The 119,608-nt window shown below is 38.9% G+C and overlaps 2 protein-coding genes and 1 pseudogene across 2 annotated transcripts; all 3 read left to right on the top strand.

The window, feature by feature from the left end:
* The first annotated feature begins 9,688 nt into the window (after positions 1–9,688).
* LOC101553883 (propionyl-CoA carboxylase alpha chain, mitochondrial-like) lies at positions 9,689–22,242 on the top strand (annotated as a pseudogene).
* A 32,477-nt stretch (positions 22,243–54,719) lies between these two features.
* PSMA1 (proteasome 20S subunit alpha 1) lies at positions 54,720–68,095 on the top strand. Its single transcript, XM_004613580.2, has 10 exons — positions 54,720–55,007; positions 56,384–56,428; positions 56,683–56,784; positions 57,488–57,591; positions 59,308–59,396; positions 60,454–60,524; positions 60,643–60,772; positions 63,135–63,214; positions 65,598–65,708; positions 67,751–68,095. The coding sequence occupies exons 1-10, from the start codon at positions 55,005–55,007 to the stop codon at positions 67,805–67,807; spliced, it is 792 nt and encodes a 263-aa protein (XP_004613637.1). The 5' UTR covers positions 54,720–55,004; the 3' UTR covers positions 67,808–68,095.
* Positions 68,096–72,095: 4,000 nt separating this feature from the next.
* Positions 72,096–115,694, top strand: COPB1 (COPI coat complex subunit beta 1). The gene is made up of 22 exons (XM_004613581.3): positions 72,096–72,219; positions 72,920–73,089; positions 76,699–76,928; positions 77,639–77,808; positions 80,169–80,283; positions 82,424–82,516; positions 85,408–85,545; positions 90,100–90,219; positions 92,044–92,151; positions 92,234–92,380; positions 94,423–94,568; positions 96,079–96,175; positions 98,553–98,713; positions 99,573–99,693; positions 103,799–104,026; positions 104,173–104,352; positions 108,838–108,982; positions 110,008–110,127; positions 112,625–112,770; positions 113,345–113,434; positions 114,672–114,827; positions 115,313–115,694. The coding sequence occupies exons 2-22, from the start codon at positions 72,999–73,001 to the stop codon at positions 115,370–115,372; spliced, it is 2,862 nt and encodes a 953-aa protein (XP_004613638.1). The 5' UTR covers positions 72,096–72,219; positions 72,920–72,998; the 3' UTR covers positions 115,373–115,694.
* Positions 115,695–119,608: the final 3,914 nt, after the last annotated feature.

The following is a 119,608-nucleotide window of genomic DNA, read 5'->3' as shown; positions in this document are numbered from 1 at the left end:
GAAGGTGTAATGGTGGTGGGATTGGTGTTGGAGTATTGAATGTAATCAATTATTGTAAACAACTTTGTAAAAATAGAATAAAATTTTAAAAAAAGAAGAATTCCCCTCAAGTCCATATCCCAATCACTGAAACCTATGAATATGCCATGATTTATCGTTAAGTGTTATAACTAAAACTAAGGTTGCTAATCAGTTGACTATAAATAAGGGGATCATTCTGCATAATCATAAGAGGATTATGCAGGTGGATCTGATGTAATCGACAGCATCCTTAAATGTGGAAGAGCAAAGCAGAAGAGTCAGAAATAATGAAGTCAGAAGTATAGGTTGGGGTGATTTGATATGAGGAACCAACAGAACTTTGCTGATTTTGAAGATGTGACTCAGGAGCCACGAAATACAGCTGGCTGCTAGAAACCAGAAAAGGTAAGGAAATCGATAGTCTATTCCTAAACTTCTAAAAAAAAAAGCCTTCCTAACACCTTGTTTTCAGCCCAATTAGACCTGTTTCAGTCTTCTGACTTCAAGCACTGAAATAACTTAGTGTTGTTTAAGTCCCTAATTTATGATTATTCGTTATAGCACTGTTGGAAAAGCAATATGATGAGTGATGGGCAAACACTGTGTTATATGGAACAGTAGTGGTAGTGAGATAGGCATTTAGTAGGAACCAAACATTACAGAAGTCAGAGAGGTAAAACCAAAGTCAAGGCTTACTGTAGCATAACAATCATGTCTCTGGCTTATTGGCTCATTTGCTGGGTAAGTCAGAAGCAAAATTAAGTGATTCTTCTTCATTAGACCTGCAGAAGGGCAGTAGTTCATGTTTTTGTGCAAACTTTCCTAAAGTAAGACTTGCAGGCTTGTCCTAGCCAGTAACCCTATGATTGTCATGGATAGTCTCCAGCATCCACTCTCTAGTTCCTGCTGAGGAGTCCTGCAGGCTTCCTAACACTATCAAGATTCTTCCCAGACATGGGCTTACATATGTAAAGCTATGTTTACATTGCTTTCTTCCGCAGAGTTGCAAAAAGAAAATGCCTTACAACATGCAAGTAAACACAAGATGATCATATTATTAGAGAGAGCAACAATAAATACCATTTGACATTTTTTGGTGTAGGAGGTGTGAGGGTGGGTTACTGAACCACACCCTGCAATGCTCAGGCGTTAATCCTGACTCTGTGGGAATTACTTCTGACAGTTCTCAAGAGACCATATGGGATGTCAGAGACTGATCCTGGGTCAGTTGTGTTCAAATCAAGCATTCTATCCACTGTACTATCCAGTCCCACCATATGACACATACTTCACAAAAACTATAGACCCCATTTGTTTTAACTACCAAGCTCCTATAAAGTATGTATTATTATCAACATCTGCAGCCTACAGATAAAAGAAATAAAATACAGAGCAATTGAGTATGCTGCTCTAAATTTTACAGCCAGCAAGTAATAGCTTCTACTCAGATCATCTTACTCCAAAATTCATATCCTTAGCTCCCTTAGTCTCTGCCTTACTTGCTACACTAATTCTCCAGACCTAACTGCAGATTTGGAATCTCCAGATTCCTGTATTTTTTCCCAATTCCAGGGAAGAGAGTTTTATTGAAATTACTTTTTTTTTTCATTTAGGTAGGGCATTTGCCTTGCACGTGGCCGACCTGGGTTCGATTCCTCCATCCCTCTCTGGGAGACTGACAAGCTACCAAGAGTACCTTGCCCACATGGCAGAGCCTGACAAGCTACCCATGGCGTATTCGATATGCCAAAAACAGTAACAACAAGTCTCAAAATGGAGATGTTACTGGTGCATCTCGAGTAAATCGATGAGCAAAGGAATGACAGTGACAGTGACAGTGAATATAGGAGTACTGCTATTTGTTCAGTCATTGATTAAGCTGATTGAATTGGGCATAAACTCCACATTACCTTTTTTAAAATTGTATCACAGTGATATAGTTACAAAGCTTTCATGTTTGATATTCAGCCATACAATGATGGAACACCCATCCCTCCACCAGTGCACCACCAATGTTCCCAGTATCCCCCCACCCCTTATTCCCCACACACATCCCAGTCTTCACCCTGCCTCTATAGCAGACAATTTCCCCAATACTCTCTCTCTCTAATATTGGGCATTATGTTTTGGTTGAAATTTCCCACCACCATTCAAGCCTACCTGCCAAGGGCAGACGCTAGATAATTTATTTTCCGTTGCTCATTCTGAATATCATGAGATCTTGCACGGCCGAAATTGTAAATGTAACTTTCTATATTGTAAATTGTTGGGTTCCAGAGACATCTCTGTATGGCACTAATTCATTTTGGGATTCAATTGGGAGTCTCTGGGCCAGGGCTGTTTGTGCGCTAAGATGGCACCTGGAGGCAAATTGTGAGCATGACAGCCTGTCTGCTGAGCAGGCGGGGACCCAGGGAGGGGCAACCCTGATCCTCTGCTGCCATGCAGCCTGGAGATTTAGTCTTGGAGGTGGGGGGAGGGACTTGCTTGTAGACGCTCTTGGTCGCCAGGATTCCAACTGGAGTATGCTCCATCTGGGGTGCCCGGGTGAAATTGGCTCAGTATGAGGCCCGGAGAGATCTGTAGCGCTGTGATGTCTGCCGGGACTTGCTGCTGTGTCTCTGGGTCAGGGCTGTTGGTGCTGAAATTATTTTTAATAATAAAATGACAAGGTTAGAAATCTAACAACATTCTTTCAATCCTGACTACCTTAATAAATATCCTGTATCTTTGTGGTCAAAATTTCTATCCCCAATTCCCTGTTTCCTCTCAAAACTCATTTTCCCTGCCTAATGGAGAAAAGAAGACATGGAAAACAGGTCAGGAGGATGAAGAAGAACTGGGTGAAGCTGAATGAGGGGTAAGAGTCATGCTTTTTGGGTCACACCCGGCAATGCACAGGGGTTACTCCTGGCTCTGCACTCAAGAATTACCCCTGGCGGTGCTCAGGGGACCATATGGGATGCTGGGAATCGAACCTGGGTTGGCCGAGTGCAAGGAAAACCCCCTACCCTCTGTGCTATTGCCCCAACAGTCATACTTTTTTATTGAATCACCATGAGATACACATTTACAAAGCTGTTCAGGATTGGATTTTAGTCAATGTAAATCTGAAGAGTAAAGATGGGGCCCTTTCATGCAGAGTCAAGATGCAACCTGTAAGCCTCCTCTTCCTTACAGTTCTTCCATTCCATTCCTGCTTAAGACTTAGTTCCATTTTACCAGAGGTTAAAATGCAAGTGATGGCAAGAGAGAACACGAAGAGAAATGAAGCAGAGAAATTTAATAGAAAGTTGTTCAAGGAACTGGAGAGAGCATAGTGCATAACGTGGTTACCTTGCACGTGGCTGACCAGGGTTCAATTCCCAACATCTCATATGGTCCCCGAGCACAGGCAGGAGTGATCCCTGAGCACAGAGTCAGAAGTATCCCCTGAGCATCACTGGTGTGCTTCCCCCCAACCCTAACCACCTGACCTCACAAAAAGGATGTTGCTAGTTATATCTGTAATTGCTCCCTCTAAAAACAAACAGAAAAATCTATACCCCTGAAATGCTTTCCCCCTCCAGCTTTGTGTCCGTGATGATTCTATTTTATCACTGATCTGTATCAAGACTTTCTCCCTGCAGAGCAGAGGTATCTGTCTAATTTCTCAGGCATTCATTCAACAAACTTCACTGAGCACCATCACTATTGCACACAGTGCTCTTGGTGTAGGAGATTCAGAAAAGAACAGAAAGAATATTCTCCGCAAATTAATCTTATAGGAGCAGTCTTGTGTTAAAGAAATCCAGATCCAGAAAACTTTTCAGAATGACAATTGGTTCTTGGTACAAAGATAATCTGTCAAGCTACTGTAAGGCATTGAAACAGACACATATGTTTACTTAGATTCTGAAGTTCCTTAAGTCTTTCAACTGATATCCTCCAAGTATATTCTTGACTTCTAAGGACACAAGTGAGCATGTAAGGAAGATTTTGCTTGTGTAAGTTTACATCTTAACTGTCAATTTTGATTAACCAGAGTCCTGTGTTGAGAAGGATTGTGAAACTCCATCTGAACTTAAGCATGAAAAGGAATGTCTCTATTAGTGAGGTCTGACGTACATTTAAGGGTTGAGGATGGCAAATATGCTGTATATTTCTATCCCTTCCCTAATGTAGATTTATGCTTTTTACAGTTGTTTCCAAACTGTTCATTTCCCAAAGTATGCAACAAGTTCTAGGCAAGGCAGCATAAAACAGTGAAAGGTACACTGGAAGATGAGTTAGAGGAACTTTTTGTTCATTTGTTCAGTGGACTGGAAAGAACACAAAGCATACAGAATCAGAACATGGCTTTGAAAGTGGATACTCTATATATTCACATACAAAATAATTTGAGTAGGTTTTTCAGGACTTTCTCACAGTTCTCACAGTTCAGTTCTCAGGGATTACTACTGGCAGTGCTTGAAGTACCATATATGTGCCAGGGTTTGAACATGGTTGGTTGTGTGCAAGGCAAATTCCATAACCTTGTGTTCTATCCTTGGCTCTTTTTTTGATGGGGTGAGGAGAAAGCGATTCTTGTTTTATGGTAGTTTCATCTCTAAAATCTATGTGAACAGTGAATTAGCAAAAGCTGACCAATTACTTCTAAGGAAAATATATCCTGTCAGTCTTTGGGCACATTTTGTTCAATTAATCAACACATAATTTCATTTTCTGTGTGATTCGGTTTAGAGACACCATATTTAAGGTATATTAACTGATTCATTAACATGGATATATAGCCAAAACCACCCAGACTTGAACACTTACATAACACATGCATTTTTCTCTGTAAGGTATGCCACAGACATCTAGCTTTAGGAATATTAAGCAGCTTTTAAACACTGATTATGGGGTCATACTAAACAATGAGATTATTTATGGTGATTTAAATGTTCTATATATGTGTGCTGATTTTTAATCATGCACATCTGAAACTTATCATTGAATGTGCTACTTTAATTTAAAAAGAGATAAACAAGTGAAGTCACCAACAAACAACAAGAAATGCCAAAATCATGGCACAAAAAAGACTGCAAAAGAGAAACTTGTATATCATCTAAGGACTAAAACAAGAAGATAGACTGTGTGGCCTTTTCACTGGGATGTATATTTTGAATAGCTCACTTTTCTCACCACATTGCATCAATCTGTGAATGACCTTGAAAATGCTGAAGGTATTGATTGGGGCTTACAAAGACATTTTAGTGAGTAGGCAAATTTGCAAATATAGAATATGATTAATGAGCTGGACTGTATTTGTCTTCTATGAGACCACCCTCATGTTACAGATTAAATGAGAGAAGACATGCAAAAACGCTTCACGTGATTCAAGTTAGTTCTCTATGCCAAATATTTGTATTTTGGTCTGCTATGCTCTATCTTGAGCCATAAGTAAATACAAAGAAACTTCCAGACAAATTTTTCTCCTTACTCCAAGGAGTGTCAATTTAAGAATGTTCATTAGTTCAAGTAGGGAAAAAGGTATTTTGAACCCTTACAAAAGTCAATCTCTGGGGGGGTGGGGGTCACTAAAATGCAGACATCAGCAAGGCCTGCTACCTTGTGATGGTACTGAAACAGGAAGGCCAGAAGTAGACCCGACATTCACGTGGCTGCATCATCTACATGCATGCTTCTCTCTGAGTGTCTACCCTGCTTTCTGCTTCTCTCAGCAGACAGGTTTCCTCTCCTTTGTCTGGCTTCCTTGTCCCCTCCTAATTTTGGCTCATCTAAGATTCTGGGTGCCACAGCACTGTTTGCAATCTGACTCTACACAGCTGATGCATGCCCAGAGCCTTGGCCCGTCTACCGGCATTCTCCCTCATCTTTACAGAGGGTCCAACAAGACCTGGACACCATCAGCACCTGCCCAAACACAGCACTGGTGCCTGAAAATCTCCACACTCCACAATCACTGCCATGCTCCCAGCCAGACTCCACTGCTCAGGAAGACCCTCCCCCAGAAATTAATTTGTTCAAAAACTTGGGTGTGCAGGTTTTGTGATGGAAATCTCCAGGCTTTCACAGAATCAGAGGATAGGTTACCTTCCTCCATCTCCCTGTACTTCTGGAAGCCTTGGCAGTCACATACACGTCCCAAAAGGCCACCCAGTTACAAATGTAACTCTGGCTGTATTACCTCAAAATCTACAACGCTGATAAACTGTACCACTGCAGATTGGATGGGATGTAATGTAGAAGGCAACCAATCTCGATTAGCAAAATATCAACACAGAAGTCTTTGCCTGTAACAACATCTTAATAATCTCTTATACAGGAGCTTAATAGCTCCATGGTGAGATACACAATCTCACCATGTCTCACCATGAGGAAACATGTTTTGATTGTTTTAAAGCAAATTATAACAAGCAATATAAAATAAATTATTGAGGGTCTGCTATGGGGTCAGACTTTAGGCGATGGGAAAATTGAAGGTAATGGTGGTGAGATGGTGCAGTGGTGGTGGAACTGATGTTGGTATATTGAATGTCTGTAACAAATGATCATGAACTACTTTGTAAACAACAGTGTTTTTATAAGGTGTAAGGGGTAAATAAAATTTTAAGAAATAATAACAATTAAAAAAAGGCCTAGACTCCAAGGTTGGCCTAGGACCCAAGCAGGGCCATTGACTCTCTCTCTCTCTCTCTCTCTCTCTCTCTCTCTCTCTCTCTCTCTCTCTCTCTCTCTCTCTCTCTCTCTCTTTCTCTCTCTCTCCTGAGAATCTGCTGTTTTACTATTATCTCCTGCTTTATTCTGTGCATCGCTTTGCCACCTGCTGACTTTTTTGTTTATTCAGAGCTCTTGTTTGGTTATAGTTTCTGCTTACTCATCAACTCTGAATATTGTTTTCTCTGCGTCTTAGTTCTTGCTCACACTGATGAATTTTTGCCCAACCCCCCACCCCACCCAGTTCTAATTGTGAAAAAAAAAACATTGTCAAATCTTATTGTCATTTATTTGTGCAACAGTTTCACATCAGGACATCCTATAGGCTAAAACCCAGTGACTATTTGAGGCACCAACCATTGTCTGATAAGCTGAGAGCGAAGTGATCAGGGTAGGAGGAGTCTAGGTGACATTGAATTCGGTCATCTATGTTTAAAACTTATATCAAGCAAGCTATACAAATAAGATATATACAAAGAAAACATATACAAGCTATATTTCCTTTTATAACACCTCAGTTTCAATGTCTAGAGAAGGTTTTTGAGCGTCACACTCAAAAGATATCTAAAATGTAACTATTTCTCACCCCCACCCCCACTGAACCACTCTACCCCAACTTTCATGTCCTGTTATCACTGGAGCCTGCCAAAAGGTCACCTGCTTCCACACATAATCTATTGCCCAAAATAGCAGCCAGAGTGCTTAATACCTAAAAGATCTCATTCCTTTGCTTCACATACTGCAGTGGCTTCCCATATCACTCAGAGAAAGAGCCCAATTTCTTAGCCCCATTATGCTTTGAGCTCATCTCAACCACTTTCCAATTGCTCACACCATTTCAGCCACTCTGGCTTTCTTTTTCCTCAACTATTGCAAATTAGCAACTAAACATATGGCCTTTGACCTAACTGCCTCACATTTTCTAGATACTGCCTTAACCAATTCCTTTATATCTTTACTCAAATTTCTACTTCTCCACAAGGTCTGCCTGATTCATGTAATCAGTGCTACAAATATAGCATTAAATGATTCAAAATACTAGTTCCCCAAATAGTCTTTTCCATTTATCCCGAAGCACTTTGTTTCTGCACTTAGCACTTTCAAACATACTATAGAAATTATGCTCATTATTTTGTTTCCCCTTGCTAGAATGCAAGCTGTACAAAGATAAAGATCTTTGTTTTAGTTCCTTGACGTATATCAAGGATTCAGACCCTTGCTAATGCTTTCCATAAACATTGGCTGAATTGAATTGAATTCTTCTTTTGGGAGTAATAACATAGCAGACACAACATGGATTTCTTTTTTTACACAATTTAAAATATCTCTTTCAGTAAAATATATAGCACTAACTACACTTATTTTTAAAAAATAATGCTTCAGAGAAATAGTTTAAGTTCCATTAAAGAGGTTAGAAAAAGGGACTAGATCAAGAGTACATTAGGTAGGGCACTTGTTTTGCATAAGGCCACCTTGGATTCAATCTCATGTAACCCCTGAGTATAGTCAGGAGAGCCAGGAGTAAGTCCTGAGCACTGCTGGTGTCCCTCCCACCACCATCACCAAAAAAAAAAAAAACTTAAAGAGCTTAGCAAAAGCAAACAAACTCAAAGCAAAAGGATATAAAGGGCTGGAGAGGTAGTACAGTGGGTAGAGTGCCTGGTCTTGCACATGGCCTACCTAGGGATTATCTAGGTTTAATCCCACCATCCCATATGGTCCTCCAACGCCTCCAGGCGTGATCTCTGAGCACAGCCTGGATTATTACCCTAAGCACTGCTGGGTATAGCCCCCCAAAAAAAACCCAAAAAGTGAAAGAGAAAAAAGAAAGTAATCAATGAAATTAAATTGAAAATAATGCTAATAACTATAAATATGAATTTGATAAATATGATCATTGTATCACTGTCATCCCATAGCTCATCAATTTGCTCAAGTGGGCACAAGTAACATTGTGAGACTTGTTGTTACTGGTTTTGGCATGTCGAATACACCACGGGTAGCTTGCCAGGCTCTGCCGTGCAGACAAGGTACTCTCGGTAGCTTGCCAGGCTCTCCAAGAGGCACAGAGGAACCAAACCCGGGTCAGCCACGTGCAAGGCAAACACCTTACCCGCTTGAAAAACAGTAACATGGGCCAGAAAGATAGTACAGTAAGGTGCTTGCCTTGCATGCTGCTGATCTGAATTCAATCTGCAGCACCATATGGGACTCTTACAAGAATGATCCCTGAGCACAGGCTCAGGAATAAGTCCTTAGAACCATGGAAGAGGAGGAGGAGGAGGAAAAGGAGGAGGAAAAGGAGGAGGAGGAAGAGGAAAAGGAGGAGGAGGAGGAAGAGGAAGAGGGAGGAGGAGGAAGAGGAAGAGGGAGGAGGAGGAGAAGGAAGAGGGAGGAGGAGGAGAAAGAAGAAGAAGAAGAAGAAGAAGAAGAAGAAGAAGAAGAAGAAGAAGAAGAAGAAGAAGAAGAAGAAGAAGAAGAAGAAGAAGAAGAAGAAGAAGAAAGGCATCAGTTTCTCTGACTCAAAACTATACTAAAAAAGCTAATAATTAACAGTATAGTCTTAGACTAAAAACAGATGTACAGATAATGGAATAAAATTGAGAGTCCATAAATAAAATCTTCACATATAGACACTCAATTTATAACAAAGGAGCCAAGAGTACAAAATGAAGAAAGGAAATTCTATTCAATAAGTGATATTGAAAAGTTGGATAGCTAGGTAGATGCAAGAATGACTCACACACTATACAAAAAAATATGACTCAACATGAACTGTAATTTAAACATTAAACCTGAAACCATAGAATAATGATTACACTCATTTGTGGGATATAAAAACAATTATCATTCTAATACCCAAAGACAGTAGAAACAAAGGTCAGGAGGATTTGTTCATGATTGGAAGACTGCCTCAAGTGCTGGGGGAGAAGGCAGTTGGGATAGAGAAGGGACCAATCTAGCGATGGTAGTTGGAAATGATCACCTTGAACTAAAACTGCATGCTGAAAGTAGGTAAAGGAACAAACACGAAAACTTCTCAGTACCTAAACTGCAAACTATAATGTTTAAACGGAGAGAGAGGGGGAAAAAAGTGCCTGCCATAGAAGTAGATTCAGGGTGGAGGGGAGAAGATGGGAGGGAAACTGGGGACATTGGTGGGAAATATACACTGGTTGAAGAATGGGTGTTGGAACATTATATGACTGAAAACCAATCGTGAACAGTTTTGTAACTGTGTACCCCATGGTGATTAAAGAGTAGATTTAAAAGAAAAAAAAGAAAGATGGAAACTAAAAAAATAATAATAGGACTTAGGCAAAACCGAATACAATATTGACTTCTGTGATGTCTTCTGTGATTCAACTCAAACAATATGGGAAACAAAAACAGAAAGAAAAAGTGGGTAAGTTAACAAATGAGCGGTCAATGGCTAGCCAGTTGGGAGGGAGGCAATGGCAGGCCTCGGAGTGGGACAGAAGCATTGCTCGAGACTGGGGAGGCAGAGTTGCTGCAGACCTTGAAACATGTTCCACACTAATCAATACAGCACTTATCTCCTATAGTGTCAGTTCAGTGAAACATGATGCTCTTGATGAATTTTATATCAATTTTATCTAACAGAGATAAAATAAGTTAAAGTATCTTAAAATTTAAAATTTTTAATTAAAAATAAGTTAAATAAATAAAGTGTATGCTTTGCATATGGTTCAGTCTAAGCACTTTATTGTCTCCTGAGCACTGCATGGTCCCAAGCACTACTGGGACTAGTCCCAAGCACAGAGCCAGGAGTATCCCCTGAGCACTGACAGGTGTGATGTCACACACACACACACACACACACACACAAAATCTGCAAGGAGGACACTAAGATGGTTGCCATCCTGAGACCAAAAATATAGTACAAGGATTAAGTTGCTTGCCTTGTATGTGGCTGATCATGGCTGATCCCACGGTACCATTGAAGAGTGATTACTGAGTGCATAGCCAGGTATAAGCCCTGAGCACTTCCAGCTATGGTCTAAAAAAGTGCCTTTCATACACAGTGATGTTGATGCTAGTCTTTTTCATGTGACAATAGTAGATGGGGCTCTCGGTGTCAACTCACCTCCCACTAACAGAAGCTCTCTCAACATGGATGCGATCATGGAAGTCATTTAAAAAAACTGTTATGTACACTTAGGCTATGTAGTCCTTTCAGAAAACAAGACATTTGCTCTTTCATTGGTAGCAAAATATGTCACTTTCATTGGACTTGATATACATTCCTTTCAAATAATAGGTGACAAGACTGAATGAAAACTACTAGCTAAGAAAGCAGAAGTTAATACAATTCCTGGTTTTGATGGAGCAGTCATGATGCAGATGAAGCGCTCAGAATTTCAAGGGGAAGTGGCTACTTTGTCATGAAGGCCTCAGCTAAAGGCATGTTAGTTGTTTGGAATGATAAAGAGACCAGGGATGGCTTTAGGTTTTCATCTCAAGTAGAAACTTTCGGGCAGGAAAGTTAGTATAGGGATTAAGGCACTTACCATGATGCAGCTGACCAGAGTTTGATCCCTGATACTACATATGGTCCCCTGAGTGCTGCCAGGAGTGAATCCTGAGCACAGAGTCAGGAGTAACACCTGAGCATCACATGATGTGGCCCCAAAACAAAAACAAAAATATGCTTCTTGCTTTGGTGATAGTAGACTACTTAAAGAAAATTTTATTGATCACTTTGTCATATACAAGTTCAGGTTTTAGATGACAAAAGTGACTTTGTGTCCCAAGGAAAAAGAGTTTTTAATTCAGTGAGAAATATCAGAAAGTGGAGGAAGCACCAAGCATTTTTCTGGATTATGAGACTCAAAGAGCAACAGAGAACAAGCTGTGACTCTTGCCAAAGCAGTGAAGTATTCTTCTGTTGGAACCATAGAATTCCTTGTGGACTCAAAGAAGAATTTGAATTTCTTGGAAATTAATATGAAACTCCAGGTTGAGCATCTTATTACAGAATGCATTACTGGCCTGGATCTTGTTCAATAAATGATCCATGTCCCCAGGGTTACTGTTAGGCACAAACAAGCTGATATTCCATCAACAGCTAGGCAGTCCAATGTCAGATTTATGCTGAGGACCCCTACAAGTCTTTTGATTTACCATTTATTGAGAGATTGTCTTAGTAACAAGAACTGATACATCTATTTGATGACCAGATTGACAGTGGCATTTGACCAGGAAATGAGATTAGCATTTGTAATGATCCAATTATTTCAAAACCAATCACATATGGTTGTGATAGAAGCACTGAAGAGAATGGAAGATGTCTGGATGAATTACATCACATCTTCTAAAAGGAAACATCAATGCTAAGATTCTCTATGATGTATATCCTGAAGGCTCTAAATAATACAAGTTAAGCTCATTATTGGCAATGGCATCATCATTGTTTTTGGTGCCCCATTTAAGAGCACAAGATTTTTAAGAATATGAAAATTCCAAAGCACCTCTTACAAAACTTAAGTAGCTAACTGGGAACTCTTAACAAAATTGCATAATAGGGTTATATTGCTATAAATTCTAAGAATGATCCAGAATTTTGTTGAAGTTGATGGATTGAAGCTAAATGTAACCAGCATGTGGAACCTGACTTCAATTATGTTGTCTGTAAATGATAATGGCATATAGATGATGATATTGTGTCTTTCTTGAGAATCAGATGGAAAATCTGATTCTAAATGTTCTTTAGTACATTGTACAAGACCCCCATCTTAACAAAACTGACTGAATAGTTGAACAAATTTATGCTGAGAAAAGCTCTAAAGATGATGGGGGGAGGGGTGATGGGCATGGTGTTGAAATTATGTACATGAGAAACCACAATAATAATATTGTAAATCACAAAGACTCCGTCAATTTTTTTTAAAAAATTAACAAAAGTACGAACCAACGGTTTGTCCTTGCCCATTCCTGGCAAGGTAGCAATCACTATCTCTGTATAGTCCAGGAACATGCTAGCAAGAGATCAAGAAACATGTGTCACCGAAACTATGAAAATGCAGAACAGCCGAGAAATTGGCTGGGTGAAGTGTGTGCAGTGTAAAGCTGGAGACACAGCTGGGGAGATGCCTGTTTTTGTTTTTGCCTTTGTTTTGGGGCCACACCTAGCAGTGTTTAGGGGCTACTCCCAGCATGGTGTTTGTTATGGGGGAAGGGGCTTCATACTGCTAGGAAGGGAGGGAAATGTGCTGACAGAATCAAACCAAGTACGTACGCTGCTTGCAAAGTGTGCTCTCTAGCCCTCTGAGCTATCTCTCCTGTCCTGGAATGAAGTTTTTATGGATTTTTGGTCATTACCCAATTTACTCAGCCATTTGTTTTATGATTCTCTCGGATTCAATTTATTCAGTTTTTTCAGGAACATCCCTGTGCAGCAGATTTTACAGTCATACTTATTCCACTTACAGTGAAAATACCAACACTCTGCCAAAAACCACCAATAGGAATTTTTATTGATGTAAATACCTGTACATAAGACTGGCATTTTGACTGGTAGTTTGACTGTAAGATCCCTAGAGTTCAAGTGAAATCAATAAAGATGAACTCTGTCTAAAAACATTTTATATGAATAAAATTGCATCAAAATAAAAATATGCACACCAAAAGAAATGCTTACTAAAACAAAAAACAGATCTTGCTGAATTAGAGCATATGTTAGTACATTGTATACCTGAATGGGGGCTAATATCCAAGCTACATAAAGAACTCATAGAATGCAATAATGAAAGAGCAACCTCACAAAGATGGGGAGAAGAAACGAATATACACTTCCCCTCCAAAAAGACATTTTTGATAGCCAGTAGACACAAACTATTTCATCACCTGCAATCAGAAAAACATAACTCAAAAGTACAATGTGTGATATCACCTCTTACCTGGAAATAAAAGGGCTTTTCAAAAAAAAAGACTTGTAGGATGTAGTGGGGGAGGGAAGAACACTGCTGGTGGAAATCTAAACTAGTCCAGCCTCTACGGAAAACAGAATGAGACTATTTCAAAACATTACAAATACATCTACTATCTATTCCAGCAATTTTATCCCTAGGTATCTATCTAAGGACTACACATTAATCTGAAAAGATATAGAAAAGCTTCATTAATTGAAACACCTGTTGGGCTGGAGCGTTAGCACAGCGGGTGGGGTGTTTGCCTTGCACACGGCCAACCTGGGTTAGATTCGAAGCATCCCATATGGTCCCCTGAGCACCACCAGGAGTGATTCCTGGTGCAAAGCCAGGAGTGACCCCTGTTCATCAACAGGTGTGATCCAAGAAGCAAAAAAAATTGAAACACCTGTTTATAATAGCTACTAGGTAGAGAATATGATAGGATGTTATATATTTAAAAATGGAGCACTAGGGACTGGAGCAATAGTACAGCGGGTAGGGCATTTGCCTTGGGTTCGATTCCCAGAATCCCATATAGTCCCCCGAGCACAGCCAGCAGTGATTCCTGAGTGCAGAGCCAGGAGTCAGCCCTGAGCATCTCCGGGTGTGACCCAAAAAGCCAAAAAAAAAAAAAAATGGAGCACTATTAGGCTAGCTAGAAAAGATGAAATATTCCCTTTGTGACAACATGGGTGGAACCAGCAGGATCATGCTAAGCTATATAAATCAAGAGAAATACAAATATTGTGTGATCACATTCAGAGGAGGAATATAAAGAAACAAAGCAAGGGAAAAAACAAAGCCAAATGAAGACAAACCCAGGAGTCTGCCTACAGAATTGAGGTTACCAAAGCATGAAGGGGAAAAGTGTTGCAAGGGCTTAAGGAGATCCAATGGGTTTAAGGGTGTCCTGAGCACTGCCTGGTGTTTGGTGCCCATCTGCCCCCACCCCCACATACACACAATAAATTTATAATCATAAAATTTCATCCAAAAATCTGAGAAAATGACTAATGCAAGGTGACCATAATGTGAATAACATCAGATGAGTAAATATTTCAAACAGAACTGAAATAAAAATAAAATAAAGTAAAAATCCCTTTTAACTTTAAAATATGGGATACATTTAATTACAGTGTTTGTGGCCAGGAGAAAACAGAAACACTGGGAAATTTACTCATAGGTCGACAAATTATATCTTAGTTTCAATAATGTTTAAATGTGAAAAATTAATCTTTGAAACTAGTAAATGTGTGAATTTTCAAAATACAAATATAAAACCTAGGATATTGTACTGAAGAAAATACAGCAAAATATCAGTGACGATCTTTAAGTTGAGATTACAGGCTTTATGGATTTTTCTAGGTCTGGGTTTTTTTCCCCAGTTTATCTACATCTTCTTATATCTTTTTCTATTAAGAACACACTCAAGCAGAGTTTTCAAGGCATTTTATATTTTTTAGACATTATTTAAACCAACCCTTAATCTATTGCTTGAAAAGCTGCAGATAGTTGTTCCAGTCTTTCATATCATAGAAATCAATATCTCCCAAAGCTGGCCAGACAGATCTAATTATTAGAAATGAGAGCTGTTGAAAGCAAAGGTCTGTACTGTCTGTGCCTTCAGAGGGTTTAAGGACATGGCTTTGGTCCCAGCACAGGTCAATTAACTTGGCTTATACATAGTGAAAAACAGAAAGGTACAGTACCCGAATGGCTCATAGGGGCCAGACACTGCTCAAACATCATCCACAAGAGAGACAAACATGTGAAAGCAAACAGGCAGTGCAAATTCATCTCTGCTAAGCATCCCTTTCTCAGACTAGACAATCCCTCATTTCTGAAAATGGTGAACAGAAAGCATAAACAGATTTAAAAATAGTGACAGTCTATTGTTATCATGAATAATGGAAGCAATCTCGTTCACAATCAAGGCCCGAAATTCCCATTAAAAATATATTAATGGGGGCTGGAGCGATAGCACAGCGGGTAGGGCATTTGCCTTGCACGTGGCCAACCCGGGTTTGAATCCCAGCATCCCATATGGTCCCCTGAGCACTGCCAGGAGTAATTCCTGAGTGTAGAACCAGAAGTAACCCCTTTGCATTGCCGGGTGTGACCCAAAAAGAAAATATGTATATAAATATATATATATATGAATGCCACCAAGAACTCTAAAGAAAATTTCAAAATATTCAAAATCAATCTAAGTCAGTAAAATTCATTTTTAAAATGGAAGAAATGGGGCCAGAGAGATAGTTGCAAGTGGCAGACCCAGATTCAATCCCCAGCCAGCACCCAGTCTCCTAAAGCACTGAACTCAGTCAGGAGTAAGCCTGAACACTGCTTGGTGTGGCCCCCAAAAAAACACCCAGTAAATGGAAGCAACTGAAGCAACTACAATAGTAAAGTTCAATCTGTAAGTACACTTATGCTATATAATTTTTGAAAGCCCTGTAGGGAGATAGTTCCAAGTTCATGCTTTGCTTGCCACAGACAAAGCAGGGAGTAACCTCCAATCATTGCTGGCATGAAGCTAAAACAACAAAAACAAAACTGAAATTCCAAAATATTTCTGCACATAGCAAATAAAATGATTTTCACATAAGAAAAACCCTCCATAACCCTAATGACACAGTTTAACAAAGTTACACTAGATGGAGAGCTGTGCCTTTGGGAACTGGAAGAACTAAACATGATATGGTAACACTTTTCATGGTCAAATTTAATGCAATGTTAATTAATGGGGCATTAAGAAACTTGTAGGCTAGAACTTGACAAAATAATGGTAAAATGCACATGAAAAGAAGCATATCAAATACTACTGCTCTCGGGCAAAAATTGATAATGTTGCTGAATTTCTCTTTCCTGGATTTAAAAACACAGGATGTCATTCATAGACTAGAAAAAAAAAAAGATCATATCCAGGTTGTCAACTGCTAATTTAAGGGGCTGCTCTAAGTCATTGTTGTTGAAAGGTATTGGCAGAAATGTGGATTAAAGACCACCTAGAGGCTCTTGGTGTCTTGAGAGAGCCCTTATGTTCGCAAAGCATGGAGTGCTTCCTTTCAAGGTAGCTCTAGTAAAAAGGCCTACCTTAAGCTGTACCTTACCCACAGATGGTACAATCTCACCTCATCCACAGATGGATACCAAGAATCTCAATGCACTGAAACTATGAGCCATAGAAAATTTACCCTTTTCTTAAGAATGGTGCCATTCTAAAGTCTGAACATTAGCTGGGTGGTGTTACCTTACCCTACCATTCCTGGAAAGAATCAGGAGCAATCAACAGAAGCACTGCTGAATGTTCATCTCACCTACCCGCCTACCCCATCTTAGAGAGCTATTATCTGCTTCTAGAAATGGAAATCTCTGATTTACCTAACTTGCATGTTTTTTTTAAATATTTTTTTAGTTTTCCAACAACGGTGTAATTAATTTTCTGAATCAAATCCTTTGTGTTTAACATGTCAAGAGTAGTTTCTACTTTCCTGGTAGGACACTGGTTGCTGCAATGCTAAGTTTTTGTGAGCCAGAGATGACAAATCACAAGCTGTTTCTCTTGTAGGCAAATCTCCACCTCAGGTTCAAAATACTATATTCAGAGCATGGTCATATTCCATAGATAATCTGATACACCAAACTTCCTATTACTGATAGAACAGGAGAGCCCAGAAGCTTTTGAAGCTGAGCTTGAAGGGTGACGAAAATGGACAACTGAGGAAGGAATAAAGGGGACTTGAGCAGAGTTACCCAAACACACAAAGAGTAAAGTCTGATATCAAAATCGAGAAAGAAATCCATGACCTGTAATCATTGTGAAACTAGCTGGGTTGAGAGCCAAAGGCAGGTGCATTTAGTCTGAGGGAGTCAGTTCCAGGACTGGGACAGAAGCAGCGGTATTTCCGGAATGTCAGGGGAACCACGCAGAGGTATGTTTACACAGAGAACTGGAAAGTATCCAATATAATCCCATAAAGGGACTTAGGAACATTTATATGAGTTTGTCCCCAATATTTCAAATTCCCTAATCTGGCCCTTCTTACTTTCTCAACGATTGTCCTTTATTTCAAGATTAGTGTTCTATTTTTCTTCATCTTATTTAAAGGTTCACCTTTGTTTCATTTTGGTTTGGTTTTAGGCACTCTCAAGGTCATGCTTGGGGTCACTCCTGGCTCATCACTCAGGATTTCTAACAGTGCTCAAGGGACCATGATGTGCTAAGGATCAAACCTCAACCAGCCACATTCAAAGAATGCATTTGGATCTTTTCGTTATCTCACAGGCCTTAAGTTTCTCTTATACATTTTATTTTATGGTCTTTTAATCACACCTGGAGGCAACTCCTGGCTCTGTGCTCAAGGGTCAATTCCTAGGAATGCTCGGGAGACGATATACAATGCCAGAATTGGCATGTAAGGCATGTGCCTTAATCCCTGTGCTTCTCTCCACCCCAGTTTATCCTTTTTAAAGCAATAAAATGATATGCATTGATGGTAATGCAATATATTTGAATATATCAATAATAAGAACTGCTAAAAATTTGCATCCATACTTTTTTATATTTGTGTATTCATATGCATGTATCCATGGCACACACTTATATTTTATTTGATAAAATTAGCAATGAAAAGTAAAGCGTTATGCTGCCACATTCACAGCTGCACGACATCTCATATTCTATACCACTGATGTACCAACAGTAGCACACCACACTTGATAGGGTGAAAAGTAGAAGGCAACCACTCCCGATAGAAAAAAAGATTAACACACAAGGCTTAACTTGTAACAACATATTAGTCATCTCTTATACAAGGCCTTAATAGCTCCAGGGTGAGGTACAACGATCTTCATACACTTGCCTCTAAGAAAACTTTTTGGGATCATTTTTAGCAGATTAGTCATAGCAAGCAACACAAAATAAATTATTTAGGATCTATCCTTGGGGCAGGCTTGTGTAGTGGTGGTAAAATCCAAAAAATGGTGGTGGGAAGATGTAATGGTGGTGGGATTGGTGTTGAAATATTGAATGTAATAAATTATTGTGAACACCTTTATAAAAATAAAACTTAAAAAAAATTTCAGTCACTATCACTTTCATCCCATTGCTCATCGATTTGCTTGAGTGGGCACCAGTAACGTCTCCATTGTGAGACTTGTTGTTACTGTTTTTGGCATATCAAATTTATCATGGGTAGCTTGCCAGGCTCTGCCATGAGGGCAAGATACTCTCGATAGCTTGCCGGGCTCTCCGAGAGGGACGGAGGAATCGAACCCGAGTCAGCAGCATGCAAGGTGAATGCCCAACCGCTGTGTTATTGCTCCAGTGATCTTTTAAAATTTTTAAATTTTTAAAAATAAAAAAATATTTTGGGCTGGAGCGATAGCACAGCTGTAGGGCGTTTACCTTGCACGTAGCCGACCCGGATTTGATTCCTCCGCCACTCTCGGAGAGCCTGGCAAGCTACCGAGAGTATCCTGCCCACAGGGCAGAGCCTGGCAAGCTACCCGTGGCATATTCAATATGCCAGAAACAGCAACAAGTCTCACAATGGAGACGTTACTGGTGCCCGCTCGAGCAAATCGATGAGCAACGGGATGACAGTGACAGTGATAAAAAAAAAAAGAAAGAAAGAAAGCTCTAAGCAACATAGGAGAAACTATAGATCACTTACTTATTTTTTTATTTATGGGGGGAGCACTCCCAACAATACTTAGCCTAGCTATTTAGATTGGGCTGTCAATGTTCAGGTCTAGCTATGTGCTGCTGCTTAGGCCCAGTGAGGGCTTCCCCAAGCAGTGCTCAGGGAAACTTGACGTGCCTAGAATTGAACTCAGGGTCTCTGTATGTAAAGCCTGTATCAGTTCTTTGAACTATCTCCCCAGCACAAAATTAGAGATCATTAAGTAGATTTAAATAAAACAGGACAGATAGTACAGAGTTTAAGGTACCTATTTTGCATTCTCCCACCATTCAATCTCTGGCACCTCCTATGGTCCCTTAAGAATTGCCAAGAGTGGTCTCTGAGCACAGAGCCAGGAGTAAGCCCTGAGCACCACTGGGTATGGTATAGAACCCCAACCACTATCCCCATAAAAATCTATATGATTGAACTTCATACAACACCACAGTAGGTTCAAAGGCATTAAATAATTAAAGTCTATTTTATTTAAATATAAAAATGATAACAATTCAATATTATCATAATTATGGATAAACAGGCACTTAGGAATTACAGTACTACAAATTTGGAAAATCTTTCTATAAAGCAACATAGCAACATAACCATGAACCCTGCCTGGAAAGAAGAAAGGAAAAATTTCAAACTATTTTTATATCCTTACTACTTATTATTGTGGAAAGGTGTGCATAAATCAAATGTTCCAGAGAGATGAAATAATCATTATGAAAACATTTGTACATTAATATGATAGAATTGGATAGCTAATATGGTGAATAAATTAAAACATGTGCATTGATGGAAAAAATAGAAATTTAAGTAATATTAAAAATAATTCCCATGACTATGTAAATACATCTGCGTAACAATAAATATTTAAAAGAAAGCAAGTAGAATCAGTTTATGATAAGAGCATTCTTTGTATTTTTTGTTGCTTTATTCAGAAAATTTCTGCTTGTATCAATTCTGTTTGGTTAAAGACACATAAATATTAAAACATACTTTTCAATGACTTTTCCCTGAAAATCAACTATGAATTTTCTAGCATCCTCCAACTTATTTCCATTCTACAATGTCTAGGAATGATGGCAATTTACAATATAAACTCCTAAAATTTAACAGATCCTCATGAGTTATGGTGGAAACTGTGATGTGCCTACCTAGATCCCATTCGTCTAAGTCCCCTATTCTCCCACTAATCAAAAGCTGGTTGACATTTTCAAGGTATAAAAAAAAACACAGTATGAGACTATTACCCAAGGACAATAGAAATGAGGGTCAGGTGGACTGGCCTATGGTTGGAATCTTGCCACAAATGAGCCAGGAGAGGGCAGTTAGGACAGAGAAGGGTCCACTATGACAATGATGGTTAGAATTGCTCTCTCTGGACAAGAACTGAGTGCTGAAAGGAGGTAAAGGAATATACATGATAATCTTTCAGTATTATTTTAAATAATAATACCCATAAGGAAAGAGGGAGACAGAGACAGAGAGAGAGAAGAGAGAGGGGGCAGAGAAAGAGACTGAAAGAGACAGAGAGAGAGAGAGAGAGAGAGAGAGAGAGAGAGAGAGAGAGAGAGAAAATGTCTGCCTGCCATAGAGGCAAGCTGGCAGTGATGAGGGGGGTGGCAGGAGGGAAACAGGGGACACCTGTTGGGAAATGTTGAAGAGACAGGTGTTGGAACATTGTATGGCAGAAACTTACTCATGAACAACATTGTAACTGTGTATCTCAATAAAGAAAAAAGAGGGTTGTTGATAGACCTAAGATGAGTGTCTGTAAGAAATGCTCTCCCTAAAATGAAGAAAGCAGCCTTGCCTATAGTTAAGGACCCCACCTTGTGGCAACCTAATTCTAATGACTTATCAATGATGGGTGGTGAGGGTGAAAAATAAAGATCACATTTCTTTACTCAAAGGACACCTCTGGTTCATCATCCTATTCCAGAGTTTGCAATGGGAGCCTTTGTTGCAACTGTGTCATTATTTCCTCCTCCTTCTATGCAATGTCACCAAACTAATCCTCTAATATGGCACCATGGTTTCAGGAAATCAACCATTGATAGCAAGTTGATTATACCAAGAAGGATAATGATTCATTTTGACTGTAACCTATATATTTAGGGCATGGGTTTGCCTTTCTTGTCCCTAGGGTCTTAACCAGCACTGTAATATAAATGCACAAAGAATATTTGATCCATCAACATATAATTCTAAATCATATTCTTTATCTTTTTTCAACCCATGATCCACTTCTATAACATTAACACAATAATAGCACATGAAATATACTTTTTCTATTTCATATCACTACACAGAAACTGCCCACTAGACTGAGTGATGAAACTGCCTTTTGAAGGTACGACTGAGTACTGCTTTGGAAATCATACCCTGTAAAGATGGGGTGTCATTTTCCAGTATAAAACATTTGTCATAGGCAAACATTATAATACGAGTCTGTGTTCTCAACAGATATAATACAGGATTTAGAAACTCAAGGGAAGGAAGTAGGAGTGGTTCTGGGCTTTGCTCGCCGTCACTCACAGTGACCCACTTGTGGTATTTATGTTTCTTGTCCCAGCAACTCTGTGGGTTTAAGGACCTGGTAATTGACTGGATAGTTTTGCCCAGTTCTGATGGTAAACGGAGCAATCAAAACCCGAGAAGGTTATGGTAACCAGAAGCCTAAGAGATAAGACACATAGACAACAGGGCTGAGAGTCAGGGAAGTTTACACGGGTTGTAGTGTAGAGAAACAATGAGTATCAGTTGCAATCTGTAGATTAGAAACAGAACCACAGTTATAGTTTATCCTACAACCTTCCTCTTATGTGTTTCCCCAGGAAATGAGAGGAGCCAAGGATCCTAAAGTAGCTGTAAGTGGATCCAGTACAATAGGTTGATTACAATGGATGCATTGGTTTGCCACCCAAATCCTGACTTCTGTATTACTGAGGCAATCGTTTCCTCAGCCGCTCTGAATCATTCCCATGGTTGTCTTCATTTGAAACTCAGAGAAGCCCATATATAATAATTAGTCTCTGCCCATGTGTCAAGAACTAACCTTTGCTACAAAGCAGGACAATTTCCAGGCTCCCTGTGGTATTGGTTAAGTGACCTATGGTGCGACCACATTATAGCTCAAGTTTTCTTTTTACTTAATCCTACTTCCTTTGCTCTTTCTCCAGGATTGAATCTCTGGGTACTCTCCAAGTAACTTCCTGCATGCAGATATCCATCCCAAACTTGATTTCTGAGACATGCTATATGCAAGGTATATTTTATTTTATTTTGTGATTTTATTATAGTATAGTCTTGGCAACATGGTTACCTAGCAATAGTGTTAACATTTATAATTTTGATGTATAAATTACTGCACTTTCACCATCACGAGAGTGCCCAAGATCCTCTACCACTGTCCTTATGTTCCTTCTAGTCTGTTTCCCTCTACTACTGGGTAACCTTAACAGAAAGTACTATCTTCAACACAAGGTTTTGTGTGACTGTAATAAAGAATTAAGTCACTAGGTAAACTCTATCTGAAGAGTTCATTTACCTCATCCTCAACATTGACACGACTTCTCCTCCCTTCGGAGACTGTTTACCTAGGACTTCACTGCACATGCTGAATACCACAAGTAGTCAGGAAATTTTTCAGTTTTGTTCTTTCCTAAGAGTCATTTCCTTTCTTCAATTTTCTGATTGTACAAGCCCTGGACCTTCCTATCTCATCTTTCCAGAAAGCCAACAGTCCAAATAGCTGACGTTTGTCTCTCTCCACCTATGGTCAATAAGTTCCAGCTGCTGAAAGATTTATAGACCTCTCCACAGTGTTACCAGAAGAGAGCAATTCAAATTCCTCTGGCTAGCAGTCACCATCTTATTTCTGTTTCTTCTGTGTAGTGTACTTCTGTGTGTGTTTGTGTGTGTGTATGTGTGTGTGTAAACTTACACCTTCTGTTGAGAATCATTTGAGGATTTGCTCATCTGTTGTTTTTTTTTATTCAATAATAGGCATTTTTTTACTTTGATATCTATTTTTTATTTGCTCATAAATTAGGGCTCAGGCTCACTCACACTGGGACAAATCCAAGAAAGTTTAAAGAAAAAAGATAAATAAAGTTTAAAGAAGGGAAAATATAATTTATATATATATGTGTGTGTACATATATATTTCTATCAGAGGACTTGGGTAGAAATTAATGATTGCTATATGGAAGATAAAGTATAAAAGGTAACTATTGGAGGTGGAGTGATAGTACAGCAGATAAGGCGTTTGCCTTGCACGCTACCGACCCGGGTTCGATTCTCAGCATCCCATATGGTTCCCCGAGCACTGCCAGGAGTAATTCCTGAGTGCAGAGCCAGGAGTAACCCCTGTGCATTGCCAGGTGTGACCCAAAAAACAAAAACCAAACCAAAAATAAATAAATAAAAATAAAAAATACTACTATTAACATCCAGGGAAACAAAATGATTGTATAAGAAACATGTAACTAGGGGCTGGAGTGATAGCACAGCGGGTAGGGCGTTTGCCTTGCACGCGGCCGACCCGGGTTCAAATCCCAGCATCCCATATGGTCCCCTGAGCACCGTCAGGGGTGATTCCTGAGTGCATGAGCCAGGAGTGACCCCTGTGCATTGCTGGGTGTGACCCAAAAAGCAATAAAAAAAAAAAAAAGAAAACTACTTTAGAAAAGATCTAATTTAAAAAAAAAACATGTAACTAGTAAGTAGTCATTTGTGAACAGTATTTCTAGAGAAAAATAACATAAATATTGAAATGAGTTTAGTCAAAATTATGACAATAATTTGTTTGTTTGTTTTTGGACCAAACTTGAAAATTCTCAAGGATTACCCCTGGTTCTGTGCTCAGGGATCACTCCTGGTTGGGACCTGGGGAACCATATTCAGTGCTGAGACTAACCTGATTGGCCGCATGCAAGCTGAAACTGTAGAAAGAAAAAAAAATCTGTGAACAAAACCAGAATGAACACCATGAGAAATAATTAAAAGAGGTAAACGTAGTTGGCTCTGTTGAACAGAGATCAGAGTTGTGGAGAAAGTGAACAGAGGGATTTCTTTATGTTTCTATTGCTAAAAGCCTTGTATTTGACTTTTCATACCATGTGCTGGTATATTTTGATTAAAGAAAATTTTTAACAAAGAGTCTTAGAGAGGAAAACAAGGGAGAAGAAATGAATAGGAAAAAATAAGATGAAGTCAGAAGTAATATTAGATTCAGTGTACATCATAGCTAAAGATAGGCTGAAAATTTTGTTCTGAGCTTTTTTAGCACCAGAATGAAGTGGGAAATGTAATCATTTATATCATTTCACAATGTTCGAGAGATAAAAACAAACCACTTACTCAGGAGAAATACATCTATTCCTGGTTCTGAGAACTGAGAGACATTTTTCCCATCTGTCCTAAAAAGGATGCTGTGTGACGAAGTGAACCACATCCTCATCAAAGGACCTGCAGTAAATGCAGTGAATCTCACGGAGCTGCATCTCATCATGGCTCACAATGCAAGCCAATGGCAAAATGCCAATGCAGACTGCAGGAAAAGCAATTCTATGAGGCTATTAAAAATTCTGCTCCCTCCACAGAGACAATAAAGAATGGTGGCTAGTCTGTGGACCTGGGCACCAAATCTGTCTCTCAAGAAAATTATTAATTAGTCTAAACTAATGTTTTCTCTTCTATAAAATGGATCTACACATCATCATCTCATAGGGTTTGGTGAGGAATAAAGTTTGCCTGGCATCTATAAAGACACCAAAAAGCTATTATTCAGACAAGTGTTTTTTTAAATGAATTTTGTATGTAACACTATAGGAATCAAACAACAGTCTAGTGAAGAAATAAACACAGAGATCAATAAACTATATTAGAGAAATTAACCCACCCAACAAATAATTCTCAACAAAGGATGGACAAAAATCAGTGGAGAAAAGTCTTTTCTACAAATGTCAAAAGAACAATTGGTATCTTCAGGCAAAGAAATTAACTTCAACATAAAAGTTACCCCTTTAAAAACCAACTTGGGAGAGGAGGAGCAGAGAGATAGCACAGCAGATAGGGCACTTGCCTGCATGCAGCTGGTCTGGATTCAGACCCTGATTCCCACTGGGAATGATCTCTGAGCTGAGCTCAGAGCCAGGACAAAGGCCTGAGCACTACCAGGCGTAGCCCTCCCCCAAAGAAAAGAGAACTAACTTAAAATGCATGGTAAACTTAAATGTAAAACATAACACTATAAAACTTGATTAAGCAAAGGAGAAAATCTTTGGAATATAGGGTTGAGTGAAAAATTCCTAGATGAAACATTCAAGGCAGGGGGCAGAGAGATAGTATAGCGAGTTAAGCACTTACTTTGCCATTGACCCAGGTTCAAACCCCAGCATCCTATATGGTCTCCTGAGTACCACTGTTAAAGATTATTTAGTCACCGGAAATAATGCAAATTAAAATCACAATGAGATACTATCTCACGTATACCTATCATAATGACTAAAATTTAAAAAGTGATAACAGCAAATGCAGACAGAACAAACTGTCTATCATATATTATTGGTGGCAATGAAAAAAACGTACTGTTACTATGAAAAATGGTTTGATAATTCCTTTAAACAAAAACTAAACATAGGTTTGCTGCATGTCACAGTAATCATACTCCTAGAAGTATAGACAGATAATTATACTCTGAGAAAGGGACACTTGTGTCCATGCAAAAATATGCGCAAGAATGAAAGTTAATTGCAGCTTTATTTATAATATAATAAAATTGCAAACAACCCAAATATTCTTCAATGGGTAAATGCTTAAACAATGATTTGCCTATATCATAAACTACTGTTTAGCAATCAAAAGAAACAAACTATTGATACATGCCAACAACTTGGAAGAATCTCAAAAGAATCATGAGAAGTGAGATAAAAAGAGCAAATTTCAGAAGGTTGCATCCAGAATGGTTCCATCTATATGACAATCTCAAAATGATAAAACAGAGAGACAAAAGATTTAGGCCTGGGGATGCAGCATAGTTGTGACCATAAAAGAGCATCAGTAATAAAACAGTTCTAAATCTTTATTGTTATGTGGTTACAGATATATAACTACATAAACATACCTGCATGTAATGCTGGCAAAATCTAAATAAAATCAGTGCATTGTACCAGTATCAATTTCCTGGCTCTGATATTGAACGATAGTTATCTAAGATGTGACTGTGAGGGGAATTCGTTGAGCACTAAAACCTCTCTGTAAGTATGTTCACAGTATCTTATAAATTGATAATCATTTCTAAATAATTTTTAATGAATGTTAAAAAATGCAAACATTAGGTAAATCCTATGAAATCTGAACATGGAAGATTAAAGTCATCTTTATTTTGTAGATTCTTTGTTTTATAGGTCACATAAAATGATTGTTTTATAAACTTAATGTGCTGGCAAAAAATATGAAAATTCATCTAAGAATAACACTTCTTTCAAAAATGCGTGAATCTGAATTCAAAATCTATCTTAAGAAAGACAGAGGTTGTGGAGGGTTGCTCATATAGATGCTTGTTGTTTTAAGGGTCCAAGTAGCAGATTTTCAGGCGTCCTTACACAAAGACATTCACTTCCATAGACCACTGCCCTGCCCCCGTTTTTCAATTCAAGAACATGATTCTCTTGCACACTGTGCTTGAAGTGACATTAACTGAGCTCACCAGGCCGACATTCTAGTCACAAAAGTCTCAGTCACACTCAGGTATACAAGAAAAGTCAAGTATTTTTCTATTTTTCAAAAAATCAACTCCCTTTGAACATCCAGCTCAGAGTCCTCACATCCTGTAGGCTGGAAAAAATTCAGCCTACTCTTGTAAAGGCATCATTGGTTTGACCTCTGCCTCCATCCCACTGTTGCAGTCTGAAGGGTGTCTGCTCCCAGGAATGAAAGATTTGGCTATTGTGATGGTTGAGACTTGGTTTCTAGGTTCTGGCATCGTTGGAGACTCGATGCAGTTTTTCCCCTTCCAAGGTCTCGCACCTTCTCAGGATCCTGTATTTCCCTCTCTACAGTCTCAAGAATCCCTTTGAACATCTTAACTCTCTCAGGCCCTTTCTCTCCTAGCCTCTAGGACATCCAACAATTTCTAATCAGTTTAGTTTTCTTTCCCAGAAAACTGGAAAAGCCACTCAAAGAGAAGCCATTTTAACTTTTTGACCTAAGTTCCATCTTTAAGAAATTGCAAGGCCACTGGGATAGAGAAGGGACAACTAAGTAAATGATGGTTGGGAGGGCTCACTCAGAATAATAGATGCGTGCTGAAAGTAGACTATGGACCAAACATGATGGCCGCTTAGTACCTGTGTTGCAAACCATAAAACCCAAAATGAGAGAATAAGAGGGAATGTGCCTGCCACAGAGGTGGGATGGGATGGGGGGAGGAAGTGGGGATGCTGGGAGGGATACTGGGAACATTGGTGGTGGAGAATGGGCACTGTTGAAGGGATGACTATTTGAACATGAAGCGTATGACTGAAGCAAAATCATGAAAGTTTGTAAATCTATAACTGTACCCCACAGTGATTCACTAATAAAAAATTTTTTTAAAAAACCCTAAAGTCTACTGGGGTGGAGAGGAAGAAAAAATGTTTTCAAAAAACATAATTATATTCTACTAGTTAAAGAATCAAAACAGGAGACAGGAGATAAGAATGGAAATAAACATTTTTAAATAAAATAAAAAAAAAAATTGCAAGGCCTCCCTACCTTCTGAAACATGGGGAAAATAGAGGACCAAAATAATTAATACCTTAACAAATATGTGCCAAAAGTTCACTACATCAAACAAAAAATACTTTATTAATTTTTTTTCATTGAGCAATAAACAGTAGAACAACAAATCATAACCACAGGGACAGGTTATTTCTCCTAAAGCAGACATTTGAGGCCCTAATTTGTCCATTGCCTTGTGACCCTAGAATCAGAACTGGAGTATTAGAATAATTCAATATTTAAAAGCATCAGATTCAGGGCTGGAGCAATAGCACAGCGGGTAAGGTGTTTGCCTTGCACGAGGCCAACCCGGGTTCGAACCCCAGCATCCCACAGCCGTGCTCAGGGGACCATATGGGATGCTGGGAATCAAACCCGGGTTGGCCACGTGCAAGGGAAACACCCTACCCTCTGTGCTATTGCTCCATCCCCTAAAAGTATCAGACTTTTAAAAGATACTTTAAGTACTTTAAGTATCAAAACTTAAAGTATCAATCCAAAACAGGAATATTCATGTCATGTGAATGGATTTAGAAATATTGAAAGTTCATTGACAATAACCTCCTGAATCTATTTTAATTTTTAAAATGTCCCTGCTGTGAAGTTTCAATATTCAGAAGTATTTGGCTGGGACTTTCTTTCCCTTGGATGAATATCATCAACATTTGTTCTAGAGACTGTCCTTTTTCTTTTCTTTTGAAGGGGAGACGTGCAGACAGCTCAGAGCTTACTTCTGGCTCTGTGCTCAGGAATCATTCCTGGTAGTTGCCCAGAATAAAACCAGGTCAGCCACATGTAAGGCAAGCACCTTAACCCCTCTACTGTATCTCCATTTCAATAATGTCATTTTTCTGTGCTTTCTACCACTGACCACTTCTTTCATCAAATAACAGGTCAGTCCTGCTGACTAGGATTCATGTCTCCTTAGGGTTATTTTGAAGAGATGCATTTCAATCACTTGCTTAATAGTCTTCAATTTTAAACTCTCAAAAAGCCACATAATTTTGTTCCTGGGTTAGCCTTCCTGTACTCATCACATCTTGATAATAGTATATGTGAAATAAATTCTATTAGAAGATCTTCAATGTGGGATTTGAAATGCCAGAAACATCTAAACGAAGAAATTCTCCTTAATAATTAAAAAACAATTATACATTTAACAAATTACATCATTGTAACTATTAAGAATACTTAATTATTAAATATAGCATGCATGATGAAGGATGAAATATGCTAAATGGAAGTGATCCAATAATAATGGAACTGAAGTCAGATTTTAAGTGTTGATTGCAGACTATCAAGTATTGAGTGAGCTCACTGTAACACATCTTGGTTATTGATGTTTCAACTGGTAACAGCTAATTTTTTGGATTATTTTGTGTGTACTGTGTTGAGATATCTAAACTTCAAACATCAATCGCCTAGCATAGAACAGACAAATTCATAACTTTTCCTCTGAATCTTTGCATAGAAATAATGGGCATTCTATGCAAAGGGCTGGAGCGATAGCGCAGCAGGTATGGCGTTTGCCTTGCATTTCGGTCAACCTGGATTCGATTCCTCCACCCCTCTCGGAGAGCCTGGCAAGCTACCCGTGGCGTATTCTCGATATGCCAAAAACAGTAACAACAAGTCTCACGATGGAGACATTACTAGTGCCCGCTCAAGCAAATCGATGAACAACGGGGTGACAGTGATACAGTGACAGTGAATGGGCATTCTAATGAAAGCTCTAAACTTTCATTTTAATGAAAGTACTCTGATTCTGCCAAGTGTTTAAAAGTTAAAATTTTTGCTTTTTTAATTGTTTATTTATTTTTTAAAGTTTTGAAGATTTTTAAAAAAATTATTAGTGAATCACCATTAGGTACAGTTACAAACTTTGAGCTTTCATGTTTGCATTTCAGTCATACAGTGATTGTTTACCCATCCCTCCACCCTTGCCTATTCTCCTCCACCAATGATCCCAGTATCCCTCCCACCACCCCATCCCCCACCACCCCACCCTGCCTCTGCGGCAGGGCATTCCCTTTAGTTCTCTTTCCTTTTGGGTGTTGTAGTTAAAAGCAAACTTTTAAGAGAGATATTCCAGAGTTTAAGAAGCATCTTGCATACAGCCAAACCCTTGCATATAGCCAAACCTAGTTCAACCCACAACACTGCTGTGAGTGACTCCAAATACAGAGTCAGGAGCAAGTTATAAGCATGGCTGGATGTGGCCTAACTCCTGATTCCCTGCAAATAAAAAAATCTTTGTAGCAATTACTCACATATATATTTATAGATCAAGAATGGGGGGGCATGACATCGAATGGTACTCAACCATTACTAACCATTACTAACCGACTCTGTACTCAGGAATTACTCCTGGCAGTGCTCAGGGAGCCATATCAGATGATGGGAATCGAACGAAGCAAGGCAGATGCCTCATCCACTGTACTCTCTCACCAGCCCCTGGGTCAAGACCCTTATTCTTGGAGAACTTCACCACACTTTTGGAGAGAAGAGTTTGTGCTTCTCTTATTCAGATAATTTATATACTCCTTGATTTAGATAAATAAATCCAAACTTTAAAGTAAAAATAGATGTATGCTCTCTTGTACTTTATTGAATAATGTTAAAATGTAATAAATAATAATGATAATAAATTTTAAAGTTATTTTTCCCATAAAAATTTAGAAGTTACATCAGCAGGAATAAAACTCAGACTGAATTTGGTTTCTCAAGTTCTGTTTACTTACCTAACATTCTCTAATATCTTTTGCTTACCTTATTTCTCTTTTCAATATTTTTATTCTTCTGAAGTTTTCTTAAGTGACATAAAGAGACTACTCATCATTACTAATAAGATCTCTCCAATTTGAATCAATTAATTATGCTCAACACATCCAGAAAAAAAAAACAACCCAGTTGATAGTTTTATCTCTCAAGATAAATGGTTGGTCTATATGTTAGATATGCTGAAGTATAATTTGCAGTATAATTTTTGGATTTCAAATGCAATGTTTTAGAAAATAAAAGTCATAGGTTTGGGGGTAAAGTATTGTATAATTTTTCTATCAAGTTGTGCTGCTTTAATTTGATTTGATTCCTTGACTAATTATGAAACACATGAATGTTTATGAATACATAAATGTGTTTACTTTGAGCTTTGTTTTCTGCCAACTCATGCTTATGACCCTTTTTATTTATGTAAACTTGAAATAACAATAATAAGTTAGTTATGTTTAGCTCTGTCCTTTGAGGTGAAGAGATGTAGCCATAGCCACAGAGAGCAGCCATACGGTCTCCATTGCCAACATGATTACTGCACTCAGAATCTGTGCCAAGAATCATTTCAACCAAGGTAAATTTTTGTGAAATAAAGAATGCCAGCTATTAGAGGATGAGGCTGAGAAGAGTTAAAAGGCTCTATTTTGCTGAGACAAAAGGGAAAAGATCCAATTAGTATAATGCAATTGGAGCATCAGGACAGAAGTTACAGCCTTGAGCACCATCTGTGACACACATTTGACCAGGACAACAGAAGGATGCAGCAAGAGCTGCTTACTGACATTGGGTTAGATGAGCTGTCGAGGATCTCTCTTCAGTTTGGTTTTCATTGTGGAAAATTATAAAATTAAATTTCTGCTTATAATCGAGCTCACTTTAGGAGGTTAGGGGGAAGTCTTTCAGCCTACTTATCAAGATACTTACAACTTTCATTTCATTGCAGATGGAACAATAATAAATATAGGTAAAAGGAAGTTAGTTAATTCACATCCGAAGAATTTTATTAAGTTAACCAATAAAAGTTGTGCAGATCTCTAGGTAACAAGATTTAAGGTCATAAACAGACCTTGTAAAATATCTTTTCCATTACTGATTCTATCATGAATCTAAAAGAAAAGCACAAAGTAATAGAAAACTTTCAGGTTTAATTTTTTTAATTTTTATGCCATCTATACCAGCTGGACCTGGGTTAGGGGCTTGCAATTATTGGGATCAAAGCCAGATGTAAGGCATGTAGTCTATCACTTAAATCATATCTCTGGCCCCAGGGTTGATGTTTTTGTTTTATTTTATTACTTTTTTTTTTTTTTGCTTTGTAGGCTACACATGAAGATGCTCAGAATTTACTGCTGGCTCTGTGGTCAAGGTTTAATCCTGGTGGGGCTCAGGGATAATTATGTGGTGCCAGGTATCAAACCCAGGTTGGCAGCATATAAGGCAAGCACTTTGCTTGCTGTACTATCTCTCTGGCCCCAGGGTTGGTGTTTTTAAAGCAGTATTTTACTCTTAGTAATACAGTAGAGCTATTAGGTCCCTATTTCCCTATTACTAATAGACTGTTGTCCATAAAGAAGTATTGTTCATATTGTCTGTTAACTATTGTTAATAAAGAAGTGTTGTTCATAGAGAAGTATTAAGGCATATTTTTTCAAACTAAAAATTTTTCAAAATTAAAAGTTAATTTGGTATTTTATAATAATTATATTCTAAAGAACATTTAGGGCCAGAAAGATAGTGCAGTGGGTAGGGCACTTAGTTTGCACATAACTGACTGTGGTTTGGTTCCCAGCACCCCATATAGTCCCCCAAACTATCCAGGACTGATCACTGAACAGAGCCAGGAGTAAAGCCTGAGCATAAAATGGGTGTAACAGAAAATAGGTAAAAATTAATCTACTACACTGTTATGAGATTTTTAATATATATATTTGTGGCTTGTAATGTATGTTTATGGTTTTGATTACCCATGTTATATATGCTTGCCCACATAATCTGTATCTGTATCTATATATTTTATATGCTTAGTACTAAGTCAGTCCTTCAGATAAAGTCCTGATTTATTGCTCTTGCCAATTTCTACGTTGTAAATATTTTTACCCATGACCAATTCAAGCTACTGATAGGATGTCACTAGATATGGAGTTGGAAAGATATGATATACACATATTGCTCTCATGAGCCAGTTCAAACAAGCTGCATGCAGCACATCATATGCATGAACTTAAATTCATATGCATGAATTTAAATCCATATGCATGAATTTTTAAAATGAAGAACTGTGCGCACACACACACACACACACACACTCATGAAGCATTATCCAGTATTCAGAATGATGGAAGCCAGTGCTTACCATTAGCATTCACCTGTTAGATAATTTGCAGAAAATCACTTAGCTTTTCAGTGCATCAGTTCCTCTTTTGCAGAAAGATCATAATCATAATACCACTTAGCAGTAATGTCCTAAAGATTAAATAAACTATCATGTGCAAAGTGCTATTAGTAACATTTAAATGCTGTATAAACCAGCTATTGTTGTTATTGATATTAACGCTATCTATATATTAAAGCCTGTACATAAACATCTATTTATGATACTACATATGTAATATACATAAATATAAATATATTTATTTTAGAATAAATATGCCTAATATATTAAAGCTGTACTTACATACATAGATAACTTATGCAATATATGCCTTAATCTTGACAGTTAGTTTTCAAATCTACATGGAAGATAAGAACAGAGAAAAATCCAGACCTTGGTACACAAACCAATAAATTCTCCTTATTGTTTAAAAAAATAAAATATAAAACAAATCATGTTCTAAAATTAGATCATGATATTGATAGTTGAACAATTTGGGAAATAAACCCCCACATTGGTGCTGGAGAATGAACCTGAGCTCCAGCACCCTGAGCTATTTCCCTGGCCAATGAAGCTATTTTAAAAGCCAAACCAGGGCCTGGAGTGATAGTACAGTGGGGAGGGCGTTGACCTTGCAGGCAGTCGACCTGAATTCGACCCCTGTCATTTTATAAGGTCCCCCAAGCACTACCTGGACTACTTCCTTAAGCAGAGCCAGGAATAACCTCTGAACATCACTGGGTATGATCCCCTTCCAAATAGTAATAAAAGCCAAACCATGGCTTACAGTTATAAAAAAGTTATTCTTTTGTTGTTGTTGGGGGTGGGTCACACCAGGTGATACTCAGGAGTTACTCCTGGCTCTGCAGTCAGCAATCACTCCTGGCAGTGCTTGGGGAACCATGAGGGATGCCAAGGATCAAACCCAGGTCAGTCACGTGTAGTAAGGCCAGCATCTTGCTTGCTGTCCTATATTCTGGCTCCAGGATTTACTTTCATGTTTTCTTTTAAGAATGGTATTGTTTTACCTTTTATATTCAGATCTTCAGTCCATTTTTTAATTAATTTTTTGTATAGGATATAAGGTAGGCTACCAACTTTATGTACTTTATTTTATGCTTTTAAAAACTTTATTTTCCATTGTTTTCACCATACTGCCAGGTGGCCCACAGAATAGCAAAAGTGAGAAACTTTTGCCCTAAAAATTAAACTACAGCCTTAGTTCTTTGGGCCTCAGTTTCATTGCCTGTAAAATTCATGGGTAAGATTAAACAGAAAGTCCCTTCCAATTCTGCGGTACCCTTGGCTGTGCAGATATTATGGGTGGAGAGCAATGCTAACCATCTCCCTGAAAATTTCTCCAGTCTGCCACACCAGCTGCTTCTAAGATTTTTTTGTTTGTTTTTTAAAGGAAACTATTGTCTGGCTATCATCAGAGGGCTCAGCCAGAACCTGTGAACTGTTTTAGGGGGTAGAGGTGACACAATCGGGGAAGGAAATGCTTCCTATTGAAGGTCAATTGCTTTCAACAAGTTGCCAACATTAACTGGAAAAGGATTTTTTCTGCCCAGATTTCAGTGAAATAGGAACTTTTTTTTTCTTTTTATGCCACACCTAGTTTGCCCCTGGCTCTGCACTCACGAGCTCAGGAATCACTCCTTGGAGGGTTTCTGCCAGACTATATAAGGTGCCGGGAATTAAACCCAGTCTGCCTTGTGCAAGTACAGCCCTACCCACTCTACTATCACTTAGGGCCCAGGATTCCAACTTTTGAATGTTTCTCAGGGGTTATTCCTGGCTCTGCACTCAGGAATCACTTCAAAGGTAAGTAAGCTAAGAAAGTCTAAAAGGTTACAGTCACCCAAATGACAGAGGAGGTTGGTTGTACAAAGCTAGCAGGAGATGTCAAATATGCTGAACCACCATCACTCATGGATGGAGTCCATGGATAAAGTCATGGATGGAGACCAAAAATTGAGAAGTTAATTCAAACTTTTACAATTGAGAGATGTATATACTATTTGACAATTATCACTCTATATTTCACACCTTTTCCTTAAATTTTAAACATGCTATGTTTTAAATATATTTTGAATGTGTGAAGTCCTGGGCTTGATCACTGGCCCTGTCAAAAATAAAGTAAAACACTTTAAGTATATTTTGGCTGGGTCTCTTTTTAAATTAATCAGATGATTATGAGCCAACTTGCTTCTTAAAGACATTAGCACCAAAGTTTATAGCTATTTGACGATTTATAGATACTGTAATTTTTTCTAGAATCAATTTCTACATAGTGGGACTAACTACCCATAATGGAATTACCCATAATAATAACTATGATAAGAAAAGAAAATATTTGCAAAAACCTGCTAAATATAGCATTAAAACAAAGTACCATATGTGTCCGGAGCTAGAGTATGCCTCTGACCTTGTTTGACCCCTGGTACCCAGCACCAAATGTCCTCCAAGCATCATCAGGTGTCATCCTGGAGATCCCAGAGCACCTCTAAGTATGGCCCTGGTGGCCTCTGAGTCCCTTCTTGTTGATTCTGGAGGTCCTAACGCCATAGAGCCTGAGTTGCAATCATATCATCTGGCCCTTCCATTCTGGTTGGCCAAGTATCTGGGAGTGGCCCCCAGGTCCCTTGAGCACTGCTTGGTGATCAACCAAACAATAAGTAACAAAAAAGATCATGTGGAAGCAGAAAAATAATGCAAATGGCTGGTGCACATGGCTTGCATGTGCAAAGCTCCAAATTTTCCCCATCAAAACACAGCCCCAGAGTACTGGATATAGCCCTGGTGCTCCCTGAGCACTTTGAATATTCCAAGTATCACCAAGAGTGGCTTTTGGGGCCTCTTGAGCATTGCTGGAGAGACTGCCCTTCCCCAGACAAATTAAGTTTAAAAAATGTTTCAAAAAAAAGGTCATGGAATATTTAGATTTTGACTCTGTAGAATAGTGGTTACCAGATGGAGCAAGAGAGGTGGAACAGGTAAAATGGGTGGATTGGTTGACGATAGATAGTGACTATACATTTGGTGGTGAATATATATACCCACTATATATATTTATATATGTATATATTTATCTAGACTGGAGCAATAGCACAGCGGGTAGGGCATTTGCCTTGCACGCATCTGACCTGGGTTCAATTCCTCCCTCTTGGAGAGCCTGGCAAGCTACTGAGAGTATCCTGCCCGCACAGCAGAGCCTGGCAAGCTACCCATGACGTATTCAATATGCCAAAAACTATAACAAGTCTCACAATGGAGACATTACTGGTGCCCACTTGAGCAAATCAATAAACAATAGGATGCAGTATATTTATCTGCCAAGATAAATTGTATGAGAGAGATCTATACAGCATTGTAATCCAATATTATCTCAGTTTTGAAAAATGATCATGATATAGTCACAGAAGGGCTAACTTATTCTGGTGAGTCTTGTAAACTGTCTTTCCTGATATAAAGAGCATATAAAAATTCTCCATGTTTTGCAAATTTTGCATGCCAGGTGTTGACTTTCTTTTAATTTTTTTATTTTGGGTGTTCTGTGGGCAGCGTAATGGGGAGGGGAGGGTTGGGCCACACCTTGCTGTATTCAGGGCTTATTCCTGGCGGCTCTGTGCTCAAGGATCACTCTTGGTAGTATTTTGTTGCATGGAAGGCAAGCACCACAGTCACTGCACTATCGTTCTGGGTCTTGACTTTGTTTTAAATTAAAAGTACCACTACCTTATCAGGGACAAGAGAGTGCTCCTTACTGATTCCAAAGGTCACACTTTCCACTTTATCTCTCCTAAGCTTTTTCCCCCTTCCAAAAAGAACTGACAATGTGGAGAAGAGTATGCATGATCAGAGAAGAAGCAGGGTCAAAGCTAAAAGCCCCTACCAGTCAGTCAAAGATTCACACTAGAATCTTTGTGATTCTTGGTTGTCTGTGAAAGAAGAAGGAAACAATTTCTCTTGAGCCAGATGAACTGGATGGCAGCCAGCCCTATTCTTCATTTTAGGCCTAAGTGGAGTGTCCCGTGGCCCTGCAAAAAGACAAAAACTCTCTGTAGAAATTAGATCTAGTTTTACCATTTTAGGTGAATGAACTGAGCAAGGTTTCAGCAGGGGGTCAAGGGACAGAAGACAAAGAGGACTTAACCCTGGTATTTGCTGCTGTGTCAGGCACAGGCTTATTTGGAAAGACTGAAACTAAAAAAAAAAGAAAAAGAAAAAGAAAAAAAAAAGTCTAATTATCATGGAAATAGGATTGTGAAATCTGGTCAAAGGATTTTAAGCAAGGATTTTGAGCAAGGATACACACGCACACATACATACACGGATGGATATGTATGTATGTATATACATATAAATAAACATGCACACATAATACAACACACACAGACATATATGTGTGTGTATACATACACATATTTCCTTGGCAATGGGAAACAGTGGAAAAAATACAACATTTAGCTAGAGGGATAAAACTGTTGCTTTTCATATGCTAGTAACATTTATCATGTAACATTTATCATGCCAGCAATTTAGTTTTTATCCTACAAGAGGATTGCACCCCCAAGGATATGCTCTTCCTCACAAAATGAAAGAGGAAGTAAAATTTTTTTCACGGAAATAAAAGGCACATTTTTTAAAAAGCTCCAAAACTAACCAACATTAGGTGATCTATTCTAAAACAATATTCAGTAATTGGGCTTTTCGTCATAGTTTCTTTTTTTTTCTTTATTTAAACACTGTGGTTTACAACGTTGTTTATAATACAGTTACTATGGGCATTCAATGTTCCAACACCAATCCCATGACCAGAGTGACCTTCCCTCCACCATATTTCCTCAGTTTCCAAGAGAAAAAGCTGAAATCTAATTCCACATGTAAAAATCTAATTCCATTTTTGCTTTCATAAAATTTTTCTTATATTTGCTCTCAGATAGTAGTAGTATTGCATTATTCCATGGAAGTACAACTGCAAACCACTAGGTATCAGTTATTAGTAAGATAATAAGTTATGAATAATGTCTAATAGTTGGGGGCTGGAGTGAAAGCACAGCGGGTAGGGCGTTTGCCTTGCACGCGGCCGACCCGGGTTCAATTCCCAGCATTCCATATGGTCCCCTGAGCACCTCCAGGAGTAATTCCTGAGTGCAGAGTCAGCAGTAATCTCTGAGCATGGCTGGGTGTGACCCAAAAAGTAGCACTGTAGCACCGTTGTCCTGGTTGTTCATCGATTTGCTGGAGCGGGCACCAGTAATGTCTCCATTGTGAGACTTGTTGTTAGTTTTTGGCATATCGAATATGCCAAGGGTAGCTTGCCAGGCTCTGCCGTGAGGGCAGGATATTCTCGTTAGCTTGCTGGACTCTCCCAGAGGGATGGAGGAATCGAACCCGGGTGAACCTCGTACAAGGCAAACGCCCTACCCGCTGTGCTATCGCTCCAGTCCAACCTAGAAAGTAAAGACATAAATAAATAAAACAAAAAATGGACATTTATATCAAGAAATAATGTCCCTGTCTTGTTCTTTCTGTATTTAGATAATAATCTCAGCCTATAAACGCCCATTGAACGATAAGTTCATTTCTCGCCGAGAGCATAATCTTTCTTAAGTGACTGTCTGGTTCAATATATTTTTACAGAAGGAAAAAGTCTAGGACCAGCTCCAAATGAGAGGAAAGTTACTTAATGTGACCTGAGATCTCCTGCAATAACTCTATGGAGAACTTCAGTTTTCACCATCTTAGCTGGAAGGAGACAAAGTCATTCATAGAAGACAGGCTTGTGCATTCGTGGGCCAGGCAGACTCGGAGAAGCAAGCGGTGAAGCTGAACCGAGGAGCGTGAAGATGGAGGAGGTGGGCGGGCAGAGAAGGTCAAAGGAAGGGTTTCAGTTATGAAGCCACAAATGGGAAGCCATGACATAGTATCCCTTTCATACGAGTTGGTAAGAGAGGTTTTATTCCTGAGTAGCCACCAAGCACTCCAGGCTAAACACTGCAAATCAATAGATATATCAGACCTATTTTTAAATTCTCTTTATATATACTTTCTTTCCATCTCGGCACTAGATTTTTTTTTTTTAGCCCTTTAATTCATCCTTCTTTGGGTTTGTTTTTAAACTCCCTTCTTTAAAAAGAAAAGGCTTTGGGTTCCTTTTCCTTCTTCTACACTTCCTTCTTCTTTCCTTTCTCCCTCTGTCCCTCCCTCCCTTCCTCTCTCTCCTCCCTTCCTTCCTTCCTTCCTTCCTTCCTTCCTTCCTTCCTTCCTTCCTTCCTTCCTTCCTTCCTTCCTTCCTTCCTTCCTTCCTTCCTCTTTTCTTTCTCTCTTTTTTATTTCTTTCTCTCTTTCCTTTCCTTCCTCCCTCTTTCCTTCTTTCTTTCTTTCTTTCTTTCTTTCTTTCTTTCTTTCTTTCTTTCTTTCTTTCTTTCTTTCTTTCTTTCTTTCTTTCTTTCTTTCTTCCTTTCTTTCCTTCCTTCTTTCTCTCTTTCCCTCTTTCTTTCTTTCTTTCTTTCTTTCTTTCTTTCTTTCTTTCTTTCTTTCTTTCTTTCTTTCTTTCTTTCTTTCTTTCTTTCTTTCTTTCTTTCTTTCTTTCCTTCCTTCCTTCTTTCTCTCTTTCCCTCTTTCTTTCTGTCTTCACTTCTTTCTTCCTGAACTTTTCTTCTTTCTGCTAGTATTTTTTTCCTTTGTTCAGGTACCGACAAGTATCCCACCCACACGGCAGAGCCTGGCAAGCTACCTGTGGCGTATTCAATGTGCCAAAAACAGTACCAATAAGTCTCCCAGTGGAGACGTTACTGCTGCCCACTCCAGCAAATTGATGAACAACGGGACGACAGTGCTACAGTGCTACAGTTCAGGTAGTCTGATCTGGAAACCAGGACTTTATGTTGGCCTGAATTTCTCAGATCTCTATTCAACTCTGTGGAAAGTGGATAGCTTCACGACAAATATAATAATAATTATTACAAATAACTGTGAGCAAAGAACTAAGAAATAAGATTCAAACACAAGAAGGAAGTGACAAAGAGTTTATAGGTTTTTGTTTGAAAATATCCGTTCAGGCCATCTCAGAAGCACCCTTGCAAATCACTTAACATTTCTCTGAATAGAAAAGCAAAACCATACGGCAATTTTTGTCAAGTGTAAAGTTTGTTTTGTATAGTACCTCCTGATGAAGTTCCCACGTACAAGCAACCCTTTGAAAACCCAAAAGGAAAACAATGGCTGCTAATAACAAGATTTTCAAGACTGCATTTAAAACAGACTATATTTTGTTTTTCTGGCACAACATGGAGACGTTCTCTCCCTTGAATCCATGTGCAGTTCTTTTATATCTTCCATTATGCATTCTGTGGGTGCTGAACGTAAGCCTTGTCAGCCAGCTATTTAAAAAAAAACATTTTTTGAAATTCCCCCACACCCTACACAGCAGAACTACTGTGTGTATACAAATGCTCTGGAAAGGCACAAGCCAGTTATTGGGTGTAGGCACAGGACAAACCGCATGGTCTGCCTTGGCAGCCCTGTCCTCACCTGCAAGCTGCCCACACACACTCCTGTCCAAATGGTGCTCCTCTGAGGCCAACTGGCTGGCTAAGCTACTTTGGGAGGAAGCCTATGGGAGGGGTGGAGAGAGGTGATGTGGATAAACATTTTATAAATGAAACTTGCTGGTCAAAATTTGATTTATCCAAAATTCCACCAAATTCCCATCGGAAGCCCTCTCTCTCCTTAAAAACACTGGACACTGAAGAGTTAAAGGGGTATGGGAGCTGGTGTAACCTGGGGCTGTCATCCAAGGCCAGCACAAAAAGGCAGCAGGAAGGGTTGGGTTCTGGCTAGGCTACAGACAGGCCATCTGGATGCAGGGAAGGCCCAGAATGCCAGAAGCTGCTTTTCTTTTTGGTGTTAGGCTTCATTAAATCCAGTCTGGGGAGAGTCTTTGGTTTAAGACCCAAACTGAGAGTCCTCTTTGAACAGGGATTTGATATTTTGAATTTTATAATAAACAAATTCCTATTACACATATTCTTTCCGTAAAGAAAGTCACAAAAAGCAATGCATGCAAAAGCACCTATTTAGAAAAGGATGTAGAACAGAATCACTCAACTTATCAATGCCTAGAAACTATGAATCGGCTTCAGATAGTTTTGCTGGGAATACATGAATCTGAATAGGTTGGGGAAATGTTTTTATATGTATCATGGTTGGTGTTAAGAATTGTTTTTATTTTCTTTTCAATAGTTTATTTGAAAACAGAAATTTCATCTCCTGAAGTTGTTTTTAAGTCTTTCAAGTGTTTTTCTTTCTCTGTTTTTTCATACTGAATAACATTATATTTATCCTAATGTTAGCATGAGCCGATTGTAATTTCTTTCAACAATTTTTTTTTTGCTAGTAAAATTGGAGAAAGGAAAGAAACACAACCAGCTACAGGGAAATTGTGGAACTTGCTATTCTGTGTCACCCATGAACATAGATTCTGGAAACCACTCTCTATAAGATATGATCTATTCTGCCGTAGCTCTAGTAGACTGTGTAGATTTGTACGTGTTACTCTTAACAATTAAAGGAAAAGGTAAATGTAAATTCACTAAGCAAAACAAAGTAGGAAAAAGAATAATATCTTTAAGAGAATTCTTACCTTAAGGAAGAGAAAACGCACGTATCTTTCCGGAGAGGGAAAGTTGGGGGTGGGGTGGTTTCTTTCCCCCTTTTACAATGCATTAATTGCCACCTAGCAGCAGAAAAGGGAATTGCGCACTTAACTGAACTTCAATTCTAGAAAGGGCTCATTATTTTTCAGGCCCATAGCTAAGGAATTGCTTGCCTTGTTGGTAGACTAGGAATGGATTTCTTTTCCTCTTGTATCATAAGAAAAAAATTAAATTAAAAGAAGAAAAGATAAACAACGAGCATCACTAGTATATTATTGTATGTATGAGAATATATTCTATATTATATATTACATACTATATAATGATTATGTATTATATAATTATACATTAATAAGGCAGCCAGAAACATTTTATTTTATTGTGTGTGTGTGTGTGTGTGTGTGTGTGTGTGTGGGTGTGTGTGTGTGTGTGTGTGTTAGCAACTCCTGGCAAACTCCCTGGTGCTAGAAGTCAAACCCAGGGCTCCTGCATACACAGTATACTGTATGCACTTCAGGTATTTGTGTTATCTACTCAGCACCATTTTGGTTTGCTCATTGTTTTTTTTTTTGTTTGGGGGCCACACTGGGTAATGCTTATGGCTTACTCCTGGCCCTGTGCTCATAGATTACTCTTGGCAGTGCTTGGCGGACTTTATGTGATACTGGGTACCAAATCTGGGTCAGCTGTGTGTAAGACAGCAATCTATTCTTTGTACTATATTTTCAATGCCCTGACTAGTTTTAAAGGTAATAATAATAACAATATTTGTTTACCAGGTGCCAGACACAGTGGTAGTACTTAAAGTGAGAAATTGACTTAGTTGTCACAATTATCATTAGAATATGGTAGGCAATATTAATTTCATTTTACTTATTTAAGCAACAACAAAAATGAAGTTTCAGAGAGATGAGTAAGTCATGAAAAGGTAACCTGTAGGCAGCCATACTGGATCAGAGAAATAGTATCACTGTCATCCTGTTGCTCATCGATTTGCTCTAGTGGGCACCAGTAATGTCTCCATTGTGAGACTTGTTGTTACTGTTTTTGGCATATTGAATAGTACAGAGGTTAATGCTTCTTCCTTGCCTGTGGCAGACCCTGGTTTGACCCTTGACACCACGTTTGGTCCCCCAAGCACAACCCGGGATGATAATGATAATTAAGAGAAAAAAAAGTAACACAAATGCAAATTCAAATCTGTCATACTAGAATACCTTAGCATTCTATCCCTGGAACTCCTCTATCTACTTTCATTTGTCTCATTGTTCTAAATAACTTCTCTACAATATGACACTCAACTGAACCTTTCTTCTGTGGATTTTTTTATTGTTGTGTTGTTTTGGGGGATACACCCAGCAGTTCTCAGGACTTACTTCTGGCTCTGCACTCATGAATCACAGGATCAGGAGACCATATATAGTGCTGGGGATCAGACCTGGATTGACCAAGTGCAAGGCAAGTGTCCTACCTATTGGACTTTTTGCTCTAGCCCCTCCATTCGTCTATTTGATCAGACTAAAAACACTACAGTCATTTTGAAACCTCTATTTGTCGTACATGCTATACATTAGCAAAATACTATTGGTTCTGTCTTCAAACATATCCAGAATTCAACTAGCTTCCTATGACATTACCATTAAAACTCTAGTCCAGGCTATCATCATTTCTCACTTGCATTACTAGAATAGCCTTAAATTTGTTACTGTACTGAACCCTCTAGGACTGGAGCGATAGCATAGTGGGTAGGGCGTTTGCCTTGCAGGGTTTGATTCCTCCGTCCCTCTAGGAGAGCCCGGGATACCCTCTACCGAGAGTATCCTGCTCGCTTGGCAGAGCCTGGCAAGCTACCCGTGGCATATTCTATATGCCAAAAGAAGTAATAACAAGTCTCACAATGGAGACGTTACTGGTGTCCACTCTAGCAAACCAATGAACAACGGGACAACAGTGCTACTGAACCCTCTATAAACCTTCACAACACAAGAGCCAGGATAATTTTTGGAAAATGTTACTCATGAGATTTGTATCCTTGAACTCTTGATAGCTTTCCATCTCAACATTCTGAGTTTGGCTTAAAGGTTCTATGTTATCTGCTACTCACTTGACCTCATCCCATAATACTCTAACACAAGAAGTCAATCTAAGGACCAGAAAGATAGTACAGGGGTTAAAGCACCTGTCTTGTATGCAGCTGACCCAGTTCATTCCCTGGCACCATATATAGTCCCTCAAACACTGCCAGGAGTGATCCCTGAGCACAGAGATGAGAATAATCCCTGACAAAGCATAGTAGGTGTGAGACCTCCACCACCCCCGTAAAAAGAAATAAAGAAGTTTTAATAATTTTGTTTAGAGTTAGCTTCAGCATTCTAATAATAGTGTTCAGCATATAATCAGGGGGAATCAGCAAATATTAAGTTAGAAAAATCTAATTCCAAAACCTGTCCTTTTAATCATTTCCTTCTGGCATATATTTGGTAGCTCTGAGAGTTAAAAGTGTTTGACTAGATTCTTCAAAGGAACTCATATCAAAGCCCTATTTATTTTTCAACAGGAGAACCATTTGGCCTCTTGGGATTTATATGGCTTTTGGTTCAGTTGAGTATGATTTGAGGAATTAGCTCAACCCTGATTCTTAACCTGCAGTTTCAAAATGGTATTTTGTAGAAAAAGTAAATTAGAAAATTAGCACTAGTTCTCTAATTTAGAGGTCATTACTAGTTGTTTCAGCACTGTAGCACTGTCATCCCGTTGTTCACCCATTTGCTCGAGCGGGCACCAGTAATGTCTCCATTGTGAGATTTGTTGTTACTCTTTTTGGCATATAAAATACGCCACAGGTAGCTTGCCAGGCTCTGCTGTGTGGGCGGAATACTCTCAGTAGCTTGCCAGGCTCTCCGAGAAGGATGGAGGAATCGAACCAGGGTAGGCCGAGTGCAAGGCAAACGCCCTACTGCTGTGCTATCACTCCACCCAATTTCCATTGTCATCAGTTTTGTTTTGGCTTTGTGAATACTTTTGGTATAAATTGGTTTAAATACCAAATATTTACAAAGCCAAAACAAAACTGATGACAATGCAAAAATAAGTCTTGCGAACAACATAATGACAACTTGTGTTTTAACTTTGGGCTCAACTCAAAGCCACTTAGTAGTTAACCACAATCACATGCAAGATAAGGAATAGGACATTAACATATTCTTGGAGGTATAGAATACAAGAATTTAGGTTTCAGGCTTCTTTATTTCACTGGGCAAGGTAAAGTCAAGATCCAACTGATTTCACTAAAGAACAAGGATAGGGCATGGCAGAAATTGCCAAAGAGAAGTCACAAAGAAAATAATTCTAGGAATTTCTGGCTGCTCTCCCCTCCCCAGCTCTCGGTGCTAGAGATCAGACCCAGGACCTCACACATAAGGCAAAGTCAGGCATTCTATCCTGAGTCACATCCTAGTCCCACACTCCTTATACGTCTATCACCCTCTGGAGTTATATTTTACGCGTCTCACTGATGTACTGAGAATTAGTCAAAGAGTTGCAAAATAACTCAATAATTTTGTAAATGCAAAAAAAAGTAATGCATCAACAGGATCGTGTAACTACTGCTTTCACCCTATCTCTACAGATTAAAAGCACAGTTTAAAAATTCAATGGCCCCTAAATAGTTTCATGCTTGTTCCAAAAACCTCATTACTACCACTGAGACACTAAAAAAAAAGTCACCCTTAAAACCATCTCCATTGCACAAATTTTCAGGGACCACATATAGGACGAATGAATTTTCCATTTTCCTTTACAGTATTCTTCCCCCTAGACATACTGGGGGGTGGGGGTGGGGTTTTTACAGTATGAATACACTTAAAATAAGCAGTCGCATTTTATCACATTTTGCCACAAAAATTTTAAAATGTACTCAAGTTCCTTTTTTAGAATTAATTAAAATAAAACTGAACTAGAGCCAACTTGAATTTTTCCCATAGACATGTACTATTCATTGTTACTCAACAATCTAGATGACATTCTGTAATGATTGCTTCATTTCTGGAAAAATATTTCTGAACAATTTAAGTATGCCAATGGCTTTTATACAGGCCTCAATTACATATACTCAGAGAGGGAAATTATATTATATGATTTAGATACAACACTAAATAGTTATTCTGCTAAATTATGTATAGTAGTTGCAATAGCTCTTTACTAAGCTTTATTACCAAAAACTAATCCTAGTTTCTGAAAATTGGTAAAGAAAAAAATAAAAAGTGGATACAGATAAGCTAGATTAAGAGTGAGCTATTTAAAGGCGATCAAGTGTTGGTTAAATAAATCATGATACAATCTGTGATGGAATATCTTACTGTTATACAGACAGTAAGAGGATATGGCATGCAAGACCACAGAGACACCTCCAGGGGCCTTTGCATGAAGGGTTCAATCACTGGTGCCACAAGGTCCCTGAACACCATCAGAGTAACCTCCAACCACCACTACGTGTGGCCCAAAAGCATGTGAGATGAAGTAAAGTTTGTGGTAAAATATTTAAATTAAAAAGACAGCAAGATAAAAATCAACATACAGGTTCAAAAAGACAATACAGGAGTTAACCCACTTGCCTTGCTTGAGTCCGACCCAAATTTATTCCCTTGTACCACATACTGTGCCCCAACCACTGCCATGAGAGTGTTCCCTAAATGCAGAGCCAGGAGTAAATCCTGAGTAATGCCAGGTGTGGCCACCAAACCAAAATAAATAAGTAAATGAACAAACATAAATAATTTAATACAAATTTTTGTGGTATTTAATTTTGTTGAGATATTAATTCTGTGTATTTCACCCCCTTGCTCACAATCTAACAAGTTGTCTAGACTTTCGATTTTTGTTAGATGAAAATCAAAGGATGTTTAGGGACAGCATAAGCTTATCCTGTCTTACCCATGAGAAAAGGGTTGGGGGGTTGAGCAGGGGGTTGGGAGGGGGGCAAAGAACACCCTTGATAATGAGATAAAGAGAGCCTTAAGATTTAGAAGTCTGAAACTTCTAGGTTGGGTAAACAACCAACACTCCCGTCTTGCTCTGTGATTGAGTCCAGGACGGTGTGGTAAAACCTCAAAGGCGAAGCTACACCTGGGTGCAGGAGCTGCCAGATTCACTACTTGTTTCCAGACTACTGAGTTCTAAGGTTGGCAAAGGAAAATCAGAGTCATCAGACCTGAAGGGGAGCTGGCACAAAAAGGAATCTCAGCAACAAACCCACATAGACAACCAAATAATCTGAGGAAATTCAAGTATTTATACAATAATTAAAGTCCTTGAGACTTTGTATATATATTATTGGAGACGGAATGCCGGGTGCATTGCCTGGGTGGCCTGGGCAATCCCCAGCACTGCAGGGCCTGAGCAGCACCATATCTTGGGTGTTGGCATTGGACTAATGACTCTGGTTGGCCAAGAATTGCTGGGAAAGACAAGCCCACTGTCCTGCCAAGCCTCCTAAGAACCGCTTGGAAACCCTCCTCCCTCTCCTCCAACTGCCACAAAAAAATTATTGTTGGGGCCAGGGATATGGCTCAACATGCTGGGTGGAACCCAGCCCAGGCCCTGCCTTAGACCCCCAGCACCACAGGGTGTGACCCTGGCGACCACAAGCACCAGCCAAGCTCTGAACCATCAGGCCTGTGCTATTGGCTATTTATCACCAGTAATGGCTCCACCCAACACGACTGAGGGTTGCTCCTACTTAAAAAAAAAAAAAGTTTTTTGTACCTCTTACACTCTGTAAAAATGGAAAATAGAGTTATGTGAGTGTAGGTCTCAGACGGTACCCTCAAAAGGGACCGTGGAAGAGTTTCTAATCAGAATGTGATGTGGACAAAAAAAAAAATAGCAAGGAATAGTGCACTACGACTGTTGACCTATGGTTTACAAGAGATGGAAGGTAGGTAATAATTCTCACCTATTTCTCCTACTGCCTTATAATCATCTGCAAGTGCCCTCTACCGGTTGAAGGAGATGTATAGGAGCAACAGAGAATAGCTAGCTTGGTGACTTAAAGTACAAGCTGCTCTATGATTCTGCTATAAAATTTTCCAAATCTAAAGATTTCTATTAGAAAAGTACCAGAAACACAGAGTTGGGACTTCACTCTCTGGTACCATATATTTGGAATGATTATTACTACTGTGGACTGAATATTGAATACTGTGAATTGGAGCGATAGCACAGCGGGTAGTGTTTGCCTTGCTCGCGGCTGACCCAGGTTCGATTCCTCCGTCCCTCTCGGAGAGCCCTGCATGCTACTGAGAGTATTCCGCCCACATGGCAGAGCCTGGCAAGCTACCTGTGGCATATTCGATATGCCAAAAACAGTAACAAGTCTCACAATGGAGACGTTATTGGTGCCCGCTCGAGCAAATCTATGAACAACGAGATGACAGTGCATGACAGTGCTATTACTACTACTGCTCAAGTCTTTTATTCATACAAGAGTTATTCTTACTGTATTGAACACCAAGTTTCTGTGGTGCCTTGGATTTATATGCAAATGGAATTATAGTCCCTCTTCTCTTGGGACTTGAGATTTAATTATGAGAGACAATGTATAAATAAATAAGTAGAGATGCTAAGTTCAAGTAGCAAGATGTCTGTCTGGTTGGGGCTGAGGCTCTAAGTTAGTAAGGTGATGGAGATGTGGCTCAGCAGTAGAGCACTTACTGCCCTTGTCGAAGTATGAGGCTATGAGTTCAATTCCTGATATGGCAAAAAAAATTTTTTAAAAAAAGAAAGAAAGAGTATCAACTACTCCCCCATTAAAATAGAAGTAAAAACAGTAAAATGGAAGACCAACAAAAGTAGTTCTGTTTGTTTTGTTTTGTTTCAAACTGAGGAGTGCTTTTTCAAATCTTAACTATTTACTTCTCAGAAAAAAAAAAGTTAGTTTGGAAGATTTTGAGAGGATACGCTGTTTTCCTCATCTCACACCTAGGGAGATAGCCTATCCAGAGCTGTTTGATATATAACCCATACAGTAGGAGTCAATGGTGAGGGTTGTCTAAAGTGGATTGTGAGGTTCATAGCTTAGGAATTCATTTATTCAATACAATTATTAAGTATAGACAGTATTCTAAGCACAGAATAATGCAGTGGTGAAAAATGCTTTAATGGAGCTAACATTCTAGTCAAATCTATACAGCAAAACCTTTTTGCAGGATAAATAAATAAATAAATATATGTATATATACTTGGGTTTGGGCTGGAGCCTTAGCACAACGGTGGGCGTTCGCCTTTCATGCGGCCAACCCGAGTTCAATTCCTCCGCCCCTCTCGGAGAGCCCGGCAAGCTACCGAGTGTATCAAGCTTGTGAGGCAGAGCCTGGCAAGCTACCCGTACGTATTGGATATGCCAAAAACAGTAACAATAAGTCTCTCAATGAGAGACGTTACTGGTGCCTGCTCGAACAAATCGATGAGCAACGGGATGACAGTGATACTTGGGTTTACACCTCACAGTGCTGTGGGGCTACTCTTGGCTATATACTGGAAGATGTTCCTGGCAGTGCTAAGGGAAGCAGGTGGTCCTGGTGATCAAACCCAGGCCTCCTGCATGCAAAGTATGTGCCTAGCCCATTGAGCTATCTGTCTGGCTCCCCTGGCTAATTATAAAGATACATTTTTAGTATGGGTCAAAGTCTACATCCAGAGGTATATAGATTTAAAAAAATGGCCACAGTGTAGATGTTTCTTTGGACCAGATAAAGGCTATTGAAGAGGGTCCAGATGAAACATACAAGATCCTCCACAGAAAGAAGCTGGTATATAGATTACAGACTTGAGCAACTGAAGACCAGATGACATGTATTTACTCAACTGCAAATGAGAGATTGCCTGTATTTGCTCTTTGAGATAAAGTGATGGAGGTGTTTCCAAAGAATGCATACATGTAACAGGTGTCAATTGTAAACAACTGCTAAGCTCAGCAAGCATCAACCTTTAATCACAAAACTGCACTAACCAAGTAAAGAACTTTTCTTTCCTTTTTGTTTGTTTCAACTTGGGAGAAGGAAGACAATTCAGATGGTGGGAATGGAAGGAAACAAAAATTTTAGGAAAGAAATTTTAGACAAGCACATAGAAAAAGTTAACAATTCTCCTTCTGCCTTGACAGACTCAAGCTGGTGAACCAAAAACACTTCTAAAGTTTTTTATTATTATATTGGTATTAAATATTGATATGATGCTGCTGAGTAAACTAGTCAACTCTTTTACTGGAAAGACCAGAATAATGTGATTTGTGCCGTATTTAATTTGAGAAAGGGAAGAATTATTCCACTGGTTATCGCTGTTTGTAGAAGGAGAAGGTGGAGTGAAATAGTCATTTACAAATTATACCATGTAGACAGATAAAGATAGATAGATATACATATATATTTGGCTTTGGGCTCACACCTGGCGATGCTCAGGGCCACAGGGGATCAAACCAGGGTTAACATACAAGGCAAGTGTCTTAACCACTATGCTATTTCTCTAACTCACATTTCATTTATTAATTGAGTTACAGCAATTATAGCTCTTAAAAAGGCATACCATTAAATTTACATATCCCTGGAGTAAATTTTTCAAGTTGGTTTTTATTTTGGATTTATTTTTATTTTATTTTTATTTTTTGCTTTTGGGGTCACACCCGGTGTTACAGAGGGGTTACTCCTGGCTCATGCTCTCAGGAATTACTCCTAGCGGTTCTCGGGGAACCATATGGGATGCTGGGATTTGAATCCAGGTTGGCTTCATGCAAGGCAAACACCCTGCCCGCTGTGCTATTGCTTCAGCCCCTCGGATTTATTAATTTTTTAATTGACGCCACATCCTGTGGTGGGTATTGAACCTGTGATCTCATACATACTAGGTGCAAGTGATAGCACTGGAGCTATCTTCCTGATCCTATTTAGAATTTCTTGCAATTTGATTCTTTAAAAAGCCTGATGATAACCTTTATTGTTTAAATTTTGGGGAGAGGGTTTACACTTGGTGGTCAAGTCCTGGGCCCCCACTGGTAATTCTCGGCCAACCAGGCAGAGGTTTAGTGCAAGAGCCTGAGGCTACAGTGCTGCTCAACCCCTGAGGTGCTAGGTATACTTGGACCACCTATTGGCACACATGAATGGTGTGTATTTGAAGGCCTGTAGACAAACCTGCAGTACTCAGAGGCTTCCAGGGCTGTACTCAGTGATGTCCTGGGGGCCATGTAGTGCCAGGACAAGCTAGGTAGATATGTACCCTAGCCACTAAACTACCTCCCAAACGCCCAGTAACCTTTAAAAGTTGGCTACATTTACATTTACATTTTACTTCCTACATAAAATTTTTACTGATCAAATTTTCATACCCTGGTTAAAGACAAAGATGAATCAAATCCTCAAAATATCCACAGAGGAGCTAGACTTTTTTTTTTCTTTTTGGGTCACAACGGCGTTGCACAGGGCTTACTCCTGGCTCATGTACTCAGGAAGTACTCCTGGCAGTGCTCAGGCGACCATATGGGACGCTGGGAATCGAACTCGGGTCGGCTGTGTGCAAGGCAAACGCTCTACCCGCTGTGCTATTGCTCCAGCGCCCCCCCCCAGCTAAACTTTTTTTTTTTGGCAGGTGGGGGGGCAGGGAAGAAGATGGAGTGGTACTGTACAGACTAGGCAGTGTTCAGGCAGTGTTCAGCTACTCCTGGTCCTGTGCTCAGTAGTCACTTCTAACCAGGAGTGCTGGGATTGAACCAAGGTCGCATAATGTAGGTCACATGTAGGACATACTCTCTCCAGCTCTTGGAGCTAAAATTCTTATGAATATGTTGATAACTATTTAGAATCTTTAGTTTTGACACAGTCACCAACCACATACTCCTTCTAGTCTTATAAACTGGGTTTTGATAAGACCCATTCTGAAAAGTCCTGGCAATCACTGCTAATGAAGGGTGTTTCACAAAGCCCTAGTTATGTCTTTTAGGCAATATCTATCAAAAAGACAAATTTTGGAGCAAGAGACTATTAATTCATTCAAATAATGTTTAGTTAGTGCCTGTTATCATGCAGTTTTTGTTCAGGGATAACTAGGAATATTCAAGTAATTAAAATGTAAAAAAATTCCATTCTTGGGTCAGAGCAATAGCAGAGTGGGTAAAGGACTTCAACCCCAAGCACCACATATGGTCCCCCAGACCTTGTCAGGAGTGATGCCTGAGAACAGAGCCAGAAGTAATATGTATATACTAACATACACAGACACACAGATACAAACACACACACAAACACACAAACACACATACTCCACGGGTTTACCCCCCAAAACAAACCAAAAATTCTATTCTTTATGTAACATAGGGTGTTTATGTAACTCTCTATTACTCCTTTAATAATACCCCCTACCCCCCACCTTTTGAGTGACTTAGTTTCTCTGTACTTATCTTTGTATTCAACAGATTCCTGCTATAAAAATAACATCATAATAAGAGATTAATTTCCCTAATGACTGGAACGCAAAGAGAAAATAATAAACATATCACAAATTGAGAAAATTGAAACTGAGTGAAGAGGCAATTCACAAACAAAACTAAAGCAAAACTTTCTTTTCTTTTTTCTGCTTGTTTGACAGATAAGGTAAAGAATACGCACCTTATTCAGAGACGGTAAAGGTAAAAACAAAGCAAATTCTAAGGACATTGTAGGATATAAATTGACATAACTTCTTTTTAAAGTATGCCATACTTATCATTGTAAGTTGGGTTCCTTTTGACCCAGTAATTTTATTACTATATATTCATCATAAGGAAATAATCAGAAAAGTATTCAAAATGTATATCTATGAGAAAAAAACATTATAGTATTTTTATAATACCAAAGAGCAATTAGGAATAATTTAATCACTTACTCAGAGTTAAGAAAATGGTTGTATTTTCATAGTGTAATACTATGCAACTATTGAAATCATAGAGATTTAATTTTTATATGAAAATATAGCACTAACACATTAAGTATATTATAAAACAGTTTAGTATGACTTTTATTACAATTATGTGTATTTGTGAGACATGTGGAAACACAAAACTATGTAGAAGGAAATTACCAAAACATTTTAACTATTAATTTTAAGTGAACATTTAATCATCCAATATTCATTGGTTAGTCAATATTTAGTCTTAGTATATGGTAAGTATTGTTCTAGGCACTAGAGAAACAAGATAACAATCTGTATATTTAAATCAGCTCATTTAATTCACTAACTTAAGTTTGGTGTTATTATTTTTTTTTAATAATGACCACCATGAATGTAGGGAGGAATTCCCTCTCATTTACCACTGTGAAGAGTATACACTGGTAAAACATTCCTGGAGGGAAACTTAGTATTTTTATCAAAGGCTTTATAAACGCCCATTTCATTGATTCTGCAATTCCATTATTAGGAATTTATTTTTTAAAAAAGCGACAGATGTACACACACACACACACACACACACATTTCATACAGCTCAAAAATAAGTTGCTGGGGGCCAAGGAAGAGAACATAAATATCAAACAGCAAGCTTAGATAAAAGTAGCCTATGTCCGCTGGATCGATAGTACAGCTGTAGGGCCGTTGCCTTGTATGCTGCCCACCCGGGTTTGATTTCCAGCATCCCATATGGTTCCGCAGCACCGCCAAAAGTAATTCCTGAACGCAGAGCCAGGAGTAACCCCTGTGCATCACTGGGTATGACCCAAAAAGAAAAAAAAATCTTCAAAAATCGCATATGTCCATAATGTAGAATACTAAAGAGTGGGGCCGGATTAAATAGTAGAGCCTGCTGAAGGTCCTGCTTGCATGCTGCTGACTCGGGATAGATCTCCTGCATCCCTTATGGTCCCCTCAGCAGCACCAAGAGTAATTTCTGAGAGCAGAGTCAGGAATAATCCCTGAGCACCGCCAGGTAAGGCCCCAAAATAAACAAAAAGAATACTAAGGCGTAAGGCTTAACTTGAAAAATAACATGGGAAAAAAATGTTCAAAATATATAACCGCAGATGATTTTAAAACGTGTGATGGCAATTTTCTCTGAATCTGAGCAAATCACTAAAGAGATACGAGTCTTACTCATCTACAAAGCTTAAATCCTGAAATGCCCTTCCACGTGTCATCTTCTTCACAAAGAAAAGAAATCATTGGTAGTCGACAGACGTCAATTTGGCAGCTGTTTGCTAAACTATTTTATTGAGGATATACCAAGATATTCTCTCAAAAGAGAGACTATAGAAGAAAATGCCCACTTTCTTTCGATAGGGATCAGTGACCTCTTCTCTGTGGCAATCAGTCCGGTTCTGAAGGCACAGAAAAGCATCAGTGCCCTCCGGGAGCTGTCTGATGGGTGCCACTAATAATAAAAACCGTGACGAATCACACGTGGACTTGAAACACAGGTTCTCGGAGGGGTTGGGGCTGGGGTGGGGGAAAAGCATCCCACTAGAAACAAAGGCATGCGCTCCGAGACGCAGGCGACAGGGATAGGCTCGTTGTCCATGGTAACGCGCATGCCCAGCGCGCGCGGGAGAGCGGGGAGCGCCGGGACTCGCTGACCGCACCCGAAAAAGACATAAAAAGTGAAATACTCCCCCCAAAGAGTATGGTTGACACCCAGAAACGGACAGGTTTTTTTTGGTGGTCGTTCTCACGGACACAGAGCAACCCCAAATCTCTGGACGCTGACAGAGACGGACAGGCTCACTAGATGGCTCGGAGTTGTCCTCTCTAGCGATTTCCAGCGCGTAAAAAAGTCCGGTGAGGAATTTGCACCGCATCCCAGGAGCGGCGCCTCGACCGGGAGCCCCCGGCGGCTCTGCGGCTGCGGCCCCGCCCCGCCCAGGGTTTCCCGCCAAAGTCAGTTCCTCCGTCCGAGGCCCCACCCACCCGCGGCGCGCCGAGCGCTCGAGTCACCTGGGCTCGACTGCTCAGGCCTGCGCCGCCGCCGTCAAACGCCCTCAGGCTGCCCTGCAGATCGCCGATCGGCAGTTCCGTCCGCTCGCCGTGGATCGCCCGCTCTGCTGAAGGCCGTGGCCTGACCCGCGCCGGAACCATGGTGCGTTGGGTCCGGAATCCCAGGCAGGGTTTGGGGCCGGGGTCCGCGCGGGCTGGGGGATGGCCAGCCCTCCTGTCCTGCCGTCCTCAGAGGCAGCCCGAGGCCCCGGCCGTGGAAAGCTGAGGCGGCGGGAGGGTTCCGGCCGTGATTCAGCATCTGTGGCCTGGCGGGGAAAGGAAGGGGGCGGCCGGTGGCTCCGTGCGGCCTTTCCCCGGGGCTCCCTTTCCCGCTCAGCGCGGACTCGGGCACTGGGCTCTCGGGGGGCTGACCGCGGCCATCCCTCGAGTGCAGTGAAGTCCTGGTGCTGCTCGAAAGTGACCCTTTGTCGAGAGAGAAAGAGAAAGTGTGTGTGTGTGTGTGTGTGTGTGTGTGCGAGAGAGAGAGAGAGAGAGAGATAGAGAGAGAGAATGAGAGAGAGAATGAGAATGAGAATGTGTGAGTGAATGAGTGAAAGAGAAAGAGCGTGTGAGAGAGCGAGCGCGTGAAGAGAATAGGGGTCCGGGCTGGCGTTCTCCCCGTGTTGCCGATTTGCGAACTTTAGCCCCGGGTTTAGGTTTCTGGGCCGCGTCCATTTTCCTGGCGGCCTGTCCCATCGACCGCTTCCCTCGAGGGCCTTTACAGTCATTTTGTCACGTCACGTTGTTGTATTGCACCTGAGGAAATAGTGACCGAGAGGAAGGCTCCCCGCACGCCTGGCCCTGCAGCAACCCGCAACCCGCCCCCACCCCCGGCACACACACACGCACACACACACCCCCCACACACACACTCTTTCTCGCAGACACTGGGTGGTATAGACATATTCCAGCACCGGCGTCGCGACTAATAATTCGGTGGCGGTAACTAATCTCAGTCCACCTCTCTCTCCCGGAGGGGAGGATTCTTGTCTTGATTCATCCCACAGGACCCTGCCTACAAAGCCCTGTTTTATGGGAGGGAAACTTCAAAGAGTTGTCCCCAGCTAGGAAGTCTAAAAGGGGGCGTGGTTTTCGAAGATTGGGTGAGAAAAGTAATTTCTCAGAGATGTTTAAGTTAGTGAAAGGACAGGGGTAGCTCTTGATCATTTGCTAGGAACCTGTAGAAGGAACGAGTCCCACTGAGACAGCAAAGTTAACTTGGGTACGTTTTAGTAGCTGACCCAAAGGCAGGCCTAGTGGACAATGGTAGAGTTAGGAGTTAAGACCCTTCAAAATCGACTTGCCCCAGTCCTCTCCAAGCTCTTGGTAATAGTGATGATTTTGTGCTTTACCTTGTTGCCTTCATGCTGAATGGAAATACATACATGGGAGACCTTTCGTACCTGATAAGAAGACTAGCAGGATTTGGGACGTGTAACTTTCTTACATGACTGTCCTTTTTTGTTCTTTTACTTTCAGTTTCGCAATCAGTATGACAATGATGTCACTGTTTGGAGCCCTCAGGTAAAATGTTTTATAGTATTACCTTGAAGTGACTTTTGATTGACTCCATATAATTAGAGATTGTAGGCTGTGGGGATAAAGGGATTATAAGCATTTTAAGCATTCCTGAAGAAACTTTATTTTTCACATATGTATCCTGATGGGGGGGAATCATTTGAGATTAAATTGTGTTCATTTGAGATTTGGGAAGTCTCATTTATAAAAATTTAAATTTATAAGATGACTAAGATGTGTTATTTTCTTTTTCTCTTTAGGGCAGGATTCATCAGATTGAATACGCAATGGAAGCCGTCAAACAAGGTTCAGCCACAGTTGGTCTGAAATCAAAAACCCATGCAGTGCTGGTTGCATTGAAGGTAAAACAATAAATATGTCTTCCTTTTTTTTATGTAGTTACTTATTTTATTTTCTCTTTCCTTTGTTCCTCTTGCAGTGAGAGTCAACTCATGTAGTCGTAGTGCTTGTTTACAGGGAGTCACTGCAGTGCCCACTTTGTTGTTCCTAAACATTGAACTCCTGGCCATAGAATAGGCTTCTGGCTGTATGCTGGAGATAGCACACATCATTGTTGTGGTCCCAGGAGTCTTGGGCAACAGAGCTACTAAGACTGTGCTTTGCATATGGAGGTGGTACAGAAGATCAAACTCTGCCTGTGTTACAGCAAGGCAGGTACTTTTTGCCACTGAGCTGATCCCCTGTGCCCTTTGCATATGTGTATATACTTGTACTAGGGATCCAACCCAAGACATCATACATGCGAAACTTAATAGTCTACCACTGAGCTACATCCATAGCTCTGTCTTCCATCTTTAGAAAACAATTATCAAATGCATACCATCCTCTGGGTGGGCCTTGAATGAATCAGAGGCAGTAATACTCTCTATTGCAAATTGTGGATGGGGGTACTCTGCTTTCAAAAAAGTATATTTCCATGGGATGCTGGGTGCTTTTTCTTTTCCTGAAAAGGGGATAATGGGCCAGATAAGTTTGGGAATCTAATTTGCATAATAAAATTATGAACTTATTTTTATATTTATATCTTTCAATGTTTCTATTTAGAGAGCACAGTCAGAGCTTGCAGCTCATCAGAAAAAAATTCTCCATGTTGACAACCATATTGGTATCTCTATTGCGGGCCTTACTGCAGATGCTAGACTGTTATGGTAAGTGTGATCATAGAAAACAAAAGAAACATCATTACTCATTTATAATAAATTACATTTATAGGTCTAGGTCTAGAGAACATAATTTAAGAAATTATTTGCCAGAGTGTCTATAAGTTAAGATTATTAATACCTTAGCCACTTTGAATTTAGGGGGGTTTGTTGTTGTTTGGTTGTGGGTTTTTTGTTTTTTTTTGGCAGAAGGGTTTCTGTCCCATGCCCTGACGTCCTAAAAACTTAATTCTGGCTCTACTCAGGAATCTCACTCTGGGCTCAAGGGACCATGAAGAGTTTCAGGAATAGAACCCAGGTTGATCATATGCAAGGCAAACGTCCTACGTGCTGTACTATTCCTCCAACCCCCTATGTTAGTTTCAATACTTTTGTGTAGTCACTGAATTATTTGATATTTGTTAGTCCAATTTATGTTGTTTAACACTATATGCTTGGGTGCTCCGGCGATAGAAGCAGGTTCGGCATTTGCCTTGTATGTGACCAATCCAGGTTAGATCCCTGATGTCCTGTATGGTTCCCTGAGCCTAGCCAGGAGTGATCTCTGAGTACAGAGCCAGCAGTAAGCCCTGAACACCAGTGGGTATGTCCCCAAAACATACACATACACACATAAATAAATTGAGACACTGATGTGTAGAATCATTTTGCAATGAGATAAAAATCTCATTGCAAAGACTTATTAAAGTGTTATCAATGAAATTTCACTTTTTTTGGTACTGTCTTTGAAATTTCTTTTGTATTTTGCATTTGTGACTCATACCAGACTAGCCATATTTCGTGCACGCGCGCATGCAAGTATATTTGTTCCATACCTGGCACTGCTTCTAGCTTACTCCTGGCTCTGAGCTTAGGGATCATTCCTGGTAGGTTTTGAGGACCGTATGAATGTCAGGGATCAAACTTGGTTCTGCCGAATGCAAGGCAAGTGCCCTACCTACAGTGCTGTTTCTCCAGCCTCTCACATTTCTAATGCTCACAAGTTAGTACCTGTTATATTGAGCAATGAGCTTTTAGACGAACTTAGGAAATGGACTTAAGTGAACGTGCTTGAACAAATAGCTTGATATCTGTAGTCAACATTTGGTTATCAGATATGACATGCACATAAAACAGAGAAACAAGGAAATAAAGCACTAAGCCCTTGTTTATCTTGGCTTTTAGAATGAGGCAGGAATTCTCTTTTTTCTTCCCAAGTGGACTTATTGAATCTTGTCAGTTTTAACAGTAATAATAATCTATTGTTCATTATCTTTTCAAAGACTGCTTATATGTAGAAGTACATAGGCAGAAATATGGATGTCTAGTATGGATTCTATTTCTTGCAGTTGTCTAATTGCAAATTTTTTAGACTAAAGAAAAAGGTTGAGTAGGTATTCCTTTTTGATGGTTCAAGATCTAGAGTTAAGACTAACTTGCTCATAGTGGGAAGAATAAAAGATGCTTTTCCCCCCTTGCTCTTTAACAATCGCTATTATAAGAAGTCAGGAAGGCAAAGTTTTCTCATTGCTAAGGAATGGTCTGGTCTTTAACAAACCCCATATACCCCAAGATTTATTACAGAAATGTACCTTTGTAGTCCTGTCTGTCTGGTTCCCGTATGTGAAAGTAATCTGTGCAATGTCTGGAAAGAATTAAAAAGAAGTCAGACTATGTTATTTGAAATACTCCTCTGATTTAACGTTTTTCTTGTTTCTTTTTTAGTAATTTTATGCGCCAGGAATGTTTGGATTCCAGATTCGTTTTTGACAGACCTCTTCCTGTGTCTCGTCTTGTGTCTCTAATTGGAAGCAGTATCCTTTTTTTTCAGCATTTATGGATGTAAATCTTAAAGGGTTCATCCTTAGTTATTAAGGATATAATTAAATATTAACCATAGGTAACACAGTGAAAAAAATTGTTATTTGGTCCATACCCAGCAGTGTTCAGGGCTTACTCTTGGCTCTGTGCTCAGGAATCACTCCTGGCTGGGCAACAGGGGCCCATATAGGGTGCTAGTGATCAAACCCAGGTCGGCCAGTGCAAGGCAAGCATCCTACTTGCTGTACTTTTGCTCCAGCTTTAAAATAGTAAAACTTTTTAGTAAGAATTTAAAATTTAGCATACTTGTGGGAAATTTTACCTTGAATTTACCTTGAAAGTAAGTGAATGTCTCTTTCGTCAGCCCTTATAGACAATTGTTATTTTCCACACATAGATTAATTTCAGGAAAACTCTCCATACTTCAATTTAAGAGATTTATTTGTTTTTTTTGTTTCTTGTTTTGTTTTGGGGTCACACCTAGCAATGCACAGGGGTTACTCCTGGCTCATGCACTCAGGAATTACTCCTGGCGGTGCTCAGGGGACCATATGGGATGCTGGGACTCGAACCCAGGTCGGCCGCATGCAAGGCAAACTCCCTACCTGCTGTGCTATTGCTCCAGCCCCCTTGTTTCTTTTTTTTGGTGGAGGAGTCACACCCAGCGATGCTCTGGTTACTCCTGGCTCTGCACTCAGGAATTACTCCTGGTGTTGCTGGGGGGGCTATATGGGATGCCGGGGATCGAACCTTGGTTAGCTGTGTGCGAGGTACATGCCATACTTGCTCTACTATCACTTCTGCCTCAATTTTCAAGATTTAAAGTTTCCCATTAATGATTCTATATGTCAAGAAAATCCTCGACCCCTTATATCCAAAATTAATAAAGGGTCTGTACATGGAAACTTGTCATTTTGCTATTACTTCTCCACCCCCTCGCCCCTTCCCAAGTAGGTAAGATGAGCCAAAGATCTTTGTTAACTAATATTTAACTTGAAAGTCAAGGTAATAACTATTTGGTGTTGTAACAGATTCTTTAACTAGTTTAAGAGACCCAGATACCAACACAGCGATATGGCCGGAGACCATATGGTGTTGGGCTGCTTATTGCTGGTTATGATGTAAGTTCACAGAATTTTATTATGTTTTAATGATTTTCCAAAATTGATTGGAAATTTTCTCATTTTTAGCTTACCCAAAATCAAGAATTATGTAGCTTATTTTCTTTTCTATTCGTAGGATATGGGTCCTCACATTTTCCAGACCTGTCCATCTGCTAACTATTTTGATTGCAGAGCTATGTCCATTGGAGCCCGTTCTCAGTCAGCTCGTACTTACTTGGAGAGACACATGTCTGAGTTTATGGACTGTAAGTAATTTTTTAAAAATTTATAATAAACACATACCTTAAGTGAAGAAAACTGTGTCACCTTACAGAAAGTATCTCTATATCATTGTCATCCCGTTTTTCATCCCGTTGTTTACGGAGTGGCCTATAAACAGCGTCCCAGCCCTGAGATTTTAGCGGCTTCTCCTTACTTGTCTTTCCCAACGATTGGAGGCTTCTTTCAGGGTCAGGGGAATGAGACCTGTTATTGTTACTGTTTTTGGTATATAAAGTACGCCACAGGGAGCTTGCCAGGCTCTGCCATGTGGGCAGGATACTCTCGGTAGCTTGCCAGGCTAACCAAGAGGCATATATATTTATTTCCCTCTATGATGATGTGTCTGTCATCATCATGAAGCAGCCGCGCAGTTCAGAAATATGTTCACTCATTTTCACTCATATGTTCACTTAATACAGAAAGTGTTTTTCACAAAATTATTTCCATGATGTATTTATTATTTCTTTCAAGCATAGTACTTTTTAACCCCTTCTGGCTGGCACAGTAGTAGTTTGGACATCTGGAAAAAAAAAGTATTCCCAGCCTTTTAGTTTAGTCAGACTAATTCAGTGTTTCTAGAGTTGAGAACCACTGTACTGACCACTTACCAGTTGTAAGGTTTGTAATATTGTTCTTGCTGAATTTCTTATTTTTAGTTACACAGTCATTTCTGCAATAAGTACTCCATAAATAATTTTAAAGGTAGTTTATCTGTGGGAAGGAAGGTAAAAGATAACAAGATTTACTGTTAGAGCAGGCCAGATTTTCAAGCACTTTCCTTATGCAAAAGCCTTGAGTGTTATACTTCTGGTCATTAGTTAAAGTAGCAATTGGTTTTTGTTCTTGTTCGTATTATTTTGATTTGTATTGGTTGACTTTTAGATGTTAAATCTCTGAAATAAATCTCTCCGTTATTCCGTTATGGTAATAATAAAATAATATAAATGTCTTTGAAAACATCTGGATTCAATTTACTGATTATTTGTTGAGGGTTTTTTTTTTTTTTGGTCTATCTTTTCACTAAAACATTTTCCTGGCGCTGGTAGATATTGTAATGAATAGGGTATTTGCCTAGAAGGTTGATTCTAAGCACTACTTAGCCCTCTGAGCATCACTGGGTTCAAGCCAGGAAGCTCCTAAACACAGCTAAGCATGGCTCTGGTTGGTCCAGTTATCCTTGGCACTGCAGGACCAAAGCAGCATTGCATACTGGGCCTTTAGACTGAACCACCAACCTGGTTGGCTGACCTTCTAGACCTTCCTGATGACTGAGAGGCCTCACCCCTGTCCTCTATTTTCCTCCTTTTGTTGTTTAGATGATCAGGGGTTGCACATTTTAGTACACTTTGGCTGTTGTGCTCACTAGGAGTTGTATACTTATTTTCTAGTGCTGGCTGAGGGTCACACTTTAGTTTTAGTGTTTATACACATTTGGTTGTAGTACATAGGAGCTTTACTTTGGTGTCAGGAATCCCAGGTGATAGTGCTGCTGGCATGGTGCTCAGTATGTGGGTTTGTGTCAGAGAGGAAACTTGAGCCTCTTCCCTACAAGGCAGACACTGCCACTGAGCAGTTTCCAGGCCCCCAGTTTATCAATATTAAGGAATTTTTGGCGGGATAAGGAGGGCCAGTCAGTGCTTAGGGTTTACTCCTGGCTCTGCACTCGGGGATTATTCCTGGTGGTACTCCGGTGGCCATATTGGGTTCAGGATGACTGTGTTCAAGGCAAGTGTCCTACCCACTGCACTGTCACTACTGCCCTCTTAAGGACTTTGTTTTATACTTTTATTTGTATACTTTGCCTACTTTGAAACTACTTTTATCAAGAGCAAATATAGCAACTAACATTTCACAGAGTATATTCTGCATAACGTTGAGCTATAGCATTTCTGAATTAAGAGTTAGGCTTAACATAAGAATGGTCAAATTTAGTAACAAGATGTGTATCCGTTCATGAAGTATAGTTGTCTATTGCTAATAATTATTGTTGGAAAATTAAATGTTAAATATTAAACTTTGGACTGTTTCTATTATAATATACTTGGTACTTGGTAGGTGACCAGAACCATGTCAGATTAAATTGCTAAAGGAATCTCTATTTCTTTCTTTCTCTTTTTCTTTTTTTTTGCTTTTTGTGTCACACCTGGCTATGAACAGGAATTACTCCTGGCTTGGCTCTGCACTCAGGAATTACTCATGGTGGTGCAAGGGGGACCATATGGGATGCTGGGAATCGAACCTGGGTTGGCCGCATGCAAGGCAAATGCCTTACCACTGTACTATCGCTCCAGCCCCAGAATCTCTATTTCTTAATTAAGAAAAAAAGTATTATTTTGTTTTATGTAGGCAATTTGAATGAACTGGTTAAACATGGTCTGCGTGCTTTGAGAGAGACTCTTCCTGCAGAACAGGACCTAACTACAAAAGTAAGTATGTTTTGCAGTTATAGACAGCAGCATTACAATTTGATAAAAATGTTGCATAAATGTAAGTGATAAGGAATGTATACTTACAGTTTTTTTAATTTTTGGGTATTTTTAATGCTACCAGGCATCATACCCAGGGCTTCCTACATTCACATCACAGATTCTGCCTCTGAGCTCCTTTTCAACAATAAGTGGTATGATTTTGAAATGTCATTTTAAAAAAACATACTTGGTATAAAACACTAAAACTGGTAAATCCAATGTAGAATTTTCATTTCTTCAACAGATAGGAAACCTTTGTATCTTTGTATTATTCCTTTTGGGGGAGGATGGGCGGAGGAGGGTAGTGTTGGGCCATAACCAGTGTTGCTCAGGGGTTACTGCTGGCTCTGCACTCCAGAATTACTTGTGGTGGGCTTGGGGAACCACGTGGGATGCTGGGGATTGAACCCTAGTTGGCTGCATAAAAGGCCTGTGCCCTACCCACACGTACTATTGTTCATCCCAGGAAATCTTTGTATTGTTATTTCAGTTAACAAATGGGTGATTGAGCATTTCATACATGTAGGCATATAATAGACAAACATCTTGACTTTTTTGAAACATATACCCAAGTGTCAGGAGCTAGTATACCTATAAATGAAGTATATTGTATATTATAAAATGATAAAGATTATAGATAAATGGTTAAGAGGAGAATGACTAATTGACTATGTCCAAAATGGCCTCATTGAGAGAAAATTCAATGAAAAGATCTAGAAGAAGTGAGTGAGCCATATAGATGTCTAGAACAAGAATATTCTAGAGGAAAAAGAAGAAAAAATTCCAGAGAGGGGCTCAAGAGATAATACAACGGATAAGGTGTTTGCTTGCACACAGCTTACCCAAGCTGACCCAGGTTTGATCCCTGAGCATAGCCAGGTATGTCCATCCCACACCCCCAAAAAATATAATTCCATAGAATATATGTAACAGATCTTGAGTATAGATAGTAATAGGCAAAGAAACCAGTGGGTTTAGACTCCCGTGATCAAGAGGAAAAAAGAATGGAGTCAGAGTAATGGAGGCTACACTTTGTCTTCTAGTAACCCTTGTTTGTGCTTCTGATTTTACTCTAGGCTGTTAAAGAGTTTAAGTGAGGATGGGGTGTGTGGGGCATAACAAAAGAGTTTAAGTGAGGAATACTATGATTGACTTAGGTAATTTTTCTTTTAGGTTTTAAAAATTACTGTTATTTTCATTTTGAAAATAAATTGTACTGGGAACATTTCCAATTTGGAAAAGTTTGCTTAGATGTTTTATTTCCTCATTTCATATTTGTACTGAATCATGACATACATATATGTATATGCCTAATCTTACTGAACTGATTAGCAGTGATGAAAAATTTTAAGATTGGCTTTTAGTTACTTCATGTAGAGCATAATTTTAATCCTCTACTGTATTCAGCACTTTATAATTCCAAATTTCCTGGTTAAACTTCCACGTCTTAGGGCTAGACGTATAGAACTACAAATAGAGCTTTTTCTTTGCATGTGCCCAACCTGGATTTGATCCCTTGTACCCCATATGGTCCCCCAAGCACCTCCAGGAGTAAACTCTGAGCCACTACCATGTGTGACTCAAAAAACAAAAGAAAATGAAACTACCATGTCTTAACTTACACAGGTAACAAATATTATTGTTTCTTAGTATCAGTGTGACTTAGTTCCTCACACTGACCCATAGCCCATTTTCATTCTGACTGAGCCAAACTGCAGATTTTTTGGTGATACAGTATTTGAAGTTGTTGATAATTACCAAAAGTGAATATTTAACCTGCAAAAGGGACTGCTAGTTTTTTCTTCCTTTTTCCCCAATTTAAGTCTTAGGTAAGGGTTCTATGAAATTTTTGTCCTGCTTTTCATCCAGCATTTTAAGAATTATTTCAACCTTCATACTTGAATGAAGTATGTCACGGCTGCACACCATCTGATAGCCTTAATTCTCCCTCTTGGAGAACCTGGTAAGCTACTGAGAGTTTATTGCCCGCACGGGAGAGCCTGGCAAGCTCCCGGTAGCGTATTCATATCCCAAATACAGTAACAGATATATATATATATATATATATATATATATATATATATATATATATATATCTCGGAGAGCCTGGCAGGCTACCTGTGGCGTATTCAATATGCCAAATACAGTAACAATAACAGGTCTCATTACCCTGACCCTGAAAGAGCGTCCAGTCGTTGGGAAAGACGAGTAAGCTGCTAAAAAGCTCAGGGCTGAGAGGAATAGAGAATACTGGTGCCTGCTGGGGTAAATCTACGAACAATGGGGTGAGAATGATACAGTAATACATACTTGATACTGTAATTTTTTTTGTCTCCCTCAGAATGTCTCTATTGGAATTGTTGGTAAAGACTTGGAGTTTACGATTTATGATGATGATGATGTATCTCCATTCCTGGAAGGTCTCGAAGAAAGACCTCAGAGAAAGGCACAGGTATATAAATAATAACGAAAAGGCTTAAATTCTGTCATAAATTGTTATTCCTACCACAGGTATATAAGGTTGCCGTTATTATCTTCAGTTATTGAGATAGGCTTGTAACTCAGATTTCAACAGGAAAACTAGGGATTGAGTAAGTAAAATATTAAGAGGACAGTGATCTCTGTAAACACAAAACTAGTTGATGATTTGGTTGTCATTTCTTATTAAAATTCTATGGATTGGGGTTCATCACAGCAATATGATTCTTTTGTTGATCATCCTTGAGAATGCTAATTGATGAAAGGTGGGGCTTAAACATTCACAGTAGCTTTATTCAGCATTCTGAGACTTTCAAGGTATTAGAAGGACAGCAACAAGATAGGAACCTCTGCTGGGATGGCTGGGCTTTTTCCTCAATCTTAGGGCCTCTTCACAGGTTCTCTAGCAGGGTAGTAGCTTGGAGCTTACAAAAGTTGAAAAGTCAAAGCTTCCAGGCATTCTTTTGGATTTTTTAAAATTTGTTTCCTTGGAGGTAGTGGGCCCTGAGGTGCTACTTTGGGCTCTCTAATCCAAGGTCACTCCTGGCAGTAATCAGGGAATCAAAGCTTGTGCTCAGCAGTCTCTGTCCCTGCTCAGAATTTTTGCAGTATCACTTCTACATATTCTGTTGGTTAAAGTTTATAGAAAGACCAAGATCCTACAAGAGTGAAGACAGAAAAAGTTTATCATAGCCCAGCTTTGTACACTAAGTGTGAATCTTATATTAAATAATGGTCTTTTTTTTATTGCATCTTTAAAATACAAATTTATTACTTACAGATACTTAATATAAAGAATTTCAACACCATTAGTTTCTCATTTTGGGTGAGGGGGAGGGGAACTTTGGGTTATATCTGGCTGTGTTTATGGCTGACTTATGACTCTGCACTTAGGAATCACTACTGGTTGGCTGGGGGGAGGGGGGCCCGCAAATGGTGCCAGGGATGAAATCTGTGTTGGCCACATGCAAGGAAAGTGCCTTGCCACATACTATTTTTCTGGCTATGTCATTAATTTTGAACTTGAAAAGGATATTAGGTGACATTGTTGGTATTAGAGAAGCAAGATTTGTATTTAAATCAGTAAGAACTAGGACAAATGGTTTCCAGCTACTGTCATACTGGGCCCTCCTCTATGTTAACTACCCTTCACCCCACACACACTTGATCACTGGACAAGAACTGAGTGTCAAAAGTAGATAAAGGGGGCTGGAGCAATAGTACAATGGGTAGGGCATTTGCCTTGCACTCGGCTGACCCGGGTTCGATCCCCAGCATCCCATATGGTCCCCTGAGCACCTCCAGGAGTAATTCCTGAGTGCATAGCCGGGAGTGACCCATAAAGCAAAAAAAAAAAAAAGGTAATAAAGGGACATACATGATACTCTTCAGCATGTGTATTGCAAACCATATTGCCTACAGTGAGAGAGAGAGAGGAGAGAGAGTGCGTGCCATAGAGGCAGGCTTGAGTGGGGGACTATACAGAGAAGGAGGGAAACTGGGGGAACACTGGTGCTAGGAAATTACACTGGTGGAGGGATGGGTGTTGGAACATAGTATAACTGCAACCCAATCATGAACAGTTTTGTAATGCTCTGTCTCACGGTGATTCAATTAAGAAAAAAAAATGGAACTAGGATAGATGAAAGAATGCAATAGAGTATTCTACAACTAGTTTGATTATATTTTTACTGCTTATTAGTAATAAATGAGAAAAGAATTTCTAAAAAGTGATATAACTAGCACTAATAATAAAAAAGATGACTTTTATTTGTGAGCAAGATAGTGTGGGACCGTACTGGAATTGTTCATGATGCTTTGGTTTACAAAACTGTAGAATTCCATCTTTTTTCAAAAACCATGTTTAAATTTTTTTTTAACAAGTAACTGGATAAATATAAAAATATTTCCTAATTTCTTTTTTAAAAAAGCTTTTTCTAATTGTAACAGTTTTAATTTAGAAATATATATTGGTCAGATGCTCTTTTTACATAATTTTTGTTTTTTTCTTTTAAGCCTGCTCAACCTGCTGACGAACCTGCAGAAAAGGCTGATGAGCCAATGGAACATTAAGTAACTAGTTAATACATATATTAACGAGTACGTGCAAATGCAAAAATACGTGATGAAGAAAATACTCCATACTTTGAACCAAAAGATTCAGAGTAATTAGGATTGAGTCCAGCCAGATAAGAAGCTTTTTCAAGCGATCTTACTGAAACCATATAATGAGGTGCATTTTTCTTTAAAAGGGCCTATATAATTTCTAGAAAGTATAGGTATCTACTAATGTTTTTATATGAAGAACATAGTGTCTTTGTGTCTTTAAGGACTACTGTGAAATAAAGTTGTTTCACCTGATGGCTATTGGATTTTTATTTGGTTCTTTATTTGTTACAATACAAATACCTTCAACTGTAAATAGTAGCTTGAGATTCCAGTTGGTCTTTGCTTTATTTTTAGTGTTGAGGAAAAAGTAAAATCTCTTTGCTGTCACAACCCTATATCATTCTTATTTCTCTGAACCATGAATCCATGGAGATTTGTTTTCGAATGCAAGCTTATCTCAGTACTGAGAATGTCAATTAAAACCTCTTCCCCACAGTAGTAAAGGCAATATTAACATTAAAACTTTCCAGCCAGCAGATGGCAGTAGCGGTAACTTTGGTCTCTGAAAAGCATCAAAAACACTGGTAGGTTTTAATTACAAACTATCATTTTCTTTTATCCTGCCAACGCAACTCCCACTTTAACCTTTAGGAAACTTTGCATTTTTCTTATGAATAGTGTACATATATGGCAGAACAATTTTTATTGGGCACTATGCAAAATGAATTCAAATTTAGAAAAAGTAATTTTTTAAATGAAACAAACCACTTAAAGTTTGCTGTTAAGGGGCTGGAGCGATAGCACAGTAGGTAGGGCGTTTGCCTTGCATGCAGCCAACCCGGGTTCGATTCCCGAATCCCGTATGGTCCCTTGCACACCGCCAGGACTAGTTCCTGAGTGCAGAGCCAGGAGTAACCTCTGTGCATTGCCAGGTGTGACACACACCAAAAAAATGCTGTTAATAATCCTAAGAGATGCGTATATTTTCTTAGATTTATATTTTCCTAAAGAAGAACAATTAGTTTTCAGGTAAGGAATTTGGATTTTGATCTTTTACTCCTAGTAATTAGCTATTTTTGGTTTGGAGCAAGTAAATAACATTTTAAGGAAGTCCAATGGAGAGTTATGAAATCTAAATTAATTCATGGGAAAACATCTTGTACACTAATTTTTTTCCATGTTGTTTAAAACTCTTAAGACCTGTAGTAACACGTTACTTATTAAAGGGAAACTGATAAGATAAAATGACAGTTTTTTGAATATCCTAAATTTGGAACTGTGTGAAATAATAGGCTGCTCGGGAAGTAGTCTGAGCTTGAGACAAGGCCAAGCTTTGAGTTAGAGCTTAGAGTTACAAAAAGTACCTGTTAGCTTTTTTATACACACAATAAACCAGTAAATAAGTTCTGTGGGACTCCTACTGCCTTCAGATTCAGTGGCTATATAGAGATGGAAAGGAAATCCACGTCTTAGAATCTCCTAGCACAATAAAATGTAACACTATAGATTTCATTGTGGTACCTTTTTTGACTGTTTTGTTTAATGTGTCATCGTTACTCCATTTGGCCTGTGTTGAGTAATTATAAATAAAATTCCTACTAGTGTCCTCACATCTATCAAAATACAAAAGTATACAAAAGGTAGTTTATCTGGAATTTATTGTTGCTCTATTTTTATCCTCTGTGTTATATGTGCTACTTTGAAGAACTGAAATGATTAACGATCAGTAAAGTAGATGGCAAGATTCAGGTAATATGAGCTTTTTCAGCATTTGACCTTTTGTATTTTATGGCAAGTGCCTTTTCACTCTAAATCTTGATTTCCAAAATACTTAAAATGTTGTAATATATGTCAAGAGCTTTGCTCTTAAATAACATATAATTCAAACAGTTTTCAAAATAACTAATAGTACAACAGGTTGGGCACTTGCCTTGCACATGATGGACCCAGGTTTGGTCCCCAGCACCTCATGGTGCCCCAAATCCACCAGAAGTGATCCCTGAGCACAGGTGGATGTGGCCTAAAAAACAAATTTACATGCTAGTGTAAAAATAAGTCAAGTGTATCTTATAAGTCAGGAAGTATTAAACTCTATAAGGTCCTGATACCTATTCAATGAACTTTTTAAGAATATACCTTGCCAGTGATAAAAGGAAGACTAAAGGATTTATAAAACTTTTTAAAAGCTTTGATAGTTTGCTCATTTTAAACCTCAAATTTTGTTTTGTAACATGATATAATTGCCTCCAAAGCAACTGTAATAGGTATTAGTTCTATACTCATGGTAGGCCAAAACCACTTTCTTTTTTTTTTTCTTTTAAGAAAGATTTATTTATTCAATTTTTGCTTTTTGGGTCACACCCGGCATTACACAGGGGTACTCCTGGCTCTGCACCCAGGAATCACTCCTGGCGGTGCTGGTGGACCATATGAAATGCTGGGAATTGAACCCGGGTCGGCCGCATGCAAGGCAAACGCCCTTTCTGCTGTGCTATCACTCCAGCCCCCCAAAACCACTTTCTTATTAAGTCTAGTTTTTATGCTTTTTGGGACATTTTTTCTGCTAAAGATTGTCACTTCTTAAAGTCAAATGGGTTGAGAACTAAGTAATGGCATTTATGAAATATGTTTAAAAGAACCTTAGAGATGGGAGAGATAGGACAAAGTTTCTTGCCTTGTACTCAGCCAACCTTGGGTAGATCTCTGGCATCCCATATGGTCCCAGGAGTGATTCCTGAGTGTAAAGCCAGGAGTAACTCCTGAGCATCACCAGATGTGGCCCCCAAATCAAAACAAACTCCAGAGGGGAAGAGATAGCTAAAAGATGAGCACATGACTTGCATGCTGTAGGCCCTAAGTTGGATCACTGGCCCTGAAAGCTCAGTACAGCATACTTGATATAGTTCTGTAGTCCTTGAGCGCTGCCAGAGTGGCCTTGTAGCATTCAACATGCCTGGGCCTGAGCAACAGCACACCAAACTGTCAGGCATGCACTGTGGCCAAGTATTGCAGACAATGATCCCTGGGCCCTCAAGCACCTCTGAGAAGGGAAAAAGGAAAAAACTGCAAAAAACTAGCACCAATCTTGGATTGATCTCAAGGAAAGAATGCTGCAGGGGGGTGGGGCAGAGTGGGAATCAATCTCAAAAAGTTTTATAGGCAGGGAAAATATAGCAGATAGGGCACTTCTCATGATTCCCAACACCACATAGCCCCTGAGCACAGCCAAGTGTGACCCAAAAATTTAAAAAAAGTTTTATGTAGCTCATTGACATTACATTCTTGGAATATGGCCTTTGTGATATATTTTAGTTGCCCCGAAGTTTAGGGTTTGCTTAATGGTTTCAAAAAGAAGGAATTTCAAATAGCTAAATTTTAGACAAGTGAAGATCTATTTGAGCTCTATTTTTCTGAGGGTAACCGCAATAAAGACCGTCCGGATTTACAGAGTATTCACAGTATTTTGCCTAAACCATTAAAAAAAAATAAAAATCCTGCCCCCCAAATTGGGGTTGGGTGAGGGTGACGGAGGTGGGGGGGTGGTAAGAGGGGGAAAGCATGAAATGGACAAAACCGAAGGTCTTCGAAGATATTAAAAGTCTTTAAAGTGACTGCGAATCTTTCTTTTTGTATAAAAAAGTTTTCAAACTTCTGTGTGCTCAGGACGAATCATAAAAAAGGACGTTACTAAATAAATAGCAGAAACCATACCAGGCATTAAGCCATACTAGGCATTAAAGCTGCTCCAGCCTAAGGGCAGATACAGACATTTAAACTCTGTTAAGAAATGAACATGGATTGTCTCACTACTAGCGTCCCTCATTGGAAGAACTGACGCTACGTCTCGAAATAGTAATGAGTTACTTCCCTAGTTTAGAAGTGGCTGAGCTTCCAGGTCCCGGTCTAGTGCTCTTTTCCAGTGGACCACGCAGTCCTGTAAAATGTGTTTCCCCCCTCTCCACGCACTCCTGCGCCCTAGGCTGCTTTAGTTCCTGACAGCAGCAGCAGCACTTTCTAAGTGGCGTTTACGTATCCACAGCGATAGATTCAAGCGCTCTTTTTGCCAGGTCACGTTTCATCCAGACGCTCCCACTCCTGCCGCTCCTACTGCTGCTGCCTCAATTAACCAGAGACAAAAGAAGAGGGGAAAAAAAAAAAAAAAAAAACCGCGCCGGGCGTCCCGGCAGTGCGCAAACGCAGAACGGACGAAGCATGTCCGCTCCGGCTTGCCGTAGTAGGTGCGAGGTGGCTGCGGTCCCGTTTCCCCACCCCTTCCACGTCAGCCAAGGACTCTGCGGAGCCGTGGCCGCTCCTGCCGGTCGGAGCCCGGAGTGGACGGTCGCGCTGTGCCCCCCGTTGCTGCCCCTCGGAGCCAGGTAGCGGGCCTCGAGCCCTCCGGCCCGGCGGCGTGGGGGCGGCGGGCTGCGTCGGAGGAAACCGGCTATGGAGCGGGGAGAGGCGGAAGGGGCGCGACTAGGCCGCTGGCTTTGGGGCCTGGCCCAGTGGAACCGGACGGCTGGGAGGCGCCCTGCGTGCCGGCCAGGGGTCGCCCCCTCCCCGGGACCCTGGGGTCCTCCTTGGAGGCCAAGGCCTGCATTGCTCAGAGGGGAAGCGGGGTGTGGGCACGGAGCACTGTCTAGGAGCGAGCCCCGCCTAATGAAAGCGGGGAAGCTTGCATCTGGATCCGTGCACCTGGGGCGGCGCGGGGGCGGGGGTCTTAAGTCGAGCAGTTCCCAATGTGTGTCTTTGGATTTTTTTTTTAAATGGTTCTGTAGTGTGGTGGGGCGGGGCTGGCCATTCACGGCTTCGTGGCCCTCCGCGGGGGCGGGGCAGCCGGGATGCACCTTGCTGAGGTTGGCAAGTGTGTGTGTGCGTTATCTCGGTGGGTCCAGTTGGTGGCACCCGGGATAGACGGACACTCCCCTCCCTCTGCCACCTGAGAACCTTAGGAGCCAAGGCCGGGTGAACTTTAGACCAACGCTCCTGGTCGTGCGTTTCGTTTGTCTCGTTGGTCTGTGCTTGCTATTTTTGTCGTGGATTTGTAATCCCATTCTGAGATTTGTTGGCTTTCTCTAGATTCTCGGGCATCTTCTGCACCCTTGGGTCCTGTACTGAGGGTTGGAGGGGGGGCCCCCCCGCAGAATAACCAGACACCATGACGGCTGCTGAGAATGTGTGCTATACGTTAATCAACGTGCCGATGGATTCGGAACCACCATCTGAAATTAGCTTAAAAAATGATCTAGGTAAGTGCTGATGATACTCTGAAAACTGCATGAGGACATTGAAAAAAATCAAGTGCTCACTTCCAAGTTTATAGTTTGGAATGTGTAGGTTTTGCCCGCAGTTCTGTAGTGATAAAAACAGTTTTCTAGTGGTTAAAAACTTCAATAATTTTTTTTATTTTATTGAAAATGAAAACTACCATTAGACTGGCAATGTTGGATTTGGAAATGAAATATCTCGGTTTAGCTTAATAAAGTTAAAAAAAAAAAAAGGAAATAGTGGGGCTAGAACAAGAGTACAGCACAACGGGTAGGGCATTTGCCTTGCATGCAGCCAGCACTGGTTGGATCCCTAGAACCCCAGATGGTCTCCCCCTTACGCTCTTCCAGCCTCAACCTGATCAGAAGTGATTCCTGATCACAGAGCCAGGAGTAAGATCTGAGGACCACTGGGTGGGTGTGGCCCCCCTTAAAAAAGAAATAGTGTAGTATTAATCTTCAAAACAACATAATGGTTAGTATGGGGTAATATATTATGTTTAATTCTAGCTTACTCTAAGGGTAATACGTTGAGGGACCAGAGCGATAGTACAGTGGAGAGGGCGTTTGCCTTATATGCCGCCAATCCCCAACATCCCATAAGGTCCCCGGAACACCACCAGAATTCCTGAGCACAGAGCCAGGAGTAACCCCTGAGCATCTCCACATGTGACCCAAAAAGAAAAATAATAAACACTGGAATGGATATATATTTTCCAGAGAAGTTCCCCCCCTTTTTTTTTGCATTCATAAATGTAAGGCTATTAGTATAATACATAAAACATACCTATGCTGTTCTGGAACTTCATTTTGCATATTTTTTGTTGAGACAACATTGATTTATAAGAGGTTAAATGTCTTATGTTGTAGGGGCGTATTATTATTAAAGCATACCCTTCAATCAAAGTACTGATACCTCTCTACCCCATAAGCTTTTCATTTGTAAAACATTTTTGAACCAAAAAATATATTTTTGAATTTTAAAAATGATTGTTTCCATTTTATGAGTGATTCATAAGAACTTTTTTAAAGCAGTGCACCTTCTAAATTAATGCTTATTGTAAATTACTAAAATCAAGTTTACCTTAAACTGATAAGTTGTTTAAAACAGAGTAAAATGAAAATTACAATGCTTCAGATCTTGAAGATCTTGAGCTATCTCTTTTTTCTTTTGGGGAGGTTTTTGGGGTTTGGATTTTTTTTTAACCACATCTGGTTACGCTCACGGCTTACTTCTGGCTTTGGGGGACCATATGGAGTGCCAGGGAATCGAACCTGGCACTGTCACTCCAACCCCAATCTTGGTATATCTTTAAGAAAGATAGTTTGCAGTTTGAAACGAGACAGTATTTTACTTTCCTGTTCTCAATACTTAGCCAGCAGTAATGGAATACTTTCTTATTTTAGGTTATTTAATATTAGCTTTTTGTTGTGGCCTATTTTTAGAAAGGGAAAAAATTTCATGGCATTTAAAAACAGTTATTGTCTGTATAGAAAGCCACATATATTCTTTTCATTTTTCATATTACTTGAGCTAGTAGGATAGACTGCATTAATAGTGAATAAACTTCCATTGTTAATTTAGAAGATTGGGAGACATTCCCTCCTCCAAATATTTGAAATGATAGTTTCGAGGAACATAAAATACTAAACATCCCTAATCGCAGTAATGTTTTTAAATTATAGTCCCTCCTTCTACCAATTATAAATAAATATGGGGTCCTAATTTTTATGGATTTTTTTTCTCTTTAAGCTGGATTAAGTTGAGAAAAAACCTACTTGTTTCTAATTTGAATAAAAAAATTTCTTTTGTTTGAAATATTAAATTGCTTTACCTACAGTTACCATATATCTACTTATGAGCCTCAGTGACTAGCTGGACAGTCCCTATAATAGGAAATAAATTTTGTTTTGGTAAATTGAATTGATATTTGTCGTTCCCATGTTTTTGATAGTACTCATAGAGAGAAAATAAGTTCTGGAAATGTTGAAGATGTAAAAAGAGGTGTCCTTCACCTCAGTTTGACTTCTAGGTATAAATAATAATTGAGGTGGGGGACATGAAGTATAAGTAGTGTTGATTTTTCATGTTTGTTATTTTACACTTTTACCTTTTCTTAAGCTTTTAGTTACAAGTGGAATTTTATTTCGTCAAAATTTAGATTTATATATTAATTTGTGACAAGTAGTCAAAATTGAAACTAAATAAGCCATTGCATTATAGAGATAAAGTTTTATGCCCTTTCGATTTTTTTGTTCTTAATAATATGAAATATGTTAGAAAAAAAATCTTTCTTTCAATTCAGACAGGAAGCTTTGGGGCAAAGAGGCAACTTCCCTACCCCCCCCCCACACACACATATCAGCTTAGTTGATCTCAATGAATAAACTATTTAGACATTATGTAGTCTAGTTTTTGCCTTTTTCTTTTTCTTTCTTTTTTTTTTTTTTTCCTATTTTTGGACCACACCTGGTGGTCCTCAGGGCTTACTGTTGGCTTTGCTCTCAGGGATCACTCCTGTCTTGGAACCCATGTCTGCCACGTGCAAGACAAGTACCCTACCTTCTGTACTGTCTCTCCAACCCCTCTGTATATTGATTGTTTGGTGACCACACTCAACAATGCTCCTAGTTCTGTGCTCAAAGATCACTCCTGGTGGGATATGGAGCACCATTTGTGATGCTGAGGATCAAACCTAGGTTGCCTCATTCAAGGCAAGCTGTTTGCCTGCTCAGGCCCATATTTGTCATCCTTGATTCTTATTAATGACTTGTAAATTATTATGTTTTAACTTTCTTCCATCAAAGGAGTATGCCAGAGTCCAGGTTTGACCTTCAGCTTCATCTTGTCCCTCAAGCTTTGTTGGGAGGGACTCCCCACTCATATTCCTCTCACACCCAACAACCACTAGGTATACTCCTACCCCACACAGGGAAAAAAAGGAAAGATAAATCCTAAAGTTTTATAATCTCTTGATATATAATGTGATTTTGAAATTATGGCTATTATATCTCAAATTTTTTTGAATTCAAAGATCTCCTCATGTTGAAAAAATGTCATTCACTCCCATCTCCCCTCAGTTATAGTGGTTAAGAAAATCCACATTGACTAAAAACTGCTTTTAATTGAGAATTACTCAAACTGTTTACACTTTAAAAAAAAAGTGTTTTGGAGCCAGAGAGATAGTACAGTGGGTCGGGCATTTGCCTTGCATGCAGCCAACCAAAGTTCAATCCCCAGCACCCTCCTTGGTCCCCTAGGTACTGCCAGGTGTGGCCAAAAATAAAACAAAACAAAGATGTGTTTTTAAGATACACATTATTTGGTATAAGTATAGATTCATGGTCTGTGATTTCTGCATTAATTCATGGTTTAATTTAGTGTCTTCAGATTATATGTAAAAAAATCCTTAGTTTTCAAGATAAATGAAAAGACATTTAGTTATTTGTGATAGAGGCCTTTTTCTGTCACTTGAGTCCATACCATATCAGTGGGTAGGAAAAAATTTGTTAACTGCTTTGAAAATAATCTGGGGAGTTTTCTTTTGAGATGATTGTGCTTATGCTTTCTTCCTTTAATTTTTGAATCAGAAAAAGGAGATGTGAAGTCAAAGACTGAAGCTTTGAAAAAAGTAATTATCATGATTCTGAATGGTGAAAAACTCCCTGGACTTCTGATGACTATCATTCGATTTGTGCTACCTCTTCAGGATCATACCATTAAAAAATTACTTTTGGTATTTTGGGAAATAGTTCCTAAAACAACTCCTGATGGAAGACTTTTACATGAAATGATCCTTGTATGTGATGCATATAGAAAGGTAAGACAGCTGTAATTATTTCTTAATACTGTTTTGATTTTAAATTATTTTTAAAAATTGGTCAAATGGGCTTTGTTTTGTTTTGAGTGACACCTGAAAGTACTCAGAAATTACTTTAAATAAGAGATCGGTCAAATGGGCTTTGCTTTTATTTTTAATTTATTTTTATTTTGAGCCACATCTGAAAATGTTCAGGGGTTACTCTTGACTCTGTGCTTAGGGAATCATACAGTACTGGGGACCCAGCCTGCACCTCCTACATGTAAAGCATATGCTCAACCTTTTGAGCTATTTCTTATATCTTGTTTAAAATTTTTTATGAACCATAGACCTGATTGAAGTCATAGATATTCGGAACTGAAGTTATAAACAATTACTGTAAATGTGATTTTGAAATTATGGCTATTATATCTCAAATTTTTTTGAATTCAAAGATCAAAATTTTGGATCTTTGGATTAATTTTTCAGGTATTTGCTGTGAATTTGTATGTGTTAATAAAATACAGTGACCTATAGGATATAAGATGTTGATGTGGTGAGGTACCAAAAATTGCTTTAGTCAGTAGGAATCAGATGGAAATTTTCTGATAATATAAAACTTTCCGCAAACCTGCATTCTGATATTTTTTCATTAGAAAACTGCATTTAAAAAATTATTTATTTTTGTAAAGTGCTAGAACTCAACATTTCATATTTAAATTTTATATCAGGATCTTCAACATCCTAATGAATTCATTCGAGGATCAACCCTTCGTTTTCTTTGCAAATTGAAAGAAGCAGAACTGCTGGAACCTTTAATGCCAGCTATACGTGCTTGTTTGGAACATCGACATAGCTATGTCAGAAGAAATGCTGTTTTGGCCATTTATACTATATATAGGTAAATAAAGATGTTCCTTTGACTTGATTTTTAGGTTTTTCTGACTAGTAATTCCAAAGTGGTTGCTGGTAGATGGATGCAGTTTACTAATACTTTTGTTTGTTTGGGGCCTCTCCAGCAGTGTTGGGGACTTCCAGGCCATACCCAGCATATTGGGAGGCTAAAATGCTAACAACAGTCAGAGATTACAATGGGGGCCTGTACTTGGCGGGCATGCACTTCAACCCTTTGAACTATCTTCCCAGCCGCTTGCGGATACTTTTGATTGACAGCCACAACATATTTTCCTTACTAATATTAAATTGTTGATATTAAAAGGCAAAGGAACCATAAAAGCCAAAGGATTGCCTCCCTTGATGCACAGGGAACCGGGTAGTACTAGGGATTGGAGGGCAACTTTGCTCACCCGTATACCACTAACATAGTGCCAGGGATTGAACCAAGATTAGGCAGCTGCAATGCATGCATCTTAACCCTTGTAGCACTGTGGCACTGATATTCTGTTCATTGATTTGCTCGAGCGGGCACCAGTAATGTCTCCATTGTGAGAATTGTTACTGTTTTTGGCATATCGAATATACCCCGGGTAGCTTGCCAGGCTCTGCCCTGTGGGCGGGATACTCTCAGTAGCTTGCCGGGCTCTTAACCCTTGTACTTATTCCTATATCAGAACATTTATTTTAAATTTTTTATGGATTGTTTGGCCATGTGCATCCATACTCAGGTCCTATTCCTGGCTCTATGCTTAGGAATGCTCTCTGGCAGTGCTCTGGGGACCCATTATATGGTGCTAGGGATTCAAACTGGAGTTGGCTGCATGGAAGGCAAGTACCTTATCTCCTATACTAGCTCTCTGACCACCTAAATGTTTAAGTTATACAATACCATGGGATTTTGAACCACAGTTTAGGAATGCAAGGTCCATATGATGTTAAGAAATTGCTAGAATGTTTTAAGTGGTTAGAAGCCTCCTAAGTGGTGTTCTGGAGGCCTGAAGCCCCCTCCTGACTCATCCACGGTGAGGCTCAGTGTGAGGCCAGGTACGGTGTTCTAGGCTACCCAGGCCACTCCAGTAGTGCTCGGGAGCTGCTAGAGCTTGTTAAGTCTGTGTCTGATGGTACTTGGGGCTTCCCTTGAGATGTTCTAGGGAGCACTTGCCACGGATTGAACCAAGGTTGTCCTCATACAAAGCAAGTGCTTTAACCTCTGTACTGTTTCTCCAGCCTCTAGACTTTTTAAGATGTGATAATAGTATGACTAGTTTTTAAAACAAATAGTGCTTAGTTTTATAAGATCATTGCTGTAATCCCTAAGCTATAGGGCCTCATATAGAGTCCTTAATTTTAGAATGATATAAGTTACAGAAGAAAGTTTTCCTCAAAATCATATAGGAAGAAAAGTGTGCAGGGTCACTAAAAAAACAAAAATGACTATGAATTAATCATCGTTGATGCTAGGTGATAGATTTTAGTAAGCTATTGTTTGGTTCTGTGTATTACAAATGCTTAAAAATTTCCATCATAGGGCTAGAGAGATAGATGGTACAGGGGGTAAAGGCACATAGCAGACCCTGGTTTGATCCATCACACGTGATCCTCCAAGCACCTCCATGAGTGATCCCTTAGCACAGAGCTAGGAGTAAGTCTGAGTACTGCTGCGTATGACCCACCCCCAATTTTTTTTCTTTCAAAAATGAGGGCCCAGGGAGGAAGCTCACAGGACTGCTGGAGTTATACTCTGCATTCAGATGCACCAGCTTCAGTCCCTGGTACTTCATAGTTCCCTGAGCAGTGTTGGGAGTGATTCCTGAGTATGCCCCCTCCCCCCCAAAAAAAAGGAAATTAGTAAAAATAGAATCTAAGGGCCAGAGATGTAGCCAACCTGGGTTTGATCCCGGCATCCCTTATGGTACCCTGAGCACCACCAGGAGTGAATCCTGAGCATAGAGTAGGAGTAATCCGATGTGACCCCCAAAAAACAAACAAAAATAGTATCTAATAAACTCACAGCACTTTTATCCTATAATTCTTCAAAAGGATTTCTTCATTACCTTGAAGTTGTCATCATGACCATTGATAGTCATAAATATATGACAGAATCAGTAAAATATTTAATTGATAGCATGTTGAATGAATTGACTTTTTCTGTGTTGAATTAGGAAATGTATAATTTTATGACTTTAGTAAAGTACAGGTTTGTTATTCCTACTCATAATTCCAACTAATTTGAACTTTGAAAAAGCAAAATAATTGAAAAGGATTATAAAAGTTGATGAAGGTTAATTTTACTCTTATTCTTAGAGTTACTAAGAGCCAAATAGGTTTTTATTAAATATGCATATTACCCTGTTTCATTTACAGAAATTTTGAACATCTTATACCTGATGCTCCTGAACTGATACATGATTTTCTGGTGAATGAGAAGGATGCAAGTTGCAAAAGGAATGCATTTATGATGCTAATTCATGCAGATCAGGTGAAGTTTTGTGGGTTTGGGGGCTGAGCATGGCAGTAAGGGGGTTCCTTCCTGACAGGCTGTGTGGGTCCGAAAATTTGGTGCCAGGTCTTATAGTGCAGTACAACTCAGTAGTAAGCCAAGCAGTGCTGAGGGCTCTGCATACAGGTCGCATGTGCCCCAGCCCTTCGAGCAGTCTTCCCAGTATTTTATAAAATACAGTTTTATAACTACACTTAAAGAGAACTAAAAATATCGCATAAGCCTAACCATATTCTTAGTATCTTGCTTTCAAGTATATGTAATTTGTACATTTTAATTTTTAAACTTATTCTTTATGGGAAAAAAAAGGTTTCTTACCAATTCTTGAGAATTTGCTTGTGCATTCTTCTTTTCATATAAATGTCAGCATTATTTAATAGAGCAATTTCACAGTATTTTTACTGATGGAAATTACTATGGTCGTATGCCATAGCACTATACTCTAAGGCTTTCAGTTACCTGTTTTTCCTCTGTTGGTATAGATCTAAAGGTGTTTGACAAAAGTAGTAGCTTTGAATTGTAGAAACAACTACTAGGAGGTTGACTCCATGGCTAGGAGGCTGGCCTCACATTCTGGGGAAAGGGCAACTCAGAGAAGGGATCACCAACTATAATGTAGTCGAAGGCCATGTGGGAGAAGGGAGTTGCGGGCTGAATGAGGGCTAGAGACTGAGCACAGTGGCCACTCAACACCTTTATTGCAAACCACAATAGCTAATTAGAGGGAGAGAACAGAAGAGAATGCCCTGCCACAGTGACAGGGTGGGGTGGGGGGGAGATGGGATTAGGGAGGATGGGAGGGATGCTGAGTTTACTGGTGGTGGAATATGGGCACTGGTGAAGGGATGGGTTCCCGAACTTTGTATGGGGGAAGCATAAGCACAGATGTGTATAAATCCGTAACTGTACCCTCATGGTGATTCATTAATTAAAAATAAATAAATTTATTAAAAAATAAATAAAATAAAATCAGTCTTAAAAAAAAAAAAAAGTAGTAGCTTTGTATAGGGTCTCTCCTGAGCCATATCTGGGATGGTAGGGTGACCTTTGGTATAAATTGAAGCTCTCTTGGATCTTCAAATTTTGTAAGTTGATGTCAACTCTAGATTTAGCTCCTTTGGTCCTTGAAGTTTAAGAATCATTTGTTGGTTAGCAGTGATTCTGTGTTTATCAGTAGAATCTCACCTTGGAAATTTTTCAAGTATTATCTAAATGTGATAATAGAGTATTGGGCTGGAGCGATAGCACAGCGGTAGGGCGTTCGCCTTTCACTCGGCCGACCCATGTTCAATTCCTCTGCCCCTCTCCGAGAGCCCAGCAAACTACTGAGAGTATCACGCCCGCACGGCAGAGCCTGGCAAGCTACCTGTGGCGTATTGGATATTCCAAAAACAGTAACAAGTCTCACAATGAGAGACGTTACTGATGCCTGCTCAAACAAATCGATGAGCAATGGGATGACAGTGACAGTGAACAGTGATAATAAGAGTATTATCAAGCCAGTATTATCTAAATGTGAGAAACAGTGTGCATCAAGACTAAAAAATATGAAGTCTTTCCATTACTCTGAAACCTAGATGTCTCCATTTTATCTTTAAACAAAATTACGTAAAAAGTTATTTATTTAGGCTACAATGTTTTTGTTCTTTTGTACAGCTACTTTCATTGGCCTTTGTTTTAGGTGTTAATGCTATAGATCTGTGTGAAGGAATATATTCATAAATAAAATTTGCTGGTACTGTTGTTAAGGCCATTTTTCTGTTTCGTAGTCTCATATATATGAAATTCAGTAAGACTTTTCTCTAAAGTTCTCAGAAAAAGACCTTAAAGTAGCTGGTTTTTTTTTTTTTTAACAATTAAATACATGATATCATGTAGCCTCTTTTTTTTCATTTTTTAGCTGCTAGAAAATTCAGACGCCAAATTTGTGTCCCATTTGTAGTAAATGTATTTGACTTTGTGGGTAATGGTTATATGAGAGCCTTCATTTTTTTCTTCAGTTAATTTCTTTTGCCCTGAATTTCTCATTTGTTTTGTATTTAGTTGTGTGCATTTTTAAAAGTTGCTTAAAATTGTTTTATTAAATAATATGGAGCTGATAAATATATTATTTTTTTAGGATCGAGCTTTGGATTACCTAAGTACTTGTATTGATCAAGTTCAGACATTTGGAGACATTCTTCAATTGGTTATTGTTGAACTAATTTATAAGGTAAGACTAATCTGTGATAGGTAAAATTAACTCCAAGAATTTAATAAGTTTCTGAGTTTCTCTTAAATGTTACATATAATGGAATTTAATAGAATAAATAAAATTTAAATCTAATAAGTTTATGAAATTAACGTTAAGATAAATTTAATGGAAATATATTTCACTTGTCACATTTTATAGAAGTAATTTTTATGACTTAATAAAAGTAATTTCATATTTTATTAGATATGTGCACATATCTAATATCTATAGCACAGCTGGTAGGGCATTTGCCTTGCACGTGGCTGACCCGGGTTCGATTCCTCCATCTCTTTCGGAGAGCCCGGCAAGAGTATCCCGCCTGCATACAGAGCCTGGCAAGCTACCATGGCGTATTCAATATGCCAAAAGCAGTAACAAGAAGTCTCACAGTGGAGACGTTACTGGTGGCCGCTCAAGCAAATTGATGAACAACGGGATGACAGTAATACAGTGCTATTAGATATATTGAATATAATGGAATTTAATAGAATAAATGAAATTTAAATCTAATAAGTTTGGATATATTAATTATAATTAACATTAAGATAAATTTAATGGAAATACATTTTATCACACTTCGTAAAAGTAATTTTATATTTTATTAGAACTTTTTTTTATTCAAGCTATTTCCTAAGTACCTTGCTTCTATTCTTCCTAAACATCTGTAAAGAATTCTATAAATGCTCAAGTCTTGACCCAGTACAACTACAGTGAAACTATGCATTGATCAGTTACTGAATATATTATTGATTGGAGTTCAAAATAAAATTCAAGATATGTGCCAAGGAGTATAGTAAAGGTGTTTGCCTTACATGGTTTGATCCCAGGCAGTACTAGAGACCACTCCTGAGCAGAGAGCAGAAATAACCCCTGAGCACTTTTAGGTGTGGCTCAGATTCTCCCCACCTCTGATTCAGGATCTTTCTTATTTGTTTTAGAGCCACACCTGGTATAGTGCTCAGGGATCACTCCTAGTGGTGCTCAGGCAACCATCAGATGCATGGGATTGAACTAGGATCAGCCATGAGCAAGGCAAATACTGTAGCCCTGTATGATCTCTCCAGCCCACAAAAAGTTCTTAAAAACACATCAGGCTACTTTGGAAATCTGACAGCTAACAAAAAGTCGTATTTTCTATGTTGCCTGTATAAAAAAAGGAAATAGATTTTCAGTATGTTATTCTAGCATTATAGGCCACTGAGAGAAAATTTAAAACTAGATAACTGTTTTGGGTTTTTAGTTATTTAATTAGCAACATTTAAAATTGATGTATCCTTTAAAATAATTTATTACATTTTAATGTTCATTAAATATCATTAACATGTAATATACTCGAGTGGGCACCAGTAACGTCTCTATTACACTCAACCTTGAGATTTTAGCAGCCTCTCCTTACTCACCTTGTTCTTCCTCTTGGAGAACCTGACAAGCTACCAAGAGTCTGTTGCCCGCATGGGAGAGCCTTGCAAGCTCCCCATGGCATATTCATATCCCAAATACAGTAAAAGATATACACATACCTCTGGGAGAGCCTAGCAAGCTACTGAGAGTATCCCACCCGCACGGCAGAGCCTGGCAAGCTACCCGTGGCGTATTCGATATGCCAAAAACAGTAATGATAGGTTTCATTCCCCTGACCCTGAAAGAGCTTCCAATCATTGGGAAAGATGAGTAACGAGAGGCTGCTAAAATCTCAGAGCTGAGTGTAATAGAGGTATTACTGGTGCCCACTCAAGTGAATCGAGGAACAGCGGGATGACAGTGATACAGTGAATGTTCAGATAAAAGATTTGATGACATCCATTTTTGCTGCTGATACCATTAGAAGGCAACAAAAGTATACATTAGGAAAGACTTTATTATAAATTGGATGTTAAGGGGCCAGATGCCCATAGCAGTGACTGTAACAGCAGCCTGTGGTTTCATGGGAAAGAAACTCCTCTCAATAGTTACCAATCATTTGAATTTGGCATTTTGTGTAAAGTAAGAACTGTAAATACATAGTTTCTTTTACTTAATGTGTATTATTTAGGGCTGCCTTCGAGGCTCTCAATAGGAATTCAGGGGCCAGAGAGATCATACAGGTTTGACTGGTTTTGGTCTCTGATACCACATATGGTTCCCTAAACATTGCCAGATGTAATCCTTGAGTACAGAGGATAGAGTATATTGTTCATATATATACATATTTTTTTTTCTTGTTTTGTTTTTTTGCTTTTTTGGGTCACACCCGGAATGCATAGGGGTTACTCCTGGTTCTGCACTCAGGAATTACTCCTGTCAGTGCTCAGGGGACCATAAGGGATACTGAGAATCGAACCTGGGTCGACCATATGCAAGGCAAACGCCCTACCCATTGTGCTGTCTCTCCAGCCCCTGTTCATATATTTTGTTATAAGCATTTGAAAATATTTTGTGAGAGGAATAAGTATAGATTATAGATGAATGAGTACCTATAAGAATTATCCGAAGTTTCTGAAATTAATATTGTAGTGTCAGTATCCATTCCAGTTTGAGAGACATCTCGAGATGGCTGTACAAGACAGTTCTTAGCTTTTAAATTAAGAAAGGTAGCATCTATAGCGCAGAGCAATAGTACAGTGGTTCAGGCATTTGCCTTGCTCTCGGCCAATCTTGGTTTGATCCCCAGCACCACATATGTTCCCCTGAACCCATTAGTATGAACCCTGAGCACAGAGCCAGTAGAAAGGCCTGAGCACTGCCTGTGTGACCCCCAAATCCCCCTCCTACCCCCCCAAGATACACAGAGCATATATGAATGAGGTACTCTGTCCTAATCTGACATGTATTTTTCAAAGACTAGAAAGCAAGCTTCCTTGAAGTTAATTAAGACCTAACTTTTCTTCCAGGTCTGTCATGCTAACCCATCTGAAAGGGCTCGTTTCATTCGCTGCATCTATAACTTACTACAGTCATCTAGCCCTGCTGTGAAATATGAAGCTGCTGGAACATTAGTGACACTCTCTAGTGCTCCTACTGCAATCAAGGTACTATTTCTTTTGGTGTCAGTTAAATGATGGTTGGGCTATTAGATCACTTATAATTTAGTGATAAGCATTTTACATTGTGGTCATGTGACATATGACTTAGGGGGAAATAGCTGTATGTAAAAAATTTGAAGACACGTGCTTGTAGGGGGGTGTGATGTGTGTTGTTCGAGGGCTCTCGGGGAAGTGCTCTTGCTCTCTCTCCCTCTTTTTCACTCTCTCCCTCTCTCCCTCTCTCTCTCCCTCCTTGCATTCGGTGCACTTGAGCCGCTGTGCATGGACGTGAGCCTTCTGTGTGTGCCGCTGTAATCTCTTCCGTCTGTCTCTCTATCTGCAGTCTCTCCTCTGGTCTCTTCCAACCTCTCTCTGTCTCTGCCATCTCTCCTCTAGTCTCTTCCGATCTCTCTCCGGAGCCCTTTTGCTTCTGTATTACCTCTCTTCATTTCTGTGGTCTTCTTCTGTGTCCTCTGTCTGACTTCTGCCCCTTCTCTTACATTCTTAGTTTATATAGCAGTTACATAGGGTGGTGACACAAAGGTGGGTTGAACATTAACAAATCAACAAAGAGGGGTAAGACCATTTCTCTAAGAGATTAACAAAATCTCTAAGGAGATTACTACTAGGAGATCTGCTCAAGGGTGGGATCCAAACAAGGGTGTGTCACTTTCTTATTTCCTCAGCTAGTAATCTACTTAAATAATTGTAGTAAGTCTACTTCAAATATTTCTAGCAATGTCATTCTGTATGAGCACAGTAAGAGATACATCAGACTTAAAGTTTGGTTCTTTCTGAGGACATCTCACTATATATTCCAGACCACAGTCCTCAGGCCAGGTTAGTCTTCCTAGCCCCAGCAGGGTCCTAGTCTTGTTGTTACTTTTGGATCATGACAATATTTGTCTATTACCATGCTCTCAACTTATAGTTGAGTATTGTGGCACTTTGGCTTGGCCCATTTCGATGCCAGGGTAGCTCACAGCTTGTTCTGGGTCCATTCTGTCCCTCATCGGGACCCTGCTTTTGGGGTGCCGTCATGCGCTGCTTCGACCAGCGAAGAAACACGCAACTCGGAGATCCTTCTTGCTGCGATTTATTCAGGGACTTTCCATTGAAGGGGGAAAGAAACGGGAATGAGAGGGACTAAGGAGGAGGAACCTCTAGCCAGTTGACTTACCCCCTTATATACCTCTCTCTGCTTGCTTACTCCCACGTGTCTACAGCTGATAGGCTAGTTACAGCTTATGGGCGTGGCAAGACATCCTGTTTCCTTATTAGGAGTTGTTTTCGAAGCACGCAGGTGTTGTTTAGGAAGAACGGTGCAATTTACAAGCACAGTGCAACTGTTGTTATAAAGCACGTCCGGTGGAGGCTCTCCACAGGGTGCTAGGAACTAAGGGCAACTGTGTTGAGAAAGCAGGTGCCTGGGAGTAAATATTATTGGAGTCAATCAGCTCCCAGGTTACAAAGCATAATATTAACTATCTTCCTGTGTCCATACAGGAAGAACATTGCTTTAAGGTAAAATAAGTTCCTTGTGGCAAGGCTGAAAGGACAAACCCAATGTTATTCTACAGCTGTACATTTTATTTATTTTTTTTGCTTTTTGGGTCACACCCGGCAATGCTCAGGGGTTACTCATGGCTCTGCCCTCAGGATTACTCCTGGTGGAGCTGGGGGGACCATATAGGATGCCTGGGGTCAAACTCAGGTTGGCCACTGGCAAGGCAAATGCCCTACCTACAATACTATCACTCTGGCCTCGATCTATAAGTTTCAATAAAATTACTTGATTCCTTACATACTCTGGCCTTCCCCCTTGCCTTCCTGCTTTCATACATAAGAAAAAAGAGAGACAAGACAGAGAAAGAAACAGAAAGAAATGCCAGTTGTTTCCACTTTCTACTGTGAAATATACAATGGTCCTTGGTATTTTAAATTTCTCTTCCTAATTATATTAAAACCTATAAAAAAGGGAAGATGAATTTTTAAGTCTCAAATGATCAAACCTAAAGTTTCCAGTGAGTCTTTTTAAAATAATATTTTCTTTCTCTTCTTTAGTTTATTATCTCAAGACTATATGAGGAATTCTGACTATATTTGAAGAATGAATGAGTTTTTCTAGAAAACTAGGATAAGAGAATTTCCATTTTAGCCACTGATACTTAAAATACACTTTTTACACTGAAATCAATTGCAAAAATTGAATAAAAAATTGGAACTGGTAAAGTTCCAGTTACCCTTCAACCTGCTTTACATAATGTTCACATTTTGGGTAAACATTTTATCATTGGCAAAACTAAAAGTTACTGTTGGAACCATATTTGGGTTTGATAGTATGGCAGTGACATTACTTGTGTTTCACACTGCCAGCCCTAGTTTCTGTGTTTACATAGGCTCCTTTGGGTCACACCTGGCAATGCTTAGGGGTTATTCCTGGCTCTCCTCGTGGTGCTCAGACCACGTGGGATGTCTGGGATCAAACCCAGGTCAGCCCTGTGCAAGGGCCAATCCCAGTTTAATCCCTTGAACCACATTTGGTCCCCCAAGCATTACCAGTAGTGATCCCTGAGAGCACAGAGCCAGGAGTAAGCCCTGCCAGGGTTGGCCCTATAAAGTGAAATAAAAAAAAAATCTACAGATTTTATTTAAATTTTGTTTTCCTATAAATCTCCTTTCTCTGTTCAGGATCCAGTTCATTACTGTTATATTTAGTTGTCACATGTTAGTCTTTAATCTGTGACAGGTTTCCCCTTACTCTTTCCTTGTTTTTTTGTGACCACAACTCTTTAAATAGAACTAATCAGTTTGTAATCTCTCCCTCAATTTAGTTTATGGGATATTTTCCCATAATTAGATTGAGGTTACATCTTCAGGAAGAGTTATTAGAAGTGATACATTCTTCTCAGTGTATAATAACCTAGAGTACATAATTCTTTTTTTTTTTTTAAGTAAGTAGGAGTACTGCTATTTGTTCAACCATTGAATTGATTGGCTGATTGAATTGGGAATGAACTCCACAGAGTACATAATTTTTATATATATATTTTTTTATTTTTATATCTTATCACTGCCTAGTTTCTTCACTGTTGAGCTTCATTTTTTTTTTTTACTATTTAATTGATAAATGGAAAGCTACTTTGAAGCTGCAGATACTGTTTCACCTCAAATTTACATCAGTTAATTTTAACATCCACTGGTAGATGTTCTTCTATGATTATTATTGCGGGTTTTTTAATAATTTTTTGTTACTGTTTTGGGGCCACAACACACAGCCGTCCCCATGCTCCTGGCTCTGCACTCAGAATTACTTCTGGCAGTGCTTGGGGCACCATATGGGATGCTGGGGTTGGAATCTGGGTCAGGTACATATAAGGCAAATAAATGCCCTACTCCTGCCTTATTATTGTGTTATTCTAATTATCTGTTTCACTCATTTAATACTTAGTAATTGAAGTTCTTCTCAAAGCAAAAACTTGTCCCTTCTCTTTTTATCCTCTCTCTCCTTTCTGTTCATCTCTTCTGCATTCTTTATTTCATGATAGTGGTATAAATATTCTACAAATTTTAGTTCAGTATTTTATTTCATTTCAATTTTATTTATTTCAATTTTATTTCATATTTAGTTTCATTGTAGTATTTGGGTGAGGAAATTGTTCTTTGTCTTTGGGAATTCTTTTTTGTTAACTTCTTTGTCCTCTGTTTTTAAACATTAATGACTTTCCAAGGTATTTTAAATATTTTTGTCTTATTAATAAATTTGATAAATGAATGATAAAAATTTTTAATGACTCAGTGATCTTTTGATTCTTTATTTTTTTGTGTTATAATGAAGATATGTTAGACATTACACCTAAATTAAAAGTTTGGTTTTTGGTTTTTCTTTTGTGATTTTCTGTTCCTTTTATTTTTTATTTATTTTTTTTTTTTTTTTTTGCTTTTTGGGTCACACCTGGCAACGCACAGGGGTCACTCCTGGCTCTGCACTCAGGAATTACCCCTGGCTGTGCTCAGGGGACCATATGGGATGCTGGGATTTGAACCCGGGTCGGCCGCGTGCAAGGCAAATGCCCTACCCGCTGTGCTATCTCTCCAGCCCCTTTTCTGTTCCTTTTATATGCCTGTTTTTTAGTTTCAACTCTTAATTTTTGATCCTTATAATCTCTCTTTTTTTTTTTTTTTTTTGCTTTTTGGGTCACACTCGGCAATGTACAGGGATTACTCCTGGCTCTGCACTCAGGAATCACTTCTGGCGGTGCTCAGGGGACCATATGGGATGCTGGGGATCAAACCTGGGTCAACCCGACCCACTGTACTATAACTCCAGCCCCTATAATCTCTTGTAAACTTGAAAAATTGTGAAGTGTGTCAAACTTAGAGAATAGAGGGATACATTTCTCTGAGAAAAGTGTATAAAGGAGAACAAGTGCAGGTGGGAGTAGTGGATGTTTTTAGGCTTCTTGGAATTTGGGGACCCTTTGGGGCTAGTTTTGCTTTTTGTATTAAAGGCATATCAGTGTGTTCTCTGACTATATATACATATATTTTTTAATATAGGCTGCTGCTCAGTGTTACATTGATTTGATTATTAAGGAGAGTGACAACAATGTAAAGCTCATAGTTCTGGATCGATTGATAGAATTAAAAGAACATCCTGCTCATGAACGAGTACTACAGGTAAATATCTGAAAGAGAAATACTAAATAGTTTCTTATTAAGATACTTCTCAAGCCTTGCTATTTGATTAATGTAAATGTTTAAAGTCTGGACATTAAGTTTTGGTTGCTAATGTGTAACTTGAATCACTTTAACCCTTTGGGATATTGTCTTTGTCATAAAAAATGTTTCTAACATGAATTTTTATAATACATTTACCTTTCCTGTTTGTGCTATACTTTGTATTCTTGACAATTTATTCATTTTGAATGTAAACTTTTTTTAAAAAAAAAAAAACTTAGAATAAAAGTTTAATAGAAAATTACCAGCATACGTATTTGATAATGATTGTTCTGAAAATAAAGTCCATGACAAGTAAGTGATGGTCATATGTCAGAACAAAAATTTTCAAAAAATGTATATTACTGAAAGAACTTTGAAAAATGTAAATATATAATGCTTATCAGTTAATAGGATTGTTTTTAGTGTTTATATGTCCTCTGAATCTCATCATTATATTATGATAGTGTAAAGTCATCCATTGTTTGGGTGACTCTCTGTCATGATTAGGAGTAGAGGGGGTATGATGACGCAAATAAATCTGGCAAGATATTAATTAGTGAATGTGAAAAAAGTTTTCTGTAGAGTTCACTTCAGAGTTCTTAGAACTTTTTTGTTTTTAGTATAAAACAGATTTTATTTAAAGGTTTTGAGGAAGGGGGAGAGAGAGAAGAGAGAAAGAGAGAGAGAGTAATGTGCTCAAGAGAGAACAAGGTTTTGAGGAAGGGAGAGAGAGAGAGTGAGAGAGAGAGAGAGAGAAGAGAAAGAGGAGAGAAAGAGAGAGAGAGAGAGTAATGTGCTCAAGAGAGAACAAGGGCTTCTCCAGAAACACATGCCAGCATTATATATCAACGTGCACATCTCAGTAGGGGAGATGCAGTGACACATGCACTTAGCAACACCTGGGCTCAGGCAGCACACAGGCTCAGGCAGTGTATGCACCTTTTGGGACTTTTTTAAATCAAGGAATTTTTTTTTTAATGTAAAGTTTTAGAGAAGTAAAATCACTAGTAAATTAATGTCTTGATTCTGTTTATCTGCCATACTTTCTTGAGTATGTACCTTTAAATTACTGCTTTTTCCTATAGACTCAAAATAACATATGCTTTATAAAATTATTAATTCAAAACTGATAATTGCAAAAAATTTTCTTTGTACTTGGTCTGTCTACCTCCTGGTCATATGTTATGTCTTAGGATATCCTTTGCGTATCTTAATTTGAGAGTATCTTATTTTTTGGAGTGGAGGGCTTTGATAGAGGAGGGAATTGGCCGGCCCTGAGCTGTGCTCCAGGGTTCTTAGGAATCTCTTTGCTCAGAGAACCTTGTAGTGCCTGGGTGTTGAACCAGGTGGGCCTCAAGGAAGAGGAAAGCAAGTGTCCTAGCCCTGTACTATTTCTTGAGCCTCTGACAGTGTCTTGTTTTCATGACACTGATTTGTTGAAGAGACCTAACCAAGTATCCTGTAAGATGCCCCTCTTTCTAAATGTGTCTAGCTTAGTCTCTGATTTCTGTATTTTATATAAAACTAAGTTGGATTGGAAACTTGACAGAGTCAAAGTACAAGCATTTTCACTTTGAATTCATTATGTGTGATGATGTTTCATATTCTGTTTTAGATGGAAACCTAGTTACCTAATTCTTCAACCAGTATTGTTTTTTATTATTTATAAGATAATTAAGGTGACGTTGGACTGAACCGTCAATTCTATAGTCAGGATTTGCTTTTTTGTGATAAAAATATTGGTATTACTTTTGGGGTTTTTGTTGTTTTTTTTTTTTTCAGGATTTGGTCATGGACATCCTGAGAGTCTTGAGCACACCAGACTTAGAAGTACGCAAGAAAACTTTGCAGTTAACACTGGATCTTGTCTCTTCTAGGAATGTGGAAGAGGTAAAACAAAACTCTGACAAGCTTTATAAGCTGACAGGACAATTTTGATACAATTCTTACTTATTTTAACTTTGTTCTTCAGCTGGTTATTGTTCTGAAGAAGGAAGTGATTAAAACAAATAATGTGTCTGAGCATGAAGATACTGATAAATACAGACAGCTTCTTGTTCGAACATTGCATTCCTGTTCTGTTCGATTTCCAGATATGGCTGCAAATGTTATTCCTGTGGTATGTAATTCTGACAACCTTATCCAATTTTCAATTAAATTCTTAAAAAATTTACTCAGCAGAACACACAAAATTCTTATGTATCTGAAATTCTTAAATCTTATGATTAGAAGGGATCTTTCCACTCTTTTTTGTTTTTGACTTTGTTTTGAGGCCATACTCAGTGATGCTCAGAGCTTATTCCTGGCTCTGCACTCAGTGAGATCACTCGCAGGGGTACTCGAGGAACCACATAAAAGGCTGAGATTGATCCTGGGTTGTATGCATAATAAGCACCCTGCATGCTGTGCTATCTCTCTAGCCCCTGTGTACGTGTTTAAATCAAAAAAATACTTTTGTATTTATTATTAATATTACTATTTTTATAGTTCAGGAAGTTATAATAGTGTTAAAGTTTATGGTATTGATATGCAAAACTTACTAGACCCCACCACACCAAAATGCCCATGACCCTCCATCACTGTCTCTTTTTTTATTTTGTTTTGTTAAATTAATCACCATGAGATACAGTTACAGTCTTATACACTTTCATGATTACATTTCAGTCATACAGTGATCAGGTACCCATCCCTCTACTAGTGCCCATTCTCTACCAACAATGTCCCAGGATCCCTCCTGCCACCCCACCCCCCTTTTTAATGAAAATCACCGTTTGGTTTTATTTTGGGGCCACATCTGGCTGTGCTTAGGGCTTGTATCCTGATTCTTCACTCATTGATCACTCCTGGCAGAGCTCAGGGGACCATAGGTGTTGCCAGGGATTAAACTGGGGCTGGCTGCTTGCAGGGCAAAGCGCCTCACTTACTGTACTCTTTCTCTGGCCCACGCTTGCACATTTTTTCCTGTGATACTCACCAGGGGTCATAGACTGGTTGTAGTGCTTATATTCTCAGCTGCTGTGCATACTGAGCTTTGCATCCCTTTATTTGTGGCACTTACAGCAGGTTTCCAAGGCAAGCACAAGTAATGATTGTACTCACTGAGGGTTGCAGTGGTGCTACACACATACTTACCAGAGGTTATACTTCCTGGTTTTGCCTCCATAGCACTTGCACATCTTTTTTAATTGTGGTACTCTCCAAGAGCCCCACATCTTTTTGTGGTGCTCATACACATTTGATTCAGTGTAGCAGGATATCACCTTCAGTGCTGCAGATCACAGAAGAGCTGTAAGGGTCAAACTCTCTGTGTATGATGATCACCAGGAATTTGAATCTATGAGCATATGCTTGGGCTGGATCGATAGCGCAGCTGGTAGGGTGTTTGCCTTTCACTCAACCAACCCGGGTAAATTTAATGGAAATATATTTTGCTTATCTCATTTTATAGAAGTAATTTTTATGACTTAATAGAAATAATTTTATGTTAGATATGTGCTAATATCTATAGCATAGCAGATAGGGCTTTTGCCTTGTATGCGGCTGACCCAGGTTTGATTCCTCTGCCCCTCTCGGAGAGCCTGGCAAGCTACCCGTGGCGTATTCGATATGCCAAAAACAGTAACAAGAAGTCTCACAATGGAGATGTTACTGATTCCCGCCTGAACTAATCGATCAGCAACAGGATGACAGTGGCAGTGACAGAGCATATGCTTGCTTGGCAGGCACTTTAAGCCTTTGTGACAGTAAAAAATGTTACCTTAAAATAGTCTGTTCAGGTCAAAGGAATCACTTTTTAGGAAAGTTGTACATATGTAGAATATTTTGCTTTTTGCCTCAGAAAAATGAAATATATTATTTGAAATTTTGCATCTGAGTTCTGAATTTTCTCTTAAAATGATTGTGGTTTGAGTTATACTTTATGGGTATACAAATCATTTTGAGTTGCTGATTTTTGATTTCTGTTTCTGGTGAGTTTTGAAATAGTTTTTTGCTGCTTGAATTAACCAAGAAACCATCATAACTTTGTTTATATAATAGTGCTTGTACCAATTTATAAGTGTTTGAAAATTATCAATTATGTGAATATTTTAATTTGTTTCTTAAATCTCAGTACTTAGTAAATATAATGTAATTATCCTGTTTTTCTTTTAAATTTTTTAGTTAATGGAATTTCTCAGTGACAGTAATGAAGCAGCAGCTGCTGATGTCTTGGAGTTTGTTCGTGAGGCCATTCAACGCTTTGATAACCTAAGAATGCTTATTGTTGAGAAGATGCTTGAAGTCTTTCATGCTATTAAATCTGTCAAGTAGGTTTATTTATTTTTCGGTTTTGGGGACCATACCCAGTGTTGCTCAGGGTTACTCCTAGCTCGGTGCTCAAGAATCTCTGGTGGCTGGGTTCAGAGAATCACATGTGGTGTTGAGAATTAAACCCAAGTCAGTACATACAAGGCAAGGTACTATTCACTCTGGCCCAATATCTGTCAGATGGTTTTATTTATTTATTTATTTATTGGTTTGGGGTCACACCTGGCGGTGCTCAGGGGCTACTTCTGGCTCTGCACTCAGGAATTAGTCCTGGTGAGCCTGGGGGACCATATGGGACACCAGGGATCAAATTGTTGCCACTGCAAGACAAGTACCCTATCTGCTGTACTATCTTTCTGGCACTGTCAAGTGGTTTTAAAGTCATTTAAATGTAAGTCAAATTAACATTTTCTATCTTTGTAGCATTGGTTGATTAAAAAATATAGTAGGGGAGAGTCAAGAGAGTCAGGTAAAGGAGCCAGAGAGCCATACGCTGGTAGTACTGAGGGGAAGGCACTTGACTTGCAGAGATTGATCTCCGCACCCCATAGGTTGCCCAAGCCCTGCCAGGAGTGATTGCTGAGCACAGAGTCATGGGTAGGTCCTGAGTTGTAAAAGACAAAATAAGTATAGCAGTAAACATCATTTCACCCACTCCCTTGGCTAATTCTGTAATCGACAGGCAAAACTTTCTGTTTTGTAGGATTGACTGAGCTAGGTTTCTCTATCCTGACTAGAACATTCTGAATCCTAAGGTTACTAAGACTTTTTTCAAGTATTAATTTTTGGACAGTATTATTTCTATCTCCCTCTAGCATTTATTGAAGTGAGAAATTTTAAAATATAACAGTCTGTATTTCTGTATGTAGTCTTCGCTAAGGAGAAAGGCTTATTGCATCCAATTTTTGCTTTATTGATATTGATGGGTAGATATCACACTTGTAATATATCTGCATAAATAGAAAAGATAGGAATTCTACAAAGTTGTTCTTAATACTCCCAAATATATTGTTATACATGAAACTGGTTGAGATTTGCTGCAACTTTAGGAAAGAAAGTCATAAGTTTTGCCTTTAATAGTCATACTATCTTTGAACTTTAGTTTCTAGGATTAAATTTTCAATAAATCTAATGAAGATCTCTGGGAAAAATGACTTAACTATTCAGTTTAACATTTTTAACTTGGAAAGTATTTTTGTTTCAGTGCCTTGTCTCCTTTTCAGTAATAACAAAAAGTTAAGTACTTTTTTCATTAAAATGACACATTTTAGGGCTTGGAATGATAGGACAGTGGTCGGGTGCTTGCTTTGTACATAGCTGACCCAGGTTTAGTCCTTGTCCCCCAGGCACCATCAGAAGTGAACCCTGAGCACTGCCAAGTGTGACCCAAAATCTAATAAATCACTAGATAAAATAGCACATATTGTTTCTTGTTCCTGCTGAAATTTGAAAAGTTCTCCACTTTAATAAGAGTTGTTGAGATTTATAGAATTTGTCTTCTTCCCCTAGGATTTACCGAGGAGCATTATGGATCTTGGGAGAATATTGTAGTACCAAGGAAGATATTCAAAGTGTAATGACAGAGGTTCGCAGGTCCCTTGGAGAGGTATGTTTTACTTTAAACTCCTTGATTTCCCAAATAAAATTAATTTACCATTTTCCAAATAAAATTTGCAGTGCTGCGCACACCAATAAATTTCTAGTGTCATTGGATTAACAGATTCACTCTTTCTACTCTACTCTCTTACCCTTCTTTTCTCCAACTCTTCTGCCTTACTATCTTTTTCGTGTTGTTTTGGTTTGGTGTGGGGTTTTGTTTTTTGGGATCACACTCAGCAGTGCTCAGGGCTTCCTCCTGGCTCTGTGCTCAAAAATCACTCCTGGGACCATATGTAGTGCCAGCAGGGATTTGATGTATGGTCCCAGAGATTTACCCACTCAAGGAAAGAGCCCTACCTCCATTACTATCTCTCCACCACCCACCCTTTTTTTTTTTTTTTTGGGTGATGTGGGGAATTTCATAAACCGGGGGACCCTCACCTTTACAAGGCATGTACTTGTACATCCAGTCCCTAGTCATCATATTTTTCAGTTTAACAGTGGTTTTTGTTGTCATTTATTAGTTCTTTTGCTTTGGTTAGTAAATTGTACTTTAGAGTATGATTGTTACTTTAGTAAACCTGACTTTTAGGTGATTATTTACTTGTGTTTTTATTTAGTAGTGTCTGAAATAAAGAAAACTGAAAACTACATTTAATTACCCCATTTTTAAAGACTGTGGTTAAATTAGGGATTCTTTCATTGGGCAGTAAGCCAGAACACCTGTTTTTCTTTTCAATCTCTGTTATTTATCCTGAATTCAGATTTTGTTTAAATAAAATACTTTTTGTTTTTAATGTTAAAAAAATTATAAAACTCTGCTTTTAGTCTGTGTGTTCTAAACAAAAATGCAGAGTATAAGAATAGTGCTGACTTTAGATTTTTGTTTGTTTGTTTTGAGGCCACACCCAGCCATGCTTAGGGCTTACTCCCAGCAGTGCTCAGGATGCTATATGGGGTGCTGGGGATTGAACCCAGGTCAGGAACATGCAAGGCAAACACCTTACCTACTGTGCTATTTTTCCAGCCCCAGAATATATCTACTTGTAGTCATATTTTACAGTCCAGATGAGCATATGGTAGAACAGAAATAACAGTTCTCAACAAGAGACCTATATACTAGTTTTGCTTCTACCATAATTAACTCTAGGACTTTGAATATAACCTCCTTGGAGTTTTATAGGTAATAGGTTTTCTTTTTCTTTTTTTTTCCTTTTTGGGTCACACCCAGTGATGCACAAGGGTTACTCCTTGCTCATGCACTCAAGAATTACTCCTGTCAGTGCTCGGGGACCATATGGGATGCAGGGAATCAAACCCGGGTCAGCCTCGTGCAAGGCAAACACCCTACCTGCTGTGCTATTGCTCCAGCCCCAATAGATAATAGGTTTTCATCTACAAATAAAGAAATTAAAATTGAGAATTGTGACTTATAATAGGCTGGTGTTAAGGAATAAATGCATAGTAATTTATTTTTTTAATTTGAAGTTATAGACATGTCTATATATGACAAGTGATACAAGTGATAGACATGTCAGATTTATTTCACTTAAAAGATAAGTGTTATTTGGGTTTCTTTGAATATGTGAAAAAAAGATGGAGAAGAATACTTAGTGAGTGCTTTGTATTTCAGGCATGATCCTGACAATTTTCCTATTAAGTATTTTGTGTTGAAGAAACCATAATTTCCATTTAGTATGTTAAGATACTGAGCCTTGATGTAGTTTTATTAACTTCCCACAGAAAAATACAATAGATAAGTGGCATCCAACTCCAAAGCTCTTATTGTTCCTACCACATTACCCTGGGAAGGAGTGAAAATTAAAGAGTTACAGGTTCCAAAAATATCACTGGAGAAAGTCTTCTGTTTAAATATGATTTTGATTTGTGGCATGAAATGATGAGGTGGGTGTTGAAACATTGTGTAACTGAAACTCAAGTCATGAACAACTTTATATCTGTATATTTCATGGTAATTCCAAAAGAATAAATAAATACAATTTTGCTACTGTTTATATTTCCAATCATTGTTTTAAAAAAATTTATTTTTTTGTTGAATCACTGTGAGATAGAGCTTTACAAAGCTGCTCATGATCGGGTTTCAGTCATAGAATATTTCAACACCCATCCCTCCACCAGTGTAATTTCCCAGCATCAGTGTCCTCCGTTTCCCTCCCACCCCACCCCCACCTGCCTCTATGGCAGACACTTCTCTACACTCTCTTTTTTTTTTTGCCGCCTCTCTTTCTCTTTCTCTCTCTCATTAGGTATTATGGTTTGCAATACAGATGCTGAAAGGTTATCATATATATACCTCTACCTACTTTCAACACTCAGTTCTTGTCCAGAGTGATCATTTCCAAATATTTCCAATCAATTTTTAGATCCCAATTGTAGAGTCTGAAATAAAGAAAGAAGCTGGTGAATTAAAACCTGAGGAAGAAATAACTGTGGGGCCAGCTCAGAAATTGGTTACTGAAATGGGCACCTATGCTACTCAGAGTGCGCTGAGCAGTTCCAGACCCACCAAGAAAGAGGAAGAAAGGTAATTAACTGCACCCATACACACTCTGCCAGCTATACTCTCATGATTAAAACTGTATAAGATGGTTGAATGATTTATTTTTGTTAGTTTGGTTTTTAACTAAAACAAAAACTGTACCATTTATGGAACCTGAAAGAGGAGAGATGTTTAAAGATTTTGCTCTTAGGAATGGTCTTAATGGTTCTGAGAGTTTCTCAACTCCTTCTGGTTTTCATTGAGATAACTGTTCTATTGAAGTTAAATTTATTTTACGTGAAAATTGGTGAATGAGTTAACGTTGGTGATATTTGGGCTTCATTGTCTATAAGCATTTGAAAACATTTTGAAGATTTTCTTCTTCTAATTGCTACAATAAAATTTTAATGTTTTCCCCTAATTTTCCTTTTGTATGGTGAAGAAAATGAAAATAATGCGGCCAAATTTTAGTGTTTACATAGAATTTTTACTATGTTGTAAGCATTTTTGTTAACTAGATAGCTTGTTATATACAGTCTTCCAGTGACCCTTTGAAATTAAGAATATAGTAATCCCCATTTTACAGAAGAGGAATTAAAGATTTAAAGAGGATTGTAATTTACCCTTGGGGGCAGAATAAATAAACTGATACTTGACTGTAATTCATTTAGTTTACTAATCGTTTATTTTTTCAAATTCAGTTGACTTTTGTATCAAAAAATAAGTTTTAATACTGTGTATTCCTCCTTCCCCCACCCTTACCACCATTTGGGAGTTAAAGAAAGCTAATTAAGGTTTTTATTACTGACGAGTGATAGAGTATTGAATGGTCGTACTTGAAGCTTTAAAAGCTGCCTGCTGCTCTGAAGTTGATGGGTTTCATCTTCTCTTTGTTGCTTTACAGACCTCCCCTGAGAGGATTTCTTCTGGATGGAGATTTCTTTGTTGCTGCGTCCCTTGCCACAACTCTGACCAAGATTGCTTTGCGCTATGTAGCTCTGGTTCAGGAGAAGAAAAAGCAAAATGTAAATTCAATTTTTTTTTATAATTAACCCAGCAAATTAATTTTGAGTTCTACTCTCAAAACCTAAAAGTGAATGCTGAAGTTCTTGTCATGAAAGACCTTAAGGTTAAATAGGGAAAATGGATATGGTAATAAAATATGACTATAAAATTGACAAAGTAATACAGTAATATCTTAAGATTAGTCCAGTGAAAGAGAATGTTTTATGAAATTATTTCTGTTTGCTAAAATTAGTCAAATCCTAGTTTAAAAAACAATGTCTCTCTAGCATCTTCATCCAGTCATCTGTTTTATCTGAGAAATATCTTAAGTATATTCTCCCCATTTCTACGGTTCTTGCCTTCATCTTAGCTCCTAGCTATTTTGGGCCCCATTCATTTGCAGTAATGCCTTTACTTTCCCCTCAAGCTTGACTTCCATCCTTTATGCTATTCTACTTATTGTGTCAACCCTAATACATTATTGGTATTTTTGCTTTAAATCATTAATTAAAAAGAAATTATTCCCCATCTCCCTCACCCAACCCCATTTCTTAGTTTTCTATTTTCCAAACTGAGTAAAGAGGAACACACATAGCAATTGTAAAAGTCAAGATATGGGACTGGATGAGTTTGAATATCTTTTGGTTTTTTTTTTTTTTTTTTTTTTTGCTTTTTAGGTCACACCCAGCGATGCCCAGGGGTCACTCCTGGCTCTGTGCTCAGGGGACCATATGGGATGCTAGGAACCGAACCCAGGTCGGACGAGTGCAAGGCAAACGCCCTACCTGCTGTGCTATCACTCCAGCCCCATTTTAGGGTTTTTTGGGTTTTTTTTTAGTTTGAGTATCTTTTTGATCCATTTTCTACCCCCTTGATAAAATACACGTAACTTAAAACTTAGCACATGACCATTTATTGGTATACAATTCTATTAAGAATTTTCACATTGTTGTATAACCATCACCACTACACAACTTTTTTATTATCAGAAACTGAAACTGTGCCTAGTAAACAATAATTCTCTCCATTTACTTTACCCACCAGCCCCTGGCATCCATCATTTCTTTTTTCTTATGAATATCAATAGAAGCATAAGCTATTTGTTATGTTATGGCTTATTTTACTTAGCATAATATCCTCCAGGTGCATCCACATGGCAGCATATGTCAGAGTTTTTCTTTCCGAAAAGACTGAATAATGTTCTGTTGTTTATTCACTCATCTGTTGTAAGTGGCTTTATTTTAAAGATTTTTTTTTTTGTGAGAAATACTTTTCAGTTTATTTTGGGATGGGCAGATTGGGTCACACCTGGCAATGCTCAGGACCTTACTCCTGGCTCTGAGCTCAAAGATCACTCCAGGGAACAATACACAGTGTGGGGGATCATACCGTGGATGACCTTGTGCAAGGCAAGTGTCGAAACCCCTATGCTATCTGCCCAGTCCTTGAAAGAGATGTTTTTTAAATTTATCTTTATAGTTGACATTTATGGTGCTTTGTGTAAATTTAGATTTCCATCTTATTTTTTTATTTTTGCCTAAAGAATTTGTATTCTTACATTGTACATCTGTTGGTGATGAATTCTGTTTTTATTTACTTGAAATCTTTACTTTGCCTCCATTTAAAAAAAAACCTCTCTGTTAGAGTTGTGAATATTTTTATTTCACTGTTTCAGTTTTTAATACTGTTAAACAGGGAGTGGTATAATAAAAAGTATTTCTTCCTGGCACCATTTAAAATGTTTTTCAGGGCTCTGATTCCCATTAATAGAGTACATGGAGAGTTTCTTTTCCCCACAACCTCACTGTTACTTGTTTTCAGTCTTTTTTTTTATAGGTCATTCTCACAACTGTGAGGGGATACTTCGTTGTAATTTTGATGCATTTCCCTAATAATAAGTAATGTCGAGTATTTTTCTGAGCATTTGTATCTTTGGCCATCTGTATCTGTTTTTTGTTTGTTTTGAAAAGTATCTAAAACTTCTGCCAGTGTTTTTATGGAATTCTTTTTTGTTGAGTCTTCTTTCCAGTGGGGCACCTATTCTTATTTTTTTCTTTTCTTTTCTTGGGGGGCGGGGGGGGCGCTGGGCAGGGGTCACAGCCAGCCATGCTCAGGTGTTCAGGGGTTACTCCTGCCTCTGCACTCAGAAATTACTCTTGGCCATGCTCAGGAGACCATATGGGATGCCAAGGATCGAACTCGGGTTGACTGCATGCAAGGCAAACATCTTACTTGCCCCACTATCTCTCCTGGCCTCTATTCTCATTCTCACGCCTGTGTGAAGTATCCTTTTTTCTCTGCTGTTTTTAGATTTTCTTTTCAATACTGGGTTTCGGCAATTTGATTTCAGATATGCCTTGGTATGATTTATGATTTATATTGTTTCCTTTCCTTGTGGTTTCTAGCACTTCTTGAACCTATGGGCTTATAGTTTTGATCAAGTTTGGGAAATTTCTGGCCATCCTTCCTTCAAAATTTTTTTCTGCTGTCTCCTCTCTGCTCCCTTTGAAGACAGTATTCAAACTTGAAGGATTACCAGATTTATTCTTCAGCTGAAATTTTCCTATACTTTTAGTAGCTTTTTTCATTTCTACATTTTTTGTATGTAGATACATACTCAGTCTGAGACAGTTTAGCAAGGACTTGGAGGAGCAAGTGTCAAAATGCCTATTAGTTTTAATTCACTTTTGGAAGACCTTGTTTGGCTATTAGGCAAAGTATGGGGGACTTGAATATGAAAATCTTAGATACAGAAGGTCACTGAATGTATCTACTTAGAGAGTAGAATGATTGATGCACAGTAAGCATTAAAATAGCACATCGTGGGTCAGAGAGATAGTATAAGAAATAAGGTGCTTGCCTTTCGTGTGGTCAACCCAGGTCCAATTCCTGACACACCGTACATTCCCCTGAATACTACCAGGAATGATCCTGAGCAACACAGGGTGTGGCAAAAAACAGTAGCAGCATTAGGTAATCATACTTTATATGAGCAAGGGGCTGGAGAAATATTACAGGGGTTAAGTGCCTAACATGTGGCTGATTATGATTCATATCCCTAGCACTACATATAGTCCACTAAGAGCTGCCAAAGGTCACTCCTTGGCACAATGTTAAGAATAGTCCCTGAGCCCCACAAGGTGTGACCCAAATAGCCCTCCTCCACCCGCCACCGCCCCAACCTCTGAAAAAAAATCTAAACATGAATGGATCTACCTGACTTGATTTACCTTTTAATGCAGTCTAATACGAAATATAAACATAACCTATCTGGCATCCTGACCTAGTAGGGAACATTTTAACATTCTAAAAAACAGCTGGTCTCTTTTTCAAAAAATAATTACGATAGAAACAAACCAAAAAGTCAGGAGGACTGATATAAGTTAAATGGGACTAAAATTAAAAGTGCATGTAATGCATGAAGCTGATCCTAACTAAGAAATTAAAAAGTTAACTGTTTTGTGAAAATTAGAAGATTTATTTTATATTAGTATATGGGTACATTTTGGGGTTGTTGGAGTTCTCAGGTAAGACAGCAATTTTGTGTCATATGGAATACTCTTTAAAAGATGTGCTACAATATGAAGTCAAGACTCATATGTTTAACCAATAAAATTAATATATATTGATAGAATAAGAAAACAGATGTAAAGTGAAATGTTAATAGTTCGAGTATGTTATCTTTTAACTTCGCTTAGACTTAGGAAAAAATAAAAGCATTTGTGGGTGAGAGCCCTGCTACCCTTTTATCCACTTCTAAAAAGTGATACTGTATTTCAGTTTATGGTTATTGTAGGTGGTAGTGGTAATTAGAAAGGAGGAAGAAGGGTGCAAAAAGATCTTATGAGGCCTGGAGAGAGGTACAGCCCTTATGCATGCCTAGCCCTGGTTCAGTGGCCCACATACTGTCCCTTGAGCACTGCCAGGAGTGATCCCTGAATGTCCCTGAGCACTGCTGGGTGTGGGTCAAAACCAAAAAAAAGCCAAAGATAAAATGTAAAGGATTTGAAATGTAATTGAGATGAAGTAAGAATTAGATTTATTTCTTGTAATGTGATTTATAACAAAATGACAATGGATTTGAAGAATCATGACAATAAATAATCCATTTTTCTACTTTTCTAGTCTTTCGTTGCTGAAGCTATGTTGCTCATGGCCACAATTCTTCATTTGGGAAAGTCCTCTCTTCCTAAGAAACCTATTACAGATGATGATGTAGATCGAATTTCCCTCTGTCTCAAGGTCTTGTCTGAATGTTCACCTCTAATGAATGAGATTTTCAATAAGGAATGCAGAGAGTCTCTTTCTCATATGTTATCTGCTAAACTTGAAGAAGAGAAATTATCTCAAAAGGTAAGTGTCAGTGGTAAAGCATAGCAGTAGCTTGTAGATTTTTAAAAATATGTCTTTACAGCCTTACACAAAGACTGTCCCTATTAATAAGCTATCTTTCTTTCCATGTTAAAGAGAGGTGTGTGATTATTGTTTTCTTATCACAGAAAGAATCTGAAAAGAGAAATGTGACAATACAGCCTGATGATCCCATTTCCTTCATGCAACTAACTGCTAAGAATGAAATGAACTGCAAGGAAGACCAATTTCAGCTGAGTTTGCTGGCAGCAATGGGCAACACACAGAGGAAAGAGGCAGCAGATCCCCTAGCCTCTAAACTAAACAAGGTAGCAAAATGTCAAATACTTTGGTAATTTAATTAAATTGCCTACTTAAGACCATAATAAATCAGGAAATTGCTGGCCCTGCTTTTTTTAAAAAAAAAAACTAATTATGCAACACCAGTTTTTGTCAAGTTACTGTGATGGATAGGTTCATTAAACATGAGTTAAAATGCAGAAGCTGATAAAGCACTTTGCAGTATGACAGTACAGTAAATCCAGTAGGTAATTATATAGCTTGTTCCAGTTGTGTTAGAATCAGATTGAAACATAAGCTTGGGGAGTGTTGGAGGATTGCTGAAGGGAAAGGATTCTCAACTCCTTCCCCCACAGTCTGGCCTCAAGTTCTGTTCCCAGCTACTTTATGGGTGTTTTGGGTTGTTTTTTATTTTTTCTTTTAATAGCATGTCTGGTGCATTCTACCATTAAGCTTACATCCCTTTCCCTGGTCACTGCTTCTTAAACAGAACAATTCCACTTTTATTTATTTTTATGCCTTTTTTTAAAATTTCTTTTATTAGTGAATCACTGTGAGGTACAGTTACAAACTTATAAACTTTCGTGTTTGCATTTCAGTAATACAGTGATTGTTTGCCCATCCCTCCACCAGTGCCCATTCTCCTCCACTAATGTTCCCAGTATTATCCCTCCCACCACCCCCACCCCATTCCCCACCATCCCACTCTGCCACTGCAACAGGGCATTCCCTTTTTTTTTTGCTTTTTGGGTCACACCCGGAGATGCACCCGGAGATGCACAGGGGTTACTCCTGGTTCTGCACTCAGGAATTACCCCTGGTGGTGCTCAGGGGACCATATAGGATGCTGGAGATTGAATCTGGGTTGGCCACATGCGAAGCAAATGCCCTACCTGCCCTGCTATTGCTCCAGCCCCCAGGGCATTCCCTTTTGTGTTCTCTCCTTTTGGGTGTTGTAGTTTGCAATAGAGGTATTGAGTGGCCTTCATGTTCGGTCTATGGTTGGCACACATCTTTCAACCCAAATAGGTCCTCCCAACATCCTCTACTTGGTGTTCCCTTCTCTATCTCAGCTGCCTTTTCCCCCAGCATGTGAGGCCAGTTTCCAAGCTGTGGGGCAGACCTCCTGGTCCTTATCTCTACTACTCTTGGGTGTTAGTCTCCCACTCTATTACTTTACATTCCACAGATGAGTGCGATCTTTCTATGTCTGTCTCTCTCTTTCTGACTCATTTCACTTAACATGATACTTTCTATGTTGATGCACTAATATGCAAATTTCATGACTTCATCATTTCTAACAGCTGCATAGTATTCCATTATGTAGATGTACCAAAGTATCTGTTTTTGGGCACTCTGGTTTTTATCAGATTCTGGCTATTGTAAACAGTGCTGCAATGAACATACAAATGCAGGTGTCATTTCTATTATGCCTTTTTTGCCTTTCTGGAATATATACCCAGGTATATATTCCACTCCTGGGTATATATTCCAGAAAGGCAAAATGGGAGGTTAATTTCTAATTTTTTGAGAATTATCTATATTGTTTTCCGAAAGGGCTGAACCAGTCAGCATTCCCACCAGCAGTGAAGGAGAGTCCCTTTTTCCCCACATTCACGCCAACACCGGTTGCTTTTGTTCTTTTGGACGTGGGCCAGTCTCTGTGGTGTGAAATGATATCTCATTGTTGTTTTAATCTGCATCTCCCTGATGATAAGTGACGTAGAGCATTTTCTCATTTGTCTTTTAGCCATTCAGATTTCTTCTGTGAGGAAATTTCTGTTCATTTCCACCCCCCATTTTCTGATGGGGTTGAATGTTTTCTTCTTGTAGAGTTCAGCCAGTGCCTTGTAAATCCTTGATATCAACCCCTTATCAGATGGGTATTGGGTGAATATCCTTTCCCATTTTGTAGAGTGTCTTTGTATTTTGGTCACTGTTTCTTTTGAGGTACAGAAGCTTCTTAGTTTAAGATAGTCCTATTTGTTTATCTCTGTTTCCACTTGCTTGGCCAGTGGCGTGTCATCTTTGAAAATACCTTTAGCATCAGTGTCGTGGAGGGTTTTACCATCCTTGTCTTCCATGTACCTTATGGATTCTGGTCTGATGTTGAGATCTTTAATCCACTTTGACCTGACTTTTGTACATGGTTTTAGGTAGAGATCTCAGCCCATTTTTTTTGCATGTAGCTGTCCAGTTTTGCCAGCACCATTTGTTGAAGAGGCTTTCCTTGCTCCACTTCACAGTTCTTGCTCCCTTATTAAAGATTAGATGATCATATGTTTGAGGGTGTGTGTCAGGATATTCAACCCTGTTCCATTGGTCTGCGGCTCTGCCTTTGTTCCAGTACCATGCTGTTTTAATTATTACCACTCTGTAGTAGAGATTGAGGTTTGGGAGAGTGATTCCTCCCATATTCTTTTTCCCAAGAAACAATTCCACTTTTATTTTCACTAGGATTTTAGTAGGAAAATGATTCATCTCTTAATTTAAGTTTGCATCACTGACCTAGTTTAATTTCTTTTCATTTGTTGCATGAGAATACAGTCTGAAATTAATTTTGTTTTTCAGAAATAATTGTAACAGAATTGGTACTGTTAAAATGCTTTATCTTCCTTAAGCCCTGAGTGATAGTACAGCAGGTCAGGTACTGACCTTGCATGTAGCTGACCCAGTTATATCTCTGGCATCCCATACACTACCATGAATAATTCCCGAGTGCAGAGCCAGGAGTAACCCCTGCACATGACCAGTGTGGCTCTCATCTCCCCCCCCCCCAAAAAAAAAAAGAAAAGAAAAGTAAATATCTTTCTTAAGAAATCACTAGAAACATTAAATTTAAAAATTAACTGTAAAATTTACACAGTATAAACTTTACCATTTTAACCATTTTTACTTTGTAAAAATGTGGCATTGAGTGCATTTACATTATTGTTCTACCATCCATCTCCAGAACTTTATTTTATGAAACTGTAATACAATATCCATAAATTTACTCCCCAACCTCCTCCCTAACCTCTGCCAGCCACCATTCTATTTTCTACTTCTGTGAATTAGGCCCTTTTCCAGTTATCTTGTATTAATGAAGCCATAGAGTCTTTTGGAAATTGACTTATTTCACTAATGTCTTCTTTCACTACAGATTCTGCCTTGCTGTAGTTTGTATTAGAATTTCTTTCCTGTTTAAGATTATTATAATTTCTGTGTGTGTGTGTGTGTGTGTGTGTGTGTGTGTGTGTGTGTGTGTGTGTGTGTGTGTGTACAATTACAGCATTTGTTTATGTATCCAGTCACTGACAGACACTTGGGCTTTCTATACTCTTTGGCTATTGCACATACTGCTGCTATAACTGGTCATAGATACCTGCTAGGTATCTGCTTTCATTTCTTTTGGGTTACACCCAAAAGTGGATTGCTGGATCATAGACTCATATAGTAATTCAGCCTTAACTTTTTTAGGAACTGCCATACGGTTTCACATAACAGCTGCACTATTTTACATTCCCACCATCAGTGCACAAGGATTCCAATTTCTTCATATCCTTGCCAACACTTATGTGTTTTTTTTTTATAGTAACTCTCCTATGGGTGTGAGTTGGTATTTCATTGTGATTTCCCCCCCCCCCCAAAAGTGATATTGAGTATTTTCTCTGCTTTCCAGTCATTTTTAGATCTTCCTTGGAAAAATGTCCAATTAAGTTCTTTATTCATTGTTTCCTTCAGGTTAAATTTTTTTATATATTTTGTATAAAGTATTTTGTTGTCTCCAATTTATCTATTGTTATTACCTGTATTGTTGATGACTATGCTATGTTTCAAAGTGTTATATATTTTGGGGGCTGAAAAGAGAGTATACCAGGTAGAGCGTTTGTCTGATATGCGGCTGGCCTGTGTTTGATCCCTGTTACCCCATAGAGTCCCCTGACTACCACCAGGAGTAATGCCTGAGCATAGAGCCAGTAGTACTACCTCTGAATATTGCTGAGATGGCCCAGAACCAAAAAGAGATAAAGAAAGTGCCATACTTTGGGTGTTCTCATGTTTGGAGAACTCTTAAATTTTCTCCTCTCTGGCATTGCTACATATCTTGTTCTTTGACCTGTTTGGTTCTTGAGCTTAGGTAGCAGTACCTTCCACATGATATGAATTTTATTTGGCTCCTAAATTTTAGAGAGCAAGCAGTCAGTTTAGATGCTTCGAGGGATTAAGCTGAAAATGTGTCTAAAGTCTATTCAGTTCCTAAGTTGGGATAGTGTTTGGTGTATTTTCAAAATATATCCAGCAGCTTTCTACCACTGAGCTATAAATTCTAGGCTTATTTCTTAAGTCCCAGTTTCAATTCGTATGCCTCTATTACAAAACAATTTTATTACCACTTACTTGTTATCACTTATTATCAGTTGCTTGTCTAAGCACATCTCTTAATTATCTACCAGATTCACCCATTTGACTAGGATATGATTGGTTACATTTTATCAGTCATTTCATCATCTCTTTTTTTTATTGTTTAACAGGTCACTCAGTTGACAGGTTTCTCAGATCCTGTATATGCAGAAGCTTATGTTCATGTCAATCAGTACGATATTGTCCTTGATGTACTTGTTGTGAACCAAACCAGTGATACTCTGCAGAACTGCACATTAGAGTTAGCAACTCTAGGTGAGAAAATTTATCCTAAAGAAAAGATACTGTTCAATAATAAAATCATTACAGCAGATCACTAGGGATATATGCAAGTCTTAGTTTAACAATTCTTTGAACCTTTTGTAATATTGGGAATCGGACTGAATTTTACTATTATATTTAATCATAATTTTCAATTATAATTCAAGTCAGATCTCTAAGCCTCTCTGATAATTTCTGATTTGTTTATGTTCTTGGTTTATTCATTGAATACAGTATAGCAAATGTCAGTTATTCTTCATATAAATAAGAGCTATTTAAATTATAGATTTACCAAGTGTTTCACTTAGGTAACTTTTTAAATGCCTTAGTATTTTCTGAGTTCATAGCTTGTAGATACCGTATGTGACATTATTATCAAATAAAGCAACATGGAGTATAATTTTTCTTGTAAAACACATGTATTATATTCTCCGACACTTTCTACGTATCATTTTGAAGTTAGAATATATAAATTGTGTACAGAAACAGTGACCCTGGGAAGTTCCATATGCTTAAGCAAGACTCATGGGACTTTGAGATATTGAAGAACAGCTTTCTTGTGCTCTGTCAACTTCAACATAATTTGATGCTTCTTCAAAGACTTAAATAAGCCACACCTGGCTGGTGCAGCCCCAAACCCAAAAAATAAAAATGAAATAAAGACCTCTTTAGGAACTTACTACATATTGTTTTTTAATCTTTCTTTGGAAAAGAATATATAATATAAGATTTAAGCTTTTTGAGAAGCTTTTATTCAATTAGTGAGACAAAATTATATACCCAAAGTAACACAAATGCACATAAGTTAAATGATTCTCAGAATTACTCTGAGAAGTCTACTTTTAAAAAGAAAGGTATTAATGTGACCCTACCTTCAAATTATTTACTGTTGTCCGCCTAGTATTTGAGTATTTACCCTCATTATTTTGCTAGAAACTGTAAGCTATATATATTTAAGAAGACTTCATTATTTCAGAGGTTAGTAAATGCATTTTTAACCTTGTCTACCTTTATTTCAGGGGATCTGAAACTTGTGGAAAAACCATCTCCTTTGACTCTTGCACCTCATGATTTTGCAAATATTAAAGCTAATGTCAAAGTAGCATCGACAGAAAATGGAATAATTTTTGGTAATATAGGTAAGAAGTTATTTTTAATTATGTGTTGTTTTACACATTATTTTGCTTTTTGGGGGCCACACCCAGTAATACTCAGAACTTACTCCTGCATCTGTATTTAGGGATCATTCCTGGAGGGTTGGAAGACCATATGGGGCACTAGGGATTGAACCCAGATCAGCTGCATGCAAAACAAGTGCCTTACCAGTGGTACTATTGCTCCGGTCCCATATTGTTTTAATGGGGCTGGGAAATAGCACTGCAGTTAGGGCACATGCATAGCATATGCTCAGTCTAGTTTTAAATCCCCATGGTCCCTCAAGCATCGCTGGTTGCAGCCCTGAAGACCCCCCCACCCCCAGCATGTTCAGGGTGACCTTGGTGAAGCATCCTGTCCTTAGGACCTAGTAGACTGAGAATCACCTGTGGAGTCCCCAGGACTCTCTAACACCTCTAGGAGGTCCAGTCCTCAACCCCTGCCAGAAAAAAAGAATTTCTGTACTGAGTAGCTATGTCTGTAGTGAGTAGCTGTGTGACATCTCTTAAGGACCCGAATTCATACATCATTCATTTGCTCATTTATCATTTATGAAGCTTCTGCTATAGTGCTAAGCATTGTTCTTTGTTCTTGGATATACAGAAATAATGCAGATAGTGTCACTATCCTCAAGAAACTGAGGACTGAAGCACAAGGAGAGAAGTAAATATGTACAGTAGTTATAATACAGCATGATAAGAGCTAATTTATATACTTCTTTCTTTAGTACTGTGGAGAGGAATAAACGCTATGTAAAATGCTTTATTAAGGAAAGTATGTTATCAAAAGATCATATTTGAACTGCCAGGCACACAAATTTATGATGAGATTGGTCAGTTCTTTCATAGCAGGTTGGAAGTTGGAAGGCAAGGTTAGGGAAGGTTTTGTGAGAGTTAATGCTTGACTAGGTTTTGAAACATCAGTGAGTATTTTGCAGGTCAACAAGGATTCAACTTAGATTCAGCAAATCTAAGTGGTTTTATATCTTTAAAATGCCTGGGGAGGGAGGTAGATTAGGAACGCTAATAAAACTGTGTTTTACTTATCATGCTAACAATTTTAGACTTGATTCCGAATGTCAAAGGGAGTCATTAAGTAATTGTAAATGAACTGCATTATATATTCCTGTGATGACACTATAGAAAATTGAATGGAAAAAAGTGGAATTAGAATCCCCCGTTGCAGAACCCAAATAAGAAATAGAGATAGAATTTCCCTGTCCTCATGCTTATCAAAGTAAGATCCTATTCCCAGAATAACTTGCACTGAAGTGTGACGGAAATTTATTTATTTATTGGTGAGACAGCTTTGAATAAGTTTATAGACTGTAAGGAAAGAAAGTAGTGAATATAGGGCCTGAGAACTAGTAAAAGGGTTTAAGCACTTGCCTTGCATGCAGCTGCCTCTGGTTTGATTCCCTGAGCACGACCAGGAGTGATGTCCTAAGCACAGAGCCAGGAGGAAACACTGAGCACCTCTGACCTCTGGATGTTGTAGTTGTATTGCCCCCCCCCCCAAAATAAAAGAAAAGAAAAAGAAACAACAGAAAATGCAGCAGATACTTAGGTAAAAAGACATGAGTGTGGAAGAGGTAGTGCTTAACAGATCTTGAACCTAAGAAAGGGATCACAGATAACAGAAACACAAACTTATAAAAAGTGACTCTTGTGTGAAATTTGAAATGTATGAATAGGAAAAGATACATTTATTTTTAGAACTGGAGCTGAAAATTACAGGAAACTTACTTTTGGTAACCTCAGTTTTCTTTGAAAGTAGATTCAGGGGTAATGGCAAGAGAAGAGGCGCCAGTCAGCTTTCTGTCATGGAAAATTTTCTTCCAAAGAAAGCTTTGTATCATTAATGGCTGTCGCTCAACAATACTCAATTAAAAGTACTAGTTAAGTACTAATATAGGAACACTACTATCTGTGTATAACCACCCTAAGAGTGCCAGACACTGCAGCTGCTATATTATTATCCACTGAGTTTGAGCTTCGACCCCATCGTCACTAGCGCTGTTCTGACTTCTCTTTGTTTTTATTTCCTTGTGTGCAAGGAAAATAGTAATACTATAACAGACTAAAGAGCACTCAGTAACTTGTAAAGCATTTAAGTAGAGCCTAGTATATCACTGTATCACTGTGTCACTGTCATCCTGTTGCTCATCAATTTGCTCGAGCGTGCACCAGTAATGTCTCCATGGTGAGACTTGTTGTTACTGTGTTTGGCATATCAAACACATTGGTAGCTTGCCAGGCTCTGCCACTCGGGCGAAATACTCTTGTTAGCTTGCTGGGCTCTCTGAGAGCGGGGGAGGAATCAAACCAGGGTCAGCTTCGTGCAAGGCAAACGCCCTACCCGCTGTGCTATTGCTCCAGCCCCAACCTAGTATATAATAAGCATAAATATTGGCGTCATTATTTAGAAATATAAAACTTAAAATTGCTTTTTGATTGTGCTTTCTTTATGTATGTATTACAGTGTATGATGTCTCTGGCGCAGCAAGTGACAGAAATTGTGTGGTCCTCAGTGATATTCACATTGACATCATGGACTACATCCAGCCTGCAACTTGCACTGATGCTGAATTCCGTCAGATGTGGGCTGAATTTGAATGGGAAAACAAAGTTAGTCTTTGCAAGTCTTTCCTTGTTGTCCTTATTTTTCTTTCTTTTTTGGCCACTGTTGATTGGTTCTCACTTGAAATTAACTTCACTAAAAAGTTTCAGATAGGCAAAGTGGGTTCTTGAAAATTAGTCTTAATTGGAAATCACAAAAGTGGTTTGGCAAATTGCTATTGTAAATTAGAGTAGTGTTCCATAATTAATGTGATTCATCAAGACAATTTTTTATTTTTTCTCTGTATGAATAAAAACTTACTATTTAGCTTAGTGTACAAAAAAGGTTGGCAAGGTCTAATCTGCTGGCCTGCTTTTGAGCCCTGGTTTTTATTAAAAATAGTTATGCAGTTGGTTAATCTTTTTTAAAGTTATATCTGAAAGTTCTAAAATAATCTCATTTGCTGGATTTTTAATAGATTTTGTATAGTTTTTTTATTGTACACCCTTCCTCCCTAAATAAGTAGTTTCTGGTATCACATATGAATGGTTGTTTTTTTCTCAGCCCCCAAATAAGAAATTCACAACTTCCTTATTGTAAGAACTATAATAATGTCCTTGATTTTTTTTTCCCTTTTTACAGGTGACAGTTAATACAAATATCATCGATTTAAATGACTATTTACAACACATATTAAAGTCAACAAACATGAAGTGCCTTACTCCAGAGAAGGTAAATTTTGACTGAGAATTTTTTAAATCTGATAAGAGTATTATGGATTTTTGGCTTGCTTATAATGTATCTAGTTTATTTTGTTTTTATTCAGCATGAGAAAGCAGTGCAATTTGGGGCTAGCCAAAAATATTTAGCCTACATAATTATAAACCTCTTTATTTCTTTGCCCTGGAATATCATAACATTGTTCTTGGTTTAGTGAACCAATGGAATGGTCAGCTAAATTTGTCTTTTCAGTTGTCTTCTTTTCACCTAAACACTTATTCCAGAATAGTTTGTGATACTGAATTAAAAGATGTCGATGCCCTCTTCCCTTGTCTCTTAGATTATGTCTGCTCAAAACTAGAATTCTTTATTTTCTGATATATTGTCTATATATAAAAAAGAAATATAAAATGAAGCTGAGGTTTAAGAAGTATAAAATGCTTTGTCCCATATATAATATTTTGTCAATAATAGAATACTTCCTGACAAGTAGGTTTTAGTTCACATATTAGTTTATTCTAAATAAATTCTGGTTCCACTGAACATTCAAATTCAAACAAGTACCATAGATTCTCTCTCTCTCTCTCTCTCTCTCTCTCTCTCTCTCTCTCTCTCTCTCTCTCTCTCTCAGTTTTGTTTTAGGGATACACCCAGCTGTGTCCAGGAACTGAACTGTGCTGGGGGGTGCTCCCAGCAGTGCTCAGGGGACCGTGTCGTACTGGGGATTAAACTGGGCCTCCCACATGGAAAACATACACTCAGCCAGTTGAACTATTTCTGTGGTCCTTTAGCCTTTATTTTTGTATGCTAGTGGATAAATAATAATGAAACATACACACACGTGCACACACACACACACACACACGTTTTTTGAGGGGGCTAGAGAGATAGTACAGTAGGTAAGGCGCTTGCATTGCACACAGCTGACCCAGGTTCAATCCCAGGCACCCTGTGGTTCCCCAAATCCTACCTGAAATGGTCCTTGAGAGTGAGCAAAGCCAGAAATAAGCACTGAGCACAGCCAGATGTGGCTCAAAAACAACAAAAACCCAGGATTTTTAGTATTAAAATATAGATACCATAATATTTGTGCTTTTTCTATAGTTCTGTGGGTGTAACAAATTTATAGTCTGGTGCATTACCACTTCACGGTAAATACTGTTATAAGTAATCATCTACCTGTGCTATTTGTTCTTTCTTATGGATGGTTCTCTAGTAAAGTATTGTGTTCATCACAAATTTCTTCCAGGCACTCTCTGGTTACTGTGGCTTTATGGCAGCCAACCTCTATGCTCGTTCCATATTTGGAGAGGATGCACTTGCAAATGTCAGCATTGAGAAACCAATCCAGCAGGGACCAGAAGCTGCTGTCACAGGCCACATAAGAATTCGTGCAAAGAGTCAGGTAACAGTTTTGTTTTGGGTTTTTTTTTTTTTTTTGGCATCATCTCTGAACTGAACAGAAGGAAAAGGAACTTATGTTTTTCTTATTTCTATATGTAGAACCTCTGTTGTAGGAGTGTTTTTATGTTAGATGCATATGTGTTAACTGCAGTAATAGTTTTTTCTGAATAGAAATAGAATTTTTGCTTCATTAAAGTAGCACACGTTGGGGACCCAACATTCTGCATCATTTACTTAAAACATGTATTCCCATGGGTGTTTGTGAAATGAAAAATCCAAAGATTTTTTTGAAATCCAAGCTATAAACCTAGTGACTGCTTTTAAATCTAGTGCTGAAACTAAGTGAATTCTGAGATATTTCTGTTTTCTACATCCTTCATTTTGTTGATGTATCATTGAATGGGGGTTTGATTAAGAACAGGGGCGGGGGGAAACCTACTAATTGTGAATAGTTTCAGTAATTATAAATATCTTTGTTCTTTACAGGGAATGGCCTTAAGTCTTGGAGACAAAATAAACTTGTCTCAGAAGAAAAGCAGTATATAAGAATAAACAAAAGGTCCTTGCAGCTTTACAGTAAATTTTAGGTATGGGCTTATTGGACTCCAACATCTTTTGTATTCTTTTATGCTTTATGTTATATAGAATCTGAGTTCATGCTGAACGCATTCCAGCCAATAATTTATAGCCTTTCCCTTAAATCAAGATTGAGTTAAAATCATAGTTTGTCTTTTGACTTAACAGTTCTGATGCTGTCCTAAGTATATAATGTTTCTCACATGTACCAAGACCATTTTCACAATATAATAAACAGATCTATTCCTAAATCTTTTGTTATTTTATAAATAAACATAATCACATAATTTTAGTTATGTGGTAGTGACTTTCTTTTAGCTTGCTTATAGATATCTATTATAAACAAATTATTATTTTAAATTGGAACTATGTGGATAGAATTTACAAACTCAGTGATATGAAATAAAACAGGAGGCCTTGGGGCCGGAGCGATAGCACAGCGGGTAGGGCGTTTGCCTTGCACGCGGCCGACCCGGGTTCGATCCCCGGCATCCCATATGGTCCCCCAAGCACCGCCAAGAGTAATTCCTGAGTGCAGAGCCAGGAGTAACCCCTGAGCATCGCTGGGTGTGACCCAAAAAGCAAAAAAATAAAAAATAAAACAGGAGGCCTTGATTTTCTTCTTTATTTGAAGGGGTGGGAGACACATCCAATAGTGCTCCTGGCTCTCTGTTCAGGGATTACTCCTGGCAGGTTCAGAGTACCATATGGAGTGCCGGGAATTGAACCCATGTTGGCTACATGCAAGACAAGTGCCCTACCTGCTGTACTGTCACTCAAACCCCCAAGACCTTGATTTTCTTGATTGGTTTTTTTCCTACTCATTATATATTCCAGCATTAGTATCTCTAAAAATACCTTCTAGAATGGTTTTCTCTGGAAATCTAGGGAAAATGTATCAGAGAACTTTGAAGAAAATAGGTCCAGAGGCTGGAAAGATAGTACAATGGGTCAAGTGTTTGCCTTGTATGTGGCCAACCCAGTTTTGATCTCTGGCATCCCGTATGGTCCCCCCAGACTCCCAAGAGTAATTCCAGAGTATAGAACCAGAAGTAACACCTAAGCATTGAAAGGTATGGCCCAAACCCCACCCCCACCTCCCAAAATAAAGATCCATCTTCACTTTTTAAAAAATTACTTAAAAAATTTTAATTCAAAGGAGTGTTATGAACCTACCTAAAATAAGCGTACAATCCTTTTTGTTTTGGGACCATACTCAGCAGTGATCAGAGATTACTTCTGGCTCTGCATTCAGGAATTACTCATGGTGATGCTCAGGGGACTGGGTGGGATGCCAGAGATTGAACCTGAGTCAGCTACATGCAAGGCTAGCACCCTACTTGCTGTACTTTCTCTCTAGCCCAGACATACTGTTCTTAATGATTTCGAATCTTGGTGAAAAGTAGATAATGCAAAATTGTTTGTTTATTTCTGGGCCATATCCAGTTGCGCTCAGGTCTTACTTCTGGCTCTTCGATCAGGGGACTGACCATATGTGGTGCCAGAAATCAAACCATAGTCATCAACCCATGGTGAGCTAAGTGCAAGGCAAGCACCTTCTGGTCCCAAAATAGTTGTTGTCATTGTTGTTGTTTAAGTTATTAACTTGTATTCATGTTCGTGTGTGTTCGTGTGTGTTCGTGTGTGTGTGTGTGTGTGTGTGTGTGTGTGTGTGTGTGTGTGTGTTAGGAATTAAGTTGCTACCAGGCAGTTATAGAATCTGCACTGAAAGGATTCAACTCCTTGTTGATTCACAAAGCTGATCTGTTTCTGTATTCATCCATTGTGCTCTCCTTTTCCTCACTACTGGGACTGGGCATCATAATTTCCCATCATGATTCCACGTTAGAATTAGCTAAACCCCTTAGAGTTCAGTTATTCTATTTTTTGGCACTTGTTTATTCTATTTTTTGGCATTTGCCTTCCTTGGTGATGCTTGACATAGTGTAATCTTAGCTAAGTTTGAACCTTAAACTCTATTCCAGTTAGCTTCAGACTCTATGTAAGGTCTGTAAAAGAGTAAAAGTCGCCTCTGCTTTAGCCCTAGATTAAAGTGATTTCTTTATAATGTGAAGAGATTAGTAGTTTGTATGAAGTCATAGCTTTATCTCTATGGGGTTTTTAATTTTGGTTTCGGTGCCATACCCAGCAGTGGTCAGGAGATAACGCAGTGCTGGGCTCAAACCCAGATCTCCCAAATAAAAAGGATGTTCTCAGGCCCTGATGTCATAAACTTTGAAGCAACATGTGTTTTAATGAAAAGATGTAGAGGACCAGAGAGATAGTACGGTGGGTAGGGCCATTGCCTTGCATGTGGCTTGCCAGGGTTCTATATGGTCCCCTAAACACTGCCAGGAGTAACCCCCGAGCACAGAGCCAGGAATATACCATGAGAACCACTGTGTGTAACACCTCCCCCCCCAAAAAAAAGAACAAAAATTTTAAATAAAAACTAGAAGGTAATAGGATATTGACATTCTAAGAGCATTGAGATCGGAAAGAAAATACAGTGGCTATCAAATGAGAAATATACTAAGGTTTCAGGAAAGGGATCAGATTGTTGTGTTAAGCATGAGCTGAAGATTTGTGATGAGAGCACAAATGATGTAACTTGGTTTGATTAGGCCATCATTTCCCAAACTCTGTTTCACTGAACATTAGCTTCCATTAATGTCACTAGATACTCCAGGAGAAGAGTTTTTATAGTCAGATATTTAAGTTTGGGGAAAACAGCTTTTCCATGTGGGAGATTTTACTGTATCTATTGCTGAAGATTTGGAGAGATTCTTCAGTTAAAGCAGATTAGTTTGGTTTTAACTAGCATATCTTTTCTTTTTTTTTTTGCTTTTTGGGTCACACCTGGCGATGCACAGGGGTTACTCCTGGCTCTGCACTCAGGAATTACCCCTGGTGGTGCTCAGGGGACCATATGGGATGCTGAGATTCGAACTCGGATCGGCCGCGTGCAAGGCAAACGCCCTACCCGCTGTGCTATCGCTCCAGCCCCATTAGCTAGCATATCTTAACTGACCAGGGAATCTTTTTTTTTTTTTTTTTCCCCTTTGGCAAGGCAGGGGGCAAACCCAGCAGTTCTCAGGGATCACTCCTGGTGAGCTCAGGGATCACTCCTGGTAGACTCAAAGGATCATATGGGCTGCTGAGGATTAAACCAGGATTGGCCACATGTTAGGCAAGTGCCTTGCCCCAACAAGGGCGCAGTAGGCTTTTTTGTTTGTTTGCTTGTTTGATTTTTGGGACACACCTGGCTGTGCTCAGGACTTACTGTGGCAGAGCACAAGAGAACATATGTGGTGCCAGGGATCAAACCTGGGTTAACTATGGATCGTAGGCACCCTACCTGCTGAACTTTCTCCCCAGCGTGGGAATCTTTATTCATAGACAACCTGCTGACAGTATTCAGGACAGGAAAACTAATAGCACACTAAAGATTGTGGGGAACTGCAGAGATGGTATAGTCGGTAAGATGCTTGCCTTGCACTTGGTAGATCCAGATTTGATCCTTGGCACCCCATATATTCCCTCGAACCTGCCAGGAGTGATCCCTGATTGCAGAACCAAGAGTAAGCCCTGGTTTGAGTCACACTGCTGGGTGTGACTCAAAAACGAAAAACATTTTAAAGAGGAGCTGGAGTGATAGCACAGCGGGTAGGGCGTTTGCCTTGCAAGCGGCCGACCCAGGTTCAATTCCCAGAATCCCATATGGTCCCCTGAGCACCGCCAGGAGTAATTTCTGAGTGCATGAGCCAGGAGTAACCCCTGTGCATTGCCGGGTGTAACCCAAAAAAGCAAAAAAAAAAAATTTTTTTTAAAGATTGTGATTTTTTTTCAAACCAAAGAAATTCCTGTTTCTATATTTCCTTTAAAAGGCTTCTAATGTAATGTATCTAGACTGCCTGCCTAGAGCCCCAGAGGTAGTAAAGGAAGTAAGGCAGTTGCCTTGCAAGCAGCTAACCCAGTTCAAATCCCCAGCACTGTATAGGGTTCCCTGAGCACTGCCGGGGTCACTCCTGAGCACAGAGCCAGGAAGAGCCTCTGAGCACTGCTGGGTGTGGCCCACCCTTCACCAAATAAATCAATAAATTGCTTGCCTTCAGATCATTATTGACGTTAAATTGGGACACATTATTCTCTCCTGTTCATAAATAAGGAAGGACAAAGAGAAGCTAACATGGTTATTATGTATCC

Source organism: Sorex araneus, chromosome 6, assembly GCF_027595985.1.
Source record: "Sorex araneus isolate mSorAra2 chromosome 6, mSorAra2.pri, whole genome shotgun sequence".
Lineage (NCBI taxonomy): Eukaryota > Metazoa > Chordata > Mammalia > Eulipotyphla > Soricidae > Sorex > Sorex araneus.
This window is presented reverse-complemented; position numbering and strand designations above follow the sequence as displayed.

Bases quoted from the DNA above. Each gene is read 5' to 3' on its own strand.
- PSMA1 (XM_004613580.2), top strand. The intron at 60,773-63,134 runs GTAAGTAATTTT...TGTTTTATGTAG, and splicing joins CATGTCTGAGTTTATGGACT to GCAATTTGAATGAACTGGTT. The intron at 63,215-65,597 runs GTAAGTATGTTT...TGTCTCCCTCAG, and splicing joins AACAGGACCTAACTACAAAA to AATGTCTCTATTGGAATTGT.
- COPB1 (XM_004613581.3), top strand. From the start codon at position 72,999: ATGACGGCTGCTGAGAATGTGTGCTATACGTTAATCAACGTGCCGATG. The intron at 82,517-85,407 runs GTAAGACTAATC...CTTTTCTTCCAG, and splicing joins TTGTTGAACTAATTTATAAG to GTCTGTCATGCTAACCCATC. The intron at 85,546-90,099 runs GTACTATTTCTT...TTTTTAATATAG, and splicing joins GTGCTCCTACTGCAATCAAG to GCTGCTGCTCAGTGTTACAT.